The 121,896-nt window shown below is 29.6% G+C and overlaps 7 protein-coding genes across 9 annotated transcripts; 4 read left to right on the top strand and 3 right to left on the bottom strand.

The window, feature by feature from the left end:
• Positions 1–1,572: 1,572 nt before the first annotated feature.
• Positions 1,573–3,194, bottom strand: LOC135962398 (uncharacterized). The gene is made up of 2 exons (XM_065514310.1): positions 2,840–3,194; positions 1,573–2,759 (listed from the first exon to the last, which is right to left on the bottom strand). The coding sequence occupies exons 1-2, from the start codon at positions 3,074–3,076 to the stop codon at positions 1,707–1,709; spliced, it is 1,290 nt and encodes a 429-aa protein (XP_065370382.1). The 5' UTR covers positions 3,077–3,194; the 3' UTR covers positions 1,573–1,706.
• Positions 3,195–4,214: 1,020 nt separating this feature from the next.
• Rs1 (Dead-box helicase Rs1) lies at positions 4,215–7,142 on the bottom strand. The gene is made up of 4 exons (XM_065511351.1): positions 6,953–7,142; positions 6,045–6,881; positions 5,083–5,815; positions 4,215–5,011 (listed from the first exon to the last, which is right to left on the bottom strand). The coding sequence occupies exons 1-4, from the start codon at positions 7,043–7,045 to the stop codon at positions 4,314–4,316; spliced, it is 2,361 nt and encodes a 786-aa protein (XP_065367423.1). The 5' UTR covers positions 7,046–7,142; the 3' UTR covers positions 4,215–4,313.
• Positions 7,143–7,385: 243 nt separating this feature from the next.
• Su(var)2-HP2 lies at positions 7,386–30,199 on the top strand. 2 transcript variants are annotated; one of them, XM_065514309.1, is made up of 14 exons: positions 7,386–7,745; positions 7,835–8,026; positions 12,861–12,932; positions 13,029–13,112; positions 13,515–14,000; positions 15,250–15,480; positions 15,747–16,166; positions 16,235–23,260; positions 23,331–23,525; positions 23,901–25,792; positions 25,857–26,007; positions 26,080–26,223; positions 27,561–29,299; positions 29,372–30,199. In XM_065514309.1, the coding sequence occupies exons 1-14, from the start codon at positions 7,697–7,699 to the stop codon at positions 29,627–29,629; spliced, it is 12,939 nt and encodes a 4,312-aa protein (XP_065370381.1). In that variant the 5' UTR covers positions 7,386–7,696; the 3' UTR covers positions 29,630–30,199. The 2 variants fall into 2 exon arrangements, with proteins under 2 accessions (XP_065370381.1, XP_065370380.1); XM_065514308.1 differs by having other exon boundaries at positions 27,489–29,299.
• A 2,036-nt stretch (positions 30,200–32,235) lies between these two features.
• Acsl (Acyl-CoA synthetase long-chain) lies at positions 32,236–73,598 on the top strand. 2 transcript variants are annotated; one of them, XM_065510660.1, is made up of 12 exons: positions 32,236–32,438; positions 56,221–56,644; positions 61,442–61,577; positions 67,913–68,558; positions 68,630–68,789; positions 68,946–69,120; positions 69,194–69,333; positions 69,403–69,575; positions 69,642–69,751; positions 71,632–71,785; positions 71,851–72,126; positions 72,200–73,598. In XM_065510660.1, the coding sequence occupies exons 2-12, from the start codon at positions 56,622–56,624 to the stop codon at positions 72,352–72,354; spliced, it is 2,148 nt and encodes a 715-aa protein (XP_065366732.1). In that variant the 5' UTR covers positions 32,236–32,438; positions 56,221–56,621; the 3' UTR covers positions 72,355–73,598. The 2 variants fall into 2 exon arrangements, with proteins under 2 accessions (XP_065366732.1, XP_065366733.1); XM_065510661.1 differs by lacking the exon at positions 56,221–56,644.
• Positions 73,599–104,094: 30,496 nt separating this feature from the next.
• LOC135960361 (sarcotoxin-2A-like) lies at positions 104,095–105,254 on the bottom strand. Its single transcript, XM_065511633.1, has 2 exons — positions 104,870–105,254; positions 104,095–104,805 (listed from the first exon to the last, which is right to left on the bottom strand). Exons 1-2 carry the CDS (start codon positions 105,187–105,189, stop codon positions 104,208–104,210), a joined length of 918 nt encoding a protein of 305 aa, XP_065367705.1. The 5' UTR covers positions 105,190–105,254; the 3' UTR covers positions 104,095–104,207.
• Positions 105,255–107,069: 1,815 nt separating this feature from the next.
• LOC135960354 (sarcotoxin-2A-like) lies at positions 107,070–108,238 on the top strand. Its single transcript, XM_065511626.1, has 2 exons — positions 107,070–107,456; positions 107,521–108,238. Exons 1-2 carry the CDS (start codon positions 107,137–107,139, stop codon positions 108,116–108,118), a joined length of 918 nt encoding a protein of 305 aa, XP_065367698.1. The 5' UTR covers positions 107,070–107,136; the 3' UTR covers positions 108,119–108,238.
• Positions 108,239–111,793: 3,555 nt separating this feature from the next.
• LOC135960763 (sarcotoxin-2A-like) lies at positions 111,794–112,858 on the top strand. Its single transcript, XM_065512146.1, has 2 exons — positions 111,794–112,141; positions 112,201–112,858. The coding sequence occupies exons 1-2, from the start codon at positions 111,828–111,830 to the stop codon at positions 112,796–112,798; spliced, it is 912 nt and encodes a 303-aa protein (XP_065368218.1). The 5' UTR covers positions 111,794–111,827; the 3' UTR covers positions 112,799–112,858.
• The last annotated feature ends 9,038 nt before the right edge of the window (positions 112,859–121,896 follow it).

Here is a 121,896-nt window from a genome sequence, read left to right as displayed (position 1 = left end):
TTCAAGCCGACTTAAGCCGAAAAAAACACGGCGGCGGCGGCTTTGAAAATTTATCGGCGGCTCGGCTCAGCCGGCTTACAGCCGTTCGGCGCAGGTCGATGGTATAGTCCCCATTTATTAGTATTATTGCTTCGTTATGACAAAATTGTTAGTGCTTTTGCTAAGACAACTTTGTCTTGACAACAAATGTCATTTATTGTTATGATAAATATTTGTCAAGTATAGACAGGGGGTAACGGAACTTTATTTCCAACTTTGTCTATACCGAAATTTTTGTCATGATAAATAAACGTGAAAATGGTTGTCAAGATAAAAAAATTATCTGGTTATAGCATCGAGCTATAAAGTGCTCTTGCTCAGACAATTTTGACTTGACAACAAACATCATTAATTGTTATGACAAATATTTGTCAAGTATAGACAGTATGTAGTGAATATGTTTTAAACTTGTTCAAATAAATCTTAAATGGTGTACAGAAATTCATCATTGCAATTTATAAATATTTTATAAAATGCTTAATGTTATTAAGTAAATATTTCACTCTCCAAAAAAAATGTTGGCATCACTGTGTTCAAAATTCAGTTTTCAACAGATTTATCTGCAACAGAACGGCAACATTATAGAACAACTAAGGACAGGTAAAACGTGTTATAAACCCCAGGTCCATTGATAATAAATTAAAGTTTTAATTTTTAATACTCCTTTGAAGAAAGTACTATTTGAATATTATTTTAATACCGAACACATTTTCCATCCCTGGTCTGAATGTAACTAACGTTTACACATGCAAGTAACAGGTCGAAAAACTAAATACATTCACATTTCTAAAAATATCACACAGTGGTTTTCGACACTTTGTTACAAGTGAAGATAAACAGAGTTGCCAAAAATAAATTTGTGTAAATGCAGGGTTATATTTCAAGTAAGTCCCCGTCTTGACCTGACATACATTTGTTCACACAGCAACAATTTCCGGTCCGAACATGCATTTGTCTCGTGTGAACTACTCGTTGTCTTGTTCGAACAACTTTGTCAGATCAATGGTTCGCACAACTATTACTAACATCAAATGATATTTTCATACAAAAACACCGTCACTTCAAAAAATTTCAAAGAAAATTGCACATGATCATTTTGTTCATGTTGAAAAATTTGTGTCCGTACTTCGGCTGACGTTTTGTTCTTGTGCGCACAAAACAATAGCTAGTCAAGACATGGAATTTAGCAATTGCAAACATAAAGCGCGCATATATTGCTTTCACCAAAGTTTATTTATGATTTTCTTTCAAATCAACAAAATTAATATAGGAGATAATTATGATTGTTGTAGTTTAGGGATGGAAATGAGTTTCTTTTCAATTCCAATTCTTTAATTAATAAAAATAAACAATTTAGCTTTCTTTCCTGAAAAAAAAAACGCAAACTGTCCGTATTAAGCTTTTTCCCGCCTTTTCAGAACAAAATAAAAAAAGTTTTGGCAACATTTGCCATGCTTTTGACAACCAAAAGTCATTGATAACAAAAACTTTAAGGCTGCCATATTAGCATTTCTTCACATAAAGCATGATTAGTTTTTGTTTTGTTTTATATTGAGTGACTTATAATTTGTTTATTGCTTAAATTTTAAGCTTTACAATTTCTTCTTCAATTGCAATTGTTTGTGAAAAAAACTTAATTTAAAGAGTTGAGTGGTAAGTACAAATTATTAGTTAACTTTTCTTATAATTAAATTCTTATTTAAATTTTGCTTAATGGCCATCTTCGCAGCTGGGTTACGTATGACACTTGTGGGTTTTTGTGCAGGATTTGGAACAATTCCTGGCAATGGCTTGGCCATTGTATTATTAACACGTGTTTCAGTGGTCTGTTGTTTATTTAAGATTTTCACTTTCATTCCCTTAGACTGTAGCTTTTGTAGAATTTCTAAGGTCTTGGTATCAGTTTTATTGGGCGCCGTCGAATTTGCAACTGCCGGTGGAGGCAGTGGCTGTGTGCGTTTTACTTGTAGACCTAAATTTTGCAATTTATTTAATATTTGGGCTGTCTGTTTTTCCTTTGTGGGTTCTTGTTTAATGATGGTTGTGGGTATGATGGTTGATTTACAGGCTATGGGATTTAATACTATGTTAGTGGGTATAGTTGTTGGGGGAAGTATGTTAGTAATTTGCTGCTGTGTGTTATTTGTGGGAATTGCTATTTTTTCTGGCGGCTTTACAAAACCATTCAATGTTATGGGTTCTGATTTGCGTTTTTTACTAGTATAGCTTTTGGATACTGTTGAAATAGGTGCAGTACTAAGTAATGTATTGCTGTTCACGTTTAATTGTGCGGAAGCTGGTGGTGATGGTATGGTAAAATGTATGGGTACTGTTTTTGGCATTGATAGTTTTCTTTTGGCCGTTGGCCTAACCTTATTGGTGGTCAAATCAAATTGGACATTTTTTAAGGTTTTCTCCGAATCTTTTGTATGAGCTTTCAGTTCGGTGCTAGATTTAGCCAAGTTAGATTTTACGCTATTGTTGCCATTATTGTTGGATTTAAGATTTTCCTTAAATTGCACAAAGGGAGTTACCGCCTCCACTAATTCATCATATTGTTTGGATGATTTCTGTGCCGAAGTATTATTACTGACCTCGGCATTTAAATCAGAATACCATTTGGGATCTAATAACTCTTCCTCAATATTAATCATATCTATGAAATGTTCCTCTGTTTTGGCGTATGTCACCTCTACATCATTGTAGTCGTATATTAAAAACTGCATTAGACAAGGGGAAAAAAACAATAATGGTAAAAATCGATTTTTCTTTAATATTTTGTAAACTTTGCTAAACTCACCTCCTTGATGCCTTTCAGTGTTTTACCAAACAATTGCGTACTTTTATCACTATTGTATTTGATGTGTTGTTGTCCCTTTCGGAAAAGATTTTCCAATCCCTCACATTTTTCCAAATGCTGCCGAAAATCATGTAAATTTCGCAAGTCTGTGTGACAGTTGTTGCAGAGAATAAATAGTTGTAGATTTTCATCTAAAAGTACTTCTCCCATGCGTATGCAATTCAATGTTTGCAACATTGTTGTTTTAAACAAATTTTTAATTTGTGTTTAATTAAAAACTGATTTTGTTTTTCGTTTGTGTGTTTGTTTTTGTATTTATGTTAAAGACCACTGAAAATGTTTGATAAAAATTTGTTTACAAACTGATGGCAAAGTTACCGTATCGTTGTAAACAAACATTGTATAAACGGTGGCAACACTGAGCTGATGCCACTGCGCTGCCCACGTCGTGAACCGCTGAAATATGTAAAACCATTTTAATGGGTTTTTCGTATTTAGAAATGGTGGGGGGTCTTCAAACTAATCAGTAACATAAGAAATGCACGGAGTGTGTGTGTACTGTGTTGGATGTAAGACAGATAAGCCTGAATATAAAGTTGAAGACTCTGGCAGCATTTTATTATCTCTAGACGCGAAAACAATTTGACAGTTGGTGTTGCCAGATTGGCTATATTTGCCGTCAGAGGGATAAAACCAGTGAAATGCGCATTGGAACTAGCTTATACCCCAACAATACATTTCAGTGAATTTATCAATAATTTTATCTAAATCCTTCTAAAAAAAATAAAGGAACAAATCAAGATCCCAGCAATAGTTTATATTTTCATAATTTTTTTCCGTTACTATTACTATTTTCTGTATTGAGGGCCTTCAGCTGTATTTTAGCGAACACCGGCTTCGCTAAAATCATTTTCTGTAGTACTGTCATATACAAGCTTGTCAAACATTTCGTTCACAATGATTTCAATTCCGTAGTTTTTATTCCGTTTGACAGCATTTCGCACGAAATTTTGAACAAAGTACCTAGCTTTTGATTTCGTTTTAGGTTATTAAGATTCTGTGTAATTTAATTCAAAAATATTAATTCTGTATTTCTGATTTTAATTTGACAGAAATTGATTAATTTTTTTTTCAAGATTTTGACCCATTTATGGTCTGAATTTCTTTGGCGTTATATTTACGTTGTTGGAAGGGTTTTTGAGATGTTTATCATTAGATATCCATATTGTCTGTTAATAAATTTGTTATAGTACCTAATTGAACCTGGGCTCATGGTGATGAGTAAAAAAATGTAATGATTTTTAAGTAAAAAATATGGGAAATTCGAAAAGGAATGACAACCAACCACTCCACTTAAGTAAAAACATATAATAAGTTTAATTTTTATATTAAAACATTTTATTAAACTTTATATTTTTGTTTGTAACTCATTAAAAGTCTTAGGGGCTAAACATAGTATTTACACGTAAAAAATCTATTTCTTTTTGTTATTTTTATCCTTTTTTGCAAATCTTGGTCCGCCAAAGCTTTTGCCTTTGTTGAATTTATTTTTACCCGCCTTATTAGTCAATTTTACATTGCTGGTCTTCTTTTTGGCGGCTATCTTAGACATTTTCTGATGACGATTAGCTTCTGATCTTAAACGTAAAGCACCACTACGGCTGACATCTGTCAAATCATTAGTAAATGCTGAGTTACCACCGCGTTTGGGTTTGCCAGACGCACCAGCCTTACTGTATGCAGAAACATCCGATACTGCAGAAAGTTTACCCGGGCGTTTACGTAATTTGGATATTTTAGCTCTTACTAAAGATACTTTTTCAATTTCTTTCATTGCTCTTTCTTTGGCCAACTGTTCCGGGGTCTTTACTCTTTTCTTTTCCTCTTCCTTCTTCTTCTTTTTGGCACTCAAATCTCTTACCGGAGGACCATCTTCACCGTCACCGCCATATTCAGGACGTTTACGTTTCTTATTTTTATCAACCGGTTTCTTAGTTTTATCTTCCTCTGGGTTTAGAGACAAACGTTGTTTTTCATCTTCACGTTGCTTTTTGGTTTGGAACCAATCACGATGTTCATTCTTGTTTCCCAGTAATTTACGTTCGGTTTTCGATAATTGCTGTTCCATTTTGGCGATTTGACGTTCGGCCTGTTCTTCATCCAAGATATTTTCTGCAAAAAATAAGACATTTTTGTTTTAAAAAACAATGTTTAAATAGAAAATATAAATTTATTAAACTTACGTATTTCTGGTTCTAAAGCGGTCAACTTCTTGCGATATTTTTCTATAATTTCTGGAGGTATAATACGATTCTTTACGGAACCCTCAGCATTTTTAATAATATCTTTAACTATTTTCCTTTCCTTCTCACCGGCCAAAGACACTGAAATACCTGCACGTCCAGCACGTGCGGTACGACCCACACGATGTATATAATGTTCTGTTGTTATGGGCATAACAAAGTTGATAACGGTCTTAACGCCAACAATATCCAAACCTCTAGCAGCCACATCGGTAGCTATGAGAACATCTATTTGTTCCTCCTTAAACTTTTTCAAAGATTCCAAACGTTGCTGTTGAGTTAGATTACCGTGCAACTCGCCAGCTTTAATTCCCAACAAACCCAAAAGTATATGCAGGCGATGGGCTTGTTTTTTGGTTTGTACAAAGATCATGCAATGATCATGGAACGTACGACAAATTAAACTGGCTAATATGGGTTCACGGTCGCCTTCTTTCTCTTCGCGTATACGAATAAATTCTTGACGTAAATTAAAGGCCACTTGTTGATTGTTGTTAACAAACACTTTGACCGGCTTGTTGAGGGAAACGGCAGCCAAGTCCTTAACTTGTTCACTCATGGTGGCAGAGAAAAGCATGGTCTGTCGGGTTTTTGAACAAGAAGTAATAATTTCTTTCATTTGCTCAGCAAAATATTCATCCAACATACGATCGGCTTCATCGAGTATAAGAACCTGGAGGAAAAAAACATAAGTTTTGAGTTTAATATTGTATTTTGATAAAAATAATCATAATTAACAGTATTTACAAATCAGGTTATTTAGACAACGCTAAATAACAGTTTAAAAAAATATCCTCTTGAATAAAGAAAAATAAAAGTTTCCAAAATTTCAGAGCGCAAGGATTGTTCATCATATAAATTTTAAAAATTCTTTCTTATTTGTTTTTTTTTAATCAACTTACCTCAATAGAGTCCAAACTAAAACTTGGCGTATTCTTAATGTGATCGATCAAACGACCAGGTGTAGCAATGACAATATCAGGATTTTGACGCAGCACCATTTCTTGAGCCTTGACATCTAAACCACCAATAGCCAGACCAACGTCGATGGTGGTAAACTGGCACAACTGCTTGGTGACCTGATATACCTGGGCACCCAATTCACGAGTAGGCACCAAAACCAATACTCTGGTCACAGTTTTATTGTTCATAGGACGATATAGTAAACGTTCTACGGTAGGCAACATATAGGCTGCAGTTTTACCAGTACCGGTAGCAGCACAACCGCAAATATCTCTACCCAATAAGGCTATGGGTATAGTGGAGGCCTGAATGGGTGTGGGATAAATATAACCCAAAACACCAATAGCTCTCATCAGCGGACGAGAAAGATTCATTTGATAAAATGAAGTAATCGATTCATTCGATTCTATGGCCTCATCGAATTGCATTTTTTCTCCCTCATCCTCGGATTCTTCATCACTGCCAGCCTTATTTTTCTTCTTCTTTTTCGACAATTTCTTTTCCCTTAAACGCAAATTATCATGTTTCAATTCATCTTCAGACAAATCAATCTCATCGCCACTGTCCTCATCTTTGGGATTAATGTTTTCTCCATCACCCTCGCGTTGCTTAAGACGGGCAGCAATTTTGTCATCGGTCTTTGTGCGTGCCTTACGTTTCACATATTTCATCAAATCATCCCAGGTGTCTTTATTGTATTCCTTGACAGAGCTAACAAATTCGAAATTTTGTTCAAATTCTGTAATTTTTTTGTGCTTTAATTTTGTGGGTTGATACTGAAAAAGAAAATGAATTTTATTAATTTTTAAGCTAAATTGAAAACGAGGTTGCTTTAAAATTTACTTACCTCGATTTCTGCATCGGAATCTTCTGAATGATTTTCTACTTCTGCATCATCTTCTATAGTGCTAATTAAATCCATATTATTTACTATCACCATATTATGTTAGTTTCATAAAATTTTTAAATCAAATTAAAGCAATTATCATAGATTTCTTTTAAATAATTTTATTAAAAAAAAGTGAGAATAGACCAAAATACCGTAACACGTGAAGTAAAAAAGAAAAACAATTTGTTGACAGCTAAAAGGATGCCACTAGTTTAACAACTTAAAACTTGGCATTACTAAATTTGTAACGCTGCATAATTTCCCAGTATATCTGTCAACCACCTTCTGCCAAATTCAGTATATATTAATGCTTATGGTTTTAAAAACCTAACTACATATATATTTATACAAATGTCAATTTTAATATGCATCGGCTAAAAAATTGTTGAGAAAAAGCGCGTTAGTGCAAAAAATATTGTTAATTTTCCTTTAAAAACTACAGAAATCAATTCAAAAACTAAATAATTACCTAAAAAATGTCATAAGTGAAGTTTTAAAAGTGTAAAAATATTGGAAATTATAATTTAAACCAGAAAATTGATTGGACAAACATTGTGTGAAATATCAAAACAGCGTTTTCATTGTGAAAATATGTACAGCCTTTAGAAAAGTTTGTTTTGAGACATTAAAAAATGCGACAACTTTTCTGAAAAAAAAAACCAATACCCATATATAAACTTGACCTCTTGTGGACGAAAAAACATGGAAGACATTGAATATCTGGAAGAGTACGAAGATTTAGTGTTACCTGGTAAAAATTTTTATTGCAGTCTCTTTGTGAGTCCCTCACATTGAATGTACAGTTAGTAATTTTGTGACTCCTTTCTTTGCATTTTTAAGCTTTAAATTCAGCGGCTGCGGCAGCACAGGCCTCTTCGGCTTCATTAAAAACTAATAAAACTCAACAAAATCAAAAAGCTAATGACGACGGAGACGATTCTTCATCGTCTTTAGATCAGGATATATTCAATTGTTTGTTTGAAGATAACTCAGATGGTGATGAAGAAGATATTAATGAATATCAAAGAAGCGGTAAGAATGTTTTTCCAATATTTTTATTTTCATACATATGTATGTAAATAAGTAAAGTGTTTAATTGGGTGGGAGCTAATAAGTGATAGTGTTTTTTCATTTAGTTTTTAATCAATGATTGTCAATACATTCTTGTATCATACCCCACCAAATTAACTAAATGGTATGAAGTTTTCTTGTCTTAATTGGAATAAAAGTATGTATTGCTTTAAATTGTATTAACTACACAAAGCCTGAGATTTTTCGGCACCTCGACTAGCACTTTCTTTGGTGATCGTGTACCACATGGTAAATTTTTGCTAAATGCCTTTTTTTTTTTTTGTTAAACAGCATTATATTAAAAAAGGTATCGTTTGGTACTATAATCAGTAGCAAGGTGTCATTCAACATGTGGCAATCGATATACATAAATATTTATCTTAAAAAAATACAAAGAAAAATTAAATTGTAAATACCTATATGTATTTCGCTATACAGCGGGAGAAGTATTAACACAGTCTACAGCAGAAGTATTATTAATACTAAAATTCGGCTGTGTGGAATCTTAATATAATTTAAAAAAATTTTTAAAAATTAATTTTTTGGAGTAAAAAATTATACAAAAATATATACAAAAATGTTTGAAAAAAGAAAATTCGGATTAAAAATTTTTTTCACAATTTTGACTTGTCCATGGTAGGCGTTCATATTGTTCAGGTTACGATGATTTTCGTCAAACAACCCGAATGTAAACAAAGGAGCGTAATAGAGCGTAAAAGTACACACAAAAGTTTCTTGATGTTGTTGTGGATATTTTATTCTTTATCCAAAAGAACACACAAAATAAATGCCTCTTTTTGCATACCAATGGTCTATGTTAATGATTTAGTAATTCAGATATAGATCAAAAATAAGTAAAAAATCGAGGTATTCGTCGTTTTTTGCTTATTCAGCTTTTTATCAGACGATTTTAACGAATTTAAATAGCAACTGAATCGGATATATTGATATATCATTCATGTATGGTAAGTTATTTGGGGATTTCGGAAAGTTGATTTCAACATACAGACGGAAAAACCCACAGATGGACATGGCTATATCAAATACGCTATCTATAACGCTCCAGAATATTTATACTTTACGGGGTTGCAAATGAAAAATGTTGAAATTACAAACGGAATGACAAACTTATATATTACATATCCTCTTTGTTGAAGGCTATAAAAACGTAATTTACGTTTTAGTACATGGATATGCTAAATGGAATACATAGTACATAAACTGACGATATTCATGTCACCGTTTTTTTACGTCACCATTTATTTGATGTGCATTTTAGCGAAATCGATTCCTTTCCTTTTAGTTGTTTAATAGTCTTACTTTAATTGCAGCTACACACTTAAGTATTTTGCTTCGTTATGTGTGTGTTTTTTTTTAACAAAAATTTTAATTTTATCCTTTTGTAATGTTACTTTATTTTTATTTTACAACTATAAAACCTTGAACAGATATATCTCATATTGGAAGTTTTGAGAAATCACCAGAATTTATTCTTATCAAGTTTATGTAAGCAATACACAAGGTTTTAGAAAAGCTAAAGATATACAAATGAAACTATAGAGTGAATGAGAGTTACAGACCCCAAGCTTTATTTGTAAAAATAAACAAACAGTGATTTTATCTTTTCTTACATTCTCTATTATTATTGGTTAGTTTTTTCCAACTCGAACTGTAGTTTGTCAGTGGGTAATGAAAAAAAAGAACTTGCTTGATTTTTTTCTCAAGAAAATCCAAATAAAGTGATTGAGAGTTCAGTTGTAATGCACCTGTAAATTTATCAGGACCGGTTCACAGTGTGGTAGATCGCAAATCTAACTGGACAAAATTAATAAATCACGTTGGGTTCACTTCTCACTTATGAATCATATAAAAAATGAGTTCAAATATATAAACGATTATAAAAAACCAACTTTTTTTTCGCAATGTATTTTGGGAGTTTTTACCCATTCTTCAAAAATTTTCTTTCGTGAAAAAGTAGAAGTCATATTGGAAAAGAGAAAAAATTTATGGCGGTCGCAAGAATGCGCAAGATGTTTTTGATTTACCTTAAAGTGAACACTTGAAAGATTAACTCAAATATAGTTTTACACCGGAACTATCCGGAATAAACAGCCTTTAACTCTACTTGAAAAAAGGAAATATTTTATTTTTTCCAATTTCTGATCTCACAAAAAATAGTTTTTTTTTAATAGTTACAAGGGAAATAATTAAATGAATTGTTGCATATTTCCTTGAAATAGAGCTTAATAATATTATAAAAAAATTATGACAATAAAATCACCCTAGCCAACCAAAGTCACACAAAAAATACACTTCTCTTTGAAATCTTAATGTACCTGTTGACAACAACTGACTTTAAAGCTTAGTTTTTCCTAATCGGAGCTAAAAACCAAAAAAAAAGCAAAACATGAATTACAGTTGCCTATTGTATTTAGAAGCTTATTAAATGATCAGAAGGAATGTTGCTGCCAGACATTTATTTTTTAATTTTGTCCAGCTAGATTTGTGATTTACCACAGTGTGCGGTTGTATATTTTATTTGATACAAATCAAAACACTTGTTATAATTTAATCCTCTATTTTAGATGATATAGAGGATTATAATCCAAAAATATTAATTTTACTTACACATCCATATTTTTAAAAAATCGCTTATGTATTTGAAAAAGAAAAAAGTAACGTTAACTAAACAAAAACGACAATTTTTAATAAATTTCTCAACAATTTCACAACAAAAAATTTAAATTTTTTTTTTTAAATTTTAGAATTTAATTAGAAAAAAATGTTATGGGAAAAAATTTTATTAAACTTTTTTTTTTTTAAATTTTTAAAAAATATTTTTTTTTTTAATTTATTAAAAATTTTATATTTTTATTATTTTTGTGAAAAAAAATTCTGGGTAAAAAATATTTTTCTCGATTTTGACCCATTGTAGGTCCGACATAGTGCCGGTTTACACCATGAATTTTACGACGTCTTTTTTTCTTAATTCTCTTTTGAAGTTGCTTATACTCCTCCCCTCTTATCCACAAACTCAAAAAATCATGACTTAAAATCACAAAAAAAAGTCATCGTGTGAATCTCGTAATACTTTGGCCTACAAAAGTCTTTGAAATATCTATTATTGGATATCCATATTGTCTATATTAATGACTTAGAGCTTGTTTCTTACTTGTGAGTTAAACTCAGCATAATAAGCTGTTATATTAAACCTGAAATATATTTTGCCGGGATTTAACCAATGATTGTGTTTCTCATTAAATGATTAATTTTGTAAGCATTATTGCCATACTTTTCAATCAATCACATGCATTCCTCAAAATTGTTCATATAAATATGAAAGTACTTAAAATTTTAACTTTGTAAAAGAAAAAGTGACATTAAAGTTTATAAAATATATATTAAAAATTATATTGATGTTAATAAAGCAAATCAAAACAAAGAAGATGCTGTGCTGAAATGTTTATTTTATTTTTCATCTGTTTGTACTTTGGTATTTTATACTTAGGTTTAACTCACCAATGATGCTCAGTTAAACCGAGATTATATTGTAAATAAACAAAAAAACAGGTCAACCGGTTTTTTTATCTTTGTAAACTCCACCGGTTTCGGTTTTTTAATTTTTAGCTTTTTTGACAAACCGGTTTTTGTAAGACGGTTTTAATGAAATATATTTTCTAAAGTTCATTCAAATATATTTATGAAAAACTTTGATACCATTTTTAAAAATATTGATTTATTTTATAGAAAATTATAGCATATGACAAATATTTCGTAAAAGATATAAATTTCAAAAATGCAAAATTTCCGAAGATTTAGTACACAATTCTTAACATATTCCCTATTAGCGTCCATAAATAAATATAAATTTAAGAAAACCTTTTTCATATTAAATAAAAATTTAATATAAACCGGTTAAACGGTTTTTTTGAAGAAAATAAACCGAAACCGTTTAACCGGTTTTTTTTAAAAGGCGGATTGACGGATTTATGGACACTCTACTGGCCACACACGGAATGATTTGTTTGCCTGATTTGTGATTGAAAATTTTCAATTACTTGTGATTTTTTTTATTTATTTTTTAAAAAAAAATAAAAAATATTAGGACATATTAGGGCATGTTAAGAGACCTTGTGAATTGACCATATGTTTATGGTGTACGCAGGTGTGACCCTGTATCGGGATATGTGGGTCGATTTTTTGACAGTTATTTTTATAGTTGCATGCAATATTTTAAAGATGTTAGAAGAGAAATGCCAACGCATCTTTACTTAAGGTCATACCAAACTCTTTAAACAAATATAATTTTATAACGAAATGTGGTAATTTTAATATGTTGTTTTCGGTATTAGCAAATATTTTAAGCCAATCGGATAATGTGAAATCTTATATATAAATAGGCCACACGTTTTTTTGTTTTACACTTTTAAGTATGTTATTTTCCACCAATATTGATGTAACATATATGGTTTAAAAGGTTATTTTCTCTAGATGTGCACAATATAGATTTTTTTAAAAAAATCTTTCCATAAAAGTGGTAAAATTGATTGAATTTTAAAGTTGCTTGAAAAACAACAACCACATGTTTATGCACATCTAAATACACGTGTATTTGAACACAAACGAGAGAACAATATTTTTGCGTATACTCAAAAGTAACTGTATAATTTCGTTATTAGTGGTCGAATTTTGACCACCAGGCGATCCTAGTAATAATTATTATCTATTATTTGTTTTGATTTTTTATCTTTATAATTTTACTTTATTTTTTATTACTTTTATTTTTTATATCCAGATAACGAATCCGCATTAAGAAGAAATTCTGCATCTAATGAATCGTTTGAAATTTTACATGATGATGAAATAGGTACTAATTTAACTTTTAAAAGACATGCTTATTTATATACACACATTTAAACTAGTAATTTGTTTAATATTTATTTTTGTAACACATCTATTTTAGGCGACAAAATAATACAAAAAGTGGAAATATCACGACAAGAACCAACAAATCAGTTCAATATTATTGCTAAGCCAGCAAATAAAAGTAAGTTATAAACTTTAAACTAAAAAGTAACTAATCGGGGTTGTCATAGAATACAATCATTGTCGGAATCGGTTTTGAAAACGATATAAAATGTACATTTGACTTATGAAATCAAATGTAATTTTTTGTTTAATCGATAAAGAATTTAATTTTAGATCGAATATAAAACCGATAACTTTCGATTTCACAAGACCAATGTACTTTTTGTGTCTTTTTCAAAACCTATACCGACAATGATTGGATTCTATGACAACTCCGAATAGATGAATTTAAAATGAAAAAACCTAAGCTAACTAAATTAAAGGCTAAGCTTTTTGGTTAATCCCATTCAAATACATCTATATAAATATATTTACATATATTGTTTACTTACAATGTAATATTTACTTTACTTCTACTTAGTAACTTCGTCAACACCAAAACCTAAAACGTTTTTGACAAAAGCCAGCGGTAGCACCATACAAACAAATACCGCCAGACCACAAACATCATTTTTAACTAAACCGAAGTCGATAGCTACTGTAAGACCAACAGTACAAAATCAACAAAAGCTACAGAATTCACAAAAGAAAACAAATATCTTGGCAGCAGGATCATCGTCCTCATTGCCATCATCGTCGTCTTTTAGCCAACGACAAAAACCCACAACCTCTACAGCATCAACGTCATACCGAGCAGTACAATTGCCAGTTTTAGCACGTAAACCTTTGTCATCAACTGGCACCGCATCCGCAACTTCAGTTTTAGTTAGCAAACAACAAAGACCTACATCATCTTTACCGACTCATCATAAATCGACAACAGTTTTGAAGAAAACTACCAAACGTCCGGCAACTATTGTGAGACCGGAAAAGATTGTTATAAAAGATCCAGCAAATGATCCATTAGGTAAGTTTTTTGGAATGAACTTAATTTTAACTAGTAGGTGAATAAAATGTACTAGTTGTTTTAATTTTTGGAATAAAATATTTAATTTAAAACTGTGGTCGAACTAGAGACCTGCACAAATTCATTTGAACACATATTCAAGACAGTAAAGAATTTTGTATTGTGTAGTCGGATGGGAACTAGTTACTTCAATTGCTACGTGACTAATTATTTTAGCACGTGCATGTCCTAAGCCCCTTTTGATCACAATGAGAGTGTATAATAGCTGGTTCAAAGTAGTCAACGCATTGGATTCACATACTGGTTAAATAGCGTCAGTTACCTTACTAGCTACCAAACAGTTTACTACATATATTGTTATTTTAACATGCACGGGTGCTAAAAGGACATATCGTCGACAGTTTAATAAAGGATTCCTTGTAAACAAACCTTCCTCCGACAACTGTCCAATGCATTGCTTTCTAAAGTGCAGTTCAAAATAAACGTTCAAAGTGTCTTCACTATATGTTACTAAGAGACACTAAAGTGACTATTGACTTCATGCTATGTTACATGGGATATAAGTATATTTAAGCAAAAATAAAAATAAACTGTATGAGAATTATAAGAATGACACGGGTATAAAAGCAAATACTTTCAGGATTTGAAGGCTTCGAACAAATAGTTTATCCAACAGTATTTCGTCACCTAAAATGCAAAATAACGTAACAACAAAAATACCAAAATCGAATGTTTGATAAATAATGATGAATAAGTTAAGAAATAATATTTGAGAAAACTTTGAAAATTTTAATATTTGATAAAATGTTTTTTAAATTTTAGAATTTTTAATAAAAATTTCTTTTTCTAATAAATTTATCAAAAGTTTTGTCGAAAAAATTCAAATATTTTGTGAAAAAAAATTAATATTTTTTGAAAAAAAAAAAATTATATTTTTTGAAAAAAAAAATTTTAATATTTTAAAAAAAAATTTATATTTTTTGAAAAAAAAAAAAATTATATTTTTTGAAAAAAAAAATTTTAATATTTTCAAAAAATATAAATTTTCAAATATTATATTTATTTTTTTTAATAAGTACATACTTAAATAAAAATATTAAATATTTTTTTTTCAAATATTCAAATTTATTTCATAAAATATAAACAAAAATTTTTTTAATAAATATTTTTTTTTGCTAAAAATTGAGCACTTTTTGGTTTTCGATTTGTACTTGTACAACTTTGTAATTTTACATCAACATTTTTACAGGTTTGGACGATCTCTCCGAAGCAGGGTCCGATAACTATTCATTTTCTGACATCTCCGGAGAAACTTACAATTCGATCAGTGAGTTTGACGATGATGATGATGATTGCAATGATGTTTATTATTCCGGTGATGATGACTATTATGAAGAGGAATACGATGAAGATGTCTTAAGCAGCAATTCACAAGTTATTGAATTATCTAATGATTCCAGTGGTGCAACTTCAAATTTGGGTATGTACCAACAATTGTCATTTTCTATAGTGTGTATGATATTTTTGAGTTGCATTACAATTGTTAATGTGTTGATGTGTTCAGAAAATTGTGTAACTCTAATTTTAAAGTTAGTTCTGTTGATTGAATGAATCATTAACAATTGTAGTGATGTTGTTATTAGTTCGATCGATTTCACACATCGATCGTTTAGTTAGCTATTTATACAAAACACAATTTTAAATCGTTTGACTTGTAAAAAAAAACATAAAAATACACATATTTAGAAGATTATCGCGCCTCAACACCTTCACCAGTAATATCAGACGATAGTGACTCACCCAGCAGTTCTTCTGGTTTTAAATTACCCAAAACTAAAGCAATCAAGCCTTATACGCATCCCGAAATAATCGAGAGTGTTTTAAGAAAAGGCGAAAAACCAAAATTATTGGAACTATTGCAAACACACAACTTACTCGAAGATTCAATAGAGAACGACGAAGGAGATAACATAGTCATAGACATAACAGCCTCAAGAGAAAATTTGGTGGATAGTTTTGACACGCTACAAGTTGCAACAAGTGTAAATAACACTGAACCTGTAACAGAAACCGCTCCATCTAATACAATTCCATCGGCTAACATAAATTCAGACACTTCGAACCCGACATTTACAACTAATCCAACTAAGCACTCCAATAAAACGAGTAAGTTAAAGTTTGTTTAATAATGGAGTATTGCATTAATCATTAATCTTCTATTTTGTCTTTATTAGATAAGAAGAGAACAAAAAAGAAAAGTGTGACCAATATGGATTATACTAATGATTACAGAGATTTAAAATCTCCTGGAGATGCATCGACAGATTCGGATTTATCGGCGGTAGAAGAACTGCTGGAAGAATCGTATGCCCAGGCAATGAAACGCAATTTATCCTTAACTAATCAAGACGTGGGAGCTGTAATGGAAGTAGGAGCAGAGGCAGAAGTCATTGAAATTGTTCAGAAACAAGAGGACAACAAAAATAAACTACAAAAACCTGGTGTTGTCATCGATTATGAGGATAATGCCTTAGAAGAGAAAACCGAGGTTAAAGGAATTGAGGAAAAGAAATCGGTGGAAAACGTAAACAAGGAAGTTGAACAAAAGAATAATGAGCTTAAGGAAACAGAAAAAGTGGTGGAGGCTGAAACAAAAGAGAAGAAAGAAACTGAAGACAAAACAGAACTAACAGATGGTTCTTTAGAACAAAAAGAAAGCGGGGAAGATAATCCAGCGGCATCAAAGGCTGAAGTTATAACAGAAAACATAGAGGAACAGGATGCTGCAAAGTCATTGCAAAATATTAAAACCAACACATCTGATTCACCAAATACTCGCAAAAAGAAACGTTTCAGAAATTTAAATACACCAGAAGTCACCGAAGAGCAACAGGGTGCAACAAAGAGTATTGATGATGTAGACGATTTTAAGGGTTTCGAAGAAGTCGCTTACACCGCTAAAATTGAGGAAAAAGTAGAAACCAAAGAGTTGGAAACTGCAGAAATAGCATTGGAAACAAGCAACATATCTGAAAAAAATGCTGCAACCTCGGGCTCATTTAAAAGTCCTACACATTCACACAAATCTTTGAAGGACAAATCAAAGGAATCTACCCAAAAAAGCTCCCGGGATAATTCCAAAGATTTGAAGGATAAAAGTGCAAAAAACTTGACAAGTAAAAGCTCCAGAGACAGTTCAAAAGATAAAAGTTCGCGAGAAAGTTCCAGAGACAAAAGTTCTAGAGAAAGCTCCAAAGAACGATCGCGCGAAAGCTCTAAAGATCGCTCGAAACATAGCTATGACAAAGATTCAAAACATCATCATAAAGACCATAGAAAATCGCGCGATTCAAAAGAATCCTCTAAATCTAGAGAATCAAGCAAATCCAGAGATCCAAAGGAAACAAAACAGGAAGTAAAAACAGACACAAACGATTCCCATAAAAGTCTCAGTGTTAAAAAGGATCATACGTCGGATAAAGTCAAAGAAAAGTCTACGGAAAATAAAGATATAAAAACAACAAAAGAAACTGATAAGAACCCAAAAGACAAGGTTAAATCAAGTACTGAAACGCAGAAAGTTAAAGAAGAGTGTAACAAAAAGGATTCAAGAGATGAGAAAAAAGATAAAAAACCAGCAGAGAATGTGGAAAAGTCCAAAGAAAAAGATAATGGTAAATCACAGTCCACAACTGCCAAGGATTCCAAAACTTCTTCATCTTCGTCTAAAACGACTCCCTGTAGTTCACGGGATTCATCTAAAGAACGTAAAAGCTTTAGTAAACCTTCAAATTTAAATAAAAGTAGTAGCAGTAGTAGTAGTAGTAAAACTGATAAGTCTGATTTCCCTAAACCAAAAGTAGCAACAGATCTCAATAAATCTGTAACAAATAAAAGTGAAACAACCAAACCTAAACCTACGACTACAGCAGAGAGTGTAAAAGTTTCCAAACTAAATGAAAAACCCAAAGAGGTTTCTAAAAGTTTGCAAAGCAATAAGGAAGGTGAAAAATTGAAAGAAGTGAAAAAATCTAGTGATGATGGTAAAGAGCAAATAACTATTAAACCCAGCACAAAAAGTGATAACGGCAGTAATGCAGGACCTAAAGTTACAACTGCAAAACAATCGGCACAAAATCCAGGTGTATCTAAAAATCCCACGAAAGATTTAAATACAACAAACCCATCATCGTCTTCTAAAAATACAGGCGGCAATACAAAATTGCCACCAAAAATTGTTAAAGACACAAGTTCTGATCCTAGGAAAACTACTAAAACTGTAGATGAAAGTAAAAAAGATGCCGCTGAGCCAAACAAATCCGTTAAAGAGAAAAAGGAGTCCACTATTGAACCAGCTAAAACTGTAGAGTCTAAAAATAATGAGAAACAAACTCCTGTGAAAAGCCAGACTGTTGCTGCAAAACGCCCTGAAACAGTAGCTGCTGCAAAACCAGAAAATATTACTCCAGTGAAAAGTCTGGCTGCAACACGTCCTGAAACAGTAGTTAAAAAACAAGAAAGTTCTGCAAAACAAACTCCAGTGAAAAGTCAGGCTGTTACTGCAAAACGCCCTGAAACAGTAGTTAAAAAACAAGAAAGTTCCACAAACCCAGCAAAGATTGACACTAAAGATACAACTGCTACTAAGACTTCAACAGTAAATGAGGAAAAAATTCAAACAAGTATTACAAAATCGGAAGAATTGAAACTTAAAGAAAAGGCCACAGATTTCAAGAAGCCAGCTCAAACTACTAAGAGTACTACAGTATCAGTACAAGCAAAAGTAGCAGCAGTAATTAAGAATAAAGATTCTCCTAAAAGGATTTCCATGTCACCGAAAACAGCACCTAAACCCAAAGAAGAAAATATTAATAAAACAGCGATAAAAAAAATAATTGAGCCATCAACTAAAACTAAAGAACTGGAAATTGCAAAACCCTCAAATAATCCTCAAACTGCTAAAACAACTGAAACTAAAATTTCAGAGAAAACTACTGATGAAGGAGAAAAAACTAAAACGGAGCCAAATAAAACAAAAGATTCTAAAGATTCAGTAACATCGAAACCAAACCCATTGAAATCTCAACAGGATAATGAGAAAAACGTTATGGAAAAATCTAAAACTTGTAAAGAAACTACAAAGGAAACTTCAGTATCTAAAGCCAATGAAGTTAAAGATACAAAATCTCAAGAATCCCCAGTTGCTAGTACTTCTAATAAGCAAACAGTTGTGGAACCTAAAATAACTGAGGACAAATCAAAGCAGGAAGTAAAACAAAATGTTAAAGATACTAGCAAAAAGGAAGTATTAAGTGCCCCCTCCCAACCAACTAAGACTAAAGTTTTGGATAATCTTAACATTGAGCAAAAAGAAAAAGAACAAACAAAAACTGCCAAGGGACAAGGTGACGCCAAAATAACAACTACAAATCCCAATGATTCAACTACGGTAAAAACTAAACCTCAAATTAACAAAAAGGAAAATAAAACAACAGATAAACTTATAGCTAAAGAAAAAACTACAACAGACTGTGCAATTAAATCGATATTATCTGCAAAACCGACCAAGAAACCAGAAGAATTAGCTAATAAAACTTCACAGAATAAAACAGAACCTACAAAATCTACAGATACTTGCAAGGAAACTCAAGTTAACACCAATAAAGATAAAATAGTGGAAAATAAAAAACCAGTTAAACCTCTAGAAAAACCAATAAAAAATACTGCAGACACCACAACTAAATCGGTATCATCTCCAAAACTTTCTAAAAAAGTAGTTAATAAAACTTCACAGGATAAAACAGATCCCAAAGAACTTCCAGAAGTTCAATTTAGCTCCAATAAAGATGCCATAGAGGAACATAAAAATCCAGTTGAACTTATAGCTAAAGAAATAACTGCAGGCACAACAACTAAATCGGTATCATCTCCAAACCCATCTAAAGATACAGAAAAAATGGCTAATAAAACTACACAGGATAAAACAGATCTCAAAGAACTTCCAGAGGAACGTAAAAAACCAGTTAAACTTATAGCTAAAGAAATAACTGCAGGCACAACAACTAAATCGGTATCATCTCCAAACCCATCTAAAGATACAGAAATAATAGCTAATAAAACTACACAGGATAAAACAGATCTCAAAGAACTTCCAGAGGAACGTAAAAAAACAGTTAAACTTATAGCTAAAGAAATAACTGCAGGCACAACAACTAAATCGGTATCTTCTCCAATCCCATCTAAAGATACAGAAATAATAGCTAATAAAAGTACACAAGATAAAACAGATCCCAAAGAACTTCCAGAGGAACATAAAAAACCAGAAACAACTAAATCGATATCATCTCCAAAACCATCGACAAAAACAGAAACATTAGCTAATAAAACTTCACAGGATAAAACAGATCCCGAAAATCTAGCAGACACTAGTAAGCAAGCGAAACTAAGGAAAGAAAATGATGCTCAAGAGAAAAAAATTGAGACGGAGAAAAAAACAGAAAAAAATGAAACTACAGAACATCAAGATCCTAAAATAAAAGATGCTGTAAACAAAGAAGAACAACCTCCTCAGAGATCAAGTAAAGAAGCGGAAGTAAAATTAGCTGTAACTGCAGAAGAACAGAAAATTGAACCCAAAAGAACCAGAAAATCTAAGGCAAATCTAGATGCTTCCAAAGTAAAAGAAATAAAACTAAATGAAACAACTGTTGAACAGTCAAGTGATGCAACACTGGAACCAACCGAAACTAAACAAACTGATGATAAAATTTCAATAAATACTGATGAAGCAGTAGAAGAGGAAAATGTCGAAGATGAAGATGAGGTTGTAATTGAACCAAGATTAACGAGAAGTCGTATTGAAAATATAAAATCAAATGAATCCATGACAAAAGAGGAAAATATTGAATCCACAAACAAAAAATCTCTAGAAAAATCTACAGCAGATAATGTTGATAAACCTGAAGGGGAAGAACAAAAATTGGAAAAAATAAAAACCCGAAAGAAAACGGTTTTAAAAGAAGATGCAAAAACAGAAAATAAAATTCTAGAGAAAGATTTAAATGAAAATGCTCCAGTTAATGAATTGAAGCAACAAACGAAAGAATCCAAAACGTCTGAGCACAATAAAACAACAGACAAAGACTCGATAGTCAATGAATCACAAAATGAAACGGAAGAAGAACACTTTGAAGCAAGAACAACTAGAAGTCATCAGGGAGATCATAAAGCGGAAACCAATACCGATAAAACTGACATAACATCATCAGAAAAAACTATAACACACGATGAACAAACTAGTCAAATGGAACAAGAACATATTGAACCAAGAAAAACTAGAAAACGTGCCGTTGCTAAAGTTGAAGACGATAAAGAATTAAAAGAAAGTAATCAAATTGGATCTGAAGCAACAAGTTCTGCTTTAGAAGATTTGAAAAATCAAACAGAAAAATTGCTCGAAGAAATAACAAAAACTGTAGGTGATACAACTACAATAACTGAATTGGAAAAATCTAAAGAAAAATCTTCAACATCAGAGGATGCTAATGTTCAAGTGGAAGAAGGGTATGTTGAACCAAGAAAAACTAGAAAACGTGTAGAACTTAAATCCGCATTAGGGAAAGAAGCAAAGGAAATAACTCAAGCTGAAGTAACTGATGATAAATGTTCAGCGCAAGATGATGCAAAAAATCAAACGGATGATGAACATTTGGAGCCAAGAAAAAAGAAAAAACGTTTAGATCATAAAGCCGAATTGGGAAAAGAAACAAAGGAACTAACGCAGGCTGCAACACAAGAACAAATAAGTTCAGCACAAGATGAAGAAGAATCTATGGAACCAATTAAAACTAGAAAACGAGGAGATATTAAAGCAGAAAAAGAGAAACAAACAACTGAAATGGCTCAAACTGAATCACAAGAAGATGAAAGTTCAGAAGAAGAACATTTTGAGCCTAGAAAAACTAGAAGTCAAGCCGAAGCTAAAGAAATTTCAGCACAAGGTGAAGAACAACATTTGAAACCAATTAAAACTAGAAAACGTGGAGATCCTGCTGCCGAATCAGGAAAAGAAACAACTGAAAAGACTGAAACTGAATCCCAAGAAGAAAAAAGTTCAGACCAAAAAGATTCTAAACATCAAACAGAAGAAGAACATTTTGAGCCGAGAAAAACTAGAAGGTTCGCTGATGTTAAAGAAAAATCTGCGAAGGATACAACTGAACTTTCTCAAGATGATTCTAAAAATCAAGCGGAAGAACAACATTTAGAACCAATTAAAACCAGAAAGCGGGCAGATCTTAAAGCCGCAATAGGAAAAGAAACTACGGAAATTAAACAGGCTGAATCAAATGAAGAAACAAGTTCATTACAACATGATGCTAAACATGAAACAGAAGATGAACATGTTGAGCCGAGAAAAACTAGAAAGCGTGCTGATATTAAAGAAAAATCTGCGAAGGAAACAACTGAATTATCTCAAGCGGAAACTTTAACTCATGCTGTTCCTAAAAATCAAACGGAAGAACCAATCAAAACCAGAAAGCGTGCAGATATTGAAGCTGCAGATACTACTGAATCACAAGATGATAAAAGTTCCTTACAAAATGATTCCAAACATCAAACAGAAGAAGAACATTTTGAGCCGAGAAAAACTAGAAAGCGTGCTGATATTAAAGGTGAAATAGGGAAAGAAACAAATACATTAACGCAAGCTGAATTATCTGAGGAAATAATAGCACAACAAGATGATTTGAAGGATCAAACAGAAGATTCTGTTGAACCCAAAAAAACCAGAAGACGCGCCGAAGTTAGAGGAGAAACTGTTAAAGAAACAACAGACATATCTCAAGTTGAAACATCTTCGGAAAAAAGTTCCACACAAGATGATTCAAAAACTCAAACAGAATCCTTAAAAACTAGACAACGTGCCGAAGTTAAAACACTCGACTTAGACCAGCAAGTCACAACTTCAGCAGGAACAGAAAAACCGGAAATATCTGAAATTGAGGACATAATCTCTACCGCCGATGAAATGAAATCAAAGGATAACAGCGAGGCCGACAATAAATTGTTAAATAAAGAAATCGTTACAGCACAAGTTGAGCCAGCAACGCCTGAAACAGTTTCAAAATCTTCTCAAGATAGTTTAAGTTTAGAGGCTGATATGTCTGGCAGCGAATCCTCGTCGTCCAACTCGGACAACACAAGAAAACGACGAACTTTAAGAAAACGGGCAACGGAAACGCCATTACCGGAAAATGGTGAAGATTTATTTAATTACATAATTATATTGACTGACAATAATATTATATTCATTTGTGGTATTTACAGAAAACAAGAAGAAACTATTTAAAGAACCGCCTCTGAAATCAACAGCATTGATAACAACGCCTAAAATTGGTAAATTTGAAAAGCCTACTGTTATAGGGAGTACTACTATTAAACGGATTTCACGGTCACCAGCCTTGGGAGATGAACATCAAAATTCCACCAAGAAATCTAAATTGGACACATCAAGGAAATCAAGTAAGTCATATAATTATAACATTCAGCATAGGTCGCTTAGCCATGTCCGTCTATCCGTCAGTCTGTTGAAATCAACATTCCAAAGCCTCCAAATAACTTACATACATGAATGATACATCGATATATCCGCTATAGTCTCGGTGCGGTTGCTATTTAACGACGACTACCTCAATTTATTTATCTTTATCTTATTGGTTAAGGGTATTTAAGATTCAGTCGATCAATATCTGGAACATTTAACATATAAAATATGTATATCTAACGATAGACACTTCAAAGTTCTCCTACGTTATAGAAATTCCGACAAAATCGGAAAAAATATTATTTTTTTTTTCAAAAAAACCCTTCAATTCTTATTTTTATTAATAATTACAGCTCGTTTTCGTAATCTACATGACGATTGTCTCGTAGAGGAAGAATTACCGATCTCAACGGCGGATGTCAGTATTTCTAATGATCAGAATTATTTGCATGAACCACAAGTTGTACAAGAACCATCACAAAACAAAAATACAGAAAAGATCGAGGAGCCCTTGAAATATGCTGAAATCCCTAAAGATGACAAACAAATGCCAGCAAAAGTACTTCAAAAGGAAGTATTAGAGGCGCAAGTAACCAAGCCATGTGCTACTAAAGAAGCCTCACAAGTTCCGAAACAGCCTGCAATTAAAAAAGCTTTACAAGTTCCGAAACAAGCTGATAATAACGAAGCTCCACAAGTCACGAAGCAAACTGCTAATAAAGAAGCTTCACAAGTCACGAAACAACCTGTTAATAAACAAGCTTCACAAGTCACGAAACAACCTGCTTTGCAACTCCCCAAACAGCCTGTTAATAAAGATCCCTTGCTTGGAAAATCTCGTGTAATTGTAAATAAGATTGTGGAAGAAATCAAGCCCAAACCGGATAAAAAAGAAAGCTCAAAGGCCCAAGAAACATCAGAGCTAACTACAACTAATAAAGCAAAAGTTAATATTAGCCCTAGCAAATCTCCTGGTAGCAATGTGCTATCATTTTCAGATTGGCTAAAAACAAAAAAGCAAAATCCCGCTACAGCTGCTAACGAGACAGTAAAAACTACCCCTGTCAAAGTAGCCCAAAACAAAGTGAAAGCAAAGTCCACACCAAAAATCTTGGAATTAAAACCCACAGATGATAAAGTAGGGGAGACACCAACACAACAGACCACCAGCATGCTGTGCCAGAATAAGGAAAAAGAAAACGACCTTGACATGACGGTGGAAACAATAGATGCCAACGTAACCAACATTAGTATGAATATATCAACACAGCCGCTTGATAATAGTTTGTTGGAACCCACGGAAAGTCAGCAACGAAAAAGAAAGAAAGGCGGAAACAAAAAAAGAAATGTCAAAAGACTTAGAAAGTCGAATAAAAAACGGGGCAGACCAGTTAATACATCCGACACTCCACCCAAAGGTAAGATTAAAAAAACCGAAATTGATTTCCTTATGGAGTCAATGTCCAAGGAAATGAAGGAGGGTGGCATAGGCGATCTTCTAAATACTGATACTCATGTTAAACGTCAGCGTTTGGCAGCCAAAAAAAATCTTTATGATAGTAAAGAACAGTTAAATACCAGCAACTTAACTGTGGCAGCAACAAAAGAAACCGCCAATGTATCTGCAACAATAGCCAATACATCGGAATTAATGTTAAACAAAGATATACCTAAAGTAATGGATTTTTCAGAAAATTTGGAAATTCTTACAAACACAACAACGACGGCTTCGCCTAAAGAGATTTCAAAATCACCCACTAAAAGAAAGACTCAACAAAGTGCAGCAAAATCTAAAAAGGCCTCTACACTCCAAAAAGATATGCTGGTAAATACACCCGATATTTTAGCAACTGCAGAGCAAACAACTTTGCCAGAAAATCCTAAAGTTTTGGCCACAAAATCTCGAAAATCTCTTAATATTAAAGAGTTAACAGGGCAACAGGTTAAAGCTAATGAAACAGGCATAGTAAAATCTAGAAAATCGATGCCTTTAACATCTAAAGAAACACTGGCTAAAGTCACTAATGTTGTGGTCGCCTCATCTAAAAAATCTTTGGTAATTCCCAAACATCAACAACAGCAACCAGCAGCAGCAATTGATCATATTGGAAAACCCACAAGTAATGTGTTTAAAACACCCAAACTACCGGGTCCCTCAACTATACTAGATCAAATACCAAATGCTAACAATATAAAGAGATTATATGATGACTTTAGCAGCAAGCGTTGTGACAGTAGCCTAAAGGTAAGCTTTAAATTGTTTTCTTTTAGATCCATTTTCTTTACTACAAAAATATTACTACTTTTAGCTGCATCTAACTGCAAATCATTTAAAAACATTTAAATGTCGTAAGCTAAGTGTTCGGCTTAATCGTTCAGTGGTAAGAAACTATTTGATTGCGATGAAAAACAGAATAAAACAAACTTTGCCTACAACTCAGTCAAATGTACAAGATAAAGGTAAATAATATTGCTGTTATAAAATCAATTGATTGTCGAAATTCTTATAATATTATTTAATTTGTTTGACAGTGCCTGAGGTGCCCGCAAGTCCGGTTGAGGTTTTATCAATTATACAAAATAATTCCCAAATGAATTTGCCTATACAATCCGTAGTTGATGCAGACACTTTATTAAATACCACACCTACTACGACTGCTTCCATAGCCACTACAGGTAATTTTTGTTTTTTGTATAACGTTCTTAATTTTAGGAATATTCATCGGATGGATGTTTTGAAATCAAGTTTCCGAAACCAAAATATACTTTTGGGATTTACCAGTAAGATCTATATACATTATTGAAAAAAAATTGATGCACAACTGATGTAAAAAGTTTTACTAAAAATTCAATCACCCCTATCGGCAATAACGTGAAATTTTGTTCCCATGAAATATTCATTTCCCTCGAAGGGAAAATTGTTATCGGGAATATCACGATGAACTTTACATTCACAATAGTTGATTTTGTTCGTAACAGCTGTTTATTGTTTACAAAGTTCCATCTAAAAATTTCACAACAAGGGGAATTTTTTCACGTGAACAAAGTTGATGATCGAAAAAAGGAAAATATTTCATGTGAAATATTGATTCGCGATCAATATTTCACTAAAAAATCAAATTTTCACTAAAAATTCAACATTTTATTAAAAAATAAAATTTTCACTAAAAAATTCAATATTTCTCTAAAAATTCTAATTTTCACTAAAATTAAATTTGGACCAAAAATTTATTAATTCAATATTTCATTAAAAAATTAATATTTCACTAAAAATGGAATGAATCACCAAAAATTCGAATTTAAACTAAAAATTTTAGTTTTCGTCAAAAATTAAAATTCACCACAAATTAAATTTTAAATTTTCACTAAAAATTCAATGTCATTAAAAATTAAAATTTTCTCTAGTTTCTATAAGAAATAAATGAAATTCCACATTTCACAAAAAAATTCGAAATTTAGGTTTTACTAAAAATTCAACATTTCACTAAGAAAATTTAATTCTTCATCTGAAATAAAATTTCTATTAAAATTTTCACTAAAAATCAATATTTCATTAAAAAAATCAAATTTTCATTAAAAATTCAATATTTCACTAGAAATTAAAATTTTCACTAAAATTCAATTTGGACCAAAAATTTATTAATTCAATATTTCACTAAAAATGGAATGCATCACCAAAAATTATAATTTTCACTAAACTTTGAATTTTCGTCAAGTATTAAATTTTAAATTTTCACTAAAAATTCAATATTTCATTAAAAATTAAAATTTTCTCTAAGAAATAAATGAAATTTCACAAAAATTCAAAATTTAGGTTTTACTAAAAATTCAACATTTCACTAAGAATTAAACTGTTCATGAAAATTTCAATTTTTTTTTTTTACCAAAAAATTTGGTTTGAAATTTATTTAATACAATTGAATAACTTTCATTAATTTCAGTGACACCTGCTCAATCGTTTATAATACCTAATACAGACACTTTGCTAACTTACACCTCTATTCCCACACCAGCCACCACACAACAATCATACGTAATACCTATAACCAGCGAGCCGCCAGTGGTACCATTACCAACAACCACCCTAATAAATGTGGGCGATACAAATGAAACGATCGAGCTTAAAAACGAATTTGTGGATGAGAATCCTATTGACTCAATTAATGAGGAAATACTGCCGGATACACCAACATTATTGGCGCGCGCTCAATCGATTACAGAGGCAGCACAACATGCTCTCTCCAGCTCTATAACGCCCACCGATATACGTCTATTGAGTACAGATTCTGCGGCAAATAGCTATGTTCCCTCGTTCGGAGTTACTCCAACGGCATTGGACAATCGGGGCACTTGTATGTACACCTTTTTACATCCTGCCAAATACAATCGTAATCACAGCAATGTTTTGCTAGACTATTGTTGTCCTAACCTGGATGGTCCTATGCCGGCTATTGATCCCACACGTATACATGCCCAAGTACAAGTGCCTGTCATCGAACTACCAGCCTGTATAGTTTTAACAACGAAGGTGGTAACAAGAGCTGATTTGGAAAGTGGTAGTGCCTCCATACCGGCCATAATACGGAAGAAGGCGGAAAAGATAAGAAAAAATCTGGCCACCCATACCAAAATAGCCGTAGCTACTACAGCAGCATCTGTCCAACCTCCGGCGGCTGTTCCCATAATGGCGCAGCCTCTCTTGGCCCCAACACCACCCAGACCAACATTACCACCCACCATAAATGCTTTGACAAAACAATTACCAGCTACCACAACAATAACGGCGAAAATACGACCGGACTCACAAACACCAACGTCGAGTTCAACGCCACCTACAACATCAACGCTTCCACGAAATACCACAATTTCCGTTATGCCCACTGGAAGCCGTATGATGCAGTTGCAAAGCGTGCAGAAATCTTCGTTGCGTTCCAATCTCAGGCGTTTTGATGTTTTGCTTAAGCAATTGGTGCAGCCGTTTGAAAGTTTAAGTTTTGTGGATCGCCATCGTATAATAGAGGCCTTAATAGCGAAGGGAAAGTTTTCACCTAAAGATATAGACCAAACGCTGGTATTAATGGAGGAATATATTAAACAGACCTTATTGTTAAAAAATGATTCGCTTAACCCACCACAACCAACACCCACTTCAGCAATTTTAAGTTCAAATAATTATCTAACAACTCAAACAGCCATCTCCAGCTCCTTGCCTTCAGTACAAATGCCACAACTACAACCCTCACCCAGTATATTGGCATCTAGCGCGGGCTCTTCAACGGCCCCCACATCATATTCTAGACAATTAGAACAGATGCACAATAAGGCTGTTAGGAAAGTACAATCGAGAAGTAGAAACACAAGTTTAACTGCATCACCAGCAGCCGTAGGAGGAGCTGGCGGCGGTGTACTAGTCAAACAACGCCAGGTGCCTATCTACGATACGGATCGTAATATCATTGGTTATCAAATGCAAATGATGACACCATTGTCTACAATACCAGCCTACACCAAGTCCACCATGTCTGGCCACACAGGTGCTATAATGTCAACTTCCTTGGACTCGAGCAGCAATAAGATAACATCGTACAGTGTCAGCAAAAGACCTGTGAAAAGGCCAGCCCAGGAATCCCCACGTGTATTTTATACCACACCGCCTTTAAAAACGTCTACGCCGAAGGCCATAACAAATCCCCACATGTACCCAACAGCACAACATGGGAAAAACGCCAACACAGTAGCTAAAAAAACGCAGGTAGGTGGCGAACATATACCAATTATGAAAAAGTAATTAAATTATTATCAATCTTAAAACATGAAATGTCAGGGTTCCATCATAACAACTGTACGTTCGGGTGGCTCCTCATCAAGTGGCAGTTCAGAAACCATAACCACTACCACAATGGCCACAGTGAAACGTGTTACACGCAGCACGGCTACCGGTTCAAAAATAATCATAGTTTCTAAATCCAATCAATCCAGTGAAGAAACCATATTGCCCGATGGCAACAACCAACAACACCAGCAGCAGGAACAGCAGGCCGAAATAAAAAATGAAGAAGATATGGAGGATTTTTTGGGTTGAAATTAATACTGAACATTTTTTAAAGAAAAAATATAAAAAACTCTGATGGGAGGTGGTATTTTTTACTTTCAACCCCAAGAGTTTTAACACAATTAAAGGAAATTAAAATTCATACATACATATGTGTATATAGGGTAAGAGACATTTAAGAGAGTTACTAACTAAACATGTCTACAATAAACAGATTTTAATTTTAAACAAATTTCGACTTTACTGCAAGTCTGTATATCTAAGTATTTATAACCTTTAAAAGAAATACAATAAAAATACATATTTTTTAATTTGTTTTTAATTATCTGTACACTAATAAGTTGTACTAATTTCTGAATATTTTATTATTATTTTTTCTCTAAAACTATAATTTCAAAATAATGTATATATAAACAAATCCGTGTACAATTTAATAAATAATTAGTATGCATAATATAAAAATAAGTTTAGTATTTAAGTATCTCGTTACATTGGTTAAAATTGCTTATTTTTATATATAAAATAATTAATTTTTTATTTAAAAATAAACACACAACTTCAAAATGAATTTGAAAACAATAAAAAGATTTTTAATAAAAACTACTGTTTGGTCTCAATCAAAGTTCTCCAAAATGTTAATTTAAAAAAAAAACAAGTAACAGAGCTTTATTCGGCTGTGTCGAATCTTATATGACCTTCACCAAGTTATACTTCAAAATTTTAAATATTTTTAGGTAAACAAAATTTTATTTTTTTTTCCAGTTGTTTATTTAATTTTTTGGAAAAAAAAATTTTCGATTGTTTTTTTTTTGTTTTTTAAATTTTTTTTGTTTTTTAAATTTTTTTTTTTGAAAAAAATACCCTTCTCACGATATACCCTTCTCACGAAGGTGAAGGGTATAAAAACAAGTAACAGAGCTTTATTCGGCTGTGTCGAATCTTATATGACCTTCACCAAATTATACTTTATACAATTTTCAATATTTTCATGTAGAATTTAAAAAAAATTTACAGCCTGGCCCCCGAAGTCGAATGAAAACTTATACTCATTTTCATTCGAAACAGTGGCCTACCACTATCTTATGACTTACCCTTCCTTTTGCTTTGCTTCGATATGACAACAATTTTTAGTTCTTTTGCTCAAACAACTTTGTCTTGACAACAAATGTCATTAATTGTTATGATAAATATTTGTCAAGTATAGACAGGTGGTTACGTTTCAAATGTAATCCAAATATAATTAAGTTGCAAAATAAAATAACTAAGCAGTGGTTTAGAGTATACAACACAAGTATGTAGTTGAATGTGAGAATTAAAAGATGAATATTGTTAATGTGCTGTTTTTCTATAGAGAACAAGTGCTTTGAGTGGACGCTCTACATGTATTTTGTTTTTGTTACAATAATAAAACACATGTTAAATTTCCACTCAAAGTACTCGTTTGCTATAAAAAACCGGACATAAGTATTCATCTTTTAAAAACGTTGGTATATTTCCTTTAAACAAACGGATTTTTTAAATTGCAAATAATAGCGCCAAGTGGTTTAAACATTGTAAAAACTATTCTTCTTTTTATTCGAATTTACACAACACTAATATTACACACTTTAAAAACACACTGGTAATACGGTTTGGCGTTAACTCGAACACAGCTTATGACTGGTTTATCAGCTCACTATATATACCAGCGGCATTTTCAGACTATTTCCAGCATGATTTAGCAGTGATATTTCTAGAATGATCATGCAGTTTGACAAAGTTGATAAAAATGTGTTTCTAAAAGTACAAGTCTCCCTTTATTACCATACTAGATACAAAATAGCCGTTACATTCGAACTGAGTGCAATTTCGTAACAATATGTTATTTTAGGAATCCTAAATTTTTGAAATATACAGTCCCAATGAATTATATACTTGATAATGGATCTCTAAATGAACTTATAGAATAATTTAGTAATATTACATTTAATAAGTGGATTTATATTTAAATTTCATGACTTGGTTTACAAAACCTGTTATATACAAAAGCTCATGATTTTTGTTTACACTCAAAAACAAAATCTGGCAACATTGATATCACGCCACCAGCAGAATTTGACAACTAGAATGTAAAGAAAAAAGAAAACTTCAAAAAAACAAAAACAAAAAAACTGGTTCTCCACGTGAGATTTTCATGAAACCCAAGGAAAATAAATTTGAGAGTAACAAGAGGGGTAAACAAAAAAAATATCTTAAAATAAACGAGTTTGGGATGATGATTTATGCAAATTAGACGTCATCATTAAGATAAAAACTAAGGAATTATCAAAAAGCGGTTGTAAAAAAATAAAATTGTTAATTATTATTTATAAAAACAAACAAATAATATAAAAATAGTGTTAAAGCAAAGAAAAAAGGTAAAAGAAATTAAAAATATTACGGTATTTTTAAAATACAGAAATAACATAACACAAAACTAACGAAAACGAATAATAATGCAATAAGAAAATTTTTTTAAAAGAGTATAAAAAGTAAATAACTAGACAATTTAAGAGAGCTGTGAAATTATTAAAGAGTAAAAATGTATTTTGTGTGTGCGTTTGTAGTGTGTTATATGGCAATGCTGTCTTATGATTAATTTTATACTTGTAGAAATATCTTTAAAGTTAAATGTGATTTGAGTGCGTTCGTGTTCACAAATCGATGCGGGCGCTTTAAAATTGTAATAAATTATTTTTTAATACAAAAAAAAAGAAATAAAATTATAAGAAATTGCTTTCATTTATATAAAGTAAAATATTTTAAAGAAAAGTGTTAAGTTTATTAAGTTAAACCAAAAGAAAAGTTTAAAGAATAACAGGTAAAAATTTGATGAAAAGTGCAATAAAAAAATGTGAAAGTTAAACGATTTATTTTTTTTTCTTGTCGAAAGAGGAGAAATAAAATAAGACAAAATAATACATGTTTGTGGCATTTTCTGTTTTAAATAAATTATGTGAAAAAGGAGAGAAAAGAAAGAAATTTTATCTAAATTTAGTTTTTGTTTGGTCTCGAAAAGAAAAAGAAATTCAAGAAAGTTTTAATCAAACGAAAAATTTTAATACATAGCCTTTTCTTTAATTAAACCGGGTGTGTGTATAGTTTTTAAACATAATTAGGGTGTGTTTGCTAAAAATAATAATTAAAGTTGTATGAATTAATGTTGTTTGAATTAATTAAATAATTTTATTTTCTTTTTTCATTAAAATCGTCTCGTCATATGTGCAACTTAATAAATGTTGTTGAAATATTATAAACACAATCAGTTGTAACAGGTATGTTTATTTTTAGTTTTTATTAAAGATTTATTTATAAATTATACATTTTTTGAATATAATTTTAGTTTTTTTTCCTTCTCTATAAATTTCCACTTTTTCTTGCATTAAAAAACATTTCTCCTTTTTGGTCAAATGTCAGTTTGTCATTTTTTTTGGTTCTCTTTATTTTTGTGTGCAGTTTTCCACTTTTTTCCCCCTTCATTTTGGTTGTCTATTCTCTTTTTCTAACTGCCAACAAGAACACAAAATAAGTCTAAATCAGGCATGGGAAATTGTGATTTGTAATTTTATAGAAATAAATATAATTTTAAGTACATAAAAGGTTAAAATAAATTTGAAAAGTGGACTTTGAGTTTTATATTTAAGGTGGCATTAATAATTTTTAAAATTGTATGCTTTAATACTAAGTTTTCTGGACCATAAAAATATAGTAAATGACAGCGTTTTTAAGCATTAAATTTTAACAAAAACCTGATTTTACTTGGAAACTTTTAAACGTATAAGAAAGTTGCATAAAATAAAAAGAATATGAAAGAAAACGATATAAAAAATCATCATGTTTAACCATTATTTCAATATTTATTTTATTTTGATAATTTCTTATAGTAATTTTTTCGCAAATTAAAAGATTATTTATTGACAGACAAAAGTGCATTATAAATAAAGTCTTTGCTAACTCTATGCTAAGCTTAAATCTTAAAATTTACAGATTGTTTATATTTAAATATGATGGATTGTAAACGTAAAAAAATTTGGTTTAGTATAAAAAATTAAAGGAAAAAAACCGTCTCTCACGATTGGCAAATTTTCGCATGTACATTTTTACATGTACCTCAAAATCACTTCCGTTTTATGTCACTTACATTATACTCGTATTTCGCTCTATATTTTGGACAGCAATGTTTCGAATGTTTTGAAAAAAATACTATAGTACAGCATTTCCCATCCCTGTTGAAAATATTTTTTAAGTTCCTTCAGTCTGTGTTTTGTTTTATTGTTATTTACCGCTTTTTTTTTTGATAAATTGTTTTATTTTTTTACTTCTATTTTAGTATTAAACTTTGCAATCATAAATATGTACTCTTTTATTTCTACTTACACTTCGTACTTCTGTTTATGGAGTTGGTCTGCAGGTTTTCTTTTATTTTTTTTCTTTACTTTATTTTGTTTACTTGTTTTGACATTCTTGAAATTCATTGTGCCAGACATGCCTTACATGGCATCTCATTAAAGAAACATTTTTGAATTCTTTGGTTTTTCAACGTGGCTTTTTGTTATTTATGTACAAACATACATTGCAGTACATAAAAACGTAGTATGTATGAAAAATACATAAATGTTTATTTTAGGTATAAACATCATTTGATGCCCTGAGATATGACCATTTAAAATTAACTATTTCATTTTAAATAATGTGGGAACCATTAAATACTTTAGCTGTCATTGTTAGCTGTCATACAATTTCTGACCTTTAACCCCTAATACTACGCCATTGCCCTTATATAATGAAGGGGTTTGCATGATTCGTAGTATGTATGAGTATCATGCAAGCATGTAAAAATTAATATCTGTATTATAGTAATCTGTTTAATTTTTTTAAATTAAAAAAAAAAAATTGTAAATTACAGTGTTGAAAGAAATAATAGGGACTAGCAAAAATATCAATATTTTCTTACATTATATTTGCCCTTTTTGTGATATGTCGAAATACCCCAGAGTAGAGAGTTCAAGCGCAAAAAATTTTCTTTGTAAGTACAAAAAATAAAATGAAATTCAATCAAATAGAATAAAATTGCGAGTTCAAATCGCTCGTCAGAGCGTTCCGCAGTGAGCCTTCATCAAAGCCTCTAAGGTTCCTTTCCGCTTTTAACTCGGGTTAGAAGATGACAAAATTCTGTGCAAAAGGCTCGTCTTAGAGAGTCCTTCTACGCCGCTATAGACGGTTCACCAGGATTTGGGTTTCTTACCAGGTTCTTGGATTAGTTTACAGAGGATTTGTAGTCGGACCAGTTTCCTAGCTTCAAATCATTATTAAGACCAATTCGTTGGACTACTCCTAACTCTGCATACATTAGGTCTGCTCGACTCCGAAGTCATCCCATTAAACGCATTTGTCAATTCATTGTCCGCGATTTCGATATAATTCGATCATGATCGGACGATGGTGGAGAAAGCGATAGAGTATGACATGCTGCTAATCCCAATCTGTCCTTTTCCAATTACGGATGGATATCACACCATTCAACGAACTTCAATAAAAAGCATATACATGCATTCAAAAGCATCCATTCTTTGATCAAATCTGATTGCCTAGAACTAACTATCATCAAATCAAGAATCACCATTCTATTACCAACAATATATATCAGACTTAAACTTTGCATTTGTATCCAAGCTTCCCCTTACAATATGATGTGCATTGGCATCAGCTGCAATTATTAACGTCAAATTAGCATCACACGTCTTGGTTCGCTATAGTTCCTACACTAGTCTCCCATGTCGTTACTACAATATCTTCAACGCTGTAATCAGAGAGAATGAAGATATTGAGATTTTTTGTGGCCTTTGGCATCAAGTTCGTTAACTTGGATTAGTGCAATCTTCTCCACTCTCTTAGACATCCTAAGGTGCAGTGTAACCTCAGTTTATTGGTGTTTTCTTTTCTGACACAAAATGTTGCCTATATATTGTGTACCATTTATTAAATGTTACCCATACCCTCATAATGTGTTGCATTTTTAACGACACAATAGAACAAAATCATTACCATTTATGCAATTTTCTTTTATGTAGCTACTAAATATTAAAAAACTATAGTTTTTGCTTACGAAAAAAGTGGTGCATTTCTAACCCTTTGATAAAATTGAGGGTGAAACATGTAGCATATCTTCAGGGTTTTAGGGTAACATTATTAGAAAAGAACACGACCAAACTACATTTTTTTCAGAAAAGAACACAAAGAAAGGTAAAAAGCAGAATAAATGCAGCATTTATGCCAGAAAAGAAAACACCATATGTGAACGACTGTGACATTGGTCCTAGTCCAAGAAGTCGTCCTCGTCAATTACATCGTCAATTTGGCCAAAAAATTATGCCACCAACTCAGAGTTGAAATGGGTTGAGCAATTTAACTCGTAGTCTCACCGCAAGACAAGTCTTCCGGATTCGGATCATTCCCATCCTACGCAGGTTTATACCTATCGTTTCCTCGGTAAACATGAATAATGATAGACTCGAAACCATTCCTCGTTTTCCATGAAGAGGCATTAGGGATTCCTAGGGTGAGATATGAAGCAATCAGATTCGCTCCGATCGGTGACCTTTGGATATGTCACTGAAGGATATGTCATGGGACGTTTTGTCACGGGCTGTTGGCTCTATACTTGTGTCTCCTCGGAAAGTTGCCGTTTAGGCGTGTCATTTAACTTGAGGGGAGTTAGAGCTTGCAATTCAGTTAAAATAGATTTTGTTTAGGTCATGGATAATAAATCATCAGACGAGAGGGACTCGGCTAGCATTTTATCTAGCTCTCCTGTTGGGCAAGAGATTCAGATTGGGAACCCGAAACTTGTTCGATGGCAGGGAGAGGTGAAGTTCCTTTGCTCTCAATCGGCACTGGGTTTGCTGCAGCCTCATATTTCGTGCTGACAGCTCCCAAAACATGGGGTTTTTACCGATCCTTGGACAGTACGTGCTTTAGGCTTGCATAAATCTTTTACTGCTTAAGGTTGACCGACAGTTGTTAGCAGATTAGCTTGGTCCGGTGTCTCCAACAAACTAACCTGGATCTCAGCAGCATTCGTTTTCGGAGATTATAAGTCACAAGACCGGATACAAGGGGCTCGTTTTCTTCTCAGGCATTTGTGACGGATCGAAATTAGCATTTTATACCTGCAGATGCATTGCCATTATTATTTGGTCTCAGAATAAAAATATTTTATGGAAATCTTAGTTGTGTACTTTTTAATAAAAAAAACATATGAATTTGTTTTATTTAACGACGCAAATCGAATTGAATAAAGTTCAAAAATCGACACAAATGAAATGACGCAAATAATAATTCTTTACTTCCAATTATTTTCAAATTGAGCCAAAACAGTTCCGAGTGATATATGTATTCATTATTATACCCTACGGCACGAGTGGTAAAATCATTCCGTTTACATGATAGCATGATTGCGTTACAAGATTTGGCGAATGAAAAATCCAGATATTTTAAGAAAAACTAGTTTTTTTGAAAAAATCGGTTTCCTTCTATAATTTTAAGGTGAAAAGTCGATTATATTGCTACTATTTTTGTCAACCACACTGTTTAAAACAGTTTTACTTGCCACTGACGACCTTAAAAGATTAATGTCCCAAACACTTGTTTATTATTGTCGCTGTTGTTGCTCTATTCTTTTACTTCTTCTTCTTCTGCTTGTACGTAGTGTGCGACCTCATTTCTCTGCAAAACGCACCACTGTCAAAGAAAAAGAAGAAGCTATGTTGTATTCATTAAGTACATTCGCACTTAAATCTATTGTTGACTAGAGTGAATAAGTGTGAATGACTGAATGACTGACTGAACTGACTGTCTGTCTGAATGACTATTCTGCTTTCAGCCGCTTGTTGCATTACGCAATATTGTCAACGGTAACCTGGCAACGTTTTCATTTTATTTTCGCATACATATTATATTAGACCTCGTATGTTTTACATTTTATTTTAAATTTACATTTTATTGATTTATATACATACAAATACAGCATTTATCCAATTCAAATTATAATAGTTGCAGATTTAAAGAGAAAGGCGTCTCTCATAATTAACTTTAAAACAAAATTGTTAAAATTTAAGATTTCAATAGGTACAATGTATTTGATTCAAAGTAGCATATTTTAAAATATTAGAAACATTTTACTTGCTGCCTTAAGAGCTTAATATTTTTTTTTTGGTTGCAGACTCTCTTTTTTTCGGTTATCGTTTATTATTTCATTTTCCCAAGTAATGGCATTTAACAAAAATTGATTCAATGAAACTGACCTTCAACAAAAATCTTAAAATTCTGCCAAAAATTCTCTTTATTCATAATGTTTATTTTTCATTTTGGGAAGCTGTCATTGTTGCGCATCACATTTCACCCCCTGTTTAAATTTTGTTTTTGTGTACCATTATTTAGCTGAGAAAAGAATAAACAACATTCTCTAAGAGTAAAAACTCTTTTTCAAAATCTTATTTGGTTTTGGATGAATTTAAAGCGCACGTGCTAACACGTGTTTCTTTACAATTTACATTTTCTTTGTCTTCATGTGGCGTGTACAGTGTTACCAAGTTGTGGGTGAAAGTAGCTGTCAAAATAGAAAGCCAAACAAAAAGGGCGGATTTTACAATCGAAATATTGGAAATAAATCAAGAATTTCGAACATTATATTAATAGAATTCATACGGGAATTTCGGACCATAAGTTAGCGACTTTAGACTTCGGAGTTACACCCCCCATTGAGTTTCCAAGAAGGGGCGAGAGAATTGGATATTGACAACTGTTTGAAGGGCGTGTAATTTTTAGTGATGGATCCAAGATGGAATTTGGCTCTGAGGCCGAGACATTATAGTATCATACAGACTCCCGGACGAGTATGTTTTCCATGCATAGATCATGGCGATCTGGAAAGCCACGGACTTTTCTTGTCTGAAGTGACAATTTATGCAGATAGTCAGGCGGCACTTAGGTTTAAATGTCACATACTATATTCTAACTAGTAGACTGCAAGGGAGCTTTATTAAAACTATACACAATTAGAGTGTGTTATCTACCAGGTCATTTAAACATACAAGGTAACGAGGTCCCAGATCAACTGGTCAGACAGAGTTCATATCTGAAGTATAGTAGCAGGGACCGGGGAATAAAATTACCTGTATGTCATTGTCGTCATCATGACTATACCATCCAATTCTAAAATAAATATGTCGCGTACTAAATCATACTAAAGGCAATACAAAAACTTGACAACTTTCTACAGAATGTTAGGGTTTATTAAAATCGCTAGCTAAATCATACTGAAGTTTGAAAAAATAGATCACAACTTTCAACTCAAAATTATTCGTCTTAAATGTCGCATGCTAAATCACTTTAAAAAATTATGTTCCAATTCTTAGATTTTTGCATTTTTCTAGATATAGTCGTTCTAAATGTCGCGTTCTCGATTGTGGAAATACTCATATGTAACCAAATGTTAATTATTTGGACGAATTTAAAACCTCACCCTTAATCACACTCAAGTGTAATGCATTCGTTGGCCCGCTATGACCGCCTTCAGCTCTTTTTATGTCTTTGAACTTTAAAATCAAATTTAGCTTACATTTTGTCGAGAATTGAATCTAATAACTATAAACAACCCGAGAAACCCTTAACCTCATGTCCTACATGTCATCTACGTGTTTATCGTTCAATTAGTGTCAAAAGAAATGTGGATATCAAAATAATTATTTTTTTTTAGGAAATTTAAGGTTCGATTTGTTTCGGATTTGGCCGAATGCGCTATTTTCGACAAATATGTTAGGTTCGGGGGAATTAGGAAAAATAAGTGGAAATAAATCTGTAATTTCTAAAGGGATATTCCAATTTTAATAGGATCAAATGGATATAGAAGAGTTAAATCTTTGAATTTGCAATTTAAAGACCAAGTGGAGAGGAGTATCAAGACCCCGAAGTGGAGCACTTCTTGCAAATGAACATTTTAAAATTATGCCAATTTGTCCCGGTTTAAGTAGCCTAAATCGAAAAATCCAAATTTTTATTTTTCCAAAAAATTTATTTATTTTTTTTTGGATATTTTTGCAAAAAATCTTCTATGAATTTTTCAATTTTTAAAAATTGTATAAATTTTTGAAAATAAGATACAATTTCCAACACTTTGATATATAATATCAATATCCTTTTCCTACAAAGTCTCTGTTCTCATTTCATAGAAAGTGTTAGAACTAGAAATCATGTCGATCATCGAGTTAACTACCAATCTTGGTACTAGTTTGTGTAAATTATCGTCCCTGTGGGTTTATATAGGCCAAAATATTTGCTATTAAATTAACGGCGACTTGGCGCTTGTACTACTACAGGATTTATATCGATCCTTTTGGAGGTCAAAATAAAATTGTAAAAAATATTGAAAATTGTCAACCATTTGGCAACTCTATTTAGTAAACAATATTGTTCATGAAAAACATGCAAGCAGCAACCAACACCTCAATAAAAATTTATACCAACTAAAAATCAGGCGAGCAAATTTCTGCACAAACAACCAACCACCCTTGTTGATAGGCATAAAGTAACAAAGGACTAACAGACGGACAACTATCATACGATGTTTCAATATAGGTATTTTTCGAAAATTCATTATGAAATGCATACAAATTACCACGTTTTTAATTTGGTTTTATAAATTAAAACCACTCCTTGTTTAAAACTCACCCTTACTCATAAATGATATGTATTTTTTAAAAAAAAGTAACGGTCATAAAGTTACTTTATTAATAGCAAAATTAATTATTTATTTATATTTTGGGTAAATTTCGTTATTCATTCATAAAATGTGGTTTTATTTTTTACGATTCAAACAAAAACAAAGAAATCTGTGCAATGTGACTAAAAATCAAACCATTACTACCCCCCACCTCTTCACTTTATTTATCAGCTCTTACATTTTGTGTGTAATCACCATATTTTCTCTTGAAAATGTTCAATATTGTATTTATATATGCATGTACATAAATATTTTCATTACAACTGTTTTTTTGTTGTAGTTGTTGTTGTTGTGTTTTTGGCTCATCATGTTTCCCCTCAATCTCATACGATTTCTGGCTTGTACACTATTGTTGTACATACATATTTCCACACACTGTATAAATATTTCTAAAATATATGTATGAGTGTTTGTTTGTGTCATTGTGCTTTCAAAGACTTTACCACGTTTTTCTTCTCCCTTTTCCCTTGTTGGTTGTTGTTCTTGTCTAGTGTTAGTTGTAAAAGGTATAAACTCCGTTAGCAGATAAGTCAAGCAGAATAAGAAGAAGAAGTTTTTGTTGGTTTGTTTTAAATCACGCGACCAAATATCCATGAATGGTTTTTCGAGAAAAAGATACAAAAAACACATGTTGTTATAGTTGTTTGTATTGAAGTATATATTTTATTTAGATTTTGATTGTTCTTGTGAACTTGGTAACTCTATAGTTATTATAGCCGGCTTTTTGTTTTTCTCAACCCCTCCCCCCCTGGGAAAATATTAAACAAAGAGACTTTGTTTGGTGTTATTGTAAAAGCGAGGGCATTCTTTGTCTAGTGTTTTAAATTGGAAAATTTTTAATTCAAATCTAATGACAATTCTATAAGTTTGTAGTAAAATCAATCAATATTAGTAATATTAAATAAATAATTGGAAAATATTTGGATTATAGCTACTCATGGTGTAACTCCTAACAAAATTCAGCTAGGATAATAAACTCTCTATGTAACCTGAAGTACTTACGACTAGGAATCGTGTCCCTAATACGACAAAACGCAAAAATTCCTCGAGTGTTTCAAACCCTTCCTCGCCTATCCTACAATCTGCACTGTCGTAAGGTTTCATGCAAGCTACATGTAATCACATCACTGTATTTCCATTAAGCATTTCTTAGAGCTGTTTTATTTAATTTCCGAATTTCCTCATTCCCATTAGATTTTACAATATAAGTGTTTGACTTCTTTATCAAATCCATATTCTTTGAGAACCTATTGGAACTTTTGAAATGGTTTAGTGTCATATATATGATTTCTTCCAGCATTCTATACGATATTCTGTGATTTAACGATGTGGTTTGTTAGCATTATGATCGTTCTTTATCTGTCCATAAAACTGAGAGCTGTACCGATCCTTTAACAAGAAATCCTAGATGTTTATGAGTTACATATACACCCCTATCGCGAATCAATATTTCACATGAAATGTGTTCCCTTTTCCTTTTTTCGTTCATCAACTTTGTTCACGTGAAAAAATTCCCCATGTTGTGGAATTTTTAGATGGAATTTTGTAAACAATAAACAGCTGTTAAGAACAAAATCAACTATTGTGAATGAAAAGTTCATGGGGAATTTCACGATAGCAATTTTCCCTTCGAGGGAAATGGATATTTCATGGGAACAAAATTTCACATGTTATTGCCGATAGGGGTGATAATCTCTACGATATTCTGAGATTTAATGATTTCGTTTCTTTCCTAACTGTAAAACTACCATCCGGAATGGTCCTTTCATTATTCTGCAGCCATTTTATCATATCTGTGATCAGCCTGTGACCAGAGGGGAAGTGTTAAATTTCTACATAAAAAACCATCACCATACATTCGTCTAATTTGACAGCTTTTTCGGTATAAAGATTGACTTCTGGGTTATTTATTATATTAGTTACTCCATACCACGTTTTTCTTTCCGAATTACTAGTATTTATTATATTAATATACCTTTCTTAGATACTTTCAACTCATTTTGGTCAATAAATCTCAATAAAAGTTGACTTCGTAACTTGTATTTTTTTTACGAAGTTCATGTTTCACTGTTCACCTTATCGTAGAAGCCAAATATTTATCCTGTGAACTATTCCTATTGGATTCGAAATAAACACTTTTAGGAGCTTGTTAGTCTAATGGTGGCTAAGCAGTTGGACTCAGTACATTAGGTGAATGTAACCGACAAATGAGATGATGTACCAGAATTCAGGAGATTTTTGGCAAACCTCTCGGAGAATTTTGACTATTGTACCCCTAGATATTTCTTTACATGTAACTTTGGATCCTTTTCTTGTACAGGTCTTGTGATTTTCATTTATCTGAGGCTATCTGCGGACGGATAAAATAAGAGGAGATGAGATTGAGATAATATCCATTTTGACATCACGCAAACTGCCGCCATAAGTGTTAGAACTAGAAATTATCATTATAACCGAGGAACCAATTAAGGGTCAAGTTGGTATTTTTCGGACTGAAATGTTGGCTGTTAAACAAGTGGGAAATTGGATTTGCTAAAACTGGATTTATACCGATAGTATAATAGAGTGGATTAATACCCATAATTCTCTATTTGATATATGTATTTAGCACACTCAAACTTATCCAGTAAAGCCAGACGTCTTTGAAGGAGATAGCTATCAATCACAACGAAGATATTGAAAATTTTCTTCAGGCTCCCTGCTATGTTTTCAGTCTTAAATATCGGCTAAAAATTTAGATGTTTACAACATCCTTACATGTTCAGGAAGGTCGGGAGTCTTTGAATTAGATATTGTGACGTTCGAGAGTGTCACTCGGTCTGCCTGGGTCTGTGATAATGACTGTAGATACTCTTGCAAAAGAGGGGATCAAGATACATTATGGAAAGATCGACATTTTCTGCGGCTGGACGGTTCTTGCAAATGAAATATATCATATGTCTCAAAGAAGATGGTTAAACGAGTCCTTTTATATACGATATCAATTTGGTGAATACTATACTATACTTTACGATTGCAGTGCTTGCATATGGTGACCGGAATCACTGGCTACTGTACTTCCAAAACCCAAATTTGTCCAGAAATGACGGTCGCCTTTAAGTGAGATGGGGTGTCATTTGGCAACGTCACTTATAATGTTGAGAGAATACTGTCGGAAACGGCACTGCAGTTGCTCGTGCAAAAGATAAAGTTGCGAAACATGACGGAGATATTTATCTTTTCTGTGGCACTCCTCTCTCTTGTAAAGATAGCAATAAGACGTACACTAGAACTGAATGAGTACTGAATACCTTTTATGATAGTGATATGATGGACACAAACACTGGACATTGTAGGTCGGTACTCAAGCGAGAAGTTTTGTAGTACCCTGTGTCAAAATCACGAGGAGAGTAAAATTAGATATCATGTCCTTCGCCAGGGAATTTAATCACGATCGTTTTGGATCCAATCAATATATTTACTAGAGCTTTATAGTGGCTCGAAATGGTAGCTAGCCTAGTTATTTTCTCTTACTCCGACTAAATTTTATTTATACGTTCATCTTCCGCATTTAGCTAGAGTTCTCTGTGCAATGATTAAATGAGTTTTTTAGAGGATCAAAGTTGTTCATCATTTAATCTAGTCTAGACGAGAGACCTGGGCTTGTAATGACTTGATCCCTCGATTACTATACTTGGCACAATTTATTATCTCTACATCTTTGTTTAGAATTGAAGATTTATTAAAACAAAATAATATATTTTTGAACTATGTTTACAATATTTTAATTAAATTTATTTAGCACAAGTTTGTATCTCAATTTGTCTTTGCTCAAAAGCTCACGATCACAGTCATTGTTATTTGTTGCAAATAAATGCAAAAAACTAGTTACATATCTGTGTCTCTCCTAAAATATTTATTTATGTATTTGTAAATACAATTATTTTTTATTAGAAATTTCGAAAGTAAAATGTAATGAAGGAATGATTAAAACAAATATTGTATAAACTTGAAAGAAAGTAGACTTCTCTCTTTTTTCCATATGAATAATATTATTAACATTAATCCTTAGTGGGTACGCAATAAATTCAAAGATCTTTTTTAGACTAATTAAATTAAAAAAATAGTAGTAGGTACATATTAAAAAAATATTTAAGTAATTTTTTTCTGTTTATGGGTTAATTATTTACTCTTAATTGTGTATATTTATTTGTGTGAATGTATCTCTGAAAATAAATAATGTTATTTTAATAGAATTTTACTATTAACCCTGCTCATGACCTTTACGACATATTTCCACATAGGAAATTAAAAATGCAAACAATTTTTTACACATATCGTTTACATAAAAAAGAAATAAAAGTTCTATTGAACTTGCAACTCTGTAGCTCATGATCATCAACATGAGCAGTGATGCCAACTTTTTCAATAATTTTAATTCTCAGTTTCTGATATTGAATTGTATTTATATTATCCCTTAAATAATAAAAAATTGGTGAATTTTTTGTTTTTGAAAAATAGTGAGAAACTTTTTCTTTAATTCATAGTTACTAAAATCAATTAAATTAAATTTAAAAAAGGCGCTAAAAATATTAATTATGAAGTCAAAAGGTTATGGTTCCTTAAGAACCGCTTATTCTATTTTGAAAAGAGCTAAGTTGGCAACGCTGATCATGGGTGATTGGATTGTTTAATCAAAACAATAATCATGATTTCACCTTCAGGGTGAGTGAGTGAGACAGTTATTTTATAACAGTGGGGTTGAAATGGAGAGAGAGAGCTCCACTATTATAACAAGAGAACGAGTGGAAATTAAGCAAAAAAAAAACAAACAAAAAAATTGCAATAAACAATTTACTTATTTTATTTTTTGTTTTCTTAATTTATTTTCTGTTGTACATGGTGAATGAACATTGGTTTTTATTGTTGTTGCTAGTGATTTGCTTTGTTTTGTGTCGAGTACTTTTGTATGTCAGACATTTAGTTAAAAAAAAAATATATGAAATAAAATAAAAAAAATAAAATAAACCAGAAAAAAGTAATAACCAGTGTTTGAATGTTGATTTTGTGGCTGCTGTATGTATGTACATACGATTTTGTATATCATGTGTGGACTTTGACTATAGTCATACGATGTTTTGTTTTCAATATTACAAATATTTGTTTCTCTCTCTCTCACTGTCTGTGTTTCTCGATGCCCCACATACTGTTTACACCAATTGGCCAAATTGGACTCACACATATATAAGCTAATAGACAGATTGTAGCTTTTGTTTTTAGCTTGTTTGTAGGATTTACCGTTGCAATTTGTCATGTTTTTTTACAATATTTAAATTATTTTAATTACTATTACTTAAGACAATTAAATAAAAACACATTTAAACACTTGTTTAAATTCTACCGCTAAAGTGTAAATCAAAAGTCAAAGTAGGTATCTATATTTATTAAAAATACTTCATTCATGTGTTTAAAGTACATATTTAAACAAATTGTTTTATAAGTACTTTTTTTTAATAAATATTCATTTTGATTTAAACAATAAAGTCAATTTTTCAATTAATGAATAGAATGGAAAATATAAAAAAATAGAAATAAATTAATAAACAGCTGATTCTAATAATGTGTAATAAATATTTTTACACTGATTCCATAAAAAATAAAAAAAAATGTTTGGAAACAAAACAAGAAAAATGTTTAGTTTTTGTATATCTATAAACTTTTTGAAATAAATATGTTTGTTTAGGTAATTTAATTTATGATAACTTTAATTTTTATACCAAAATCCAAGTTTTGAGTTTATTTTACATTTAAATTCTTGCTAATTGATTGAAAATCACTGGAATGTTGTTGTTATTACTCTATAACTTAATTTACCGTTAATTTTAATTGCATTTCACCCATCTTTAGGTTGGCAACTCCGCCATGGTTTGTTTACAAATGACCAAGTGAATTTGATGAGAGTGAGAGTTTTAATAAATGTCGGCCATTTAAATGTAATGGCGTCTCCTTAAATTAGAATTTGTTTTATTATTTTTTAAAATTCTATTGGATATAGTGTATCTATTGTGCTTATTAATAATTCAATGTTCTTACGTGTTTATTAAAAATGTAAGGGGTAAACAGGTTACATACATATAAACATACAAACTTTTTTCATTTGTATACTATATGCAGATACCAATACAATTATTATTGTGAGAGGGCAATTGTTGTTGTTGTTGTGAGTAGTATTGGAGGAAATATGTATGACGTGTATTTGATGTTATTGGCTGTTGTTGTTTTTTTTTTTTTATTGTTGTTAAACATTTCACCAGTTTGCTGGTTTGTATACATTTTTTTTTGTTATGAATTAATATTGCAAGGTAAATTGCGTTTTATATTTGCTCAAATGGTTTTTGTTGTATGAAATGGTATAAAAAAAACGTCATAGATTTCACGTGCCTTTGTTTGGTAGTAGTTTTTTTTTTTCGTTTGTTTCATGACTTTGTCTAGTTTTGATGTATGTCATTAAAATTTTAAACGATTTTTCATAAATTAATTTTAAAAACAATAGCTAAATTAAAATGTATTAAAACTCGCTTAATTTTTAATTTGTTTTAATAATTTTGATTTTATTTATTAGCTATACAATTAATTTCTTTTTCATAATTTTCCTTTTCAATTAACATATAAATTACCTGCTGTCAATTTATTTCCAATTATGTAGTTGTCATTAATAAATAACATTTTTTTTCAGTTTAATACCTAGTAATTTCCAATTCAATTCATTAGGGAAAAGATCAATGAACACTTAATATTATAATTTTTTTTTATTATAATTTATAATAATAAAAATGTAGGTCTAAACGTGTATAAATTTTGTAAGTAGTAGTAGGTATGTTGTAGTCATATAAAAAACTGGAGTATAAAATGCAAAATGTATGAAAAAATAGAAAGTAAAAAAGAAAATACATAAATATTTTATGTAAATTTTGTATAACGTAAACAAATCATTAGCTGGTAATGAATTTAAAATGAACTGCAAAACAAATAAACAAACAAATGAAAACGAGAAAAGGATGCTTCTTCCTCTTCATATAAAAGTCACTCAGCTTAGAATGATATACTGGGGGGAAAGAGAAATGGCTGAGAGAAATATTTTAACAGCTATTAACAGTGATGCCAAATTTTTGAAAGCAAAATGTTGCATAAAAGTTTACAAAACAGTGAAAAGTTTTCTATTTAATAAAATTCGTCTTATTTTATAAAGAAATTATAAAATTTAATTAACAGATTAACTGCCAAAATTAAAATTTAAGTAATTTTAAACTAATAACTGCAAGGCTATAAATCCGGATTTAATAAAAAAATATCTAATGCTAAATTTGTTTCTTTAGCATCTTAATACTGGAATATTTATGCCAAAACCTTGCTTTTACATTCTTAGTTCGCCTAAATAAATCATAAAACCTATTATGCTTCTCTCTCTATATATTATTTCATATTTAGACTTCGACCTTAATAATTTAAAAATACATTCACAAACTCTTGTCTACACCCACAATATTTTTCAAATAAATTATTTTGTTTTTCTTTTAAAAAATATATGCTTTAAATCTGTTTTTTGTTGTAACAAAATTATACATATTCTTTGCCAAATAAACAAAGAACAAATTGGTAAATAAAACACAAAGAAAAATATATTGTAGCTGTCACATCTTAATTTTATCATATATAAAATATAAATGAAATGAAATATAAAGAAATTATATTATGTCTCTCATTTTGTCTATATAGCTATTTATTAAGCCAAAATCTTGCATAATACCAACATTGAAACAAAAACTAAAAAAGAAACCATATTCAAATAAATACATAGAACAAAATTTAAATAAATTTAGAAAATGTCCAAAAAAAACAAAATTGAAAACTGAATTTTGTTGTTGTTTTCATTTTTAATTGTAGACATAGGTCGCGGTTAAATAACATTAATAGTAAACTAAATATTTACAAAAATAAATAAACTATTGAAAGAAAACCATAAAAATCCATCAAACATTGTAAACAAAGCGAAGCATTTTATTAGGTATTTAAATTTACTAAAATTTTAAATTTAAATATATTCATGTTAATCTTTAAGTTTGTAGAATATGTGAAAATAAATTAATACGAAAAAATAATAAAAACACTTCCTTGTTTGCATAATAATTTATATTAGCTATTTGCCAAATAAATTAGTGTTTTAAATTTGGTGGTTATTTATTTAAATAAAAACTTGGTATCATTGGTAATTACAGTTAGATGACAGGATGAATAGAGAGATCAAAACAAAACGGACATAAACAGTGCTGACCGATAATTGATTATATTAAAGCTTTAAACTGTCTGCATACAAACTACAAAAATCACTAACTTGGCATCACTGGTAATTACAGTTACATGCCAGGATGAAAAGAGAGATCAAAACAAAACAATGTAAACATAATCAGAGCTGCCAGAAGGATGCGGCAATGATAAGCATGCTTTAAAAGATTCACAAAAACTATGAAATAAAACAAATTTAATTAGAATTATTAAATAAAAGCAATATAAAAAAACAAAGTAATAAGTTTTGAAATATAATTTTCAATGAATGGTGTTAAAATTTTTTAATTCATTAGGCAAAACAGTTTTTCCTGAAAAGTTTTTTTATAATTTGTACTTCAAGTTTTAAAATTAACCACCTTTGCACATTTTCTCTAAGATCAGTGCAAACTTATTGATAACATCATAATAAAAGTTCACAAACTATTATGAAAATGTTTATCTATAAGTACCCGTTAAACCTTTCATCCCTCTTCAAACATACTATGTACTTTGAATCTGAAATTATCATAGTTTTTTTTTGTTCATAATTTCGTACATCAACTTAAAAATTATAAAATAAATAATATTGTTTATTTGATAAATATTCTCAGTACATACAAATACTATTATATGTATGTATATTTAACTTGTTTATTAAATAATTATCATCCATCTGACGATAACACGCAATATTAATTTTACACGCTCGTACAGCCATTTAAAATTTTTCTATTGGAGCTTAATTTATAATCGATGCGATTAATAATATATTAAAAAAAGAAAATTATTATCTAACATAAATTTGTTATATTCTATAGACTACAATTAAAATTGATTGTTTAGAGAGGGCTGAGCAAATTGTTAATGTGTGGTTGGGAAAATAATTGTGTAAGTGTCCTTCAAATAATTACTTATTTAAAATATTTATGCATATCAATCAAAATTGAGGACTGATATCTGCTAATATATAGAATATATTAAAAACCCTTTAAGGTTTTAAGGAGACGTATTCACCAATCATAAATAATCGATTTCTCTCCCAATGTTAATGAAGGACCAACATATTTTTTTTTCTTTGCACAAATAGTTGGTAATCAGCGTTGCCAACGCAAACGTATCAATATGACCTGTTAGCGTCTATTTATTCGACAATTAAATAATTATTTATGTATTTTTATTATAAAATAAGTGCCTTTTTTTAAGCATTTTTTCAGTTTACTTTTTACTTCATAAAATAATTAGGATTTTGCTTATTTATTTACTCTGTTTACATTTCTCTCTCCGACAAATTTGTGTTATTTGCGTTGCCAACCTATACGTATCAATATTGCCTGTTGGCGCCTTTTTGTCGCTTTTTACTTTAGTCGACTTTTTATGCAAATCTTAGTGGAATTTATGTAAATGGCAAACTTTTTTTTAATAGGAAATAAGAAGAAATAATAAATTTAAGAAAAATCTACTTTTAATTAAATACTTCATTTTTGAACAGACATCTGTAATCTCAATAAAAAGGCGGCAAATATTTGTTTGTCATTTTTAATAGCTAACTAATATTTTTATATAAAATTTCGAAAGCATTTAACAATTGTAATATAACAAATGCAAGATAATAAAATAATTGCATAAAAAAATACTACTTTTTCTCGTCATAACAAATTACAAAAAAAATCCCACATTTAAATTAGACGCCTGTGAATATTCACATTCATATAGTATTTCCTAAGTAGCCATCAACTAGTTTGTACTTTGAGCATTATCATCTGATATTTCACTTTAAATATGAAAATAAATTATAAACAAACACAAAACAAATATGATTTTAAAAGATTATTTCTTAAACATTCATATACATCTATGTAAATTGATAAGAAGCAAGACAGCTGTAAAATCATTATACTTATTGTCACCATAAGTGAATTAAGTAGTGTATGTATATTTTCCATGCAGTACCAGCATCTCTCTGTTAGTCTGATAGTCTGTCTGTCCAATTGCTAGTCACTTTTTTTTGTAAACGAATGCTTAAAACAATTGTCAATTGTTTTTATCCGGTAGATTTGAGTATGAACAAAACTACTGTATCAAAGTATTCAAATTAAAATTGTTTGCCGTCATTATTGTTTATTTGTTCTTTCTCTCTCTCTACTTTAATTTAACCAACTGTTAAGCATATTGTTTTATAATGGCTTGTGTTTTAAATAAATTAACCGTTTCTTCTTTCCTTGCCTCTTGTTGTTGTTTAACATATTTGGTGTAAAAAATTTAAATCAAGTTTAATTTTTTTCAATTAAATTTCAATTGATATTTTATAGGTGTTTGTTTGTCATTATTAAATGCAATACTATATGCATATATATATTTTTTTTATTGAAAAAAGTGTAATACGTACAACAATTTGTTATACATATTTTAATTTGTAGTAAATTAAACTTTGAATCCAAAAAAATATATTCAAATATATTAGCAATATCGTCGTAATTGGCGTAAGTGAAAATATATTCAAAATTGTTAATTTTTTCTTTATATTCAGTGAAGCTCAACTTGTAATTGTCGTAATTGTCGTAAATGAAAATACAGTATTGGCCATAACTAAAGCAACCCCTCAGTGCATTTTTTTCATATGGTATTTTTTTGTATAAAAACAAATTTTTAAATATCTATTATGTATTATTTTCAATTGTTAATATGTTTATTATTGATAAACAAATACTTCGAAAGTTAACCTTTCCATAAGAGGTAACTTAAAATCAAAAAATACTTTAAGGTAGAAAATGAAACGGACAAAACTAAAGCACCCCTTCAAGGACGTACTATAAAAAAAAAATTTTAGTTAATTTTTTGTTGCAAATCCTTTGTTTTGGATGGCACAAGAACATCTCTTAGCATAGAAGATATTATGTTTTTATGGCGTTTTTCGATATTCCTTCCCAGGCTATTTTAACGGCATGAAATAAATCGTGAAAATTGCCGATCCTTATTTCCGCAATTTTCACGATTTATTTTCATATTAACAATGTGCCACAAGTTTTCAATAGGATTAAGATCGCGAGATTGACTAGGCCAATGAAGAACTTGAATCTTATTGCTCTGAAGCCAAGTCTTACAAACTTTGGAGGTGTGCTTAGGATCGTTATCCTGTTGGAAGCTCCCTATAAGTGGCATCTCTTCACTGGCATAAGGCAACATTACATCTTTCAATACATCACGGTACATGAAGCGATCCATAATCCCATAAATTTTATGATTTGGCCCAAATCCTTGACCAGAAAAGTATCACCAGACCATTACATTGTCTCCTCCATGCTTAATTGTTCATTTGCAATACTTAGGATTTAATCTTTCTCCTTTTGGTCTGCGTACACGCCTTATTCCAGCGGAACTTTTTAAGTTGTATTTGGATTCGTCAGGAAACAGTACTGTCTACCATTTTAGGACACTCCAGTCGATGTTGGCTTTGGTAAACTTCAGTGTAGCTTTCTAGTTCTTAGCTGATGGAATTGGTTTTTTTGCTGGTCGTCAGCTGAATAAACGGGCTTCTACTACTCTTCTACCGATTGTTCTATCGCTAACGCATAATCTTAAACTTGTTCTCACTTGACTAGCGGATGCTCTACAATCTTTTTGTATTGCTCTTTTGATCAAGGAATCATCATATCGTGTGGTTTTATGCGAACGACCTGCAGAATGCACCGGTGATATGAGGCCAGTCTTAAAAAATTTTGAAACGAGAGGGAAAATAATTGATCTGTTAATTGAATATTTTTTACTCAATTCATGTAGTGATAAGCCCGTCTTCCAGTCTTCCAGTCTTCAATAACTTTAATTTTAAATTCACTGGAGTACTTGTTCCTTACCATTGTTTTTTTTAACAATAAACTGTATAAAACTTAAATTTTACACACTACGACTTCCATTATTTTTATCTTTTGGAATTTTTAAATGCATTCATTGTGATTCCCGATAACTCACATTGCAAATATGCAGTACCGAGTCAAATTTTTAAACATCTTATAAGAGGGTGCTTTTGTTTTGTCCGTTGCGTTTTGAGTTTTTATATGATTTATCATTTTAAATTAATTTTTGATAAAATTATCTTTTACTAAATGAATATTAAATGAACATTAACAATATTAGTTAATAAAATATATACAAAATACATCCCAAAAAAGCCGTTTTTATCAAAAAAATTATGATTTGAAAAAATTCATTGAGGGGGTGCTTTAGTTATGGCCAATACTGTATATTCAAAATTGTTAATTATTTCTTTATATTCAGTGAAGCTCAACTTTGTTTTTCCCGCTTTTTTAAAGCTTTGAAGACAACAGAGAATCACAAAGCTATTAAATAATACTACCGCTGTCTTTTTTTATTTATTTAAAATAAAATGTATTATTTTTGTATTTTTTTATCGAAAAGTAGCCTTTATAAGCCATTTCCTTTTAATATTAATTCAATTTACCGTTTTTAAAACTTAATATACTTGGTAGCACTGTTTACATTTCACTCCGTTATCAGCGTTGCCAACCTGCACCTAACGTTGCCTGTTAGCACCTTTTTAACATTTGTTTTAATGTTGTTGTTGGTAAAAAACCAACCAATATTTATCATTTTCTCTACTTTTAATTAGAAATCTTGCAAAAAACAACTAGAGAGAAGTTTAAAAATAATTGGGAAATTAAACTTTAAGAAATTCATGGAAAATGCAATTTTTTTGGGGGAATTTAAAAATTTGAAACACAAGAACAATATAGAATTCAAAAAAGTAATAAATTTTTCGATAAAAATAAAAAAGTTTTTTATTGGGGATTTTTTAGTTTTTTTTTGTAAATTTAAAATTTTTTAGGGAGAAACATAAAAAAATGTTTTTTTTCAATTATATATTTTTTTTTGGAAAAAAGCAATGGTATTTTTTTTGGAAATAAACAGCAAAGAAGCTAAATTGAATTACAAGGAATTTTAAATTTTTTTTTTTGGGGAATTTAAAATTTTGAAATTTAAGAACAATATATGTATGTAGTAAAAAAAAAATAAAAAATTTCGATATAAATAAAAAAAGTTTAAATTATTTATTAGGGATTTTTAATTTTTTTTTTGGGAATTTAAAATTTTTGAGGGAGAAACATTTTTTTAAAAAAAAAGCAAAGGAGTCAAAGTTAGTTATTGGGATTTAAAATTTTTGTGAGGATTTAAAATACATTGGGAAAACCAAATACAATATAAAACTCAAGAAAAATAAGTTTTTCAAAAAAAGAAGTCAACATTATTTTTTTTGGTGATTTTTAATATTTTTGAAAATTTAAAATTTTTGTCGGGAAAATATAAAAATTTAATTTTATAAAGGCAAAAATCTGCATTTTTTTCTCTGAAAAAATGAAAATCAGACTTAATATTTACACAAAATGTTGTCAAACTGATTTGTCAGATTTGTATGAAGTCAAAATCGCCATCATTTGCATTACAGGTTACATTTTCTATAAAATTTGTTTATGTGTAAATAACACTCTTAATTTAGCACCTTATATGGCGATTGCTTGTTATACCAATCACATTTTGTTTATTAATATTGGGCAGCACTGTTATTGTTACAAAATAACTGTTATTTTAGAGAGTTTTAAGCCTTGTTTACATTTTCTAATGAGTGAGAGTGCCATTATTTTTAACAGTTGCCAGCACTGTTTGTTATGGTTAAAAATTACCGCTATTTTTGGAGAAATTATGGTTTGTTTATATTGTGAATGTGTAAGAAAGCATAAAAACAGGGAAGTCAAAAGACATTTTTAAATAATAACAGAGATGTTAAACAGCTGAATGGAAAATTTAAATTAATATTAAAAAGCGTAAATTATTGAAAGGTTTTTAAGAAAATTTAATTAATTAAAAGCAAAAATGCTAAAACTTTGAACTTTTTAAAATTACAATTTTATACATTTTCTTTTCAAATAGTTTTACAACATATTTTGTATGTAGTCTAACTAACAATTTATAAAATTCAATTAAATCAAATGTAATTTATTTGTTTAAATTTTTGACCTTTACACACACAAGGAAATAAAGTTTAATTCTGAAAAAAAAAACTGATTAAATTCTTTCACATTTGAAATAACCCTGTAGATTTCAGACGCGTTGCCAAAAAATCAAAGAAAAACATTTTTAATTTCTGGGAGGAATATTTTTGTCGTTCTACTTTTACTTTTAGGTTAATGAGGTCTATTTTTTGTTTGTTTGTTGATTTTTTTCTTGTTATTTTTTTTATTAAGTGGAGAGTGGACTTTGGGCTTTGTCAATTTACGTGCACGTTTAATGGTTGTTGTTGAATTTTTTATTTGTTATTTTTAAAATTGTATTTATTTATCTATCTCAACAGCAATTTGACTCCTCCACATTGGTTTTGTTTTGTTTTATAGTTTATTTTTTTGGTTTACACTTTGGTTTCCCTATGAAAAAAAAAAAAATCAATGTCACTTGTTGTATATTTTTCAAAAATTTAATTTTAATGCTGTAACTGATTTCAATGACAAAGTCCAAAGTCAATTTGTAAATAAATAAATATATATGTATATATTTTTTTTAAGATACAAAGATCTTTTCCTAGAGAAATGTAATCATTTGTTTAAATTACCGTTACAAAGTGCAGATTTTTTTTTAAGAAAAAAAAGAAAATAAAAACAATTTTATATTGCGCTAAATATCTTGGGAAAGCAAAGTTCAATTACGTGTCATAAAGTACAATTGAAAAGAAAATTGGATGTGATTATAATGAAATATAAAACATAGTTATACAATTTCTTTAATTTTTTTTTTTAATGATATTTATAGTTTTGCTAAAAAAATCACGAAATTGGAAAAAATGCCGGTTGATAACAACATTTCTTTTTTGATTATATCTTTGTTAAAGTCGAATGGCAAAAAAAAGAGGGAAAAATACTGAGTTATGTTTTCAATTCAATTGTAGTCAAGCTGATAAAGTATTTAGCAGCAGTAATCATGAAATGTCTTTATTTTGAACTATTTTTTTTTGTTGAAATATTTGTTATCGATGGGCTTGGCCCTGAAAGAAAAGAAAAAACTATACAAGGTCATTTTGAAAGAGAACATATTGTGGCTACAGTTGGTAGCCACACAAGTTGGTATACAGTAGAGTTTTTATAAATTTCTAAAATTGAGCGCTTGACATCTAAATTCTATAGAAATATTAAATATTGTTTGACATTTGCTTAGGTGTCGCCTTGTATATAAAAAAATATAAATTTTTCCTATTTAAATCATCACATTTTTTAAGTTTCTTTGTATTTGTAGTTAAATCAAACCATTTTTAGTAAACCATTTTTGTGTTTATGAAATTATTAATTTTAAATGCTTTTTTTTTTAAAATTTCACTTTCATTTATTTATAACTGTTTTTTTATTTTAAAATTATTTATAAATTACATCTTACCATAAACATATAAATATTTGTCTAATCAAACAATCATTTATTCATAATTGTATGTGTTATTTTGTTTGTCTTTTTTATGCATTTTTAGACTAAAAATAAAACAAAAAAACTTGTTGTTACCAGAGTTATAGACCTCTCTTAAACAAATATATACACAAATTGCAAAATATAAAACCATAAACATCATTTACCATTGTTGTTGGGCCAAAGGAAAATCATCATCAATAAAAAAAAAACAAGTAGTAATCATTAGACCAGACCCAGTGTGCTGCTAAACTAAAGGATTTGCTATCACTCATCCTTACAACTTGTTGGTTCTTATAAAAACACTCAAAGAGTTATAAAATCCATCACCTAGCAGTAAAGAGAGAGAGAGCAAAAGAGTAGTTGCTTAATTGTTGAATTAGAGTTGCCACACTCTAAACGCTTTAAACCAGTTAAATAAACCCAGCTTAACTACAAAGTTAAAAGCAAACTAATAATAACAAAATGTTTATCGAAGATGATGCACAGTAAGTATTAATATTTATTATTTGTATGTTTTTATTTTTATTTTAAATTATTAAATGTTTAGTAGTTTAGCTTTGTATAAAAATTTCACGCATTTTCTACCCCTCTCCAACAACAAAATGTGCTTTAATGTTAATTTATTTATATTTGTTTTTCGTTTGTTTTCAAAATTTCATCAATTTCTATATCATGAAAATCATTAAAGTTTATTTTGCTTACAAAAAGGTGGGCAGGTTAAAAATTATTGTCCAATCCAAATTATGTTAGGATTTTAGATATAAATGATTAATGTAGGTTTTGTGAAACTGAATCGAATTTTAAATAAAGTTTCAACTGCAGGTTTGTAAAACTAATTTGCAATTTACAAGCAGTTCAAAACAATCTATATATATAAAAACAGCCAGCCCAAACGGTAGCTCTTTAAATGAGATGATCCTCTAAAAAGGGATTTTTTGAAATTCGTTCCCTAAAAGGGTTAAAAACGACTAAAATCTGTAATATCTGCGAAATTAAGACGGATAGATGCAAAATTAAAAAAAGCAGATGAATGCCGTCAAAAAACAAGTGTCGAATCTTATATACCTTTCACCAAATTATAGTTTAAAATAAAAATTTTAAATATTTTTATGTTAATAAAATTTAAAAAAAAAAAATTTTTTTAAATTTTGAAAAAATTTTTTTTTTAAATTTATACTGAAAAAATGTATGAGAAAAAAATTTTTTTGGTGAGAAAAAAATTCGGGTTTAAAATAATTTTTCACGATTTTGACCCAACTTACCATACATAGCTTTATATACGCCATTGCCAAGGTCTTTGAAATATCTAACATTAGATATCCATATTCTATGAAAAATAGGTAAAAAAATCGGTTGTCCTGGGTTTTTCCTTATATCTCAACCATTTGTGGGTAGATTTTTTCGATTTTAAATAGCAACCAAACCGGGTCTATAGCTGATATTTTGATGTATGATTCTTGGTCTTCAAACTTTTTTGGCTGGACTGGGCGATATTTGTCTTCCGTGTTAAAATCACTACTTCTGAACAAACCATTTCTCGCACGTTGAAACATTCGCAATAAGCTTTGGTGAGCTTTTTTTTTCAAATTAAAGAGGTAAAGCAAAACTTCCCGCATATGACGCTTTGTTGTTACAAAACTCAATATTTTCGAAGCAAAAACAAACTTTGTTGTTTACACTATAATGTTTAATAACTAAGTGAGAATAAATGACAGATATATAATCTTCAAAATAACATAAGTTATTAAAAAAACGCGTTCAAAAGATTGTAAATCCCGCAATTTTAATTTTTCGGGATTATACTGAATAATGAATTTTAGGTGAATAATCAGTAGGCTCTAGAATTTGCCATATTTTTGCAAAACTGACACACAATTGAAAAATTGACGATATTAAATCAGCAACTCAGATTTGTTTCATTCAAATTTGCTTTTGGTGATACTTTTATTGCTGTATCAATGTAATTTTTACATATTTTTTTCAAACGGTTGGACAAAAATCCATACTTGTACATGTATATTTTTTGAATCGACAAAACGTTTAAAAATATTAACTAAAAACTTGAGTACATATTCTATCAAAATTACATTTTTGCATTACATTTTTGCAGTAAATTTTTGAGAAACTTAATTTATTTTAGCACTTTCTATCGTGCCAGCCCCTTTTTGTTTACAAACAGTTAGCATCACTGTTATGTATGAAGAATTACCGTTAGTTTTGGAGACTGTTTTGTTTACATTTTCTGGTGGGTGAGAGAGGCAGACTTGGCAGCACTGTTTGTTATGGCTGAAAATAACAGTTATTTTTAGAGAATTTTTGATTTGTTTACATTGTGAATTAGTGAGAAAGGTATGGAAAATGGAGAACAAAGTCAATTCAACGAAATATCAAGTCTTTAGGAGTAAATGTTTTAAAAACGATGATAAAAAGCATTAATATTTAAAAGAAATATGAACATTATTGAATTTTTTGATAGATTGTTTGAAAAATTGTACTGCTTTTTAGTTTCAGGGAATGAAAAATTTCCCTGAAATTAGGAACTCTGTTAGAAACACATCATAGTAGAGAAACATAACAAATTTTAGTTCCTTTAGACCCCTTTCACACTAGGCAAGTTGGGTAAGTCTCTTGCCCAACAACAAAGCAGCATGTACAATTTTCTTCTCCTTAACCCGACATTACCTCTGGCATCTACAAACACAAGAGACTTGCGCAACTAAATTGCCTAGTGTGAAAGGGGTCTAAGAAACTGGAAAAACATATTGCTTCCAAACTTTTGTTTTATTAGAGGCAAAAACGGGAGATTATTTTAAAGTTTAATGCACAGACGTCCTTGAAAGCAGTAAACTTGTGTATCATTGCGGCAGTAATCCATTACATGTGTGACATCACTGCCAGCCAGGCTTGACGTAAATCAGTGATGCCAAATTAGCTTTTTCGAATGCTATAGGGTAACATATAGATGAGACGTAATTGTGATAAACCTAACTCTTGCAACAACAAAATACATGTTAGTCTATGACGCAGTGATTAAACTGGAAATTACTGGATTTTAAAGCCATGCTTTTATTTATTTAATAAACAGTAATTGTCAATAATCGTAAAAGACAACTGTTCATAATATAAGACTTATTATACTCAAACAATTTCTTTTAAATTTGTATGCGTCCTAGATCTGCAGGGCCCAAAAAAAATAAAATTTTTAATATTTTTAAACGTTGTTAAAATTTCGTTTCGCATTTTTATATGTAGGACCCCCAGTTAAACGTATTATCTCTAAAAACAACCAACAATGTCATTTTATAACAAGTTTTATAGCAATATTTAATTATAATTTTGCGCTTTGGCTATTATCAAAACTTTCCCCCATTGTTTGTGTGTGTTTTTTTTTTAAAATAATTTTTGTATTTTAATGAACAAAAATTTAAACGTTCATATTTGATAAGAAAAAACTGAGATTTTTTTTTCGAAAAAAAAGAATTTATTAAAGATTTGTCATTTTTGATAGGTTGTCATGTAGAGTTCCAGTATTTATATATTTTATTGTTATTATTTATACACTTGCACAAGTGATAATATTTATTATTTTATACTCAATTTTAAAACATGCGATCACCAAACGAACTCATGTGTTATTGATCACTTTTACTTGTAGAGTTGGGTGGGTTTTTTTTAAGTTGTTTTACTGGTAACGAGATAACGCCAATTCTTTTTTGAAGTTTATGTTGGGTTTGTCATCATTATGCTTTAATGATTTTTCAAAATAATTTAACATAAAGTGAAAAATGAACTTTGGACTGGGGACTTGTCTAAAATGTTTGTGTATGGCTTTTTTAACTGAATTGAAAAAAAAGTAAACAACTTCGTGATTAATATTATTAAAACGAAAAGTTTTTTTTTTACTATTTGCGTGTTGTTTGAAAACAACATGCTAGTTTTACAATAAAATACATATTTGTTTTACAATTTTGAAGATTATAATGAAATTGTGATTATTGTATAAACAAACAAATGGGAACTTTTTATTAAATAAAAAAACTTTTTGATAAAGATGCTAAATTTGTTGTATATTAAAAGAATTTAGGTGAAAAAGGCAATTTTTAAAGGGGTTTTATATAATTTTAGTTAAGCTAACATTATTTATATAAAATTGAATTAATTGAGAACAAATTTTGTGAATATCCTCAAGATTTGAAAATGTAATCAATTCCTTTCAATTTTTATAGAAACACTATCTGGGCACCACCCTTTTGGTCATATATACTTGGCCTCACTTGTTGCAGTGATGCAAACTGCTATCTTGTTTAAACAAAAAGTTGGCATTGCGGGCAGCAGTGATGCAAACATTGTTATGTAAACAATAAGTTAACTCTCAAAGTATAATTAAAACTTCACTACTTTTCTCTACCTTTAGAGCCATCATCTTGACTAGCCATAATTTTTTATTAATAATTTTATGGTATTTAAACACATCATCTAAAAACCGTTAACCCCTTTATTCAAAATAAAATCTTTAACAGTTTAAGTACAAAGTTAAAAGTTACACAAACTGCAAGTGTTGAAATTTATAGTAAAAATAATAATAATAATAATAAAAAAAACAACTCAAAGTTCATAATACAAAATCTTGTTATATCATTATCAACCGTAATTACAATAAAAACTAATGGGCAACGTTTAAAGAAACGTACAAAAACGCGATCACTTACGAGCTCTCTTTTTAAAATTAACAACAAATATTGAAAGCTAATAAAATTCATTTAATAGTTTAAAATTTCCACAAAGTTATTTAGTTTTTTTTTAAATAAATTTTTCGTGAAACTGACTGATAAGAAATAGCAATCATTTCATTATGACGAAGATAATATTACAACAAAAGTTTTCTATAAAATTATCTGATTCTCAATTTCTTATACTCTCTATGTCATGACTATCTGTAATTTAATGCTCACTCTCTTTAGAATCTAAAATATGAGTAATTTAGTAATTTAGATTAAAAACTGAAATGAATTGAAATGTTTAACAAATTTTGAAATATTAAAACAGTTATTTTTAGTAGTGTTTTGTTAAGGGTTTAAGAAACAGGTGACTACACTGATTATTCATAATTTCAGTTTGTTTTTCTAATTAATTATAATTTAAATTGTAATAAAATTAAAAGTTTTATTTCAAAACTGTTCTGGTTTTTTTATTATAATATATTTTATTATTTAATTTTTGAAGTTATTTTAATTATTTTGTTTTATTTGTATTAATATTTATTAATTTTATCTTACTTTTAGAATGGAGAGCTTCTGGATACAGAGCGCTATTGGGGCCATTAAGGCCATTGCATTTGTCTGTGATATAATCACTTTACCGGTATATTTGGTTTTACAAAGACCCTGGAAACGAAGACAAGAATCTAAACGTGTTAAGGTTGGTATTAACATTTTAAAATTTAATTCAATAATTTTAATTTTATATTTATTAAGAGATTTAAAACGTCTTTTTTAACCTGCTCTATTGTTAGAGTCTATAAAAATGCTTTATAGGTTTGCCAAAAAATTATAAAAAAATAAATAAAAACATGTTGTAACATGTTCCAACATAATTATCATGATAAATTTTTTATAAAGTGCTAAAATAATGAAATAATACATTTTGAAATATGAAAATATGCATGAAGAAAGTGATTACTGCAATAGCCCTGAATATTTTTTAGATATATGTTTTAACTAAAAGTTCGGTGAAAATTATTTTCACAAAATGAAGTGTTAATTGCAAATTTAAACGTGATAAAGTATAAATAAGTGATAAGAACTAATCATTGGAAGTCAGTTTTAAAACATTTAAATCAATTTCATCATGATTAGTTTACCTCTTCTGATTCAATGATTAGAAATCAAGAAATTGGAATATCTCGAATTATATGACATACAATCTTGTGTTAAAGTTCATAGCTTTTGATTGTAATATAAATATGTTTGTAATTGCTGTTTAGCATTTATAAAAAGCCATACTTGGCATCACTGCTTTACATCAAACGGTTTTTAAGGCAGAAGCGTACTTGGCAGCACTGACTTATGTCAAACGTCTATAAATGCAAAAGGGTTGGCAATGCATCATTATGTTTTCGGAAGCAAACAAAATGATGCCGATAACCTATTTATGGCCCTTTTGAAATAATTGTTGCAATAGCTGTTGTTATGTGGGGAATGTTTAATTCCTTCTCTAACTATCTACCAAATTGTATACCAATTGAAGCCTCCTTAACTTTGATTCTTCAAACTTTAATTGCTTTAAATATTTATCCAGTTTTGTTAGTACCTCCTAGTCAGTTTTATTTAATTACAAATAAGGTGACATTTCTTGTCATTTTATGTTTGTTTTTAAATGTTATCTGTTGTGTAAGTTAAATGAGTTTACTAGGTCTCTCTCTTCTGCTTCTTCTGCATCATTAAGATAATAATTTATTTTTATTTTTTGTTGAGTTTCTTTTACTTTAATCTTTTGTCTAAACACTATTACAACTTTTATAATCTAGTATTTTGAATACCTAATGACAAATTATAATTAAATGAAAGTAGTACTATAAGTTTTTCAATTGTAAATGATAACTTTTCAATACAATTCAGAAAACATCAATTGGAATTGAGGTTTTTCATTTGATATTCATAAAATCCCAATTGAAAATGAGATTTTTAATTTCAAATTCGGAAAAGGACAATTAAAATTGAGAATTTTCATTTGAAATTCGGAAAAGAAAAATTTAAAATGAGATTTTTAATTTCAAATTCCGAAAACCCCAATTGAAAATAAGATTTTTATTTTCAAATTAAAAATGAGAATTTTCAATTTAAAATTCGAAAAAGAACAATTGAAATTAGGAATTTTTACTTTAAATTCAATCTCTTTTCAATTGAGCTTCTCTGAATTTAAAGTAAAAATTCTGAATTTCAATTGTTCTTTTCCGAATTTTAAATGAAAATTCTCATTTTCAATTTTTCTTTTCCGAATTTGAAATTAAAATTCTCAATTTCAATTGTTTTTTTTCCGAATTATAAATGACAATTCTCATTATCAATTGTTCTTTTCCGAATTATATAAAAATTAAAATTCTGATTTACAATTTTTTTTTTTGAATATCAGATGAAAAATCTCATTTACAATTGATTTTTTCTGAATTACTGTTGAAAATGGTGTAGTGCAAAATGTAAAACATCGGTGATTTCCGGTTTTCAAAATAAATTTGAATTCATGCGAAAAACACAAATTAATATTTATAAATATGTTTTACAATTCAAAACAGAAAGTCGTAGAGCAGAAATTCAAAAAAAGTCACGTACGGTATACACAAGATTTGCTACAGAAAATTGTGTTAGATACAAGATTTTCTATAGATTGTTAAGCAAACATTGAGAAAATGGCCCTTAATATTTCATAATATTTTATATTGATGATTTGTTTATGGTGTAATATGTTGCTTTAATATTTACAACAAATAATTAGTGTAGAAACTTGTTAAGTACTTAATACGTTTAGTCAATATCTCTACATATTAAATAGTTTGGTCAATAAATAACAATGATAAAATAAAAGAAAAATTGTAGTAAAAGGTTTGAGTTGTTGGTTTCTTAACATATAAGAGTTGTAAATATAACGGGTAATCGTTACTTAATATTTGAATTGTTTTTTAAACAAATGTACTCCAAATTCGCTGAAAACTCTGTTCTAAAGTTATTTTATTTATAGAGCAATTGTTTTCAAGGCTGAAATCTTTTTTATTATTTTCTTTAAGCAATATTAATGTCTTTTAATATGTTTGTCACTAGCTTGCTATGGCCTGATTTAAAAGAATAAAAGAAATACTTCTTATCAATTGCATTTAATTTTTAAAGATTGTGTTTTATTATTATGCGTGTTGTGCTGTATAAATTGTTGGCAATTTAGAAAACCCATGCTGGATCGATAAAGGTTTATTGGAAAAATATAGGTTGTTTTTTTTAAAAAAGATTAAGATTAAATTTCTGTGATAATATAATTATGATTCATTATTCTCTTTAATACTCTTGAAATTTAAGACGTATTCCTAGTACACCCATATAAAATTGCATGACAATCCGTAAAGCCAATCGAAAGAAGTTATTAATTTTGTAGCGTTCTTGATCCCGTGTTTATTGCTAATATATTGGCAACAACAAAACGATTAAACCTATTTTTTGCACTAAATATAGTGCCACTGAAATACTATCGAAAAATGGAAACAAGAAACAAATTTTTGAGTTTTCTTTATTTTTTTCACTTCGAATGCTTACAAATGTCGCGTTCTGGTCCTTTGAAATTACCATATTCAAAGCTAGAGTCGATCTTCTTATATAAAATCCAATCATCTGAAAATTGTCCCATGAAAAAAATTTAAATTTCACTATTCTGACACTTCATTTATTATAAAAAAATATTTTATTTTTGAGCATTCTGAAAAAATACTAAAATTATTTAAAATTTTCTCTTTAGGCACATTTTTGAAAAATTTATTTTTAATTTCAATAAATTCTTTAAAATTTCTTTTTTAGGTGCATTTTTGAATAAATATAGTTTTTTGAAAAGGATTTTTATTTAAAATTTCCTGTGATTTTTGAAGAAGGTACTTTTTTGAAAACGTAATTTTGTAAAATGGCTCAATTTACTTTCTTGAAAATGATACCATATTAAAAATTTTCTTTTTTAGGTTAGGTACTTTTTTGAAATTGGTCCTTTTTGATTATACATACATTTCCGAAAAAGTACTTTTTGAAAAGGTTTTTTTCTAAATGCTACATTTTTAAAATACCAAATTTTTCATAAATATACTTCCTTAAAAAATTAAATTTTCTGGTACTTTTTGAAAAAAGTTCCTTTTCCAAGAAATTTTTTAAAAATGTACTTTTTTGCTTTATTAAAATTTTTCCAAAAAAAAAAATAACTTTTTTGACAAGTTTTTTTGAAGAAACTTTAAAAATATATTATTTTAAATTTTTAGAAATTTTTTGAAAAAAGTACTTTTTTAAAGATACTTTTTTGAAAACGTAATTTTGTAAAATGGTACTTTGTTCAATATACTTTTATGGAAATGATACCATATTAAGAATTTTCTTGTTTATGTTATGTACTCTTTGAATATACTTTTCCAAAAAAGTACTTTTTGAAAAGGCATTCGTTTAAATGTTACATTTTAAAAATAAATTTTTATATAAATATTCTACTTAAACAAACATTAAATTTTCCGGTAATTTTTTGAAAAAGTACTTTTTCCAAGATATTTTGTTAAATACTTTTGTTAAATGTTAAATTTTAATATATTTTCATGAAATATATACTTTATTAAAATTTTTATTTTTTTTGGTACTTTTTATAGATTCATTTTCAAAAAAGTGCTTTTGTGTAAAGTTATTTTTATACCCTTCACCTTTGTGAGAAGGATATATATAAGTTTGTCATTCCGTTTGTAATTTCTACATTTTTCATTTCCGACCCTATAAAGTATATATATTCTGGATCCTTATAGATAGCGGAGTCGATTAAGCCATGTCCGTCTGTCTGTTGAAATCAATTTTCTGAAGACCCCAGATATCTTCGGGATCCAAATCTTCAATAATTCTGTCAGACATGCTTTCGAGAATTTTGCTATTTAAAATCAGCAAAATCGGTCCACAAATGGCTGAGATATGAGGAAAAAACCAAGACAACCTCGATTTTTTACCTATATCTGGATTACTAAGACATTAATATAGACAATATGGATATCTAATGATAGATATTTCAAAAACATTTGCAACGACATATATAAGACCATAGTAAGATGGACCTACAATGGGTCAAAATCGGAAAAAAAAATTTTAACCCGAATTTTTTTTTTCACAAAAAAAAATTCAAAAAACAAAAAAAAAATTTTAAAATTTAAAAAAAAAATTTTAAATTTAAAAAAAATTTAAAATAACAATCGAAAAAATTTTTTTTCCAAAAAATTAAAAAAACAACTGGAAAAAAAATTAAATTTTGTTTACCTAAAAATATTTAAAATTTTGAAGTATAATTTGGTGAAGGGTATATAAGATTCGGCACAGCCGAATATAGCACTCTTACTTGTTTTAAATGGAACATTTAAACATTAGAAGTACTTTTTTCAGCTACTCTTTAAATGAGTACTTTTTTGAAAACAATAGTGTTAAATGGTACTTTTTTAAATATACTTTTTTGAAAATACTGTATTAAAAATATAAAATGTTTCATTTAAAAAAATAACGTAATTAATAATTTTAATAAAGTAATTTTTTCATAAATATATTCTTAAAGAATTAACTTTTAGCTACTTTTTTAAAAAAAGTATTTTTTTAAAGGTACTTTTTTGAAATCGTAATTTTGTTAAATGGTACTTTTTTAATATACTTTCTTGAAAATACTGTATTAAAAATAACCTTTTGAGGTACTTTTTCTGAAACGGCACTTTTAAATATTCTTTTTAAAAAAGTACTTTTTCGAAAAGTTATTTTTTTTAAATGAAATAGTTTAAAAGTACTTTTTTCATAAATATATTTTTAAAGAATTAAATTTTCAGCTACTTTTTGAAAAAAGTGCTTTTTTGAAATCGTAATTTTGTTAAATGGTACTTTTTTAATATAATTTCTTGAAAATATACTGCATTAAAATAACCTCTTGAGGTACATTTTTTTGAAAACGGTACTTTTCCAAAAAAGTACTTTTTTTTAAAAAAAAGGAAAAAGGAATTTTTTAAATTTATATTTAATAAATATTTCTTTAAAAAATTTAAATTTTTGAGTAGTTTTTGAAAAAAGTACTTTTTTCAAAAATGTTCCTTTTTGAGTAATTTCTTAAAGATTCAGATTTTAAAAGTACTTCTTAGTTACATAATCTTAAAGAACTTTTTTTTTATTGAATCTTCTTAAGATTCTTGTTCAAATTTTTAAAATAATATCCATTTGTAAGTATTGATTATCTAATATTCAATTGTTTTACAATTATATTCCAATTTAGCTTAAATTTAATAAAAACTAAAATAATTTTAATTAAAAAAAAAACAACTGCAATTTAGCTTAAATTTAATAAAAACAAAAAATAATTTTAATTACAAAAAAAAAAAAAATGCAAATATTTTTGTTCTCTCTTAACTAAATGAAAAATTATATTTTTTTCAAAATATATTTAAACAGGCTTTACCAATTAAGGCCACAAATGAGGAAAAGTCAAAATATACCGAGGATGATATTGAGGTTTTGTTAATTTAATATAAAAATTGTTGTAATTGATTGATTTCTTTGCTACTTTCTTAATTTTTACTATATAAAAATACTTGTTTTTTCCTTAAATGGCGGAAACTAACAAGGTGTTGGTTTTATTTTATTTTAAAAAAAATCAGAAAACTTTGTATAAATTCTATTAAATATAAAGCACCATTAAATGTTATTGGGGGAATATTTATAAAAATAAAACAAAACAAGTCCTAAACGGTGAAAGCTCCCAGATTCCAAAAAAAAAAAAATAATAAAGACAAATTTAAGACACCTTTAATAGTTTTCTAAATAAACTACAATATAATTTACACTTTTACTTTAAATGTACAATTTATTTTAACAACATGTTATAAATGTATAATTAAATGTGTTTTTTATTATTATTATAATTATAATTATTGGTTTAGCGTTTCGTTATTTATTTAGTTGGATAAATTTAAAGAATTTATTAATGAATTTTTTTTGGAAAATAAATTTTTTTAGGCAAAAATTATTAGCAATGATGAGGCGGCTCTAACTTATCGCACAACGGAACCACCCAGAGAGACACATATCAAAATGCTGCAGGACAACATAGATACTCTCGAAAAGGTTTTCAATTATGTGGCTAAAACTCACTCCTCGAAACGTTGCCTGGGCACTCGTCAAATTCTCAGCGAAGAGGATGAGCTACAGCCCAATGGTCGTGTCTTCAAGAAATACAATATGGGCGAATACAAATGGAAAAACTTCATAGAGGCTGAACGTATGGCGGCGGCTTTTGGTCGGGGTCTGCGCGAAGTTGGCCAAGAACCTCGCAGGAATATTGTTATTTTCGCTGAAACACGTGCTGAATGGATGATTGCTGCTCATGGCTGTTTCAAACAGTCCATGTCCATTGTTACCGTCTACGCTACTTTGGGTGATGAGGGTGTGGCCCATTGTATTAGTGAAACTGAAGTTACCACTGTCATTACATCGCATGATTTGTTGCCTAAGTTTAAAGTGTTGTTGGACAAGTGCCCTCAAGTCGATACGATTATTTATATGGAAGATCAATTGCATAAAACTGAAACCACTGGCTTTAAGGAGGGCGTTAAGATTTTACCCTTCTCCGAAGTAGTGCGCAAAGGTCAAGAAAGTAAATTTGGTAAGTAGGCTAATAAATGTTTAAAGAAAATTAATTTTTTTTATTGTATTTTTGAATTTCTATTTTTGCAGAAAATGTTCCTCCCAAGGCTGATGATATTGCCATTGTTATGTACACATCTGGCTCAACTGGCACACCCAAGGGCGTCTGTTTGTCACACAAAAATTGCATTGGCACCATGAAGGGTTTCGTTGATATGGTGCCCATTTATCCCGATGATGTTTTAATAGGGTAAGTTAAAGATTTTAAATATATCAGATTTACGGTATTATTTTATATAGAATTTTCCTTGAAAACCTGCATATCTGATTAGTATTGGAAGTAACCGTTTAGATTTTGATAAAATTTTCTTTAAATTTTAATATTTTTATTTAATTTCTTTTACAGCTTTCTTCCATTGGCCCATGTCTTTGAATTGGTGGCCGAAAGTGTTTGCTTAATGACCGGTGTACCCATTGGTTACTCCACACCCTTGACTCTAATCGATACTAGCAGTAAAATCATGCGCGGCTGCAAAGGTGATGCTACTGTTTTGAAACCCACTTGCATGACCACAGTACCGGTTAGTATTTTGTTAAAAATAATTAACGTTTTTAGTGAAACAAATTATTAACTTTGTTGTTATTTATTTACAGCTTATTTTGGACCGCATCTCTAAAGGCATTAACGACAAAGTCAATTCCGGTTCGGCCTTCAAGAAAGCGTTATTCCAATTTTTATATCAATACAAAGTTAAATGGTTCCAAAGAGGTTATGATACTCCTTTAATTGACAAGTAAGTTTAAGCATAAATTTGTTTTAAACTGTAAAATTTAATATCTTTTTATTTTTGCTGTGTTTCCAGATTGGTTTTCAAAAAGGTGGCCAAACTTATGGGCGGTCGTGTACGCATTATGATGTCTGGTGGTGCTCCTCTATCGCCCGATACCCATGAACAAATCAAGACCTGTTTGTGTGTGGATTTGATTCAGGGTTATGGTTTAACAGAAACCACTTCTGGAGCTACTGTTATGGATTGTAAGTTTAGATAGTTGAAAATTACATTATTGAATGAATTTTGACATTTTCTTTTTAAATTTTTAGACCGTGATACCCAATATGGCCGTGTGGGTGCTCCTTTAACCGTCTCCGAAATACGTTTAGTCAACTGGGAAGAGGGTGGCTATAGAATAACCAACAAACCTTATCCTCAAGTAAGTTTTAGTAACAGAAAATATTTTTCAAGAGAAGACAAAGTTTGTGACTCTCCTGAAGCATTGATATTAGCACTATGTACAAATATTTGGTATTATTGAAAACCTTAGGCATAGATGATTAACATTTTTAAGAAAAAATGTATCCTATCAATATTCAGAATAACATTTACCATAAAAACTTAAAATATCTAGATGCAGTGATTTACCGTGAAGCTAAATTTAAAATTTTGTATTAAAAAACAATTTTTTTTACATTTTTAAATAAATCTGAAAATTCTCTTCGAAATTGTGAAACTTTGTTCTTTATGTTGAACAAGTTTAGCTTCAATCGTAGGACCTAATGTTGAACAAATTTAACTTCAATCGTTGGTCTTTATGTTGAACAATTTTAGATTCAATCGTAGGTCTTTATGTTGAACAATTTTAACTTCAATCGTAGGTCTTTATGTTGAACAATTTTAGCTTCAATTGCAGGTCTTTATGTTGAACAATTTTAGCTTCAATTGCAGGTCTTTATGTTGAATAATTTAGCGTTAATCGTAGATTCTTATGTTGAACAATTTTAGCTTCAATCGTAGATCTTTATGTTGAACAATTTTAGGATCAATTGTAGGTCTTTAAGTAGTTCAATCTTAGGTCTTTATGTTGAACAATTTCAGCTTCAATCGCAGGTCTTTATGCTGAACAATTTTAACTTCAATCGTAGGTCTTATATTGAACAGTTTTAGCTTCAATTATTGGACTTTATTTAATTCAATTGTAGCTTCAATAGCAGGTCTTTATGTTGAACAATTTTAGCTTAAATCGCAGGTCTTTATGTTGATCAAATTTAACTTCAATCGTTGGACTTTATTTTGAACAATTTTAGCTTCAATCGTTGGACTTTATGTTGAAAAATTTTAGCTTCAATCGTAGGTCTTTATGTTGAAAAATTTTAGTTTCAATCGGAGGTCTTTATGTTGTACACATTTAACTACAACCGTAAGTCTTTATCGCAGGTCTTTATGTTGAACAATTTTAGCTTAAATCGCAGGTCTTTATGTTGATCAAATTTAACTTCAATCGTTGGACTTTATTTTGAACAATTTTAGCTTCAATCGTTGGACTTTATGTTGAAAAATTTTAGCTTCAATCGTAGGTCTTTATGTTTAACAATTTTAGCTTCAATTGTAGGTCTTTATGTTGAACAATTTTAGCTTTAATCGTAGGTCTTTATGTTGAACAATTTTAGTTTCAATCGGAGGTCTTTATGTTGAACAATTTTAACTACAACCGTAAGTCTTTATGTTGAACAATTTTAACTCCAATTTAGCTTCAATCGCAGGTCTTTATTTAGTTCAATCGTAGGTCTTTATGTTTAACAATTTTAGCTTCAATTGTAGGTCTTTATGTTGAAAAATTTTAGCTTTAATCGTAGGTCTTTATATTGAGAAATTTTAGGTTCAATCGGAGGTCTTTATATTGAACAATTTTAGCTTCAATCGTTTGTCTTTATGTTGAACAATTTTAGCTTCAATCGCAGGTCTTTATGTTGAAAAATTTTAGCATGAATCGCAGGTCTGTATGTTGATCAAATTTAACTTCAATCGTTGGACTTTATATTGAACAACTTTAGCTTCAATCGTAGGTCTTTATGTAGTTTTCATTTTGATTTATTCGGAGGTCTTTATGTTGAAAAATTTTTTCTTCAATCGTAAGTCTCTATGTTGAACAATTTTAACTCCAATTAAGCTTCAATCACAGGTCTTTATTTCTAAGATTTAAATAGGAAACCACAAACTTTTGTCTGCTTTTGTGAAGAGTGAGGGAAGTGTTTGAGTAGAAAAGCATTGTTCTAAATTAAATTTGTAATATAATTTTTGTTTTTTCTTTAATAGGGTGAAGTTTTGGTTGGTGGCGAATGTGTTTCCATGGGCTATTATAAATTGCCCACAAAAACCGCTGAGGAATTCTTTGAAGAGGATGGCAAACGTTGGTTCAAAACCGGTGATATTGGTGAAATGCATCCAGATGGCGTACTTAAAATCATTGGTAAGTAAGAAACCTACCAAAGCAAAGATATTTTTATAAAACAATTTTTGTGTTTCCTCTTACAGACCGTAAAAAGGATTTGGTTAAATTACAAGCCGGCGAATATGTGTCCTTGGGCAAGGTGGAATCTGAATTGAAGACCAGTCCCTTGATTGAAAACATTTGCGTGTATGGTGATCCCACCAAACAATTCACCGTGGCTTTAGTGGTGCCCAATCAAAAGCATTTGGAGGATTTAGCACAACGTCAGGGCTTGGAAAGCAAATCATTTGAGGATCTCTGCTCCAATCCGTTAATGGAAAAGGCGGTCATTAAGGAAATGGCCGAACATGCCAGAAAATGTAAGTTCAACTAAAAAGAAAGCATTAAAAAGGAATAAATTAATTTATCTTTATTATTTTATGTAAATGGCAGGCAAATTACAAAAATACGAAGTACCCGCCGCCATTACTTTGTGCAAAGAAGTTTGGTCACCTGACATGGGTTTGGTAACAGCTGCCTTTAAACTGAAACGCAAAGATATTCAAGATAAATATCAGCACGACATCAATCGCATGTATGCCTCATGAAAGTGACTAAATCATTAGTTTTAGTTTTACTAAACAATACAACAAAACAACCAACAAACCAGCATCTAAATGAAAGTTAAAACTTTATTTGAAATAATAATATTATTAATAACATTTTCTTTTCTTAATTTCACCCTAAAATCTTCTCATACCAAAACCACGTCCTCCCCCCTTCTTCCCCTTTAACTTTCTCCTTGACCTTTAATATAATTTTTTCTTTGAAAACTTTAAATTTTCTTAATTAATTTCATTTAAAACAACCCCTGCCCCCAGCAATATTTAAAACTTTAAAAATACTAAAAAAAAACCTTAAGTAAATAACTTATTTATTTAAAATAAAAAGTAAACAAAACAAAAATTACACAAATAAATTAAACAAAACAAAAACAAACTTATAATTATAAATTACCCTAACAAATGAAAAGAAAACTAGAGAAAAACCTTTAAAAGTAAAAAAAAAAGAAAACCACAAGTAAATTAAAAAAAATTAAACTTGCAAAATTAATAGCATATAAAACAACAAATTAATTTAATGGTTTAATTTAAAACAAAAAACACATGAGAAACAACATAAACAATAATAATAATAACAAAACAACAAAATTAACTTTGTAAAATATTGATCTTTAAACATTTATTATTAATACTATTATTATAACTATAAAAACAAAAGTTCTAAAGTTTTTTTTTTATTAAATTAAATGGAAACAAAATCCAAATATTTTTTGAAATTGAATTTTTTGTTAAATGAATTAATTATTTTTTTCTAAAAATTTAAGTAAGTTTATTAAATGAATACTTTTTTTTTTAAATTTCGTTGAAAAAAGTACCAAATATTTAGTACTTTTTTCATAAAGTTAATTGTTTATTTTAGTTTAAACCACCTTCCTCTTAATTTTTTTTTGTTTTTTAAAAATTATTGTAAATTTTTATTATACAATCATTATTACTATTACTATTTCTATTATTATTATTTTTTATTTTATTTTGAAATTAGCTTTTAGTACTAATTGCAAATTGTTATTAATTAAGTGTATTAAGTACTTTTTTTTTTTAAATAGTAAAGCTAAATTTAAGATTTAGTACTAAACAGTTAAAATGTTTGAACATTTTATTGTTTATTATTATTTTTCTTTTTAGAGAAGACTTAAGAAAGAGCCAGTAATTTTTAATAAAAACAAGAGAAAAACATAAAAAATAAATGAATAAATTATAAAAAAAAAATAAACACAAAAAACATGTAATCGCATTGTTTTTATTTCCAAACTAGAATAGATAATTTTGACAATGAAAAGTTCAAGGTTTCTGAGTACTGAAGGCTATATAAAAGTATGTGCTAATACCGAATACTTTAGAACTTGCCATTGTCTTTATTTAAATACCGAAATTAATAAAAAGAGAAAAAAATATGTTTATAGGACCTTTATGTAGAACAATTTTATCTTTAATAGTTTGTCTGTTGAACAATTTTAGCTTCAATCGGAGGTATTTATATAGAACAATTTTAGCTTCCTACTAATCTTTATATTGAACCATTTTAGCTTTAATCGTAGTTCTTTATATTGAAAAATTTTAGCTTCAATCGTAGGTCTTAATGTAGTAAAATTTTAGTTTCAATCGTAGGTCTTTATGTTGAACAATTTTAGCTTCAATCGAAGGGTTTACATATATTGAACAATTTTAGTTTCAATCGTAGGTCTTTATGTTGAACAATTTTAGCTTCGATTGTAGGTCTTTATATTGAACAATTTCAGCTTCAATCGGAGGTCTTTATATTGAACAATTTTAGCTTCAATCGTTGGTCTTTATGATGAAGAATTTTAGGTCTTTCTTTAGTTAAATTTTATCTTCAATCGGATGTCTTTATGTTGAACAATTTTCGGTTCGATCGTAGGTCTTTATGTTGAACAATTTTAGCTTCAAACGGAGGTCTTTATATAGAATAATTTTAGCTTCAATCGTAGGGCTTCTGTAGTTAAATTTTAGCTTCAATCGTTGGTATTTAAATAGTTAAAATTTTGCTTCAATCTTAGATCTTTATGTTGTTAAATTTAAGTTTGGGCCTTTTCGGAAATGCATCACTGCGCTGCATTTGATGCGCATCTGTGATTAGTTTGCGATGCTCATGCAAATCAGCTGATACTGATGCGCAGACAATGCATCAGCCATTTTTGTGATGCTTGTTTGATGGGTTTTTACGCATCATATGTTTCACTGTTGCTTTTTAGAACTCATGAATGAATGTACTGCGCATCAGATGCAGCGCAGTGATGCATTTCCGAAAAGGCCCTTTCAATCGTAGGTCTTTATTTAGTTCAATTTTAGCTTAAATCGTAAGTCTTTATGTTGAACAATTTTAGCTTCGATCGTGATATTTTTTTGTTAAATAATTTTAACTTCAATCGTAGGTCTTAATGTTAAACATTTTTTGCTTCAATCGTAGGTCTTTTTGTTGAACAATTTTAGCTTCAATAGAAGGTCTTTATGATGAACAATTTTAGCTTCAATCGGAGGTCTTAATATTGAACAATTTTAGCTTCAATCGTAGGGCTTTATGTTGTTCAATTTGAGCTTTAATCGTAGGTCTTTCTTGAGTACAATTTTAGCTTCAATCGTATGTCTTTATGTTGAACAATTTTAACTTCAATCGTAGGTCTTTATATTGTTAAATTTTAGCTTTAATGGGAGGTCTTTATGTTGAAAAATTTTAGCTTCAATCGTAGGTCTTTATGTTGAACAATTTTAGCTTCGATCGTGATATTTTTGTTAAATAATTTTAGCTTCAATCGTAGGTCTTTATGTTAAACATTTTTTGCTTCAATCGTAGGTCTTTTTGTTGAACAATTTTAGCTTCAATAGAAGGTCTTTATGATGAACAATTTTAGCTTCAATTGGAGGTCTTAATATTGAACAATTTTAGCTTCAATCGTAGGGCTTTATGTTCTTCAATTTGAGCTTTAATCGTAGGTCTATCTTGAGTTCAATTTTAGCTTCAATTGTATGTCTTTATGTTTGAACAATTTTAACTTCAATCGTAGGTCTTTATATTGTTCAATTTTAGCTTTAATGGGAGGTCTTTGTGTTGAAAAATTTTAGCTTCAATCGTAGGTCTTAATGTTCAACAATTTTAGCTTCGATCGTAGGTCTTTATGTTGAAATGTTTTAGCTTCAATCGTAGGTCTATATGTTCAACAATTTTAGCTTCAATGGAAAATTTTAGCTTCAATCGTAGATTTTCATGTTGTTAAATTTTAGCTTCAATCTTAGGTCTTTATGTTGAAAAATTTTAGCTTCAATAGAAGGTCTTTATGATGAATAATTTTAGCTTCAATCGGAGTTCTTAATATTGAACAATTTTAGTTTCAATCGTAGGTCTTTATGTTCAACAATTTTAGCTTCAATCGCAGGTCTTTATGTTGAACAATTTTAGCTTCAATCGTGATAAGTAAGAGCTATATTCGGCTGTGCCGATTCTGATTTACCAAATTATACTTTTAAATATATACAATTTTAAATATTTTTAGGCAAACAAAATTAAAAAAAAAATTGACTTTATTTTTTTTTTTTTAAAAAATTGTTGATTTTATTTTTTGAAAAAAAATTTAGAATTTATTTTTTGAAAATAATTTAAAAACAAATTTTTTTTTTGCTGAAAAAAAAAATTTGGGGTAAAAAATATTTTTCCCGATTTTGACCAATTGTAGGTCCGACTAACTTTGTCTATATTAATGACTTAGTTAAAATCGTGGTTGTGCCGGTTTTTTCTTATATCTCAGCCATTTGTGGGCCAATTTGTCGACCGAGCCGGAAGAATTCCCGATATATTGATGTATGAAATATAAAAAATGTGGAAATTACTAATGGAATGACAAACTTGTATATACCGTTGTCACTACTCATGGTGAAGGGTATAATAAAGTGTATTGGCTACTGTACACATCCCAAGTAATTCAGATTAGAGTCAATTGTCTCTTTAGTATCACTAAGTAGTCTAGAGTTAGTCACTTTAAACATTGTTGCAATAACCCGCCTACAAAATATGCAACACCACAACTGTTGGTTGTTGTATATTTTCGCTACTTTTCCAAACTAATTTATTCTCTCTGAATACTAGACCTTTTAATGTGTTTCTTTTCTCCCATAACCAGCAATATTATAAATTATTATAGCATACTTTTAGGCTATTTTTATATAACAATTCATATTTAAGCATATTTAATGTTCTAACCTTTTGTTGATCGTTCTTGTTCTAGTTATGACCATAAAAAAATACCCATAAATGTTTATTTTTTTTTATTCGTTTTTGGAAATTTATTATTATTTTTAATGCAGCCAATAAATTTTCAAACAAAATGTTCAGTTTTATTTGTAGCGATGTTTTACATTCAACAACAATTCGTTAGAGACGCAATATGAAATAAAAATAACAACTTTTAAACATAAAATAACAAAATTTTGGGTTATTTATAGCTGAAAAATATATACTACTATCGTAAGTTTTATGTGTGAGAACTTCCACTACATGTGAGTTCAAATTATGAATTATACCTTTTTAGCGGGATTTATGTTTGGCGTTATAGCGTCTTTTTTATGGCCAAAATACCAACAAACTTGTGCTAAAGGACTGGTTTGGTTTGGTTTTTTTTTTTTGTCTTTCTTGAACTCTTGAATTGTATAAACTGTCCAATGCAGTGTGTACTCTTTAGCAAAACTAAAGCTCAGAGAAAATTGTTGGTAAAAATTAAAAAAATAAAGGGAATACATCATGGCTAAGAATATTGAGAAAATAAATACTACGAAATCTTTTGGCTCCAAAAAAACATACAATTCTGGAAATTCAATTTCGCCAAACATTTTCAATATTTTAAAAAAACGATTTTATAGACCAAAATTATTCATCTGAAATTGTAGCAACTTGACTCCTTTTCATATTCATGTTAATCCTTCTATTACTAATTTTCATTCCTTGAGTGTATTTTTTATATTCCACCGTTCGCACTTAAAATATGATGATGGTAACGAGGACATATTTTTGTGAAGTATATAATTTATGTTTTATGATCTTTTTGTACCATATACAATATTAATATGTGAGTGTGTTTTATTTACAAGGTATTTTTATGGCATATTTCTCATATTAAATTTATATATATGTAAGGATATTTTTCTTTTGTTACAAAAACAATTTAAATATTTGAATTTTATTAAAGATTTCATTCAATTATTATGAATACCATGTTTTTCTAACACAACAAGCAAGTAAAAGTATGCTATATATTTGTATACTTATTAATATCTATTTAAATCAGATGATAGATTTGTTTTTTAATCAAAATCATATGAATTATTTTGATATTTAAATAAAAAAAGGAAAGTTTTAGTCATAATGTTGTGATTTGAATTCTTTGTTAAATTTTAGGCGATACACATATTAAACTCCAAAAATATTAGCATACTTATCGGGGTATTACAAATGCATGCAACAATTTTTATAAACAAAATTTTAGGTGCCGGCTCCAAAGCAAAAATATGTACTGAATATTTGAGCAAAATCTGAACTTTTCATCTTGGGGGTCAAAGTTCAACGTTGTCCAATATTTGGAATATTGAAAAAATGTAAATTGAATTTTCTGTACTAAATATTTCAGCAAAGTGATTCATGTCTATCCATGTCACCTTTTTGGAATTCAAAATTAAGTGGTTTTAAAATGTGTCATTTAAATTGAATGAGAGTAAAAATTATTTAAGAATTTCAATATTGTTATAAGTAGAGAATTATGAAAACTACTTACCTAATTGAATTTCCCTTTTATTTTATCAGATTTTGTTAATGAAAAATTAAATGTTTAAAATTTGTTTAACAATATATTTGCCCAATTCACAATTGGTGTCGTAGCGTTGTATCGTTGTATGTCGTATTTTTTTTTATTAATGTTTTGTTTTTGTTTCGAAAAATTTGTTTCAAAAATATTTATGACATACAATGCTACAACACTACAATATCAATTGTGAATTGGGCAATTAAAAAATTTAAATTGGAGTCTAGTCACAGTCTAATCCATAGCCTAGTTCATAGTTTAATGCATACGTTAGACCATGGTCTATCGTATAGTCATAGTCTAGTCATAGTCTAGTTCAGAGCCTAGTCCATAGTCTAGTCCATAGTCTTGAACATAGTCTAGTCCATAGTCTAATCCATAGTCTAGTCCATAGTCTAGTCCATAGTCTAGTCCATGGTTTAGTCCATAGTCTAGTTCATAGTCTAGTCCATAGTTTAGTCCAAAGTCTAGTCCATAGTTTAGTTAATAGTCTAGAACATAGTCTAGTACAAATTTTAGTCCATAGTCTGTCCATAGTCTAGTCCATAGTCTAGAACATAGTATAGTCATTGTCTAGTTCAGAGTCTAGCCATTAGTCTAGTCCATAGTCTTGAACATAGTCTAGTCCATAGTCTAGTCCATAGTTTAGTCCAAAGTCTAGTCCATCGTCTAGTCCATAGGTTAGTCCATAGTCTAGAACAAAGTCTATCCAAATTTTAGTCCATAGTCTGTCCATAGTCTAGTCCATAGTCTAGTCCATAGTTTAGTCCATAATTTAGTCCATAGTTTAGTCCATAATCTAGTCCATGGTTTAGTCCATAGTCTAGTTCATAGTCTAGTCCATAGTTTAGTCCATAGTTTAGTTAATAGTCTAGAACATAGTCTAGTCCAAATTTTAGTCCATAGTCTTGCCATAGTCTTGCCATAGTCTGTCCATAGTCTAGTCCATAGTCTAGAACATAGTATAGTCATAGTCTAGTCCATAGTCTAGTCCATAGTCTAGTCCATAGTTTAGTCCAAAGTCTAGTCCATAGTCTAGTCCATAGGTTAGTCCATAGTCTAGAACATAGTCTAGTCCAAATTTTAGTCCATTGTCTTGCCATAGTCTGTCCATAGTCTAGTCCATAGTCTTGTCCATAGTCTAGTACATAGTCTAGTCCATAGTTTAGTCCATAGTTTAGTCCATAGTTTAGTCCATAGTTTAGTCCATAATCTAGTCCATAGTTTAGTTAATAGTCTAGAACATAGTCCAGTCCAAATTTTAGTCCATAGTCTTGCCATAGTCTGTCCATAGTCTAGTCCATAGTCTAGAACATAGTATAGTCATAGTCTAGCCAATAGTCTAGTCCGTAGTCTTGAACATAGTCTAGTCCATAGTATAGTCCATAGTCTAGTCCATAGTCTAATCCATAGTCTAGTCCATAGTCTAGTCCATAGTTTAGTCCATAATATAGTCCATGGTTTAGTCCATAGTCTAGTTCATAGTCTAGTCCATAGTTTAATCCAAAGTCTAGTCCATAGTTTAGTTAATAGTCTAGAACATAGTCCAGTCCAAATTTTAGTCCATAGTCTTGCCATAGTCTGTCCATAGTCTAGTCCATAGTCTAGAACATAGTATAGTCATAGTCTAGCCAATAGTCTAGTCCGTAGTCTTGAACATAGTCTAGTCCATAGTATAGTCCATAGTCTAGTCCATAGTCTAATCCATAGTCTAGTCCATAGTCTAGTCCATAGTTTAGTCCATAATATAGTCCATGGTTTAGTCCATAGTCTAGTTCATAGTCTAGTCCATAGTTTAATCCAAAGTCTAGTCCATAGTTAAGTTAATAGTCTAGAACATAGTCTAGTCCAAATTTTAGTCCATAGTATTGCCATAGTCTGTCCATAGTCTAGTCCATAGTCTAGAACATAGTCTAGTCCATAGTCTAATCCATAGTCTAGTCCATAGTGAAGTCCATAGTCTAGTCCATAGTCTAGTCCATAGTCTAGTCCATAGTCTAGTCCATAGTTTCGTCCATAATATAGTCCATGGTTTAGTCCATAGTCTAGTTCATAGTCTAGTCCATAGTTTAATCCAAAGTCTAGTCCATAGTTAAGTTAATAGTCTAGAACATAGTCTAGTCCAAATTTTAGTCCATAGTCTTGCCATAGTCTGTCCATAGTCTAGTCCATAGTCTAGAACATAGTCTAGTCCATAGTCTAATCCATAGTCTAGTCCATAGTGAAGTCCATAGTCTAGTCCATAGTCTAGTCCATAGTCTAGTCCATAGTCTAGTCCATAGTTTAGTCCATAATATAGTCCATGGTTTAGTCCATAGTCTAGTTCATAGTCTAGTCCATAGTTTAATCTAAAGTCTAGTCCATAGTTAAGTTAATAGTCTCGAACATAGTCTAGTCCAAATTTTAGTCCATAGTCTTGCCATAGTCTGTCCATAGTCTAGTCCATAGTCTAGAACATAGTATAGTCATAGTCTAGCCAATAGTCTAGTCCATAGTCTAGTCCATAGTCTAATCCATAGTCTAGTCCATAGTCTACTCCATAATCTAGTCCATAGTTTAGTCCATAATCTAGTCCATGGTTTAGTCCATAGTCTAGTTCATAGTCTAGTCCATAGTTTAATCCATAGTCTAGTCCATAGTCTAGTCCATAGTTTAGTTAATAGTCTAGAACATAATCTAGTCCAAATTTTAGTCCATAGTCTTGCCATAGTCTGTCAATAGTATAGTCCATAGTCTATAGTATAGTCATAGTCTAGTTCAGAGTCTAGTCAATAGTCTAGTCCATAGTCTAGAACATAGTATAGTCATAGTCTAGTTCAGAGTCTAGTCAATAGTCTAGTCCATAGTCTTGAACATAGTCTAGTCTATAGTCTAGTCCATAGTCTAATCCGAAGTGTAGTTCATAGTCTAGTCCATAGTCTAGTCTATAATCGAGTCCATTGTCTAGTTCATAGTATATTCCATAGTTTAGTCCAAAGTCTAGTCCATAGCCTAGTCCATAATCTAGTCCATAGTCTAGTCCATAATCCGGTCCAAAGTCTAGCTCATAGTCTAGTCTATAACCTAGTCCATAGTCTAGTACATATTCTCGTCAACAGTTTAGTCAAAGTCTAGCTCATAGTCTAGTCTATAACCTAGTCCATAGTCTAGTACATATTCTCGTCAACAGTTTAGTCAAAGTTTAATCATAGTCTAGTCCATAGTATAGTCCACCGTTTAGCCATAGTTTAGTCATAGTCCAGTTCATAGTCTAGTCATAGCTTAGGTATAGCTTAGTCATTGTTTAGTCATAGTTTAGTCATAGTTTAGTCATAGTTTAGTCATAGTTTAGTCATAGTTTAGTCATAGTTTAGTCACAGTTTAGTAATTATTTAGTCATAGTTTAGTCATAGTTTAGTCATAGTTTAGTCATAGTTTAGTCATAGTTTAGTCATAGTTTAGTCATAGTTTAGTCATAGTTTAGTCATAGTTTAGTCACAGTTTAGTAATTATTTAGTCATAGTTTAGTCATAGTTTAATCATAGTTTAGTCACAGTCTTTCATATTTACTAACATTTAATCCGCCGTTAAACATATAACAAAATGTTTGCATACTTTTAGGTTTATTATAAAAATATTTTAAATACTTTTCCCTTAAAGAGATTTACTAACAAAAATCATTTTGGAATTATATAGAATCCTGCACATTGAACATTTATTAAGTTTTTATACTGCTTCTGATGATTTCTGCGAAAGACTACTAAATATTAATTCGATTTTATAAAATTTTCTTTCATATCTCTAGGATTGCACTTTATTTGCCAATAAAAATCTATCCATAAACCATTGACTGAGAGGATTAAGTATAAATTATTCTAAAGTATATTTGTAAAAGTCATAAAACATAAAAACAGAATACGACAATATCGGAAAATAAAAAGGTCGCTAGGAAATTTAAACAAAAAAAGTAAATATATAAATTAAAAGTGTTTTTCGTATGTAAACCTCAAACAAAATTTTCCTTTTATTGCTTGAGATTTTTTGTAAAAAATATTATTTCCCATGGGGTTTGTTTCAAAGTGATGGTATGTGACTTTATTGCTACTTTAGAGATTTATATATTTTATATGTATTATCGCTGTGTGTCAGTCTGTCACAGTCTATTAGTTTTATTATGTGAACTGTACTTATAAAACTCTGTTCTGTAACCAATAACAAAAATTGTCTCTGTTTTGGTGTATGTAATAATAAAATAACAACTACAACAAATATATTTGTCATATTTTAACATCAATATAACAAGACTTTAGTAAGTAATTTTAAGAACATAAATATTTAATAGAAAATATAATATTGTATGTATGAAGAGAAAAGAAACAAATATTTATTATGAGCAAAATGAAGGAAAAGATAAAAAAATAGCTATGAATTTATAAAATATTTATGCAGCCTAAAAGTAGACAATAGTTTTGTAAGCATAATAAATGCAACATAAAGTAGACTGCACATTATAATATATTACAATTACATTTTGAGCTTAAAACTATGCTTGTTCATTACATAAGCAGTTACAGCCCCAAAACTATGCATTAATATTGCTTAACATTTAAGGAAAGCCTGCAATAACCAGCTGTGTTTGGCTTATAATACAGTCATAATATTTTTGCTGTTAATAAACCATAATGTTGTTTGAATTTGTTGTGTCAATATTGATCAGTTTATGGCCATGTTTATTTAGTAGCTAAACTTTGTAGATAGTTTTAGCCACAGACACCTATACACAGAACAAACACTTAGAATCTCATACACATACTTTCTAACAAAAAACTTGAGACATGAAGTGACATGAAAAGCTTTAACTTGTACCAATACTTGTGGCTGTTGTTTACACTCAGTAAAACAAATAGACACACACACAGACGACAAGAAGAAAATAAGTCAGGCATTTATGAAGATAATATAGATAACGAAGAAATAGAAAAAAAAAATAGAAAATAAACATAACAAAACATTCATCTAGATGTGAGCTCCCACCTCCCACTGTCAAGTGTACTTAATGTTTATGCTATCCATCCTTTATTACTTGTACTCAGTACTTTTCTCGGTATAACACAGTGCAACAAGAAAATAAGATAACCATAGAAGGACACCACTACGTAATAAAAGACCTCCCAGTTTTGCCCAAAGTCATGCATATTTTTCATTTTCGCAAAAAAGTGATAATTTTCTCAGGCTCATATCTAGCAAACAGTTCGGAATTTAGATTTATTCTCTGAGGCAAAGTTGTAGCCTATGTGATGAAGAAAAAAAATTGTGAACATATAAAATCAAAACAACTTCATCTTCAAGATCAAAATCACAAAAAACTTAAAAAAAATCGATTTTTTTTTAACTTTTTTCCCCTGTTCAGTTCCAAAGGTAGCAAACCGTTCAAAATTCATGGAAACAATCAACTACAAAAATGTACCTAAGATCTTAATAAACAACTTTCTAGAACATATGAACTTCCTAGGAATGATTCTTAACACCGTTTTGGTAGGTCAATATAAGTTAGGATATAAACTATTAAATTATAATAAACTAAAGCATACTTTCGGCAGCTTTAAACAAATTTATTTCGAATTTTTTAAAGTTTTTTGCGATTTTGATCTTGAAGATGAAGTTTTTTGATAATATTCATAATATTTGTTCTTTATGACAAAGGCTACAAGTGACTACACTCTAGATTACTTAGATACACTTAAGTGACAATTGTCTTCAATCTAGATTACCCGGGATGTATAAAGTAACCAATTGTCTTCTATTTGCACTACAAAGACCGCATACATGTCAAATGACCCAAAATATATAAATTGGAGTAGCCAAGTAAATCTATATATATAAAAATGAAATGGTGCATGTATGTAATGTCATCACGTGAGAACGGCTGGAGCGATTTGGCTGATTTTTTTTTTATTCGATTCGAAATTTTCAGGAGATGGTTTGTAAAGAAAAAAATTCAACAATTCCGGTCAACAAACTCGAAAATTATTTTTTTTTGTGACCAGACAACTGTAATAAAAAAGCTCCCTAAAGTATGCAGTACAAATTTAGATATTTTATTGTGCGTGGGTTGGAGAAACTTGAAGAACTAACATTAGTAAATGCTACCGGGCGAAGCCGGGGCGATCAACTAGAGAATTTTGCTTTTTGCTGAAAACTATACCATGATTGTACAAGAGTATACTTGTTCTAATTATTACATATTAATCATACGTACCCAGGGTCCATGAGAAAAATACCAAAGTCACTGATATAGGTATGTACTTTTGTTTAATATTAATTATTTAAAAAAAACTTGCTAAGAATAAAGATTACTTTTCATTAATCCAGTCTTAGAAACGTCAAAGCAAAAGTTGTCAATTGCCATTTATAATACAGCAGGGTAATTTCCCAAGTAAATATATCCCGTATGTATGTAAATATAACTGACACATTTATCCTTATATATTAATACTGTTTATTTATCAAATATTGTTGCCCTCAAGTGCAGTCAATTGAAATGAAAAGCAGAAAAAAATCTACTTTTACGCAAACAAACTCCTACACAAAGCAAATGTAAAGAGTGATATAATGAGGATAATGATTAGAGGATAAAAGGTAACTTATAGATACATTCATTTACATACGTTACTTTGAAAATTAAACAAAATAATGGAAGGAGGATTATAGAAAACATACCTAATTTTTCAATTAACTATTTGAAGGACTAAGCTTGACCATTAATAATATCTTTTCAGTTTAAATTCAATCATCACAATGCTCAATAATTTATGGGGAATTTCTGAAAAGTTTTTGGGAATTTAAAATTTTAAATGTAGTAACCTAAATTCTATTGTCGTATGTCGCAATTATTTCAGAGGAAAAATATATAAAAAAATTCAAATGAAAAACGGGGAACTCTTAAAATATTTTAGGAATTTGAAAATTTTAGCAGGGAAAAGAATTACTACAGCAATTTTTATTGTTTCGATTAAAACCGGACCAAAGAAATCAAAAATATTTTTTGGGGGATTTTTAAAATTTGTTTGGGAATTTTTAATTTTAATTTTATTTAAACTTAAAGAAAATTCTACTTGTCTCAATTATTTTATAAATGTTTAATAAAACCGGAAAATTTGCAATTTATTTTGGGAATTTTAAATATTTTATTGAAGGTTTTTATAAGCAAATTTTCCTTCTCCAAGCATTTAATTATTTATTAGAATAAAAATATAATAATATTTTAGATGTAAGGTAGTATAACCAATTCTCTGTAATCTAAGTTTTAAAAGAATGATTTATTGCAATTTTTAAAAAATTAAAAAAAAAATTCGAATGCAAAACGGGTAACTCTTGAAATATTTTAAGAATTTGAAATTTGTTGTTTGAAATGTGTTGTTATATAAAAATTACTACCGCAATTTTTATTGTTTCGGACCAAAAAAATAAAAAATTTTTTTAGGGGGATTTTTCAAATTTGTTTGGGAATTTTAAATTTTAATTTTATATAATCTTAAAGAACTTGTCTCAATTATCTTGTCTCAATTATTTTATAAATGTTTAAAAAAACCGGAAATTTTTTTTTGGGAATTTTTAATTTTAATATTCCCAAATTAAAACAAACAGGTAAAAGATTTATATTCGGCAGTGCCGAATCTTATATACCCTTCACCAAATTATACTTCAAAATAAAAATCTTAAATATTTTTAGGTAAACAAAATAAATTTTTTTTCCAAAGTTGTTTTATTCATTTTTTGGAAAAATAAATTTTTCGATTTGTTTTTTTAATTTATTTTTTTTTAAATTTTAAACATTTTTTTTTTAATATTTAGCGAAAAAAAATTGTTAATGAACAAAAAAATTCTCACGAAGGTGAAGGGTATTAAAAATGGAAATTTTAATTTAAATTTCAAACACAATTGTATTTAACTCAATTATTTTAGAAGTACAAGATCATAAATCTCAAATCAAATTATAAATATATATAAAAAAACAGGAAAATTTAAAAAATTATTTGGGAATTTTTTAATTTTAAAATTCCTAAATTCAACAAAATTTGGGAATTTTAATTTCAATCTCATATAAAATTATAAATATTTAAAAAAAAACGGAAAAAGTAAAAATTATTAATTGGAGATTATTTGAAATTTTTTGGGAATTTGAAATTTTGGTAGAGAAAATAAAAGAAGAAAATAAAGAAGATTATCATTCTTTTTAAGTATTGCAACACTAAATGTTTAAGCTGCTAACATTAACATCGAAAGCTCTAGAATTCGAATATACGAGTTTTGACCGTTAAGAACAATCTAGGCTACTCAAATGATGATGGTACTGTCTATAAATAGTGGCAGAGCTAACAGTCGTTAGTGAGTCCAATTTTAAGCATCGTTAAGTATCAGCGTGTATAAAACACTGAGTGATTATTTAAACTGTTGTTGTTGAACATTTTAAATAATTAAAGAGTTGTTACAAATTTTAAACTATCAAACTGCTTTTATTTGCAATCAAAAGCATCCGATTTATTGAAAGGAAATTTAATTTAAACCACGTTTTTAAAAGGTAAAAACGTAACAATGTATTCTGGGTCCTAATAAGATTCTAAGACGATCAAGATATGTCCGTCTGTCTGTTGAAAACACGATACGGCCCAAATCAAAGGGGTAGCTGGCAGAAATAATCTCTGTTGATAAGGTTTGTTTGGTATTGAAAATGTCCAATATCAGTCCACGATTTCAACTAGCCCCCATAAAACGTGCACGCGGAATACTATTTGTGCAGTCATTAATATGTTGATTATGCGGAAATCCTGATAAAATTTTACACAAATTAGTTCAAAGTAGTCTGAAAAAATACTGTAAAGTATGGCGAAAATCGGGAAACTTTTGTACCTAGTGCCCACACAAGGTCCCCTCAGAAAATTATTTGAACATTCATAATTGTCTTATAATAATATCGCGATTAAATTGGACATAAACAAGTTTTATATGAACCTAAATCTTTCTATCAAAGATCTGTGAGAATCGGTCCATAATTAAATACAAAACATTATTATTAAATTGGGGATTATTTAAATATTGGCAAAGGTAACGAAAAAAGTTAAATTTGTTGATAAAAAAAAATCCGAAGAAACACAAAAATATTTTTTTTTGGTAATTTTTATAATTAAATAGTTTTAGTTTAGTTTATAATTCCTTTTTTTTAAATCAATGAAAAGTAAATTTTTTATTTTTTTTCAATTCACAATTTTTTTTTTAAAAATTGGGATTTTTAAATTTTAAAATAATCAAATTATTTTGGAGATGAATAACCGAAATATTTCAAGATTTTGTAAAAAAAAATATTTTTTGGGGATTTTTATAATTTGTTTGGGAATTTAAAATTATTTATAGAGAATTTTTTAAAAAATATTGGGATCTTAAAATTTTAAACCAAGGCTTTTTAAAACAATATTAATACCACGAAAATTATATGTCTCAGTAATTTTAGAGGTAAATTAAATATCGGGAAATCTCAAATTATTTCAGGAATTTTAAATGTTTAATTGGGATACTTAGGAATAATTATTAAATTGATTTCGGAATTTAAAATTTTAGAAGCAGAATTATTGAATTTCGAAAATAACGATTGTTTCAGAAAAATTTAAAAAAAAATTATAAAACCTTTTTGGAAGCAAAGAAATAATATTGAAATCAAGGAAATGTGACTTTTTTATTTTCTAAGTAATTAAAATTAAAAAAAATTCAAAACTAATCACAACAAGTGTTATTTTTATTTTCCCATAGTTTTTTTTACTAATACATTCCCACAACTAAAGTTTTTGACAACTGAGTTAGGCTTTGTCTTCAGAGTTTCCACTTTATGTATATTTATCTATGTTTTAAGCGTTGAAACCTATAAAAAATGTTAATCCCAAAGAAAATAGTACTTGTTAAGTAGAACTAATACTAATAAATGTTTACAACTTAAATTTTTGACAACTGAGTTAGGCTTTGTCAGTAGAGTTTTCGATCTAAAAACAATATAATTCTCAAAGAGAATAGAACTTGTTGAGTGGAGTTAAATAAATAAAAAATCCAAATATTATTTATAATTGGGGATTATTTAAATATAGGAACAAAATAAAAATATTTTTATATAATTTTTTAAAAAATATTTAATTAAAGGAAAATTGTATTGTAATTTATTTAATTATTTCCTGTGTAAAATTAAAAATTAACTTTCAAGATTGCCCTTGTAATCTTAGACGACAAAAATGAAGAGGAAAGTGGTCCAAATGTCGTCATTGTCGCCTATTTAATCGTTGATTACAAAATGCAAATCAATGTCCTTCATAATATAGAAAACACTGTAAGAAATTAGAATAACTTTAAACAAAGTAAGTAGTTCTAAATTTTATTATTTATTTGCATAATTATATCATAAAACTTGTTGTTGTTCACTTGTTGACAAACAAATTTATTCCAAGTATTTTATATTTTTCTTGATTTTACTAAACAATTTCTACTTTCAGTTTTCTTTGAAGGCCACTTGCTATATATTTTTTCCTATTAGTTTACTACTTTGTACAACTATAAGCGCCATTAAATTATTATTTTCTAAGTTTTGAAATTGTCAGTCACTGATATTGATAAGGTAACAAGAGACATTGACATACAATGCAAGCAAATAGACAGTGGAGTGAAATAGAAAAATTTTCTGTTAGAAGAAGTTTCTTACTTACGAACCCTTTGTAATGCTAAGGGAGGGCAATTGGCTACTTTACGTAATGCTGTTATAGGATATCGTATCCCTAAGTAAATTTGCTTACATTTTACTGGAGGTAGTTGGGAGTTAGGTCTGTCAAACGAAGTACATTCACCTTGTCTATTTTACACCAGTTACCAAACTGTCTATTTGTAATCTATGCGTTGCAATTGGCTTCTTCTTAAGTCACGCTGGTAATAAAATAAAATTAGCTAATTCGGTAAACAATGGTCACAATAAATGCTGGGTAAAACTAGTAAATTATCCAGAAGTGCTGAGTAATTAAAACATTTAGAGGACGACGAGTGGTATGAGTAATATAAATTGATCAGCAGATACAATAAACTAAATATTTGTTATGAATAAGAAATATGAATTTTAAATTATAAAATTTATATTAATTTTCTTTAATTCCTCAACTACTGTAACAACTTATGTTCATAAATATAGTATTTGTAATCTGTATATATAATAGTAACGTAACTGAGTGACTGACTGATTCATTATCACCAGCCCAAAAACCGAAATGTAGAGACATGGAATTTAGACTATAGGTCCTATGTAAATTCACTAAGAAGGGATTTTTGAAAAAGTGAAATTTACAGGGTAAAAACGGGTGAATTCGGTAACCTTATGTCTTCTATATTAATATATATAAAAACAAAATTTTAATTGCATTTATATCTAATTAAAAAATTAGTTGACAGGTGTTTGGTACTTTTTTAAAATTCGAACATTTTAGGGAAGGAAACGGGTAAAAACTGTAATTTGGTACTTTTTTTCTGCATGGCGCAGCCAATTTCAAGCCAATAAACCTATAAATAAATTTCAAATCGTTTTCTATACTCAATAAAAAGTAACAAATAAAAGTTTGGTACTTTTTGGAAATTCAAACAATTAAGTGTTCAAATTTTTGGTACTTTTTTTTCCATAAAATAAGTTTTTCTAAAATTGACTAATATAGATAAAAACAAAATTTAAATTGCATTTATATCTACTTAAAAAATTCGTTGAAAGGTGTTTGGTACTTTTTTGAAATTCGAACATTTTAGGGAAGGAAACGGGTAAAAAATGTAATTTGGTATTTTTTTTCTACATGGCGCAGCCAATAAACCTATAAATAAATTTCAAATCGTTTTCTATACTCCATAAAAAATAACAAATAAAAGTTTGGTACTTTTTGGAAATTCAAACAAGTAAGTCTTCAAATTTTTGGTACTTTTTTTTGCCATAAAAATACGTTTTTCTATAAATTGACATAGATATATAAATATTTTGTTAAGACCTTCTACTACGATACTGAAATTTATTTAAATACAATTTGTATAACTTCAACAGGGACAAAAAAGTACCAAAAAGAGTTAAAAACGGGAAAAAACATTTTATTCGAATTTATCAATCTATGTTCTTCACATTTTATACAAAAAAAATCCTTAATAACTTTCTAAATACTGTGATTTTAATAAAAATAAGCTCAATCTGTGATCATTCACATTTTAAACCAAAAATCAATTTTTAGTATAAAACAAGTAAGAGAGCTATATTCGGCTGTGCCGAATCTTATATACCCTTCACCAAATTATTCTTCAAAATAAAAAATTTAAATATTTTTAAGTGAACAAAATTTTTTTTCAGTTTTTTTCATTTTTTGGAAAAAAAAATTTTCAAATTGTTTTTTTTTTAAATTTTAAAATTGTTTTTTTTTTTTAAATTTTAAATTTTTTTTTTTTTTTTAAATTTTTTTGGTTGAAAAAAAAAAAATTCGGGTTAAAAAATATTTTTCCCGATTTTGACCCATTGTAGGTCCAACTTACTATGATCTTATATACGTCGTTGCAAAGGTCTTTGAAATATCTATCATTAGATATCCATTTTGTCTATATTAATGACTTAGTAATCCAGTTATAGGTAAAAAAATAGGTAAAAAATCGAGGTTGTCCTGGTTTTTTCCTCATATCTCAGCCATTTGTGGACCGATTTTGCTGATTTTAAATAGCAAACTTCTCGAAAGCTTGTCTGACAGAATTATTGAAGATTTGGATCCCGAAGATATCAGGGGTCTTCTGAAAATTGATTTCAACAGACAGACGGACAGACAGACAGACGGACATGGCTTAATCGACTCCGCTATCTATAAGGATCCAGAATATATATACTTTATAGGGTCGGAAATGAAAAATGTAGAAATTACAAACGGAATGACAAACTTATATATACCCTTCTCACGAAGGTGAAGGGTATAAAAACTAAAAATAGTAAATCTTTAATAACTCTGTAAATACTGTGGTTTTAAGGAAAATAAACTCAAACTGTGATCACTAATATTTGAAAAAAATCGATTTTGTTTTTATATTTGTTTAAAAAATCCTTTCAATTGGTGCAGCGAAGCGAACCGGGTTTGCTTGATATTTATAAAATTTACTAGTATTTAAAAATATTTACAAACCTTTTTTTATATTATTTACATGACTTTATTGTTGTTGTTATTGTTGCATTATTGTCATAAATACATATTTACATACACACAAGTAAATACTAAGTTTGTGTAAATGTGTAAAATACTATGTAATTTTTATGTAGGACATCAATCCATCAAATGTCAAACTAGAAAAAAAATATGAAATTGAAAACTAGACAGAAATTGTGCAAAAAAAATATTAAATGACAAAAAGCACTAAAATAAATATAAACAAAGCGATATTGCTGTCGAACAAATATTTGAGTGGAACTTTTTTTTGTTGTTGGATGATATTGAAATAAGACAGGGAAATTAAAGGAAATTTTATAGAGTAAGCAATATAAAGGCATACCGTATGTTAACTTATTTTAATGTTATATTAAAATATAGGGACTGTTTCAAAAACACGACCGGAAAAAAATTTTCTAACTTTTGTATGAAAAACACTCAAAATTTTTTTTGAAAACTGAGTGATTTTCATACAAAAATTTTAAAATTTTTGCAAACCCCACAAAGTATATATATTCCGGATCGAATGATATAGACATGTCCGTCTGTATGTTGAAATCAATTTTCCTCCCAAATAACTTACAAACATGATTGATCCATCAAGATATTGGGATTTCTCCCGGCTCGGTTCATAGATATTTCAAAGTTTTAAAAATTAATAAAATTTTGAAAAGAATTTACTAAAAAATTGGAAATTTTTTTTTATATTTCACAAATAAATTATTTTTTTTTAAATTAAAAAAAAATTTGAAAAAAATAATTTTTTTTTTTTTTTTTTTTTAAATTTTGAAATTTATTTTTTGTTTTAAAGTATATAACTATAAAGAATATAAATAACTCTTTTACTTGTTTAAAATTAATTTTAAATTCTAGCAGAAACAAAAAAGAATTTAAGAAAATGGAAAAAAATTATTTTTTTTTAATATTTCAGTAATAAATTAATTTTTTTTTAAATAAAAAAATTTTGAAAAAAATTAAAAGAAAAGTTAAAATTTTTTTTTTCTTAAATTTTTTATTTTTTTTTTTAATTTATTTTTTGTTTTAAAGTATAATTTGGTGAAGGGTATATAAGATTCGACACAGCCGAATATAGCTCTTTTGTTTAAAATTAGCTTGGAAATTTTAAATTTTAGCAGGAAAAACAACAAAAAAAAGTTGTAAAGAAAAACCAAAAATATTTATTGGAGATTTTTTAAACTTGTTTGGAAATTTAAAATTTTAGCAAGGGAAATATAAAAATATTTAAATTGTAAAATCAAAAATTGTATATCTTGAGTTAAAAAATATTTATTTTAATAGATATCCCTCTCGTATTCCACAAAGGGACCTAAAATATCTTAAAGGAAAGGACCTAAGCTTTATTTTGACTAAAAAAAAATTTTTAAAAAAGGGCCCATTTTGAAAAAAAAATTCGAATTTGCAAAAAAAAAGTCAAAAATTGTAAGTCTTGAGTTAAAAAATATTTATTTTGATAGATATCCCACTCGCATTACACTAAGCGACCAAAAGGGTCTTCAAGGATAATATCTAAGCTTTTGTTTGAGCTAAAAAAAAAAATTAAAAAAGGGTCCATTTTGAAAAAAAAAAGTCAACAAAGTTTTTGATTTTGCAAAAAAAGTCAAAAATTGTATGTTTTGAGTTACAAAATATTTATTTTGATATATATCCCACTCGCATCCCACTAAGCGACCAAATAGGTGTTCAAGGAAAATATATAAGCTTTATTTTAAGAAAAAAAAAGTTTTTGATTTCGGAAAAAAAATATTAAAAATTTTTTATTTTTTTTTTTAAATATTTTTTTTCGAAAGATTGAAGAAAGAGCTATCTAAACTATTTGGGACACATTTTGCTAAGATCAATAGGTAATAAGTTACATGGATAAGAAAAAACATCTGCTTGACCAAAATGTCAAAATTTGACCCCCTATAACTCAGAGAGTTCTCGACCGATCTTGTTGAAAAATTGTGTCTGAGTTACTATCCAATAGAACTAACCTTGGTGCAAATTTTGGTTGGTTCACTTGACATGAAATGCCCCATATACTTATTTTCACTTCAAAATAATTTTTTTTATGTAAACAAAATTTATAATCTTTTTTTTTAAAAATTTTTTTTTCCAAATTTTTAAAAAAAATTTTTTTTTAAAAAATGGTTTCTAATTTGTTAAAAAAAATTTATTTGGAAAAAGACAAAAAAATTTTTGATGACAAACAAATTCTAGATATAAAATATTTTTCCCGATTTTGACCCATTGTAGGTCCAGCTTACTATTATATTCTTATATTAGATATCCACATTGTCTATATTAATGACTTAGTAATCCAGATATAGATAAAAGATAGGCCAAAAATTGAGGTTGTCTCTGTTTTTCCCTTATATCTCATCCATTTGTGGGCCGATTTTGTTGATTTTAAATAGCAGCCGAGGCGGAAGAATTCCCGATATATTGATGTATCAATCATGATTGTAAGTTATTTGGGGGCTACTGAAAGTTGATTTCAACATATTCGCTATCTATAACGATCCAGAAGATATATACTTTGTGGGGTTGCATATGAAAAATGTAGAAATTACAAACGGAATGACAAAAATTATAAAAATTAGTGAAAAAAAATGTTGGTCAAATGAAAAATTTGTGTAAAAATTTGGGTGATAAATAGGTGAACATGTCTAGGTAGTCAAGGTTTTTTGTTTATATCTCAGCCATTTTTAAACCGATTTTCTCGATTTGAAATACCAACCAATGTTAGACTATAGCGGAGATATTGATGTAACAATCATGTATATTAGTTATTTAGGAGCTTCGGAAATTCGATTTCAAACAACAGACGGACATGGCTATGTCGACGTCACTATCTATAACGATCCAGAAATTATATACATATACTTAATGAGGTCACATATGAAAAACATATAAATTAATGTAAACATGTTTTTATTCTGCCCCATTGTGCGATGATTAAATCTAGTTGAATCCTCTTTCCCAAAATAAATTACTTTCTAGGAAAGTACTCCAGTACTTTGCTTCATCCGTTAATTTTACCTCCAGTCCTACGATTTGCGACGAATTAATCTTCCGCTTCTTATATCTCCTGATGAAAAGGGCTAATTCTGTTTTCTTAGAGTTTACTCCCAGTTCTTATATTTAAACCAAGAAGGTAGACAAGCAGGAACTGCATGATATCGCTGACTTCTGAACTCATGTCTCAAAAGTTTTCAGGATAAAAATGCCCGCCAGTAGCTTCAATAGGGTTGATAATCCCTCGCCTTAAACATTCTTCAAAAAAAATCATATTATAGGTTCCATATAAATCACTATTAAGAAAATAAGTAGTTCTCTCTCCCCATTCAAACTACTTTCAAGAAACAAAAAAAGGAATAGCTTTCAATACAACTTTTTGCATATTGGATTTTCTACATATTATTTTCTTTCTAAACTAGACATTTATTTTAAATAGCAGATACTAACATACTCTCCAATCCTTATAATAAATAAAAAAAAATATAAAGAATAAACCATTTACCCAAGGAAATTGAGTGAAAGGACACATATTTAATATTTATGCTTGTTTTTTCTATTCTATTCCTTTCCTTTTTTGAAAACATAATCAATGGTCTGTAAGAAGAAGTATTATTTTGAAAAATGTAGAATATAAAAAAATATTTGGTATTAAACTGAAACTTAATGTACAAAATAAAATTTCCAATATCAAGTTGCAATATTTCTCATTATCTAAACATTTATATTGTTGATATTGTAAAGAGGGAGGGAGGAAATTCTTTATTTTTTTTTTTGTGAAGGAAAATAAATCAACAAACCAAAGTCTATAAACATTGCTAGATATACACATGGAGAAAATATTGATATTTGAGGTACAACTAAGCAAACTTATGACTTTTTGTACATAACTACATAGTATGTATAGGTTTGTTTATTGTAGTCAAAACATGCAAATATTTTTTTCCATATGTCAATTTTCATATACATACAAGCAGCCATATCGACATCAGTGGTTGGCATAGAGAGAAAACTTTCTCTCTCCCTGTTGTAATCTGGCCACTTAATGATTATGATTTTTGTCTCTTATTGCATAATTTCTATGAACAATAAGAATGTTTACAGGTAAATCGGTCGGCCCCTGATAGCTATGACTGCCGACCCCTAATCTTTATAAGCAAATACATATTTGTTTACATCTCTGTGTGAATGTATGTATTTCAATTGAAAACTGATTGTTTTTCTTGTTATTTTATAGTTGTTTTTTTTTCCAACACTGAAGGACATTGTGCTACTAAATTTCTATAAAAAAACAACAACAAAAATTGAGTCCAACTGTTAGAAGGTTCTAGATGGTAGGGGGGTTTTTGGTAAATAAAAAATAAACATAAAAGCATTTAACAACAGTCAATAATCAAAATGTATTTCAATATAAATATTTTCATATTTTGAATTGATATTCTAAAAGCAACTGCTGCAATATTTGTTTTTGTAAACGAAACTGTAGAATTGTAAGCTTTAAATTATTTTTTTTTTTTAAATTTTAAAATGGTTAAAATAAGTTTGGATTTTACTGTATAAACCCCTTTGAATGAAGCTAAAATTTGACTGTATGATTGAAGTTATTGGGTGTGTAATTTACAATAGATGGCGTATCTTTTGTTTTTAATAACTTATATGTCATTTTGAAGGTTACTTACAAGGGTATATATGTATAAGTTTGTCATTTCGTTTGTAATTTCTACATTTTTAATTTGCCACCCCACAAAGTATATTCCGGATCTTTATAGATAACGGAATCAATATATCCATGTTCGTCTGTATGTTGAAATCAACTTTCCGTAACCCCCAAATATCTTACAAATATGATTGATACATCATTATATCGGAAATTCTCCCGGCTTGTATGCTATTTAAAATCAAGAAAATCGGCTCACAAATGGCTGAGATATTAGGAAAAAACTGGACAACCTCGATTTTTGGCATATTTTTTATCTATATATTGATTACTAAGTCATTAATTTAATTTAATTTTTTTAGAGCAAAAATATGCACTTTAAAGTGAATAAATCTTATAAAAATGATGGTATACATACAAAATTCATGATAAATAACTCTCATATAGACACAAATCACACGACCTAATTTCATGGTGATCGGTCCATAATTGGATTTGTAATCCAGTTATTGAGCAAAAAAGGTGAAAAATTGGTTAAAAAAAATTCAAAAATGGGCATTTTTGCGATTTTTAAGGCACTGGGTGCACCTTTTTCGGGTAGGTATGTTCCGTACTTTTTTTCTACTATTCAATATCTACAACTTTGCTTTAGCCACAAAAGAGATATTCCGTACGGTATACGAGATATAACCGTGCTAAAATATAGAAGAAGTGATAAAAATCCACCTTGAGGAAAAAAATTCGTATGGTCATTAAATTATTACGGCAGCCAACTTGACAAAACTAATGGTGCAGAAGTTCTTATTTTTGGGGCTACTTTCACGTGCAATTGTCAGAATTGAGTCCCAAAGCAATGAACTGAAAAATGTTATACTGTGTATGGAAACTAAGCACCCTTAAGTCAACGAAAATTCTATGAAGATAAGTCGATTATGGGTACTCTATTTTTGTATTTAAGTAGCTTAGACCAATTATCATTGGACCTCAACAAAATAGTGAAATATAGAAATGAAAAATTACAATACAAACAATAAAATTATATCAGGAAAATAAAATAATGAAAAATAAAAGAAAATATGCAGTTATGAGTTAAATATGCAAAAATATGCTATAAAACGCAAAATATGCTAAAATATGCAGTAAAGAGCAAAATATGCAAAAATATGCACTAACAAATCGATGCCAAAATTCTTAAAATTGTCTGAAACGGATATAAAACTAACACATATATTTTTGGTTGCCCTGGTCATTAATATAGACCTACAATGGGTCAAAATCGGGAAAAGTATTTTTTAACCCGATTTTTTTTCACAAAAAAAAAAGTTTGTCATACAATTTTTTTCACTAATAATTTAAAAAAAAACATTTTTAAAAAATAAAATTGAAAATCAATTTTGACAAAAAAAAATTTTGAAACAATTTTAAAAATTTCGAAAATGTTGAATTTTTTACCAACAAAACGTCATATGCGGGAAGTTTGGCTTTAATTCTTTAATTTGAAAAAAAAGTTACGCTGATGCACACCGATTGCTCACCAAAGCTTATGGTGAATGTGTTCCATCGGTTTCAACGTACGAGAGATGGTTTGTGCGGTTCAGAAGTGGTGATTTTGTATTGTAAAACTCAACAAGAGCTTGCAAAATCATTGAGAGCTACTCAAGCAGCAATTTCAAAATTTTTGCGAGCAAGCATATAAATTGAGTACCTTACGAATTGAAGCCGAAAAATACGATTTTGCATGTCCGAAATGATGCTTGAACTCTATAAAAGAATATAATTTTTCCACCGAATCATTACTTGTGATGAAAAATCCATTACGATAAACCGAAGCGTAAGAGATCGTATGTGATGCCCGACCAACTAGCCGAATCGATACCAAAGCCAAATATCCATCAAGCTAAGGTAATGCTCTGTATTTGGTGGGAGCATAAGAGTCCTATCGCAACTGTTTCGTTTGAAGTGAGCATTGTATTAAAAACGCCCAGAATATGCGGCCAGACATGAAACCGACATATTCCATTATGACAACGTTTGGCCACATGTTGCTATAGAATGAAGTGGTTGGAAAGTTCTGCCTCACCCGCTTTATAGTCCAGGCCGTGCTCCGTCCCACTACTATTTGTTTTGATCGATGCAGAACGATCTCTCTGTATAAAGACCTACGATTGAAACAAACATATGACTGTCTAAAGACCAACGATTGAAGCTAAGATATGACTGTATAAAGTTATACCATTGAAGCTAATTTTTTACTGTATAAAGACCTAAGATTGGAGCTAAAATATGACTTTATAAAGACCTACGAATGAAGCTAAAATATGGCTGTATAAAAACCAACGATTGGATATAAAATATGACCGTATAAAGACCTAAGATTGAAACTAAGATATGATTGTATTAAGTCATATGATGGAAGCTAATTTTTGACTGTACAAAACCTCAGATTTTAGCTAAAATATAACTTTACAAAAATCTACAATTGAAGCTAAAATATAACATTATAAAGACCTACGATTGAAGCTAAATTTTGACTGTATAAAGAATTAATATTGGAGCTAAAATATAACTTTATAAATGGCTGTGATTGAAGCTAAAATATGACTTTATAAAGATCTACGATTGAAGCTAAGATATGACTGTATAAATTCATATGATTGAATATAATTTTTGACTGTATAAAGCCATGCGATTCAAGCTAAATGATGATTGTATGAAACCTCAGCTTTTAATTAAAATATGACTTTATTAAGGCCTACGATTGTAGCTAAAATATGTCTGTATAAAGACTTACGATTGGATGTAAAATATGACTGTATAAAGAACTGCGATTGCAGTTTAAATATGACTGTATAAACCTATTCAATAAGGACCTACGAAATTATGACTGTTTAAAGACCTACGATTAAAGTTAGAATATGGCTACGACATTCTCTGCTCACTTTCTGTTTATTCCTTTTTCAAATATTTATTATTTCTTTATAATTTACCAATAATTTTAACTAAGTTTTGCTTTATTTTTTTGGCACTGTTTTTATCCATTTTTATACCCTACACCACCATAGTGCGGAGGATATAATGGGTCTGTGCTGATGTTTGTAACGCCCAAAAATATTAGTCCAGCACCCACCTTAAAGTATAGCAATCGAACCAGAATCACTTTCTGAGCTGATTAAAAGATGCCCGTCCGAACGTCATGGTCATGTAAACCTTGTGCGCAAAGTACAGGTCGAAATTTTTAAAATATTTCGATGAAGGACGAAGGTGAAAATAGGCTGAAAACGGCTCATTATTTCACATAATCTCCATACAAATATCCTACCGAAAATGGGCTTTATTGGTCATAACTGTTTATATTTATATAGGGATCTACACAAATTTCGCTCCAAATAAGTTTTATATATGGGGCATTTCACGTCAAGTGAACCAACTTTTGAAATCGATGTCTTCCGATCGCGATGAAATTTGCACCAATGTTAGTTCTATTGGATAGTAATTCGGACACCATTTTTCAACAAGATCGGTCAAGAACTCTCTGAGTTATAGGAGGTCAAAATTTGACATTTTGGCCAAACAGGTATTTTTTTTTATCCATATAACTTATTACCTATTGTTCTTAGCAAAATGTGTCCCAAATAGTTTAGATAGCTATTTATGCAATCTTTCGAAAAAAAAAATTAAAAAAATTTAATAAAATATTTTTGATTTTTTTTTTTTAAAATCAAAAATATTTTTGACTTTTTTTTCAAAATGGACCCTTTTTATTTATCTTTTTTATTTTTTTTAAGAAAGCTTAGGTCTTTTCCTAAGCGACCTATATGGTCGCTTAGTGGGATGCGAGTGGGATATATATCAAAAAAAATATTTTGTAACTCAAGATTTAAAATTTTTGATTTTTTTTGCAAAATCAAAAACTTTGTTGACATTTTTTAAAAAAATGGACCCATTTTTTATTTTTTTTTTTTGCTCAGAAGAAAGCTTATGTGTTTTCCTTTAACACCCTTTTTGTCGCTTAGTGGGATGCGAGTGGGATATCTATAACAAAAATGTTTTGCAACTCAAGACATAAATTTTTTTACTTTTTTTTGAAAAATCAAAAACCTTTTTGACTTTTTTTTCCAAAATGGACTCTTTTTTTATTAATTTTTTTTTCTCAAAAGAAAGCTTAGGTCTTTTCCTTTAAAACCATTTTGGTCGCTTAGTGTGATGCGAGTGGGATATCTATCAAAATAAATGTTTTGTAACTCAAGACAAATGTTTTTAAATTGATTTTTTTCATATTTGTGTGTAAGTGTTTCTAAAACCTTAAAAATAAAAACCACAACAACTGACCGATAATAGCCACTGGAGGGGTGCAATATGAGGCCGACCGCTATTAATTTTCCACCCCCAAAATTTGTCTGAGTTTTGTATCTTGCGGCTTTTTTAGTCAATCCTAGAGGTAGTTTTCAGCGCACGTGATTTTCATTGTTAAAATATCAGGTGCCCCAGAAACAAATTTTTGGAATCAAGTGGAAATATTTTATGGCCCTTCTCCGAAGTACCAGTTTATTTATTATTTTATGACATTTGACTTTAAGAAGTGGGTGGAGAGGTAGAAGTTGACAGGTAGGTTATTTATATTTATATATATATACGGAAGTCATTTCAGGTAATTTTGTAATGATCAATACATAATTAGTCATAGCTCCCATATAAAGCCAACTTCCGAAAATCATTCACGAAAATAAATGATTGAAATCATTTACTCACTGTAGGGTATAATACGGTCGGTCTTGACCGACCATACTTTCTTACTTGTTATGTCTGCAAAATTTTCATTTACCCTCTAAATTAGTTTAAATTATTTAAGCTTTCAACAGCATTCCACATAAACGCACTTGGCAAATAAAATTATACATTTTCTCTTAGATTTTTATTATTATTTATACGTTTCGTAAACAAAACACGATTTCTATAAACTTTTTAAGCATCCAACTGGTAGGAATACTTATACTATGTATAAGATTATAAAAGCAACAAAAAAGGTTTAAATAAGTTTAAACTTGTCTTATCTTCCAAATACTGTAAGCATACATATAAGTGCATGTGCTGCTATAGCTATAGTTTTAGCTGTGTTGCAAGTTGCTACACTGCTGTTATTTCCTTTAAAAGGAAAAAGAAAAACAAAAATTTTCTTAGTATGTACAACATCTATTAGTAACATTGGATTTGCTTTAAGCAAATAAATCCTTGGCGGAGAGCGAGACAAAACGATGGCAAAACTTTAACAGCCAGTATAATAAAAAAAACTATCATATGGCGTGTGAAAACGCTCGTTACTAACACTCAAATTTGCTAAAGACGAAGTTTAGCAATATTTGGGTTTATATATTGTATAGGTATATACAATATATTTCATGTATTGGGCTAAATTATATTCTTAAGAAATATTTTGTTTAAAGTATTTAAGCGAATTTAGTTTTGCTATTACTTGTTACCTTAAGAATGATAGTCATGACTGTAAATAATAAATGACAGAGTTGAAATATTGTAGACGAAAAGATGAGTATGCAAGACCTATTAATGCGAATACTTATGTATTTAAGTGTAGGTATTTAGGTGTAATTATGTTTTAATAAATATTGCATGCTTTTAGGCGGCAGCAAAAATAAATGGGAGAATAAAAGAAATAACCACAACTTAATAAAAATTAGGAATATTTGTTCATTTCAAGCTTCTGTCTAAAGCAGACACTTTTCTTTATAGAAAACTGTCTAAAGCAGACACTTTTCTTTATAGAAAACTGTCTAAAGAAGTCACTTTTCTTTATAGAAAACTGTCTAAAGAAGACACTTTTCTATAGGAAACTGTCTAAAGAAGACAATCTTTTTTAAAAAACTGTCTAAAGAAGACACTCTTTTCTAAAAAACTGTATAAAGAAGACACTTTTCTATAGAAAACTGTCTCAAGCAGACACTTTTCTATAGAAAACTGTCTCAAGCAGACACTTTTCTATAGAAAACTGTCTCAAGCAGACACTTTTCTATAGAAAACTGTCTCAAGCAGACACTTTTCTATAGAAAACTGTCTCAAGCAGACACTTTTCTATAGAAAACTGTCTCAAGCAGACACTTTTCTATAGAAAACTGTCTCAAGCAGACACTTTTCTATAGAAAACTGTCTCAAGCAGACACTTTTCTATAGAAAACTGTCTCAAGCAGACACTTTTCTATAGAAAACTGTCTCAAGCAGACACTTTTCTATAGAAAACTGTCTCAAGCAGACACTTTTCTATAGAAAACTGTCTAAAGAGACACTTTTCTATAAAACTGTCTAAAGAAGACACTTTTCTTTATAGAAGACACTTTTCTGTATAGAAAACTGTCTCAAGAAGACACTTTTCTGTATAGAAAACTGTCTCAAGAAGACACTTTTCTGTATAGAAAACTGTCTCAAGAAGACACTTTTCTGTATAGAAAACTGTCTCAAGAAAACACTTTTCTGTATAGAAAACTGTCTCAAGAAGACACTTTTCTGTATAGAAAACTGTCTCAAGAAGACACTTTTCTGTATAGAAAACTGTCTCAAGAAGACACTTTTCTGTATAGAAAACTGTCTCAAGAAGACACTTTTCTGTATAGAAAACTGTCTCAAGAAGACACTTTTCTGTATAGAAAACTGTCTCAAGAAGACACTTTTCTGTATAGAAAACTGTCTCAAGAAGACACTTTTCTGTATAGAAAACTGTCTCAAGAAGACACTTTTCTGTATAGAAAACTGTCTCAAGAAGACACTTTTCTGTATAGAAAACTGTCTCAAGAAGACACTTTTCTGTATAGAAAACTGTCTCAAGAAGACACTTTTCTGTATAGAAAACTGTCTCAAGAAGACACTTTTCTGTATAGAAAACTGTCTCAAGAAGACACTTTTCTGTATAGAAAACTGTCTCAAGAAGACACTTTTCTGTATAGAAAACTGTCTCAAGAAGACACTTTTCTGTATAGAAAACTGTCTCAAGAAGACACTTTTCTGTATAGAAAACTGTCTCAAGAAGACACCTTTCTGTATAGAAAACTGTCTCAAGAAGACACCTTTTTGTATAGAAAACTGTCTCAAGAAGACACCTTTCTGTATAGAAAACTGTCTCAAGAAGACACCTTTCTGTATAGAAAACTGTCTCAAGAAGACACCTTTCTGTATAGAAAACTGTCTCAAGAAGACACCTTTCTGTATAGAAAACTGTCTCAAGAAGACACCTTTCTGTATAGAAAACTGTCTCAAGAAGACACCTTTCTGTATAGAAAACTGTCTCAAGAAGACACTTTTCTATAGAAAACTGTCTCAAGCAGACACTTTTCTATAGAAAACTGTCTCAAGCAGACACTTTTCTATAGAAAACTGTCTCAAGCAGACACTTTTCTATAGAAAACTGTCTCAAGAAGACACTTTTCTATAGAAAACTGTCTCAAGAAGACACTTATCTATAGAAAACTGTCTCAAGAAGACACTTATCTATAGAAAACTGTCTCAAGAAGACACTTTTCTATAGAAAACTGTCTCAAGAAGACACTTTTCTATAGAAAACTGTCTCAAGAAGACACCTTTCTATAGAAAACTGTCTCAAGAAGACACTTTTCTATAGAAAACTGTCTCAAGAAGACACCTTTCTATAGAAAACTGTCTCAAGAAGACACTTTTCTATAGAAAACTGTCTAAAGAATACACTTTTCTTTCTCTAGAAAACTGTCAAAAAAAGAAGATAATTTTCTATATCAAATTATTTAAAAATGAAGACACTTTTCTGTAGAAAAAAAGACAGTTTTCTATACGAAACTGTTTAAACTGTTTTTCTATAGAAAACTTAAAATAAAAATCTTTCCAAGTAAAATCTGTTTTGTATTAGGGGGCAAGAAATCTCAGGGTAATATCTCGTCTTCAATAGGGGAAGCGTATCCACACGCCAAACTCTATTTTTTTATTGTCTGAAAAATCTCGAAAATGGTCCTAAGTAATTTAATTTCCATCAAAGAGTATTTTAAAAATCTATTTCAATAAATTGTTTTAATACATTTATTTCTTAAATAAACGTTTCCTTTATTTATCAATTAATCAAATAAATAGCTAATACATTTACCAAAAATATTACATAAAGTAACACAATACTTATTCTTAACCTCTCCAGCCATTATGACTTAAACCCAAACCGAAATTAAAATCTTTTTGTCCACCGAATGGGCCATTCAGCCACTTGGAAGCACCGGCATTGGCATTCAATGTTGTGAGACCATCATTTGAGGACCATAAGTTAGAGTGACCACCCACCGAAGCCTGTTTGCCGATGCCCGAAAAGCGTGTTAAACCAGCATTTAAACCATGACCATTAACATGATTATAGTTCAGCAGACCACCGGTTTTGTCAAACTTGAAACCATTGTCCTGTAACACATTCGATTTAAAGAAAGTACCACCCACTTGGTGTTTGTCGTTTTGAAAGAGATTGGCCGAAACGCTCTTAGTTAAAGTATCACTGACACCCTTATTAATGTCACGACTTACGCCAGCTGCCAGGCCATAATCATTTTTCCAAACCACACTGCCACTGGTTTGTTGGGGTTTGAAGTCGACACCCTTGATTTTGGTATCCGTTTGTGAGACTTGGGCTGAGATAGTATTCAGATTATCTACTCTTAAGTTGGCTTGAGCTTGCTTTATCAGCGAGTCACTTATCGAAGTTTGTGCTTTGGTAACAGAGGCAGTAAGACCATTACTGTAAAGAAAAATTTTAAGTTTTATTAAAAATTTAAAGTTTCTTTTAATTTCAAGAAGTTTACCTAGTAGCTCCTACTGTGGCTCCTCTTATGGGTTCTCCACCCTTAGTATTGCCTTGAGCAAAGACCTCACCAAATGCCGCTCCGTTTTTATTGCCTACAGATGTGCTGGCTTTGAGTAAAACATCCTGACCACCATTAGGATTTGTGGCAACTGAGTTTTCGAGAGTGACTCCACGTCTTACGCGTATCATTTGTGGCGCTCTAGTTGGTGGTGGATAGTAGGGTAACTTTTGTACATACACTCTTTGAGGATATGCTTGTGCCTCGGAGGCCAGGGCCACAATGCCCAAACAGGCAGCCAATAATAAAATGCACTTCATGGTGAGAGGATTTATTTTAAAAATTAATTTTTTATTAAAAATAAGTTGTGTTTATTTGAGTTCGTGTTTGTAACTGATGATTGATGAGCAGAGATGATGCAGCTTTTATACATATTTTAAATTTGCTTATCAGTAGCGTCAATGTTGCTTCTAGTGTGTGAATACCCCAGTATCATTCAGGAGTCTGGGAGAAGGGGATTCTATGTTTAAATAAGCATACATACTTATAAATATATTAACTGCAAGAAATTTAACCTTTTTTCTGTGATTAAATGAGGAATCCCCCTTATGAACCAAAATACAATTCTTTTTAATCAAATCTAAGAGTTCAAATTGTATTTTATTTAAATAAAATATTAATAAATTAATTAGAACAACAGTAACAATAAAGATAAAAAAAAAATACATTTGGTTAAAACTTCTCGTCAGAAGAATGATCAAATACCTTTAGTAAAATGCTATTATCAAAAACGAATAAACAAAGTACGTCCTACGTTAAGAAGAAACATTATTTCTTATCAGACACTATAAAAAACTGTCTAAAGAAGACACTTTTCTATATAGAAAACTGTCTAACGAAGACACTTTTCTATATAGAAAACTGTCTAACGAAGACACTTTTCTATATAGAAAACTGTCTAACGAAGACACTTTTCTATATAGAAAACTGTCTAACGAAGACACTTTTCTATATAGAAAACTGTCTAACGAAGACACTTTTCTATATAGAAAACTGTCTAACGAAGACACTTTTCTATATAGAAAACTGTCTAACGAAGACACTTTTCTATATAGAAAACTGTCTAACGAAGACACTTTTCTATATAGAAAACTGTCTAACGAAGACACTTTTCTATATAGAAAACTGTCTAACGAAGACACTTTTCTATATAGAAAACTGTCTAACGAAGACACTTTTCTATATAGAAAACTGTCTAACGAAGACACTTTTCTATATAGAAAACTGTCTAACGAAGACACTTTTCTATATAGAAAACTGTCTAACGAAGACACTTTTCTATATAGAAAACTGTCTAACGAAGACACTTTTCTATATAGAAAACTGTCTAACGAAGACACTTTTCTATATAGAAAACTGTCTAACGAAGACACTTTTCTATATAGAAAACTGTCTAACGAAGACACTTTTCTATATAGAAAACTGTCTAACGAAGACACTTTTCTATATAGAAAACTGTCTAACGAAGACACTTTTCTATATAGAAAACTGTCTAACGAAGACACTTTTCTATATAGAAAACTGTCTAACGAAGACACTTTTCTATATAGAAAACTGTCTAACGAAGACACTTTTCTATATAGAAAACTGTCTAACGAAGACACTTTTCTATATAGAAAACTGTCTAACGAAGACACTTTTCTATATAGAAAACTGTCTAACGAAGACACTTTTCTATATAGAAAACTGTCTAACGAAGACACTTTTCTATATAGAAAAAACTGTCTAACGAAGACACTTTTCTATATAGAAAAAACTGTCTAACGAAGACACTTTTCTATATAGAAAACTGTCTAACGAAGACACTTTTCTATATAGAAAACTGTCTAACGAAGACACTTTTCTATAGAATACTGTGTAAAGAAGTCACTTTACTATATAAAACTGTCTAAAGAAGACACTTTTCTATAGAAAACTTTGACAGTTTTTTTTTCCATTCTTTTTGAATCATACAAGGTCTTCATTTTGAAATCAAAGATAAAAGAACGTTTATTATGTATTTAAAAAAAGTACCTTTTCCCAGACTCATAAATGATGGGGTATTCACACACTAGAAGCAATATTGACGCTACTGATAAGCAAATTTAAAATAAGTATAAAAGCTGCATCATCTCTGCTCATCAATCATCAGTTACAAACACGAACTCAAATAAACACCATTTGTTTTTTAATAAAAAAAAATAATTTCAAAAATAAATCCTCTCACCATGAAGTGCATTTTATTATTGGCTGCCTGTTTGAGCATTGTGGCCCTGGCCTCCGAGGCACAAGCATATCCTCAAAGAGTGTATGTACAAAAGTTACCCTACTATCCACCACCAACTAGAGCGCCACAAATGATACGCGTAAGACGTGGAGTCACTCTCGAAAACTCAGTTGCCACAAATCCTAATGGTGGTCAGGATGTTTTACTCAAAGCCAGCACATCTGTAGGGAATAAAAACGGAGCGGCATTTGGTGAGGTCTTTGCTAAAGGCAATACTAAGGGTGGAGAACCAATAAGAGGAGCCACTATAGGAGCTACCAGGTAAACTTCTTAAAATTAAAAGAAACTTTAAATTTTTAATAAAATTTTAAATTTTTCTTTACAGTAATGGTCTTACTGCCTCTGTTACCAAGGCACAAACTTCGATAAGTGACTCGCTGATAAAGCAAGCTCAAGCCAACTTAAGAGTAGATAATCTGAATACTATCTCAGCCCAAGTCTCACAAACGGATACCAAAATCAAGGGTGTCGACTTCAAACCCCAACAAACCAGTGGCAGTGTGGTTTGGAAAAACGACTATGGCCTGGCAGCGGGTGTAAGTCGTGACATTAATAAGGGTGTCAGTGATACTTTAACTAAGAGCGTTTCGGCCAATCTCTTTCAAAACGACAAACACCAAGTGGGTGGTACTTTCTTTAAATCGAATGTTGTGCAGGACAATGGTTTCAAGTTTGACAAAACCGGTGGTCTGCTGAACTATAATCATGTTAATGGTCATGGTTTGAATGCTGGTCTAACACGTTTTTCCGGCATTGGCAAACAGGCTTCGGTGGGTGGTTACTCTAACATATGGTCCTCAAATGATGGTCTTACAACATTGAATGCCAATGCCGGTGCTTCCAAGTGGCTGAATGGCCCATTCGGTGGCCAAAGAGATTTTAATTTCGGTTTGGGTTTAAGTCACAATGGCTGGAGAGGTTAAGAATAAGTATTTGTGTGTTACTATTTATATATAATAGTTTTGGTAAATGTATTAGCTATTTATTTGATTAATTGTTAAATAAATGAAAAGTTTATTTAAGAAATAAATGTATTAAAACAATTTATTGGGACAGATTTTTAAAGTTCTCTTTGGAGGAAATTGATAATATAGGATTATTTGCGAGATTTTTCAGACGGTAGATAATTAGAGTTTGGCGTGTGGGTACGTTTCACTATCAGTAATGCAAAAGAGATATTACCCCGGCGTTTCTAAATACCCCTAATACTAAATAGATATTACTTGAATAGATTTTTATTTTAGGGACATTGAAACTCATCCTTAAAAAAATACACAAAAATTAAACATGGAATTCTTTTGCCATTTCAATTGGTACTTTTGTTTCTTGGAAAATAACGTCGAAATGGTTGAGAAAGGATTGAATTTAAATAAGCCCCTACGATTAAAGATAAGATATGACTGCATAAAGACCAACGATCGATGCTGAAATATGCCTGTACAATTGAAGCTAAAATATAATTTTAAAATAACCACGATTGGTATTAATTTATGGCTGTATAAAGACCTACCATGAAAGCTAAGATTTGACTGTATAATGATATATGATTGAGGCTAAAATGAGTCCGTAGAAAAACCTTGGATCGCAGCTAAAATTGCCATAAATAAATACGATTGAATTTACAGTTGTTTAGAAATGTTTTGTTTTTGGAAATAATTCGGTTTCTCAGTAACTATTGGAAATATTGTTGCGAAATTTCATATGGTTGGAGCTGAGGTGTTTTCGAGTTGATTTGAAGTTGTTCAGCTTCCAAGGAATAATGGATGCAAGTGCATGGTCCCTCAAAGTTGGTCAAATACACTTACATGTTTATTTATTTTTTTAATTTTGCTCGAGGTTCGAAATTTTTCTTTAAAATATCAGCTATATTGTTGATAAAATTCTAAATAAAATAAGATAATTTTCTAACAGTTACCTCCAGCCTATAAAAAGTTAAATGTATCCAAATTTGGAACATGTAAAAAGGGCCGTTTTATTTACGTTTTCCAAAAAAGTTCTTCTGTTGAAACAAATTTTCTTTGGGCGGAAAGAGAACTTAATGCAAAAGCGTGTAAAGTAAAATTTGGCTCACTTAAGCGGACCTATCCAAACTTGGACAATTTAAAAGAAAAGTTTAGGTTTCAGTAAAAAATTCTAAAAAAAGGCAAAGCACTGCACCTCGAAAATGCTACAGATTTGTATAACCCTAAATGTTATTTAAATACTTACAATGATTATTTTCTATCACATGTTAAATAACGTCTCAGTAGGAACTTTTCTAAAAAAACTCAGTTTTTGGAACACATTTTGGACGATTGATTCTAAAATATGACTGTATATAGACTTACGATTGGAGCTAAAATATGACTGTATAACGACATACGATTAAAGCTAAAATATGACTGTATAAAGACCTAAGATTGAAGCTAAAATATGACTGTATAAAGACCTACGATTGAAGCTAATATATGACTGTATAAAGACTTGTGATTGAAGCTAAAATATGACTGTATAAAGATCTAAGATTGAAGCTAAAATATAACTGTATAACGACCTACGATTGAAGCTAAAATATGACTGTATAAAGACTTACGATTGAAGCTAAAATATGACTGTATAAAGACTTATGATTGAAGCTAAAATATGACTGTATAAAGACTTACGATTGAAGCTAAGATATGACTGTATAAAGACTTATGATTGAAGCTAAAATATGACTGTATACAGACTTATGATTGAAGCTAAAATATGACTGTATAATGACCTACGATTGAAGCTGAAATATGACTGTATAAAGATCTAAGATTGAAGCTAAAATATGACTGTATATAGACTTACGATTGGAGCTAAAATATGACTGTATAACGACATACGATTAAAGCTAAAATATGACTGTATAAAGACCTAAGATTGAAGCTAAAATATGACTGTATAAAGACCTACGATTGAAGCTAAAATATGACTGTATAAAGACTTATGATTGAAGCTAAAATATGACTGTATAAAGACTTATGATTGAAGCTAAAATATGACTGTATAAAGACTTACGATTGAAGCTAAGATATGACTATATAAAGACTTATGATTGTAGCTAAAATATGACTGTATAAAGACCTACGATTGAAGCTAAAATATGACTGTATAAAGACTTGTGATTGAAGCTAAAATATGACTGTATAAAGATCTAAGATTGAAGCTAAAATATAACTGTATAATGACCTACGATTGAAGCTAAAATATGACTGTATAAAGACTTACGATTGAAGCTAAAATATGACTGTATAAAGACTTATGATTGAAGCTAAAATATGACTGTATAAAGACTTACGATTGAAGCTAAGATATGACTGTATAAAGACTTATGATTGAAGCTAAAATATGACTGTATAAAGACTTATGATTGAAGCTAAAATATGACTGTATAAAGACTTACGATTGAAGCTAAAATATGACTGTATAAAGACTTATGATTGAAGCTAAAATATGACTGTATAAAGACTTATGATTGAAGCTAAAATATGACTGTATAAAGACTTATGATTGAAGCTAAAATATGACTGTATAAAGATCTAAGATTGAAGCTAAAATATAACTGTATAACGACCTACGATTGAAGATAAAATATGACTGTATAAAGACCTACGATTGAAGCTAAAATATGACTGTATAAAGACTTATGATTGAAGCTAAAATATGACTGTATAAAGACTTATGATTGAAGCTAAAATATGACTGCATACAGACTTATGATTGAAGCTAAAATATGACTGTATAAAGATCTAAGATTGAAGCTAAAGTATAACTGTATAACGACCTACGATTGAAGCTAAAATATGACTGTATAAAGACTTACGATTGAAGCTAAAATATGACTGTAAAAGACTTATGATTGAAGCTAAAATATGACTGTATAAAGACTTGTGATTAAAGATAAAATATGACTGTATAAAGACTTATGATTGAAGCTAAAATATGACTGTATAAAGACTTACGATTGAAGCTGAAATATGACTGTATAAAGATCTAAGATTGAAGCAAAAATATGACTGTATAAAGACTTACGATTGAAGCTAAAATATGACTGTATAGAGACCTACGATTGAAGCTAAAATATTACTGTATAAAGGCTTACGATTGAAGCTAAAATATGACTGTATAACAACCTACGATTGAAGCTGAAATATGACTGTATAAAGACTTACGATTGGAGCTAAAATATGACTGTATAAATACCTGTAATTGATATTAAAATACCTACGCTTAAAGCTAATATTGACTGCAAAAGACCTATAATTGAAACTAAAATATTACTGTATAATGACCTAAGATGGATGCCAAAATATGACAGTATTTTTTTAATTTTTATTTTCCAAAATTGTTCTTTATGAAAGGGGATTCCTTTTTAAAACATATAAAAAATTACTCTTTAGGCTTTAAATAAATTATGTTAAAAAAAAAATCCCCGTATCCCAGTCTATTAAAAGATGCTTGGGTATTTCCATTCCTATAAGAGATACAATGACGCTGCTGATAAGAAAAATATTAAATGAATATAAAAGCTGCAACATCATTCTACTCAGCAATCAGTTATAACAAAGAATTCAAATAAGACATAATTCTAAAACATTTGAAACATACATAAAATCTCCTATAATGAAGTGTATTTTAATATTGGCAGGCTGTTTGATTATTGCGGCCCTAGCCCAAGCGTATCCCCAAAGAGCTTATCCCCAGCATTTAGTGTATCGTCCACCACCAACACAACGTCCTGCCAGACCCATACGTTTCAGACGTGATGTTAAGGTAGCAAATACAATAAACACAAATCCTAATGGAGGTCAAGATGTTTCGCTATCAGCCACCAAAGTTGTAGGAAATGAGCATGGCGCAGCATTTGGTTCAGTCTTTGCTCAAGGTAATACCAGGGGAGGTGAAACAATAAGAGGAGCTACTATAGGAGCAGGAGGGTAAATTTCTTAAATACCTATAACTACAATAAAATAATATTGTGTATTTTTATTTACAGCCATGGTGTTAGTGCCTCTGTTACCAGAGCCCAAACTTCGATGACAGACTCGTTTATAAAGCAAGCTGAAGCCAATTTAAAACTAGATAATTTGAATACTATCTCAGCTCAAGCCTCACACATGGATACCAAAATCAATGGTTTCAATTTTAGACCCGAAGGACGCACTGTCCGATTAGTATGGAGAAATGGTAATGGCTTCACTGGCTCCGCCAGTCGTGACACTCAAAAGGGTGTCAGTAATACAATAACGAAATCTGCCTCGGCCAATCTTTTCCACAATGATAGACATAGTGTGGATGGTACTGTGTTCAATTCGAATGTTGGTTTTGATAATGGCTATAGTTTCGATAAAACTGGTGGTAGTTTGGGCTATTCTCATGCCGGTGGTCATGGTTTAAATGCTGGTCTAACACGTTTTTCGGGCATTGGCAAACAGGCTTCGCTGGATGGTTACTCAAATCTATGGTCGTCAAATGATGGTAGCACGAGGTTGAATGCAAATGCTGGCGCCTCGAGATGGTTGAATGGACCGTTTAGTGGACAAACAGATTATGGTTTTGGTTTGGGTTTAAGCTATAATGATTGGAGCGGTTAATTAGTTGTTTAGTATATGTAGGTATTATTTATTTAATTAACTAAATTAAAAATGTATTTATTAAAAAATATGATTGATTGTAATCAATTAAGTAAAAAACAGATTTGTTTTTGTTCGTACAAATTTTGCGATATAAATAGATTTTGAAAAAAAAAATCTTCTTTGTTGTCTTTATTATTCTTTAAAACTAGAATTTGCATACACTTGATTCCCTTGCAAGATAAATGTATTCAACGACACAGGGGATCACAGTATAAGATATTAAAAACCTACGATTGAAGCTAAAATATGACTGTAATAACAACTACGACTGAAGTTAAAATCTGGCTAAATAAAGAGTTAAATATGACTGTATAAAGACTAACGATTGAAGCTGGAATATGACTGTATAAATATCTATGATTTACTATTGAAGCTTAAATATAGAGACCTGCTATTGGAGCTAAAACATGACTGTATAAAGACCTACGATTGAAGAAAAAATATGACTGTAAAAAGACAAAGGATTGAAGCAAAAATATGACAATAAAATATTTTTTTTTTAAATTCTTTTTGAATCTTTTTATTCCAAATTTATTTTTTAAATTTTTTAAAAATTGTTTTGATTTGTTAGTGAACATTTGTTAGTGCAAACACTTTAATTTTTTTTTAAATTTATTAGTGAAAAAATTGTATGTCAAAAAAAAAATTGGGTTCAAATACCTACCAAAGCACAGTGGTTTAAAAACTTTTTTTTTTGAAATAATTCGGTATCTTGGGAACTATTGGAGATATTGTAACGAAATTTCACACACTTTGAGCTGAGGTGTTTTCGAGTTGATTTACATTTGTTCAGCTTCCTAGCGCTAATGGGTGCCAGTACGTAGCCCCTAAAAGTTGGTCACCTCGGGTCTCAAATTTTTTAAAAAATTAATTTTTCCGAATGAGCTGAAATTTTGAATATAAATAGTCCTTAAGAAGATCTACAAAAAATGCGTTTATAAGTTTAGGTTATCTCTATTAGTTGAAGAGATATTCAGGTTTATTGATTTATTTTTTTTTAATTTTGCTCGATCTTTTTATGGTGTTTTAGATATGGCGGGCCTAGGAAGGGTCGAAATTTATTTTTAAAATATCAGCTATATTGGCGATAAAATTCTAAATAAAATAAAAACAACTTGTTAACAGTTATCTCTTCCATATAAAAAGTTATACGCATCCGAATTTGGAACTTGTAAAAAGGGCCGTATTTTTTACGTTTTTTCCCAAAAAAGCCCATATATTAGTTCTTTTGTAGAAAAAAAATTTCTTCGGGACTATATAGAATTTTTATATGATCCGAAAACAGAACTTAATGCAAAAGCGTATAAAGAAAAATTTGGCTCACTTAAGCGGACATATCACCCCCGAGTCGTATCCAAACTTGGCCAATTTAAAAAAAAAAAAATTGGTTTGAGTAAAAAATTCTAAAAAGGCAATGCACCGATCTATGAAAAAGCACCATATTTGTATAAACCCATATGTTTCTTAAATACCTACTTAGTATTTTTACTATCACACGGTAAATAACGTCACAGTAGGCACTTTTCTAAAAAAAACTAAATTTTTGAAACACATTTTCCACGTTTTAGGAATTTTGGTATTTGAAAATAATAAATTTCAAAAATTCTAATGCCATTGATTTAAGGACATTTGAATCTATATTGGTTCCAAATTTTGTTATGATATCTTTAATTTTTAAAATTTTACATTAATTCAAATTTTATATTTTTATTCGTGGAAAATCACCATATGAACATTTTTTAGTTTTTAAGGTAAATGAAGTCCCAAAATTTTATAAAATTATTTAATTTTACTAAAATATCAATTCTCAAGTCATAATGTTTTCAACACTATCAAATACTTATATAATAGGCCTTTATTTACTCCTTAGAAGTTCCACAAACCTTGCCCCCTTTGAAAAATATTTACGTTTTTTTCATATAATGCGTGTTAAATCTGTTACACCAAAATTTCTGTTAAGTCTGTACATGTTTGAATTCAAAAATTTACATTTGATATGATAATAATATATTGCGCGCGCCGACTCGTGAAATATTAGGACATTATGACATGATAGGAGACCTTGTGAATTGCCCATATGTGAAAACAAAATCATTACTCGAGTGTAACTTTTTTGAGTAATTTTTTTGTTTGAGTTTTTTTTTCTAGTTCTCGCTCAATGTATATTTTCTCTATAAAACCTGCTATAATTTTATTTTTAGAACATAAGTTTGAATTTAAAAATTGCATATTTTTGTGATTTTTTGTTATAAATAACACAAAGGTTAAATTCAATGACCTTTAAAAATCATGTTTTTTTAAGAAAATAAAAAAGAATATTTATTTAATACAATCAAATTTTGGGGTTCCCTTGTCATTATCATCTGTTTAGCTACAGCTGCTTCCTCATGAATCATGTTTATCAATTAAGCTCAATTATCAGTTTGTCTTTTAATATACATAAATACTTATAAAGTACATACAGTATAAATGGGTTTAGTGTAGATCCCCTTTAGAAATTGTTCTAGTGATAACAACATTTATAAATAATAATTTAAAAAAAAAATTTTAAAATCTTGTGCGTAGAACTACCTTTACACTATATGAATTATTATCAGAGACCAACATCTAAGACGCTTTCAGACAGAGTATAACAGTTCATCTGCTGGTTTGCTAAACGCTAATAAAAATTAAATTAATTTTATAATTTGTCTGTAAAAAGACCTACGATTAGCGCTAAAATATGACATGATTGTAATATGACTGAATAAAGTCCTATGTGTGAAGCTAAAATATGACTGTGCAAAGTTCTACGATTGTAATTAAAATATTACTGCATAAAGGCCTATGATTGAAGCTAAAGTGTGACTGTATAAATACCTGTGATTAAAGCTCCGATTAAAGGAAAAATATGAATGTAAAAAGATCTTCGTCTGGATCTAAAATACGACTGTACAAAGACCTGTGATTGGAGCTAAAATATGACTGTAAAAAGACCAGCAGATTGAAGCTAAAATATGACTGTATGAAGACCTGTGATTGAAGCTAAAATATGATTGTATAATGACGTATGATTGAAGCTAAAGTATGACTGTATAAATACCTAAGATTGGAGCTAAAATATGACTGTGTAAAGATCTGTGATTGAAGCTAAATTATGACTGTGTAAAGACCCGTGATTGAAGCTAAAATATGACTGTATAATTATCTCCGATTGAAGCTAAAATATGACTGTATAAAGACCCACGATTGGATCTAAAATATGAAGGTATAAATAGCTGTGATTGGAGCAAAAATATGACTGTATAAAGACCAGAAAATTAAGCTAAAATATGACTGCGTAAAGACCTGTGATTGAAGCTAAATTATGACTGTGTAAAGACCCGTGATTGAAGCTAAAATATGACTGTATAATTATCTCCGATTGAAGCTAAAATATGACTGTATAAAGACCTACGATTGAAGCTAAAATATGACTGTAAAAACCCTTCGATTGGAGATAAAATGTGACTGAATAAATACCTGTGACTGAAGCTAAAATATGACTGTATTAGGACCTACGATTAGAGCTAAAATATGACTGTATAATGACGTATGGTTGAAGACAAAGTATGTCTATATAAAGACCTACGATGGGAGCTAAAATATGACTGTATAATGACGTATGATTGAAGCCAAAATATGACTGTATAAAGACCTGTGATTGAAGCTAAAATATGATTGAATAAAAGCCAGTGATTGAAGCTAAAATATGACTGTATACAGATCCACGATTAGAGCTAAAGTGTGACTGTATAAAGTCCTAAGATTAATGATAAAATATGACTTTATAACGAACTGTGATTGAAGCTAAAATATGAATGTACAAAGACCTACGATTGAAGCTAAAATGTGACTCTAAAAAGACTTGTGATTGAAGCTAAAATATGACCTACGATTGAAGCTAAAATATGACTGTATAAAGACCTGTGATTGAAGCAAAAATGTGAGTGTATAAGAACCTACGATTAGAGCTAAAATATGACTGTATAATGAGGTATGATTGAAGTAAAAATATGATTATATAAAGACCTGTGATTGAAGCCAAAATATGATGGTAAAAAGACTTGTGACTGAAGCTAAAATATGACCTACGATTGGAGCTAAAATATGACTGTATGAAGACCTATGATTGAAGCTAAAATATGATTGAATAAAACTCTGTGATTGAAGCTAAAATATGACTGTATAAAGAACTACGATTGAACCTAAAATATGACCGCATAAGGAGGTATGATTGAAGCTAAAATATGACTATATAAAGACCTGTGATTGAGGCTAAAATATGATTGAATAAAAGCCTGTAATTCATGCCAAAATATGACTGTCTAAAACTCTGTGATTGAAACTAAAATATGACTGTATAAAGATCTGTGATTGAAGCTAAAATATGGCCTACGATTGGAGCTAAAATATGACTGTATAAAGACCTGTGATTGAAGCTAAATATAACTGTATAAAACTCTGTGATTGAAGCTAAAACATGACTGTTTAAAGACCTACGATTGAAGCTAAAATTTGACTGTATAAGGTCCTGTGATTGAAGGTAAAAAATGACTGTATATTGACCTACGATTAGATCTAAAATATGACCGTGTAATAACGTATGATTGAAGATAAAATATGTCTATATAAAGACCTACGATTGGAGCTAAAATATGACTTTATAATGACGTATGATTGAAGCTAAAATATGACTGTATAAAGACCTACAATTGAAGCTAAAATATGACTGTATAATGACCTGTGATTGAAGATAAAATATGACTGTATAAAGACCTGTGATTGAAGCTAAAATATGATTGAATAAACGCCTGTGATTGATGCTAAAATATAATTGTTTAAAACTCTGTGATTGTAGCTATAATATGACTGTATTAGAGCTAAAATGTGAATGTATAAAGTCCTAAGATTGAAGATAAAATATGACTCTATATTGACCTACGATTGGAACTAACATATTTCTGAATAAATACGATATAAAACCGTATGATTAGAGGTAAACAATGTTTGAATAAAGGAATACGTTATGAGTTATACAAGTACAGTATAAAGACCTACAATTGAAGCTAAATTAAGACTGAATTTAGTACTCCTTTAAAACAGAACAAAGATTTAATTTTCCCTCCCTGGTACTAAGACTGTTTGGTGGTGAGTGTATTTTTAGTACTTACCACTAAAAATCATCCCTTAAGGGGCAATTGTTTACATTTTAACGGTTAAAGGGGTAGTTTTATTCAACAAACGGTTATATTGGGACACTAACAAACTGAGAGAATATTACAAAAAGTTGCTGGCGATTACACTCATAAAGCTTTTTTTTAAACAACAAATAATAACTCTCAAAGCTTTAATGTTACCACAAAAGAGAGCGAAACGGTTTATAAAAGTTTCCTAAGGTTACAAAACCAAAAAAAAACAAATAAAAGACAACAACAAAAATAATGGAAAAATATACCGCACAATAACAAATTCAATGTGTCAGGAATTCATTTAGCTACACGTGTATTTATTTGCTCTATAGAAAGGTTTTTTTTTTGTTTGCCAAATCACATTGTATGAAATAAATTGAAGTTCATTGATTGTTGAAAATTTGTTTTTCCCAGCGTTTGTTATTTTTACTTTTTTTTTTGTTATTCCCAACTAGAAATAATAGAAAAACAAGATACACACACAGAGTTACATTTAAATAGCATCACATAATATTAAAGCTACACAATTTAAAATTAAAGCAATATAGAATTGCTGGCATACTTTAGGGGTGCTGGAAAAATTAATATGTAAAGTAGGCTTTTAGGTAAAAATTATAAAAGAATTGTTTTTATTTAGTTTAAATTCATTTGTTTCAATTAAATATTTTCGATAAGAGAAGACAAATATTTTGTTGTTATTTTCTTTTCAATATTTATGTTGTGGTGTAGCTAGCTGTATTGTCTACATTTGAAATTTTATTCAATTATGCATACAATTTGCATTCATTAAATATGATCTTTTTTTGTGTATTAAACTTTCAGTATTTGTATGTGTGTTAATGGTTGGATATATGTATATGAATATTTTTTGCTATATTTGCCATACATTTTGACCATGACCTAAAATAATATTTTGTATATTGTACTGGTTTAAATGTGTGTAGTCTACATATAGTATAAATTCTTACATACATAGTATTGTATGTATATAAATATTTTTAGTAGTTGGTAGTTTGCTTGAAATTGTATCTATTATTTTTCTATTATTTTTTTATGCATTTGCTATAGTATTGTTCTTATTTTTTTTATTTATTTTTTTTTTTGGTTGCAATGAAAAATCATCCTTTCTACTGGTAGTTGGTTGCAGTGGTTATGCTGCAGTAGTCATCTCTCTATCAAGCTCGATGGAATAGAAACAACAAAAACAATAGCAGTTGAAATTATACTACATATTTAGAAGAGTTCGAGTATCGTTTACACCAGTCATACAAACATATATAGTAAACTAGAAATTGAAAATATTATTGAGTGTCTGATAGTTCTTATACTTATGAGTATTTTTGCTATCACAGAGCTACATCTATAGCAAAATAACAGCTAGTCCATATCATAATGCTGGGAAAATGCATTATAATCATGAGTGCAAACATTATTGGCAGCATGTGCGCCATATTATAATCACCCGCCACTGACAATTTTCGTCAGCTGAGGTAAGTGTAAATTGTACTTGCACTAGATGACGATTACCGTGACACATCTTAAAAGGAAAAAGAGCACCGAAATGATTAGTAACTTGTAATTTATATATAAAATCCTTAATAACTTAGCAAATAAGTGTTTAATTGAGAAAAAGAGTTCGATCTGTGATCACTCATATTTCAGATAAAAAATCTATTTTTCATATGAAAAAACTAGAAATCTAAAATCCTTAATAGTTTTGTAAATAAGCGTTTAATAGAATAAAGGAGCTCGATCTGTGATCACTCATATTTCAGATAAAAAATCGATTTTTCATATGAAAATCCTCAAAAATCTAAAATCCTTAATATCTCTGTAAATAAGCGTTTAATCGAAAAAAGAAGCTCGATCTATGATCACTCATATTTCAGATAAAAAATCGATTTTTCATATGAAAATCTTCAAAAATCTAAAATCCTTAATATCTCTGTAAATAAGCGTTTAATCGAAAAAAGAAGCTCGATCTGTGATCATTCATATTTCAGATCAAAAATCGATTTTTCATATAAAAATCTTCAAAAATCTAAAATCCTTAATATCTTTGTAAATAATCGTTTAATCGAAAAAAGCATGTCGATCTATGATCACTCATATTTCAGATAAAAAATCGATTTTCATATGAAAATCTTCAAAAATCTAAAATCCTTAATATCTCTGTAAATAAGCGTTTAATCGAAAAAAGAAGCTCGATCTGTGATCATTCATATTTCTGATCAAAAATCGATTTTTCATATAAAAATCTTCAAAAATCTAAAATCCTTAATATCTTTGTAAATAATCGTTTAATCGAAAAAAGCATGTCGATCTATGATCACTCATATTTCAGATAAAAAATCGATTTTCATATGAAAATCTTCAAAAATCTAAAATCCTTAATATCTCTGTAAATAAGCGTTTAATCGAAAAATGGAGGTCGATCTGTGATCACTTATATTTCTGAACAAAAATCAATTTTTCATATAAAAATCTTCTAAAATCTAAAATCCTTAATATAAATAAGCGTTTAATCGAAAAAAGGAGGACGATCTATGATCACTCATATTTCTGATCAAAAATGGATTTTTCATATGAAAATCTTCAAAAATTTAAAATCCTTAATATCTTTGTAAATAAGCGTCTTCAAATATCTAAAATCCTTAATATCTTTGTAATTAAGCGTTTAATCGAAAAAAGAAGCTCGATCTGTGATCACTCATATTTAAGGTAAAAAATCGATGTTTCATATAAAAATCTTTAAAAATATAAAATCCCTAATATCTCTGTAAATAAGATATTAATCTAAAAAAGGAGGTCGATCTATGATCACTCATATTTCAGATTAAAAATCGATTCTTCATATGAAAATCTTCATATTTCAGATAAAAAATCAATTTTTCATACAAAAATCTTCAAAAATCTAAAATCCTTAATATCTTTGTAAATAAGCGTTTAATCGGAAAAAGAAGCTGGATCTGTGATCACTCATATTTCTGACCGAAAATCGATTTTTCATATAAAAATCTCAAATCCTTAATATCTCTGTAAATAAGCGTTTAATCGAAAAAAGGAGCTCGATCTGTGATCACTCATATTTCAGATAAAAAATCGATTTTTCATATGAAAATCTTCAAAAATTTAAAATCCTTAATATCTTTGTAAATAAGCGTTTAATCGGAAAAAGAAGCTCGATCTGTGATCACTCATATTTCAGGTAAAAAATCAATGTTTCATATAAAAATCTTTTAAAATATAAAATCCCTAATATCTCTGTAAATAAGAGTTTAATCTAAAAAAGGAGGTCGATCTATGATCACTCATATTTCAGATAAAAAAAAATCGATTTTTCATATGAAAATCTTCAAAAATTTAAAATCCTTAATATCTTTGTAAATAAGCGTTTAATCGAAAAAAGGAGCTCGATATGTGATCACTCATATTTCTGACCAAAAATCGATTTTTCATATGAAAATCTTCAAAAATCTAAAATCCTTAATATCTTTGTAAATAAGCGTTTAATCGAAAAAAGGAGGTTGATCTATGATCACTCATATTTCAGATAAAAAATCGATTTTTCATATGAAAATCTTCAAAAATCTAAAGTCCTTAATATCTCTGTAAATAAGCGTTTAATGGAAAAAAGAAGCTCGGTCTGTGATCACTCATATTTCTGACCAAAAATTGAATTTTCATATAAAAATCTAAAATCCTTAATATCTCTGTAAATATGCGTTTAGTCGAAAAATGGAGCTCGATCTGTTATCACTTATATTTCAGATAAGAAATCGATTTTTCATATGAAAATCTTCAAAAATCTAAAATCCTTAATATTACTGTAAATAAGCGTTTAAT

This window comes from Calliphora vicina, chromosome 5 (assembly GCF_958450345.1).
Source record: "Calliphora vicina chromosome 5, idCalVici1.1, whole genome shotgun sequence".
Taxonomy (NCBI): Eukaryota; Metazoa; Arthropoda; class Insecta; order Diptera; family Calliphoridae; genus Calliphora; species Calliphora vicina.
The sequence above is the reverse complement of the archived record's forward strand: the minus strand, read 5'-3'. Positions and strand labels throughout refer to the sequence as shown.

Coding starts and splice junctions, on each gene's coding strand:
- LOC135962398 (XM_065514310.1), bottom strand. CDS start 3,076: ATGTTGCAAACATTGAATTGCATACGCATGGGAGAAGTACTTTTAGAT. Junction 2,760..2,839: donor CACTGAAAGGCATCAAGGAG/GTGAGTTTAGCA, acceptor TGTCTAATGCAG/TTTTTAATATACGACTACAA.
- Rs1 (XM_065511351.1), bottom strand. CDS start 7,045: ATGGTGATAGTAAATAATATGGATTTAATTAGCACTATAGAAGATGAT. Junction 6,882..6,952: donor ATTCCGATGCAGAAATCGAG/GTAAGTAAATTT, acceptor TTTCTTTTTCAG/TATCAACCCACAAAATTAAA. Junction 5,816..6,044: donor TTAGTTTGGACTCTATTGAG/GTAAGTTGATTA, acceptor TTTTTCCTCCAG/GTTCTTATACTCGATGAAGC.
- Acsl (XM_065510660.1), top strand. CDS start 56,622: ATGTTTATCGAAGATGATGCACA. Junction 61,578..67,912: donor AAGAATCTAAACGTGTTAAG/GTTGGTATTAAC, acceptor AAATTTTTTTAG/GCAAAAATTATTAGCAATGA. Junction 69,334..69,402: donor GATACTCCTTTAATTGACAA/GTAAGTTTAAGC, acceptor CTGTGTTTCCAG/ATTGGTTTTCAAAAAGGTGG.
- LOC135960361 (XM_065511633.1), bottom strand. CDS start 105,189: ATGAAGTGCATTTTATTATTGGCTGCCTGTTTGGGCATTGTGGCCCTG. Junction 104,806..104,869: donor GCCACAGTAGGAGCTACTAG/GTAAACTTCTTG, acceptor TTTTCTTTACAG/TAATGGTCTTACTGCCTCTG.
- LOC135960354 (XM_065511626.1), top strand. CDS start 107,137: ATGAAGTGCATTTTATTATTGGCTGCCTGTTTGAGCATTGTGGCCCTG. Junction 107,457..107,520: donor GCCACTATAGGAGCTACCAG/GTAAACTTCTTA, acceptor TTTTCTTTACAG/TAATGGTCTTACTGCCTCTG.
- LOC135960763 (XM_065512146.1), top strand. CDS start 111,828: ATGAAGTGTATTTTAATATTGGCAGGCTGTTTGATTATTGCGGCCCTA. Junction 112,142..112,200: donor GCTACTATAGGAGCAGGAGG/GTAAATTTCTTA, acceptor TTTTATTTACAG/CCATGGTGTTAGTGCCTCTG.